This window comes from Heteronotia binoei, chromosome 4 (genome assembly GCF_032191835.1).
Source record: "Heteronotia binoei isolate CCM8104 ecotype False Entrance Well chromosome 4, APGP_CSIRO_Hbin_v1, whole genome shotgun sequence".
Classification (NCBI taxonomy): Eukaryota; Metazoa; Chordata; class Lepidosauria; order Squamata; family Gekkonidae; genus Heteronotia; species Heteronotia binoei.
Genome location: NC_083226.1, coordinates 158,414,923 through 158,536,818, shown reverse-complemented (window position 1 = coordinate 158,536,818; position 121,896 = coordinate 158,414,923). Strand labels below are relative to the sequence as shown.

The 121,896-nt window shown below is 43.1% G+C and overlaps 2 protein-coding genes and 1 non-coding gene across 3 annotated transcripts; 1 reads left to right on the top strand and 2 right to left on the bottom strand.

The window, feature by feature from the left end:
• Nucleotides 1-605: 605 nt before the first annotated feature.
• Nucleotides 606-45,026, bottom strand: ZFR (zinc finger RNA binding protein). The gene is made up of 20 exons (XM_060236098.1): nucleotides 44,883-45,026; nucleotides 44,651-44,735; nucleotides 34,951-35,233; nucleotides 33,594-33,738; nucleotides 32,356-32,574; nucleotides 30,869-31,116; nucleotides 25,951-26,142; nucleotides 24,785-25,070; nucleotides 23,015-23,211; nucleotides 21,482-21,601; nucleotides 20,248-20,393; nucleotides 18,778-18,940; nucleotides 16,372-16,568; nucleotides 14,833-14,983; nucleotides 14,110-14,251; nucleotides 9,274-9,371; nucleotides 8,351-8,446; nucleotides 4,100-4,211; nucleotides 3,416-3,513; nucleotides 606-1,976 (listed from the first exon to the last, which is right to left on the bottom strand). The coding sequence occupies exons 1-20, from the start codon at nucleotides 44,917-44,919 to the stop codon at nucleotides 1,797-1,799; spliced, it is 3,195 nt and encodes a 1,064-aa protein (XP_060092081.1). The 5' UTR covers nucleotides 44,920-45,026; the 3' UTR covers nucleotides 606-1,796.
• LOC132570662 (small nucleolar RNA SNORA66) lies at nucleotides 36,130-36,266 on the bottom strand. The gene has a single exon (XR_009555361.1). It is a non-coding gene; the product is annotated as a small nucleolar RNA SNORA66 (small nucleolar RNA).
• Nucleotides 45,027-53,631: 8,605 nt separating the features above from the next.
• Nucleotides 53,632-73,047, top strand: SUB1 (SUB1 regulator of transcription). The gene is made up of 5 exons (XM_060236110.1): nucleotides 53,632-54,189; nucleotides 62,468-62,540; nucleotides 64,519-64,638; nucleotides 70,309-70,417; nucleotides 72,713-73,047. The coding sequence occupies exons 2-5, from the start codon at nucleotides 62,469-62,471 to the stop codon at nucleotides 72,790-72,792; spliced, it is 381 nt and encodes a 126-aa protein (XP_060092093.1). The 5' UTR covers nucleotides 53,632-54,189; nucleotide 62,468; the 3' UTR covers nucleotides 72,793-73,047.
• Nucleotides 73,048-121,896: the final 48,849 nt, after the last annotated feature.

Sequence of the window (121,896 nt, the reverse complement as noted above, 5' to 3'; positions counted from 1 at the left end):
TTCAAAAGAAATCATTATTTTTTTAGCAAGTGAGAGTGGCAAGAACCTTTTTTGGGGCACCTGTTTTTTGTACAAAATTGTGCCAAGAGTAGCTGAGTCCCACCAATATTCCTCCAAGCTATAGAGCAGCAAGGGTGTAGTTGAATGTTGTCCACTGGGTGTTCTTGCCTTATATCCTGCTGCTTCTCTCAGCATGTATGTGAAGACAAACAGGAGGCATTGTAGTGTTGCTCTCAATGCATGTGTGCTAGTAGGCATTTCCAAAAGCCTGAGGAAAAGGTGGCTCTCTAGAGAGTCTTGCAGCCCCGTCCAGCTGAAATAGTTACCCCTCTTCTGAAAATGTGTGTCCTTAAGTCTTCAGGGCTGTGCAGCTGGATATTTTATTTCCATTATGTGGCCACTGTATGTACCCCCCCCCCCTTTAAGTGCCTATTAATGAAAATTAAAACATGCAAGAATGAATTTAGCCAAAGGACTACCAATAATAAAAAATGTGCAAAGAAATGGAGTCTGGTAAGATTCTGCAAATTTGGCCAGGTAAGCAATAATTTCGTACAGACAGTGAGTGAGATGTATGATCCCATTGTACAATGAATGTGAACCACTTAACAGGTTTTAGTTTTTATTTGTGTATTCCACTGTAGTGCTGTAACAAATCACACCTGTGTACCAGAGCATACATCAACAAACAGATGTAAACCTGAATTACACCACTGCTATAATATTTAGCTGTTTGAAAGAGACATAAGCATACACTATGGCCACAAATAATTTTCTGGGATTTTGTCTGATAGCCTTCAGTTTGCCAGAAATATAGTTATCTCTTTTGTCACTGAACAATTTAGTACAGGAATAGCTAATGCAGTAATCTCACAGGCACTGATATGGCAAACTTTTATTTAATTAAGAGCTAACACTGACAATGCTATGTGAAAATCATTAGCCAACTCTCTTCAAATTGGAAAAATGCCCTAGTAACTTTCATTGTAAGCAAAATTTCAGAAAGTTATTTTTTGGCCTTGCTATGTCGAAGTCGATCATACAAAGACCTAGGCATGAAACTAAAACGATACTTTTTAAAAGCCCTTCTATTAAAAACAAAGTCATGCAATTATGCAGTTGCTAAAATTGCTGCGAGTCCATATTGTATACATTTAGCATTTATACTGCTAAAGCGTAACTAACAACAAACCTGATTAGAGTAACACAAATCTGCTTTAATTACACCATTATATCACTAAAGAGACAAATGCCACGGAATTGGCAGAAACATTGAATTGAGAGCACTTAAATAGCAGAATAAGAGTGTGTTAACGCTTCGTATTTAGAAGAAATAATCCTGCGGCTTCACTTTACAAAAGAAGTGTTCTGCTATAAAATATTAAGCAAAGGGGAAATGTATTTCTACATAGCAACTTACAGCTAGCATCAAAAATAACTGAAAATTCTAAATAAAATAGCAAAATACACAAAGCAACTGAAGCAGAAAATGCTGTATTAAATACAGTCGGGATCTTTAACGTAAAAAACAGAAAATAGGAGTTATTAATATCAGAACTTAAGAAATAAGAGTTAGCCTAATTAAAAATCAGAATAGAGTTTCCATTTGTGATCTCTTTTCATCCATCATCAATCTGCACATCCTTGAAAAACTGTGTGAATGCCACACAAAAGTAATTTTTCTAACTTTTTGGATGCTTTAAAGAGACATTAAGAAAAAAATCTAACAACAAATGGCCTCAGTTACCACTTTTTGCATTAACACTGAATCTGCATTTGGAGAAAAAAAAAACACCCTAAAAGTTATCATAGTCTTTCTTGTCTTTTTTCCCCTCAGCTTCAAATCCATCAACTCCATCACTGTCCCGTCTCCTTTTGCGATTGTTGTGGATATTGAAACGCTGGTTCATCTGAGGCAAAGGATCCATTCCTAGAACTTTGTGTATCTGACGGAATGCAAGGAGTCGTAGTGCAAACTAGGAGCAGGCGGGTGGAGGTGGTGGGGAGACAAGTATTGAAATTAACTTCCACGAATTTTAGTAAAATACTTCAAGAAAATAAGATTATATTTAACAGTATGTAAAACTTTCAAAAAATGTCAGTATGTAACTTTGCCCCATTTTAGTTAAGTGCTACAATAATGTCGTTTGTGAACAGGGATGGGCACAAACTGGGAAAATGTGGTTTAGTTTGATTCATGGCTGAACCACGGAACCAAACCAAGAGGTTTGTTTGTGGTCCGTGGCCCTGCAAAACCCACTGAAATGGAATGTGGTCTCTTTAAACGGGGTTTGTAGAAAGCCCAAAAAACAGTTGTGCAGTGACTGCTAGGCTGTTTCGGGCTGTCTTGAGCAGCCCCTTCAAACTTTAAAGGGACTTCAGAAGACAGCCCGAAAAACTGTGCCTCCCTGCTGCTTTGCTGTTTTGGGGGGAACAGAGCCCCTTTAAACCCCTATCAACTCCATCCACAAACCACTATGACTCACATGACCTGCTCCAAAAATTCATCACAGTGGACCCACTGTGAATTTCTGTTTGTGAATCAAGATGAATTTTGCTTTGTGGTTCAGTTTGTGCCCATCTCAATTTGTGAATGTTCTGTAAATTTAAAATGTCAGTTATGTCATGAATAGGGGCTGCCAGCTGCCTAGGCGAACAGAAGTTTAATGTGTGGAAATAAGCAAAGTTTTCATGACATGGAGGGCAAATTAAGCGTCCATTAAGAGGATAGTATATTTTCCTCAGGGTCAGCTGGAAATCCTAGTAAGGAAGCAAACTGATCTCCTATGGAGAGTTTTGCTGAAAGATGCTCATGCATTTTCCTCTCATTCTCTTCTATCAAAAGGGTGGTGGTGGATGTTGCTGTTTGTTCTTTTTTCAGATTTAAAGTTAGCTGGGACAAAGGGTAGGGGCCCTTTCCATTGTGACACAGCTCCCAGACAAGGGAGACTCACCCAGTCACTTTCAGTGCTGTCTTAAGAACACTTCCTGGCAGTAAACCCCATTTAATAAATTTGAGCAGACCTGCTCAGAATAGCATTCTCTGTTACATCCTGTCAACAATCAGAAGAGTCCTGATAAGCCAAAAGGCTTCCTGGCTTCTAATAGCAATAGCTGCTGCTTTCTGTATTGATTTACTTGGTGTATGCATTGCTTTTCATAATGCATTTAGCATTATTTTCTTAGAAATGGTATTTTATTTTTCAACCTGCTCAGGGCCTTTTTCAGTTGAAAGATAACTGATTAAACATATAACATTTATTTTCCTGTTACTCCAGAAAGAATACCAAAAACTACAGTTTATAGACAATTAATTCATTTGTTAGCTTGGGTTTTATTGCTAACGACTGTATATTTTCACTATTTGCATAGCATTTATCAACTACATTTAGCCTTTTTATTAATTTTAAATTACCTGTGCACTTGAAGTAATATCTTCTCGCTGTTGGTCTGTCATTAAAGCAAGGGTGTCAAAAGGATCTTTTTCGCAGGGGTCCAGAAGACCAGGACCTCCTAAACCAAGAAAAATATCAACTTTAATTTTTATAATGAAGCAGAAGTAACAGATTTTATTTATTTATTTCAATTCAATTTTTAGGCTGCCCTTCCCATAGAACAGGCTCAAGGCGGGTTACATCATAAAAACAATCAATAATTTAAAACCCATTTAAAATATATAAAATCTAAAATTACATAGTAACAGTAGAGACTAAAATGGCAAATTCTGCCTCATAAACATGGCTTATTTGTCCAGGTCCAGCAGGTTCTACAACACTGGGATGGAATGAAGAGATGGAATATTATTTGTTACCTTAGATAATAACAAAAGAATTGTGAAGTACATAAACGTTAAAGTTGAACAGACTACCAGTTGTAGATGTAGTCAAGAAGCACAGCTTTATCTTTAAGGTAGTAGAAGAGAACAAGAGTTCAGTAGCACCTTAAAGATTAACAAAATTTGTGGCAGGGTATGACCCTTTGTGACTGAGTCATAAAAAGCTCATACTTTGCCACAAATGTTATTAGTTTTTAAGGTGCTACTGGAATCTTTCCTCTTTTCTACTACTACAGACAAACACAACTTCCCAACTTGATTTACCTTTAAGGATAATTCCTGAAGATATACATTCAAACACTCTTCTTAGTGCATCCCCGGGGCTCTGTGGTCCAGTCGCACTGCTAATTGCCTTTTCTACTAATAATTCCATTGCCTAAGCAGAATGAAAAGAAATAAAGACACCCTTGTTTGTACATCCAGTTATAAATGAGATACAGGACTTCTCTAAAAAGTTGTATACAGACAAAAGAACTGCATGACAGTTGTCCAATACAGCCATAAAGCAGTGGACTCGAAGTAAAGTTAACAAAACTTGAAACATAAAATAAAATATCAGCATCTGCTGAAAGCCCAATCACATGGTTAAGGTTCATATAACTATAAGTACAAATTAATTTGTTATTTTTATGGAAATTGTTTTCTTTTTGTTATAATCCTGAATGCCTCCTTAAATATGGAGGCCCAGGTCACACAGATAGCCAGGCTAGCATTTTTTCAACTATGTCAACTGGCCCCTTTCCTGTCAACTGGCTCGACAACTGGTCCCTTTTCTGTCGCACCCTGACCTAGTTACAGTAATGCATGGAACGGTCATCTCCAGATAAGACTACTGTAACTAGCACTATGCAGGCCTGCCATTGAGACTGACCTGGAAGCTCCAGCTGGTCCAGAATGTGGCAGCACGAGTCCTGATGGGAATCACAGACCACCTGTGCTGTGCCAGCTGCACTGGCTTCCAATGAAGTACAAAGTCAAGGGTTTGGTATTGACTTTTAAGGCCTTGAATGGTCAGAGATCGACATATCTGTAGTACCATCTTTCCCAGTATATGCCCCAGGAGAGTGTTACGCTCCCTGAATAACAATCTGCTGGTAATCCCTGGCCCTGCATACATCTGGACTGTCCTTGACCAGGGGCAGGGCTTTTTCAGTCCTGCCCCAACCTGGTGGAACTCTCTGCCAAACACAATCAGGGCGCTATGGGATCTTATGCAATTCCATAGGGCCTGTAAGACGGAGATGTTCGGCCAGGCCTTTGGTTGAGGGCAGTGACGGTTTACACTCTGGCTGGGAGTTGGGACCCTCCCTGATTTTCCTTCCCCTCAGATTGTTTTCCCGCCTCCCAACACCCATGAGACGGAACTAGGAGGAACTGAAATTCTTATGTTTGCCACTTGAACTTTTAGATTGCAGTAGTAGCATTATTATGTATTTACTTTAAATTTTTAATGGGTTTTTCATGTTTTATATCACCCAGAGCCCCGCAATAGCAAGGATTGGGCGATTCATAAGCCTAATATAATAATCAATCAATCACTCACTCTGCACTGCGGTACTCCTTGGAATAGAAGGGGAAAATCAGCAAAATAAATGGTGAATACTGCCACTTTTATTTCAATAGAGGCCACATGAAACAGGACACAAATTACAAACTCTAGCATTTCCTTTATCATTGCACAAAACATGTCAACCTGCAAATGAACCAAGTAAATGAATGGAGGTTGGAATCTGAGGTAGTCCTGGCATGAAAATGGGACTTTATTACAAGAAATATTGAAGAACCTCATGCTACAAGAAACTGAAAAGAAACACTGCCATGAAACAGTGAAATTGCTCACAGGTCAGGGGTCCAACAAATGCTGCTAAGATAGCAGCAACCACAAATTTCAATATAAAGAACACTTTCTCCTTAGTTGTCCATCAAATTGGAGATCACAAGCTCCCCTACTGTGCATCACAAAGACCTTGGAGGGGAAATGTCTTTCACTACATGCTGGCTGCAGACACAACTCTGCCTACAAGCCAAATGGCAACCATAAATAATTGCTGGCTCTGAAGGCCAGCCTAAATTAGTGAGCCTTCATCAATAGTTTTAACAGGGTATAATTAGGTTTATCTAATAGCTAACACTCAACATGGCCCCATCTGTGGATACCTGAATCTGATAATAGAGCCATGAACAGGCCAGACAGATCTTTCTGCAAACCTGAGAAAAATCTGAAATCTTAAAGGGGAAGGGTTTAAAACCCCACAAAATAACAGAAGCAGCATCACAGCTTTAAGAAATGAGTGCTCTCTGTGGACATTGCTAGGCAACTACAATATTGTCGACTAGTTCCAGATTTGGTTTCTGCCACTAAAAGGCAGGGGAAGATCTATTCCAGTTTGGAATGCACTGTTATTATTTAGCCTCTGAATATTTTTAAGAAGTGTTGATGGGGTGTATTGTGTTAAGCGCAAAAATCCAAAAGTGTATAGCAATTATCACATGAAAAAATATATAAATATATTATATAAAATATATTTGTGTAGTTAGGTTATTATTTTTGTTTATGCTTTGTCGAGGTCTTAACTGTGGAGTTTCTTTCTTGCTTTTATATTGGGACTTTTCTCCCCTCTTCTGCTTTTGGTTCTGCATTTTCAAGCTTTGGGTTATAACATCAGTTCTATATTGCCTAGAGCAGGGGTCCCCAAACCCTGGGCTGCGGACCAGTAACAGGTCATGGCCTGTTAGCGACCGGGCCACGGAGTGAGGCAGAGACCTTTGCCTACTCCTCATTTAAAGACCCGCATGGGGGGGGCAGGGACAGGGTGTGGGCATAGGGGCAGCAAAAACCCCAGCACCCCCACCAGTCCGTGGAAAAATTGTCTTCCACAAAACGGGTTCCTGGTGCCAAAAAAGTTGGGGGCCACTGGCCTAGAGACATTCTAGAGAAAACATGCTGTAGGAAGGAGCCATGGCTCAGTGGCAAAGCATCTGCTTGGCATATAGATGGTTCAATTCCTAGCATCTCCAGTTAAAAAAGGATCAGGTAGAGTGTGATGTGAAAGACCTCAACCTGAGATCCTGGAGACCCACTGCCAGTCAGAGTAGACAATACTGGCATTGATGGACTTGACAATTCAGTATAAGGCAGCTTCATGTGCTACATACACTGCAGAGCATTACTGAGAGTAACTAAAATTACATAGTTTAAAGGCTCTTTTACAGACCTCGAAGCAAGCAGCCTTTCCTCAACATTCTCCAGTCAGTTCTGAACAGTATAACAGGACCATATATTAATTTTTTATATTTATTTAAATATAAATATTTATTTATTTATTTCCTTCACTGTATATCCCGCCCTCCCCGCAAGTGGGCTCAGGGCAGTCACATGGTCATATTTTACCCAGCTTTTCTCCATACTTGGGGACTTAGACTGTAAAGTCTGAAGTCAAAATTACGGTGAAAATAATGCAGTCAACGAGCCAGCATGGTGTGTAAAGAGCTACAGACAGAATTCTATCTTTGCAAGAAGGCTTTCTGGTAATTTCCTGTCCTGTTGCTGTTTTCACTCCCTGAAAAGCCACACCCACACAATGGTTCTGAATGAAAAATTAGCAGGGGAAACCAGCATGGAGTGCGAGAAGGTAACTGTTGTGGCTTGTGGATCTGCACTGCTGCCATCTGGGTCCTAAAAAGGCTGCAAAGGTGCACAAGCCTCCCTCCACCCATTCCTATCTATGCTAGGCTCTAAGATGGGCTCGGAGCCTGTACTGGTAAGACTTGGGAAGAGCTGTGCATGAGCTACCCACTCCTGCCACGCTCCAAGACTTGGGAGGATAGCAACAAATGTTGAGCTGCCCTGATAAACAATAAACAGGAAAACCAGTGGAAGATGGAGACTTTCTTGTAGGAGTTCATGGGTCTCTCCTTAAATCTAAACTGTCATTAATAACACCCAAGTAGCACTTTAAAAGGCAGGCATGCAGATGCTTAAGTAGGCTGCAAAGTAATTCCAAGACATTTTATGCATAATCCTGAGAAAGAAAAGAAGAAGAAAAAGAAGAGTTGGGTTTTTATACCCCATTTCTCTACTCCAAGGTGTCTCAAAGTGGCTTACAATTTCCTTCCCTTCCTCTCCATAACAGGCACCTTGTGAGGTAGGTGAGGCTGAGAGACTTCTGTAGAGAACTGTGACTGTCCAAAGGTCACCCAGCAAAAAGTGGGGAATCAAACCCAGTTCTCCACATTAGAGTCAGCAGCTCTTACCCAATACACCACACTGGAGAATTAAATAATCTCTGAAGTAATTTGGTAGAAAATCAAACACATGCATACCCATCTACTCACTCCTGTTATTATATCACCGTCCTCCAGAGGAAAACTTCTTAAAATGTTGTGTGTTGTTCAGAAGCAAGCAAATCCAAGACTTAAGAGAAATTAAGCTAAGACATGCTGAACATGGAGAAAAACTCTATCAGAAATGTGACACTTCACTGGAAACACATTTGTGGTTCTAAAATTACTTACCCAGCTTGGAAAGTCAGACCAAGTGGGAACTCGCTGACAGAGGTCACGGAGAATACGTATGATAATGACACACGACTGCAGACCATTAGCTCTAGCCTTGAGAGCAACACAAAATCAAGTCAATTAATCCCAGCATGAATAGAAAAGAGGCCTTGAAGAAAGCTAAAACGCCACTGTTCAATGGAAGCTCAAACACAGAAAAGAAACAAGCCACCTGAATACATTCCAGAGCTGCCATTTACAGAAGCATTTTATGCAAAGGTTAGTTAGTAACTTAACAAGTCAAGGTGCACAGGTTGTAGGAGACTAACATCCCTTGGTTTCCTGCACACTTTGACCTATGGTTCATCTGTAACAGCAAATATGAAATCTTCCTATGATAGAAATACAAAAGTAAAGAGCTAACAAGTATAGAGACTGAAAGGCCATGGGAATCTCTTTGGTTTCTTTGGTGTGCCTTTGCCAGAGCACAAAGTCACTGAACCAAATAGTTTCTCACCTTTCATTCCCTACACTTAATGCATTTATAGAAATAAAGGGAAAAGTCTTAAATCTAACACACAAAGCTTTAAACACATATTCTGTTATTTAAAGCAAAGTTACTCTGCAGCCTTATGGAATATATTACCAATACAAAACAGATGATCCCCCCCCAAATGAGTCAAGCTTTAGTTGCCATCTCAATGGCCAGAAAAACAAAGTTGTCAAATTGGCAAGAGCAGCATAAAGCAGCTCTTCTATACAGATCTTCCAAGATAAATGAGAATTTTTTTCCTGGTCATTTTTATTTTAAATATATTTAAAATTATTTACTAAAATTATTCACTAAAGGCAACCTTGATTTTTTTCCACATAGTTCAACATCCAACTGACCAACTCTCTCTCATAAGGCTACAAGAAGAAAGTAAAATGATGTTCCGAACCTGGAACCACTTAGCGTGGCGTAGAGCAGCCAGAGCGTCAAGGCATTTTTGCCTGTCCAAGACGTCCGGTGGGTCTTTCACCATACCCGAGGTTACATCTAAAATGGATTGAATTCGCAAAATGCAGTGAGGAATGGGTGTTTGACCAGGTGAGCAAGACACTTCCTTAAACTAGCTTCCATGTCACACGCGCCATTTATATCGTAAACCCTGTCTCCAATGTGTTAAGCATTCAGTAGTGCCTCTCCATCCAGACAAGGATGAGCCCGGTACAATGGACAATCAAGAGCATAATAACGATTAGCTCTCAGTCTTATTTTTAAATTGCCCACCAGATTATGCAGTATGGTACTTGTTAAGACAACCTCTGGAAAAAAACGAATTCCCCCTAAAATTAAATGTTGAAGGAAGAATGGTTGGACACAGTGCACCAGCACAGGAAACACAAGACAGAAGGAACACAAAAATCCACTTGAATGAAGCAAAAGTTACAACAAACTGTGAGCAAAATCTGTCATGAAGTTCTCCTGCACAAGCTGCATTGAAATGAACTGTGGTACTTGTATTCAGTATACCATTCATTTTAACAAAACTTGTGCAGAAAAACTTCTGGATGGATTGTGCCCTGTGTTTGTTGGGACAACTTAAAATGGTCACATGCTACCTTAGACTTAGTCCTAGTTAATGGGCCAAAATTCATCCTAGACACTCAAGACCCTGGATACAGTAGGATACCTCACATTAATGCAAGGTAAAATGTATATATTTACAGAAACAATCCAACTTATTTGGTTTTGTAGAATCTGAAGGAATGTGGAACATGGAATAGAGTTCCAAGCCAAGAATATCTCTAATATTTGCTGTATTTCTTGAGCTCTGTGGGTACCTATTGTATCATGCCATGTATATCCATCCCAATTTCATCAACAAAGATATCAAGAGAAAGCTGAAAAGATAGGTCTTGTGAACAAAAGAAACACCTAAACCATGAAGAGTAGAAGCAATTAACAGTGAGGAAGAAAGAAAGAAAAACCTATGCACCACATCTGATAAAGTCATATTTCAACCAAATGGGGGGGAGGGGATTTTTATAAATCACTACTATAGCAATTGTGACTGAATATGCCACATATATAATTTCTATAACTGATTACTTCAACTGGCTCTAATCACCTGCAATATAATTCTAAAATTCTGTCACTGCTAAAGGGTATTTCCAGCTAATTTTTAATCTTCTGCTGAAGTAATACATTTGTTGTTACAATATACAGTTAATGTGCCATGAGGAAAAATGTGAGTTTTATGTGGATTATTCAGCTGAGTTGACAGAACATTTAAATGTAGTCTAATGTAAGCAAACATACCAGTAGACTCATGAAACACACCAACTAGAAGAACACATGCTGAAGAACTTAACCTATTAGGCTTGAAGGTCAACCACCCAAGTATAAAGAAGACAGGACACATCAAGCCTGAACTTCTGTCAATGACACAGTTGGTCTCAGCACAGGATAATCCAATTTAATCCACTTCAATGTTACATCAGATTTCTTAGAGAAATACTTTCCCCCTTCCTTATATGGACATTCTACTAGTGAGATTCATGTAATTTTTCTACAATGTAACTTGTAAAGCCTATACCTACAAAGCAGAGAAGAACGAATCATACCACTGAGAAATTTAAAAGCAAACAAAAAGAGACAGTAGGATCACAAGTATATCTAGTAAAAGGAGAGTGAAGTTTAAGGAAGAGTGGGTCAACTGAGGCCAAAGTAAGCAGTATGATTGGAAAATTAATGAATTTAAAAGGAATTCATAGTAATTAACTGACAGAAGGGAATCTGTCTATTTAACATGTAGGAGCAAGCGCCCCATGTCTAACATCAAGCTATTTCTACTCTTATAAAAACACATATAAATAGATGTAATGACTTCAGTTTATTTTTAATCAATCACTGAAGCATTGAATCGTTTTAAGAATAATGGTACTGAACACTGTATTTGAAAGCACTGCTTGCTGCTGAAAACATGGTCAGGAGTGACCCATATATAATTAATCAAGCAAAACTATGGGTGCAACCCTCTAGAAAACCTTTAGAAAAAATGCAGGTTTTGCCATTGACCTCAGTGGAAGATGGACTGTATGCATTATTTATCAAGCTTGAAGCTATCAGAAGATGCCAAAGCAGCTACAGAAATTGGGAATATATCTGGGCTGGATATCCATTAGAGAAACTCTTCTATATGTGGATTTTTGCATCTTAAGACTCCAAGTGGATTAACCCCTTAAACAATGGTCCTTTAAAAAAAGATGACCAACACCCTATTGACCTCAACCAACCAGTTTACCTTAAAGTGCAGGTTTCATTTTTTTTTACATTCTGTAAATAAGGGGTTAATCTTCAATAAGACATGCTGTGTCCACACTATTTCCTTATTAAAAAGTTAACAGGTATGCCATTCTCTTTCAAAGTGCAGATACTACCCAGTCAACTATTTCAAAGCTAGTGTGAACACTGCTTAATTCTAGAGAGAGAGAGAGACAAAGACAAGAAAAAAAGACAAAACACAAAAAGTAACAGTTAATGCTAGGACTATGCAACCAAACCCCCTCTTTGTTTAAATATGGCACGTGTGACACTGAGCTTTAGAAAAACCTTGGTCAAAAATCCTTCCAATGTCTTGGCAGCCATCCCTGACACGATCAATTGTCTCTGCTAGAAGGCTTTGGACCGGGGCTAATAAGCTATGGATAAAAAAAAATACACACAGATACAATCTGCTGAAGAAAACACATTCCACAGCACAGGTTAGAGCATCTTTACTACTACTGTAACTGGAGTCAGTTCAGCGAGATTTACTGTTAAATGCACAAAACTGGAAAGTAAAATTCCTGCCCAGTTGACAGTTTTGTGTTTACTATTCCCCCCTTCAGTTTGAATTAAGGTTACATATAATTAAGATGTCATTCAACTCTATTGGCAAAGGAAAATACATTTCCTTAAAATTGAGTTCTTCCAGCAAAGCCTTCCTTGCCACCTGAATTCAGCTCCCAGAGCTAGCTAGAGTCCTTCAACCGTGTTAAGACACCGAGCATTCAGAGCTGCAGTAAAGAATATACCACTGGTTCTGCAGCAAATAAAGCAACCATGTTTATAGCCTTATTTACTGGAAATACAGTTAAAATATCGTTACTTAAGCATTTCAGAGGTAAACTTTTTTGCATATTCATTTTAAGCTGCTCAGTGTCTTGAAGAAATTATTCAAAATAAAAAGCTTTGGTTCCCTTAAGGTAATACTTAGCAAGTGAATCAAACTTAGAATGGCAGTGCTAATTCAGGTTTGGGTCAGACAAAAGAACAGAGCTTTGTTTTCTTTAGAAGGCAAAGGACCAATTTTTCTAGAGTTCAAAACACTCCACTGTTGACAACAGTTACTGATTCTTCTTCACTGACAAAATATATTACATATTCAAAATTAAAATTAGACAGAAAATCACAAATTCGAAATGCTTCTTTTTGCACCCAAGTATGTGATTTTTTTTTTTTTGGCGCTCTGTCTCTTGGTAAAGCTGAACAAACAAAAAGAACTAATTGCAATAAACAAAGGCATTTCAGCTACTTCAGGATTTTAAAAGCTGACAGCAATATATACACTCAAAGCGTTCAGTACACACCAAATATTAGATACCAGGGAGAAAAAGCATATGGCTATTAAGCTTCAAGTTCCATTCTCTTCAAGAGGTTTTTTTGTTTCACGCAAAGCTTGTTTCTAGGATAATTATACTTTTAAAGGCAATTTAAGAAATTGCTTAAATACTGAAAGGATAATGCTGAGAATTATTTAGAATTCCATAGCTATACACATGCATAACCCCCACTGACACATACACACACACACTCTCTCCCCAACCTATATTATTAAAAAAATATAGCCTTCAATTCTATGCTTATAGATTCCTGGTCAGCAGTAGCACCATGTCTGCCAAAATATTTTTTTTTGCAAACACAAGAGGAAAGAAAACAAAGTTCATTTTATCTGACCCATAAAACAGAGCCAACATATTGCGGACATTAAAATATCATGCTCGCTGGCTTAAAAACATTTGTAGCTTTCAAAGAGTTACAGAAGAGGCCTTAAAGCAACACTGCTGGCACCAGTAGAATCACACACTGCAGAATTACACACTGGGTTAAAAATCCAACTTCTGCTTTAACGGAATGACTTCAGTATCTCTCCTGACTAAAAACACTGCACACGTCAACTGTTCGGTTATAAACTCCAATCTCAGTTCCAGGAGCTGCACGTGTCATATTCCAAACCAACCAAAAGACAACCTCAAAAAAACTAGAAAAACATATCTTGTTGCAAGCAACGCCAAATCAATTTGAACTTATAAATCAACTGTACAATTATAGATTATGTGGCAGCAAAGCCACACAAGAAATAGCAAAAACAGATCTTATTTCAAAAATATATAATAAGGTTTCCTGATGAAATTTCTCCCATAAGCAGGAAACTTTTCCTGATGATCAACTTGAAAGTACTCGCTATGAAAGATTTCCTTTTCTGAAGAAATGAAGTTCTGTACATTAAGAAAAATTACTACCTTTTCCAGAAATTTGAGGTTGTTGGCTGCAGTGAACAAGTCTAAAATGCATTATGTTAAAAACTAAAGTTTTGGGGAGAAAACACTCTAGCAAGACAGGTTGATAACTAGATTGCCATTAAATGTGTACCACATGCCAGCATGTTGCCTTCCAGGACTTTATGCCATCTAGAACAGAAAACATTCTTAAGGCAATTAAAACCAAGCATCTTCTAGCAATTTCCAACCTCCATCCCTCATGTTTTCTTCCCGGATCACAGGTGATGTCAGCGTGATGGTCACTTGCATTTTCGGTTCCACACATGAATTCAAAATGATTGCTGCTTCTTGTAATGCACATTTTATTTCATATTTCTCAGGGCTTATTACCTAAGTAAAGGAAAAATACAAAGCATCTACACTTTTTCACAGAAAAGGGGAAAGGGGCTAGTCATTAACGCAAATTATAGGGAGTGACATCATACATTATGTCCTCTGGCATAATCACAAGTGGGGCACTTGTACTTCCACTGAACTCTGCATGGATTGAGAAACCTGTTTTCTTGTATTTTGGTCACTTCTTGTACAATAGCTCTTTTGGCCTCTGCATATACACACAGATCTGCCAACTGTCTAGATCACTTCATGCATATGAAGTTTAAGCCACAATAAATTTGTCATTCTTTGTTGTTGTTTTGCTACAAGAGAATACAGTTACTTGTGTTGCATTCCTAATGTATGGATTTCCATCATAATTTCTCTATGCAATTGGTGGATCCGAAATATATAAACATGGCAGAGGGGGTCTAGGAGATAATTTTTTTCATGCAGCACAATATTCATATAAAGTATTTAGAAAGTAGTTTATAATTTGGTTCAAACTTTATAATTTGGTTCAATCAGAAAATTTGACTGGCAGAACCAAATTCTAATTGTTAGGAAAGTACAAACCATTTCAAGCCTATACATACAGCAAGTTGCTTGGGAAGACTTTCGGCAATACTACTCAGCAACGCCTTAGATGGCTTCTCAGCGCACAGCAAGACAAGATTGACATTCCGGTCTCCTCGGAGAAGCAAGCCCTTTGCCAACACTCCCACTCGTAAGACTCCTTTCAAAGCTCTGTGAAAAAAACAAAGCTTTCATTGTAAGTTTTAATATTTTAAATCAGCACTGCTCAAAACTAACTCTGCTTCTCTAAGAAAAAGAGTGCCATGCAGAATTAGGTGTATTACCTTCCTCTGCACATCTGCACCCAGGAAACTAAGACAGAATATAAGGGATTTGGAAAAAAGAGCCAATCATCATATGAATGTATAACTGTGGCTGGTTCAGCAAATGAACATGTGCTTCTGGCATCAGGAGGCCCTCAAAGCCCTACTCCACTGCCAGAAGTGAGTAAGGCCACAAACAAAGGATAAGCTGTTTACAGTCTGTGGGGATCTGCAGCACTCCTGAAAGATCTACTCAGCAATCCAAAAGGGAAGCTGCTAAATGACTCTAGATCATGGTTACTGCTGGGTAATGCTTGTGCATCAAAAAACCTTCTGTTGACAAGCATTAAGGATCCCTTCTGGACTGTTCTCTAAGTGATGCTGCTAAAGAGCAATGTTCCATTTAAGCTGCAGAATCCTGTGAGCAAAAATCCTACTTTGTGAGCTACTGGCATTAAAGTTGTGAGCTACTGCATAAATTATTGTATTCTGGGGCCATTTTTCCTGAGCTAAGACAAAAATATGAGAGCTGAAGGCTAAAAATCTGTGAGCTAACTCACGCAAACTCACCTTGGAGGGAATACTGCTAAAGAGTGCTATCAGTGTGCACAAAATTCTAAGATTTCTGGCTTTCTGGGCACAAAACCTCCAAAGGAAGTTTAGAGTACTAATAAAGGGCTAAAAGTTAAAAACAACAATAGTTACAAACAACAGTACACGTTTCTTACAAAAACATATTAAAATCTTGTAGGAACCAAAATAAAGCCTCATAAAATCATCAAAGTGACAAATGCACAGATTGGAATATTCCATTTTGGGTCCTATATCAAGTGTGTATTGCCTTACACGTTTAATAGGACTTTGTTGTGATTTGTACTATTTGACCTCTGAAGGCCTCTGCAGGTTGAAATGCATCAGGTCATATATAGTTCCTTTCTGTGCATTTGTCATTTTGATGATTTTATGAGGCTTCATTGGGGCCCCTACAAGGTTTTTATATGTTTCTGCAGTAAACACATGTACCTTTTTTTTTAACTATTGCTGTTTTTAATTTTTGGCCCCTTACTAGTACGCTAAACTTCATCTGGAGGTTTTTGCTTGGTTGGATTAGTTTATTTTCACTTCTTTTTCATTTTTTTCTGAGCAAAAAGCCTTAACCAATGTATCAGAAAATTCAACAGAAAGGCAAAATATGGGATAAATCACAATTCCATTTTATCTTTTTCCCTCTCCAAATAAATGCTGGTAACAGATCTCAATGCAAAATAAATAAGATGCAACAGTATAAAAACATGCCTGTCTTTAGTGCCTTCTTTTTTATCATCTCCTTTGGCTTTGTCATTGTCAGTCATACTATCAGACACCAGTTTTAGTGCACGCTCGGTGATAGACACTATTTTTTGAACCGCTTGGAGTTCCTCCTCCGTTGGATAAATAGCTGCATGTTTGGTCATCACATAACGGTCATCTGATGAATCTGGCCGGCGAAGAGGCTAACACAGAGAAAGAGCATTCTCAAATTATGTTCCCTCCCCTGCATCTTGTATTTTAAACATTTACTGTTCCTTGCAACTGTCTGTAAATTTCAACCTCAGCTTTTTCTATAGATACATATTAAGAGTTCTCAAATCATACTCATGAAGGCAAGGACAGGTTAACATATTGTTTGTCTGCAGCATGTCTGTAAATTCTTTAGGAGGTTGGGACAACTTTACTGTCCAACCTAAAGATCAGTCCTAGATCACATGGGAACAAGGACCATTCATAGGGCATCAGGGTTTTTCTGTTCAACAAATCTATTAACTTCCTGCGCACATCTGCTACTTAGATCACATTAGATGAAATAGGATGGAAAATGCATCAGTCCCAGAGAAGAAAGCCTTTCTAGTGCAGTCAATGGAATTTTTCCCCCTTCCTTCATTCGTTAATGTAGCACTTCAGGGCTGTGCTATTAATTACAATTCTCCATAATGGCATACCTCAGCAGAAGTTCAAAGCAAGGCCAAAAGGATGGGCACAGACCAGAAAAGCCCGATTTGATCTGGAGGTTGTAAAGTGGGCAGCCCCAGACCAAACTCTGAACCGAACCCTCAAACAAAAAACCTGAACTGGTTTGGGTGGTATCAGGCCCTGGAAGTGGCATGCCGAACAGCAAGATGAACTTATCAGAAAAGTTCAGTGAGTGTTCGGGGGAAGGCGCCTTCCTCAAACCTTGGCTTGCAAATGCTGAACTGGGCAGTCTAGCCTATACTTTGGCTCAGGTTCAGGTCTGGGCCCCTGTTACAAGCTGAAATGTATGAGCAAGCAGAATTCAGTTGACAGGATTACTTACAATAGCTACTACAGGAGAGAAAAATCTCATCAAGCCCCTAAATTCTGTGGGAACGAGACGTGCTATGACTTATTCATTTATTTAATTCATTTATATCATGGCTTTCTCCCCAATGGACACTCAAAGAGGCTTACATCATCATTCTCCTCTCCTCTATTTTATCCTCACAACAACCTAGTGAGGTGACTGAGACAGTGCAACTGCCCCAAGGTCACCCAGTGAGCTTCCTTGGCACAAATGGGGATTCAGATCTGCATCTCAAGAAAACAAGGACATCATTAGTCTCTGACTAGCGAGAAGCATCCAGTATCCTATTCAAGGGAACATGCTACGAAGTTTCTTCTTTAAATAGACATTCATTACTGACATGCACTTCAGTGCTACAGAGAGGCCAAACAGGCCCCGGCTACCCACCACAATAACTATGTGAAGTGACACAATCATGCTGTGCAAATGGAGACCCTTAATCAGTACTATAGACCACCACAACTAATCAAGAAAGGGCAGGAGCTCCAGCACAGGAAAGTTTAGGATATATGAAAGACTGCAGATATTGCATTAAGCCCAGAATAGGTGACACCATTAAGGAATCATGTATGCATAGCAGAGATGAGGTCAAAGATTATGCAAAGGGCAATGAATCCAGTTTGTCATCAAGATGCCAGGATACAGCTGCTTCCTCTAAAAAACCTTAATACTTTTCTGGCAGAACCTCCAAGTGAATACAGGACAAGCACAACCTTAGAAATTCCCTTGCCATGAAGACATAATTTCAGGCTTCCTGCGTACAAAATCTGCACAACTCTTGCATTTTCAAAACTAAGCTGTATATTTTATACAGCAGCACTTCACACTTAAGGCCAGACTTTCTTAAGTGTAAAGAAAGTCAGTGTCAACTAGACACATCTATGTTATATTTTGTTAAAATTGTTGGGGGGGGGGAACTGTAAAATTAGGTTGAGTAGGGAAAAAAGGGGGACACAGAAAGGACAAAATCCGGGGTGGCCAAACTTGCTTAATGTAAGAGCCATGTAGAATAAATGTCAGATGTTTGAGAGCCACAAGACATGAATGTCAGATGTTTGAGAGCTGAAAGACAAGGAAGGAAGAAAGGAAGGAAGGAGGGAGGGAGGGAAAGGTGGAAAAATATTAAATTTAACTTTAAATGCATTCTCTAAGCCGCTGGCTAGCTTGGCTTGGAGATGTGATTTAAAGAGAAATTCCTTTTCCAAGCCGGCTGATGGGGCACTGGGGGCTTCAAGAGCCACACAACCGCTTGTGTGAAAGAGCTGCATGTGGCTCCTGAGCCACAGTTTGGCCACCCCTGGATTAAATTTAAAAAAATAAAAAATGCATCTCATGTTACTCACTGCTGGTCCCTGGGGCTGTGGTGGCATCCCTGGTCTAACACCAAGTAGCCCAAGGGGGCCTGGGGGGCCATGAGGATACCCCCCATCAGGTATCCTGCGCCGGTCATCCCAGTGATGCTGTTCTTCTTCCATCCTCCTCCAGTACATGTCTTCCTCATAGCGTCTGAAGTACATAAATGAAATCACATTTCAGTTGTTACACTTTCACTTACACTGCATTCAATACTTCAGGTTCTGCCAATGTTAATACAAAGAAACTACAAAATGGTGTTAATCTTCAAAGCCCTTTATGGCCTGGGACCCATGTACCTTTGGGACTGCCTCTCCTGGTATACCCCCAGAACAGCTTTACGCTAAGGTGATAACTTCCTGTTGGTCACTAGTCCGAGAGCTATCTGGCTGTCAGTTAGGGCCAGGGCCTTTTCTGCTCTGGCCCCTACCTGGTGGGACTCTCTGCCAAATAACATCTGTGCCCTGTTGCTGTTTCACAGGGCATGTAAAGCAGAGATGTTCTACCAGGCATTTGGTTGAGGACAGCGACAGTCCTCCATCTAGTCTGGCACTCCTCTTCCTTCCCCCACTCCCTTTCTCTATGAGGCAATGATACTTCTAGGAATCTATTGCCATCAGACCCCAGCTGAGGCTGCGGTAAATTGTATTTTCATGTACTAACTAATTATGGGAATTTTTATTTTCTTGTAGGATTGTAAATTTGCTGCTGTTGCATACCACTCTAAGCCCTGTTTTGGGGAGGAGGGTGGCTTAAAAGTTGAATTTAATAAATAAATAATAAATGGAAACAAAATACTACCACAATTGCAATCCTTCTCTACTGAAACAGATGGAAGTTTTACCACTAAACACTGTAGGAACAGGTCTGCACCCAAAAAACATATTTTGTTGTCTTCAAAGAAGTGAATTGTTTATGTATCTGAAGAGATGTGCATGCACACGAAAGCTTATACCTTCAATAAAATTTTGTTGGGTCTTAAAGGTGCCACTGGACTTGAACTTTGTTGAATAAGAGCTTAGATTTATACCCCACCCTTTACTCGGAGTCTCAGAGCAGCTTACTATTTCCTCTCTCTTCCCCTTCCCACAACAGACACCCTGGTAGGTAGGGCTGGGAGAGCTCTTTCAAGAACAGCTCTGAGAGAACTTGTGACTGACCAGAGGTCACACCAGCAGCTGCACGTGCAGGAGTTCAGAATCAAACCCAGTTCTCCTAGATTAGAGTCCATGCTCCTAACCACTACATCAAATTGGCTCTCAGTTGCTCTGTTCCTGTTGCTTCAGACCAACACAGCTACCCATCTGAATTTATAATTATTATTGTCTGTCATCAACGTGGTAAATCCAAAATTAATTCAAGTACTTCAACGTAAGCCATTACAGAAATCTAATTTCCATGGTATGAATACATATAATATTCCCTACAGCACAACGTATTTGAGCCTTATTATGTATTACCTTATTTCCAGCCTCCATCGCTCCTCTTCTTCACGCCTTCTCCAATATTCTTCTTTTTGCATCTGTTTTCTCATCTTTTCTTCTTGTATCTTCCTTGCCCGGATACTAGGCTTTACTTCTACTTGCAAGTCAGGGTTTACTTTTTTCTGTTTCAAACAAAAGGATTTAACCTTCCCATCAGACTTACTGTCTATACAGAGAGCCAATTTTACATCACCAAGGAAGACACATTAGAACTGACATAATTCTTCATATTAAATTTCACAAAGAGCTACTAATAGAGAAACCAGTGGGAAACAAGGCACTAAGAAACCACTACTGTCTCATGCAGTGCTCTGCACTGCTTTTATAGCTCCACATGCTAATTATAGCTCCACAGCTAGGAGCTGATATTGTAAGATCATCACAGCCTTATTGTTCTTAATAGTTTTATGTTACAATTTTAATGGAAATGCATAAAAACAGAGAGAATATAGACCCTAATCCTTAAATGTAGACTGTACAGTGCATTTATGGAATAAAAATATAACTTAGACATCTACTTAAGAAGCTTTGTGTTTTTAAAGTTTTGAAAATTCACTGAGCAAAAAGAAGAAAAATTGCTTGGAACCGGTTTGGCAAATGAGAGGAGGTCACCTCTTCTCATCCCTGCTATGCAAACCTAACATCAGAAGATAAGAGAGGGCTCCCTCCCACCTTACCTTTCTCTCCACATATCTTCTCTTCCTCAATGGAAAAGAAAAGAGCAGCAGACTTATGGCTGGATGGCCAGAGTGGTAGTGATAACAAAAAAAGGAGGGATCAGGAACAGCAATTATATGCAGGTATCCCATTTTTGAACACCCTATCCAGGTTAGTCATTTTTAAACCAATGTTCTGATCTCTCCTATCTGTGCAATTGTTTCCATAATCACTAGTTACATGAAGGTTAGTAACATGCCTTTAAAAACAGTCAGGTAAGATCTCAATTTTATGCGTGTAAGACATTCAGCCATTCTGTACTTTTGTTATGAATTTGCCTCTCTAATCAATCTGTAGTTATTAATCTGTAAACATTTACAATGTACAACTGTTTTTTTCCGGTTTTTCTTTTTGCAGGGCTTTGTAGAATATACAATACCAATATGGTCAGGGCTCAACATTAAAGCAGACTGAGTATCAGCAAAAGCTCAAGCCAGCCAAGACCAGAAATTACAAGAAGGACCTCGTGGTCCTTTCTTCAATGTTCATTCACCTTATACTGGAGTCTGTGTCGTCTTCCTTTTAAGTGCATCTCCTTGGCATTAGGATCATTAAAGCTGCATTCACAAAGCTTGCAGTGGAAACGAATCACCTTCCCTTCGTCATTCCGCACCTTAGCGATAAACAGAACATAATTTCAGAATACTGAGACAACTTGCTCCTTTATTTGCATAATCATTTAAATTAATTCTTTTTCAAATCCCAAAAAGATTTGAATAATAATACTGGCAACAAAAGAGCTGGATGAACCAGCTACGGTTACTCTCCAGAGGGTTTATAATCATTGGCTTTTGGAAACTAAGGTTGAGGCAGATCTACAACCTCTGCATCAGACCAAGTTACTTTACATGTTTTGATCCTTGCTGACTTGCAGGAAACATTTTATTTAAGGGCTTTTACTTTACTTTTAAAAGGGGGGGGGGAGTTTAACTTCTTGTCTGTTTGTAACATTGTGATCTTTAAAAACGTGATTTAATAAATATTGTTGGTAATTTTTAACTTGGGGACAAAGTATTCTTTGTAAACCATGCAGAACTGTGGTTGAACCACTACTGAACAGTACACAAATCAAAGCCGCCCTGAACCTGCTTAGGCGGGGAGGGCGGGATATAAATGCGAGAAATAAATAAATAGAAATAAAACACTGAAATATTTATAGCTCTCTGACCATCCCTTTTTATTCCCCTATCCTTTATATATCCCCTCTCTCAGACAGTGGAGGCGTAGTAATAGATTAATTCAGAAAGGCAGGAACTCTCCTTGAACAACAGGCTACAAAATGTTCACTTTTCTTATCACTAAATGCCAACCAGCACTCACAGTACAACTCCAGCACATCCATTGGTAACAATTTCAGAAACAGTGTCACAACACTAGATTTGCCCAGAGCTCTACAACTTTCCACTGTTACAGTCTTACTGTATACCCCCACTGTCTGTTACACTGGAGCTGCTGCTCTTGACATAGCTTTGAAAGATCCTTCTATTTTTTTGCTGGGAGAATCACAAGGGCAGAGACACAATGTAAGGCTCAAGAGACAAAGGCATATCAGCAGGACAATGTAACTGGTTCACCATTCCCAGTCTACAAATTCAGATACCACAAATAGTTAACAGAACGTTTTAAGGTACTTTTCTCGTGCACAGGCAGAAAAGGTATAGTGGTTACTAGTATGCTGATTGCCTTGATGTTGTTTTTCCATGCTACAAGAATAAATTTAGCACAGTGTGTGCTGTTTTAATTTAAATTAATTTTTTAATTTATACCCCGCCCTATCTCGCAAGCAGGCTCAAGGCATCTTACAACATTAAAACACTAAAACGAATCACTTCAAAAACATCATAACCACAGATATTTCAATCAGATTCGAGAGCAATAATCAGTACAACAAACCACACAACATCGTGTAGACTGGAAGCTTTCAACACAGCTTGAGTACCTTGACGGTAGGGCGCTGGGGGAGCAATGACTTCATAGACTTATACAACTGGATTTTATAATGTACATGTATATTTCATATTAATACCTCTTCCACATAGTCATGACCCACTGGTTGGACATCACTTTGCAAAGCAGCAAGAGATGTAGGTGTTACAGGTTCAGCAGATGTATCTGGTTTGATTTCTTGTGTCTGCACTGTAGTAACAGAAGGAGCCGTTTTGGCATTTTCCACTACTTTTAATTCATCCACTTTGCTTCCTGTAGTCTGTAGCTTATTGCCACCTAATATAAAACATTCAAAGTGAAATTTAATCTTTATGTACTTTGAGGTTAAACTTGTCATTCACAAATGTTTCTTATCACTGCTACGGGCCTGGATGTTATACAAAAAGGCACTTGGGAACAACACTCTCTAAATCTGAGATTTGAGTCTTTGTTTAAAGACTCAAGCCAGTGTATCCACTTTTGATCCATGAAAGTTTCATGGCTTTGTCTGGTTAACAGGAAACAGCAAAGGAATTGACACCTAGAATCACAGAGTTGGAAGGGACCGCCAGGGTCATCTAGTCCAACCCCTGCACAATTCAGGAAACTCACAAACACCTCCCCCTAAATTCATAGGATCTTCATTGCTGTCAGATGGTCATCTAGCCTGTTTAAAAACCTCCTGAAGAAATACTGTGAATATATTAGCAGCCAAGAGCAGAATGGTTGTATTAAGTTATCATCACTGATGGGTGTGGGCTGAATATATGCAAGCTTTATTGATAGCAAAACTTTATAACTATTATTCGAAGCTGCACTATTCCACTGATTCATACACTATCTGCCTTGCCTGGAACAGATATTGTATACTTTTATTGTGTGTGCAGTTATTATTTAGTTCATTGAAGAAGGCCCTCATGGCCAAAATGCATTTGATCTAGCAGCTACTATATGTGTAACGTATTTGTTGCTGTATGCACTGTCTTAATGGATCTTATGTTACACCCACTATGTCTGTTTTATCTACATTCTATAAATGTTGTTTTAAATGTGTAAATGGATATATATGTTTTAAATTTGTAAATGGATATATTTTGCTCTATGTTTTAGCTGCTCTATCTTCTAGGTTTCTGATTTGTTTGGTTAACATTCCACAGAGCCTGCTTCAACGTCTTCCAAATGTGAATAGCAAGATACAGCACATTACTATTTTTGAGAAATAACACTATGATTATCAGAAATATTTAGCAGCTGAAATAAAATACAGAAGTTCCAAAAACTGGTATGATGCACCAGACAAGTTTATAATCAGGCCTGCAGAACTGAAAACTATATTCATTTCTACAGGGTTTTCTCAACACTTGAGAGACATCAGCTGGACATAGGATTTACACAGAGCTATTTTTGTAGCAGGAGCTCCTTTGCATATTATGCCACACACCCCTGATGAAGCCAATCCTCCAAGAGCTTACAGTAATAACTGCCCTGTAAGCTTTTGGAGGATTAGCTACAATAGGGGTGTGTGGTCTAATATGCAAAGGTGCTCCTCCTACAAAAAAAAGCCCTGGATTTACATAACACATGGTTAAATCACCATATATCTATGATTGCTGAGGGGGGGAATCATTCAAACTACATTTTTGAGTTGCATTACATGGCAACCTTAAGGTCAGCATTAAGATGGCCCAGGATGGAGAAATTTCAATAGGCTTCACTGTAAAACAATAAAGCTAAACATGAAGAGTGACTGGTAGTCAAAATTACAGTAAAGATAGGGAGACACCAGATACTGTATAATTCTAACGATATATAAACTGGCTTAAAGTGTAAATTGTTTGGTGAGGCCTGTAATAATGACTTCTGTACTTGCCAACGAAATTAATCTTGGGTGTCGATATTTTCTTTACAGCAACATTCGCTGGAACTATTGTTGACTTGTTGGATGTCGCATTAAGCAAGACATTGGCAGAGGGAGTGAGAATTTTCACTGCAGAAGATGCAATGGAAGAATTCACAGCACTGCTGCTAGTTACAATATTTGAAGAGGCTGCTGTTGGTTTGGAAGCAGAAGCAGATGTTGAAGATGTCGCCTGGGTAACAACATTTGGTTCAGTTGAAGGAATGGGTTTTCCAAGCTTAGTGTGCAGCTTAACCACCTAGAAGAACCAATATCTATTAGCAAAAATTAGTTATTAATAAAATCTCCACAAAAACTTCAACAACCCAAAATGTGTCAGAATCATGTTGCTTGTAGTTTTAATGGCTTAAGTAGTATTCAAACATCAGTTTACTGAACAAAAAGCTAATGAAACTCTTGCCAGGAGGAAGCGTTTCTCCAAAACGCATGCCTCAAAAGTCTCCTACCACAATTGTTTCTACATATATTCTATACATTATATATATATTCAATACTATATATTCTATACATATATTCTATTCTATATATATATGAGGAAGAATCGCACTGCTACAGCACCAACCCTAAATCAGACTTTTCCCTGCAGCCACTGTGGCCGGACCTGCCTGTCCCACATTGGTCTTGTCAGCCACCAGCGAGCCTGCAGCAGACGTGGACTATTGCACCCTTCTTAAATCTTCGTTCGCGAAGCCAAGCCGAGATATTCTATACAAAATCTTAGAAAAGTTTAGAAGAGGAGAAGCTTGGATCTCGCCCTTCACTACCCAAAGGATCTCACCCTTCACTACCCAAAGGAGTCTCAGAGTGGCTTACAATCTCCTTTTCCTTCCCCTTCCCACAACAGACACCCTATGAAGTAGGTGGGGCTGAGAACTCAGAAAGAAACTGCTCTTGAGAGGAACAACTTCTGACAGAGTTATGACTGACCTGGGGTCACTCCAGCAGTTGCATGTGGAGGAGTGAGGAATCAAGCCCAGTTCTCTCAGATGAGAGTCTATGCACTACACCAAACTGGCTCTCTTATTCTATGCATATTTTATCTGCTGCATTTGTATACCCCCCATATTCTTTGCCAAGAATAATACGGTTTACATAAGGAGAGGGGAGACAAAACCTACTTTCTGATGCTTAGCTCCACGAATATGAGCAGCGTAGGCATCAGCTCCAGTGCAAGACACATCACAAAGTTCACAGCGCAACTGGTTTTGAGTTCCACGAGCAGACGAATTGTTGCTGGTGGTATTCTGTGATGCTTTCAGTGCAGCTTCTTTCTTTTTATGTTTCTGTCCTTCCAGATGTTCCTTGTAAGTCTGTTAAAATGACCACACAAAAAAGTAAAATATACACTTCCATACATGCTGTGTTATTCACTGAACAAGCAAAGACCATAAGGAGCATTTTCAGACCAATATTGGTACAATATTTAATATATCACAGTTTTCTCCTGTAAGAAGTCTGTTGAAATATTCCAGAAAATACAATTCTCCTAAACATCTGCAGAATTTGTCAATGAGTCTGGCATGGCAATTCAGAGAACACAACAGACCATGCAACAGATAAACAGCTAATGTTCAAATGATGTCAACGTGTGGTTAGATATTTTTCAAGTAGAAAAAAAAATTATTTTACAAGAAACTGATTTATTTTTGATATTGAACTAATTTTGTTTGTTCTGCTATATTGACTGAAAGACCTTGTAGTTGTCATTATTAGACCGATCTTGTCTTTGTAAAATGTATGGACATGTCATCGCTGTATTGATAAACATTCAGTAAATTTTGTTTATAAAAAAAAGATATTTTTCAAGTAGAAAAAAGGCTTCAATGTTGTATTTTATTCAACTAAGGGACTGGTATCTACTTCTAAATGAGTATTACATTCAACTATTTCTAACATACTTACCAAACAATACAATCAGAAATCTCAATACCTTCCAGAGATTTCAAACTCTGGTAATCATCATCATAGATAATAATTCCCCTATGGTGAAGCCAAATTCAAGTCTCCCATTGGCAAGGCTGTGCTCCATCAATCTTCGAGCCATCAAACCTTAAATCAAGTGCACTTGCATGCTACTGGCTGACTCTGCTCGCCCCCACCCACTGCCAGACCCAGGACAGACAAGGATTGGGTAGTAGCTAGGCAACCAACAGAAGCTGTTGTTTCCATCAGTAAAACACTAACAAGTTTAGGTCTTGCAGTAAAAGATTGGGGGGAGGCCTTTTCAAGACCTATTTTGGCCTTTGAGCAGAATCTGGGCCCTCTCCTGACTACAGTTGCCAGCTCCAGGTTGGTGGGAAATTTCTGGAGATTTTGTGGAGGAGTTTAAGGAAGCCAGAGTTTGGGGAGGGGAGAGGCCTTGACAATATAATGCCACAGAGTCCACACTCCAAATTAATTATTTTCTCCAGAGGAAGAGAGATCTGTTGTCTGGAGTTCTGTTGTAATCCAAGGAGATCTTCAGCCTCCACCTGGAGGTTTGCTAACCTAGGCCTAGCAGCAGAGTCTAGGTGACTTGATGCCACCTGACTGACATGACTTAACTAGGTCTGGTTACTTACCCCTGTTCAACAGCAGTTCTCCCAAGGCAGCCAGTATGAATTAGCAGTTGCCAACTCCAGGATTGGAAATTTCACCCCCCCCCCCCAATCAGCCATTTCCTTCTGGGAACCACTGCTACCAATCTCCAGGTGAGGACTGGAGATAACTCAGAATTACAACTGCTCTCCATATGGCAAAGATCAGTTCCTCTTGAGGTGGGGGGGGGGAATGCCTTTACTTGGGTGGGTGGGTGGGTGGGTGGAAAGACAGCAAGGGTGGAGAGGCACTCGCCCACAGCCTCTTTCTATTTTTAAAAGTTTTTATTAGTTTTAAGAATTGGGAATAGGGGATAAACACAGGGTAAGAAATAAAGGTTACAAATCAGTCTTAATCTGCATAGAGAGTACTTTAAAAAATACAAGTCTGCATCTGCTATACTTTCTTAAAATACATGGATTGTGACATATTATCTCTTAGCTTTACATCATCAGCGTTTTGATATTTTATATTACAATTCTTCTTGTTAAAACACCTATTGGATTTGACATTTCCAGTAGAAACAATCTTACAATATGGAATACAGGAAAAAGGAGATATCAGTTCACACCAGAGAATCTTAAGAGTCTTGCGTATCTAGCCAGGCATAGAATTTCAACCAATATTTTCTTGCTTCTTCCTTAGATTTCTCAGCCAACAGCTGGAATAAAAAGTCCAACTCTGCTGTTTCCAGAATTTTCCCCACCAAGTCTATTTTCGTGGGAGTTTCCTGAAGTTTCCATCTCTGTGCCAAAAGAATCCTGGCTGCTGTATTGAAATGCGCCAACAAATGTCTCATCTCTTTGGAATAGTCCTTAGGAAATATGTTCAATAAAAATAGTTCTGGTTTGAATTGAATCTGCGTCTTCATAATCTTCTGTAGTAATTCATGAACCATTTTCCAATATTCCTTCACCATCTCACATGACCACCACATATGATAAAAAGAATCCACCTGTTTAGCACATTTCCAACATTTGTTACACATATTAGTATACATCTTACACAACTTCTGTGGAGTCATGTACAATCTATAAAACATCTTATACAAGTTTTCTTTAAAGGTTACTGACCTGGTTAGTTTATTATTGAATTTCCACAACCTTTCCCATTCTTCTAACATAATATTATGACCCAAGTTTTTCGCCCATTGGACCATACAATCTTTTACAACTTCATCTTGCATCTTCATCTGTAGTAGATATGCATATAGTTTGGAGATTAGCTTTTCTTGAGGACCTAGAAAATTTTTATCAAATGCCGATTGTTCTGTGTTAAAGTCTATCGTCTTGTCTTTGACATACCTAGATTCGACTTGCATTCTCAACCACCAATTCATTTTAATGTCCATGCTTTCTAACTCTTCACTGGTTTTCAGTTGATTGTCTTTTCCCAGCAGGTCATATCTATAACTTGGTTAGGTTTTATAAGATTTGGATGAGTGAATGCTTCCACTGGAGATATCCATTTTGGAATTTTCTTATAAATTCTTGTTTTTAACCATGACCATGTGTGATACAAAGATTTCCAGAACCAATGATTCTTAAAATAAGAATGTCCTTAAAGTCTTTGATACCATAGATACACATGCCAGCCCAAATGAAAATCATGTCCCTCTAGCAGCAATTGCCTCTTATCATTCAACAGTATCCAGTCTCTTAACCCACAAGAGCACAGAAGCTTTGTAGCACGATTGCCAATCTGGAAGGCCCATACCTGCTCTCTGTTTAGAATCTTGCAGTATCTTTAGTTTGATTCTTGGTTTTTTGCCTTGCCAAATATATTTAGAAACCATCTTATTCAATTCTTGAAAAAACCCACCAGTTAAGAATACTGGGATAGTTTGAAATAGAAATAATAGTCTTGGGAGGATATTCATCTTTATTGAAGGTATTCTTCCCAATAAGGATAAATTCAAATCATGCCATTTTTCCAAGTCTTTTTTAATTTTTTTGAGTAGTTTATCATAGTTGTCCATTTTTAAACTGCTACAGTTATTTGAAATAAGTACACCTAAATATTTGATTCTTTTCTCATAGAAAAACCCTGATTTTTGTTGAAGAGATTGAATTTGTTTTAGCGTCATATTCTTTGCCAAAATTTTGTTTTGTGGTAGTTGATCTTCAATCCTGCCCAGTGACCAAATTGAGTGATCTTGTTTATAAGACAGTCTATTGAGTCTATCGGTCCCTCTAATATAAAAACTAGGTCATCTGCGAAAGCTCTCAATTTGTATTGTTTGCCTTTTACGACCGCTCCCTTGATACTTGTATCTTCTCTTATCTGATTATTCAATATCTCTTAACATAAAATAAAAAGGAGTGGTGACAGTGGGCAGCCTTGTCTTGTCCCCTTTTGAATATTAATTGCTTCTGTTAGTTCACCATTCACCATCACCCTTGCTCTTTGGGAAGAATATATTGATTCTATTGCTCTCAAGAAATTTTCACCACATTCCATACCTTTCAGTTGTCGTAACATAAATTGCCAACAAACATTATCAAAGACCTTTTCAGCATCCAAACAAATTAGTGCCAGTTGTTTCTCTGGATGAGTCTCATAATATTCCAATATATTACAAACTGTTCTAACATTATCTTTCAAATATCTTCCGGGAAGGAATCCAGCCTGATCTTGATGTATTGTGGACTGTAGAACTTTCCTCAAACGGTATGCCAATATTGCAGCAAAGATTTTTTAGTCCACATTTAAGAGAAATTGGATGATAGTTTTTTATATTTTTCAAATCTGCACCTTCTTTTGGAATTAAGGATATTGTAGCTTCTTGCCATGAAGCTGGTATTTGGCCTTCGTCTTGAATCCTTTCAAGGAGACGTTTGAATAGTAACAGTAAGGGCTCCTCATAAGCTTTGTAGAATTCCACAGGTAGTCCATCTGGACCCGGGGCTTTACCATTCTTTTGAGATGTCATTACGTCTCCAAGTTCCCTTATTGTTATTGGTTCACCACAGCCTCTTTCTAGAGCCCATGCATATTTCTCCACAACAGGCCTTATTCTAAGTTAATACATATTTGGTTTGAAGCAGAAACAAGGAACAGAATACTGTATCTGACATTACATAAAACCGCAGCCAGGATAAAAAAACCTCAGAGAATTCATTCTGTGTGGTGTTTCTTGCAGTGTCCTCCCCTTACAAACATACCACAGCTGGGGGCAATTGCAAAGCCTAAATCCCAAAGGGATCATGCTAGCCTGATGTCGCTCCATAAATATGGGAAGCATCTTGAATATACAATGTGTATATGTTAAATGGCATCATTGCATCTAACTTGCGATGAGTTAATGAATTCATGAGTCCCAAAACATCCTATTGTGTGCCTTTTCAAGTACAGAAACGTTTACTGCAGTACATAGTCTAAGTCTGAAGTCTTCCTGGCTTCGAACATATGAATATTTGCTACACATAAACTGATTCCACAATGAAAAGACAATGGTACCTGTGGTCCAGCACAGCTGATCTTACAAACGTCACAATAATGGATCTGGGGCGGTTTGGGAGGTTGTTTTGGTTTCAACTGTTTGTTTTGGAATGGTGCCTTCTTAGTGAAGGTGGTTCCCGTCCAAGCGGCTGTGGCAGCAGCAGCTGCTGCTGCCGCCGCTGCCTGTTTCTGCTGCTGTTGCTGCTGCTGGTAATAAGATGATGCAGCTGAATAGACTGCAGCCTCATAGCCAGAGTAAGAGGTACCTTTAAAAAAATTACCAAGAAAAAGAGAGTTGTATTTATAAAAATTTGGCAATTATAATTAAACAGAGTTTCTTGGACATATAGCTAGAATTCCTCTTACTAAAGCAGGGTGGATTCTATCCATATCCTACCACTCCACTGAACAAAGTTTATTTATTTATTAAAATATTTAAAGCCAGAAGACTTCTTCCAATCTAAGAAGCCTTCCTCCAAATTAAGTGGCTCTTAAATTGGCTTAGACTGAAAGAAGGCTACTTGGAGGATGGTTTGATCTACCCCATTATTTTCAGCACTAACATAATGTGCAGAGATGAGGTTACTTAAACCAAATCAAAACTAAAGCAACAATATAAACAGTCTGTATGCAAGCAGCACAGATTATTTTGGCATTCATCTAAAATGCTTCTACCGAACATGGTCACACAAATTTTTTTCAATCTGTAACATGTCTGCATGAGGGAAGTCTGAAAAGTCTGGGACTTTCCAGTTTAGAAAAAAGACAACTAAGGAGGGACATGATAGAATGTTTATATAATTATGCATGGCGTGGATAGAGTTGACAAAAAGTCACTTTTCACCCTCTCCCAAGGGCATCCAATGAAGCTGATGGGCAGTGGATTCAGGACAGACCCAAGGAAATTCTTCTTCACACAAAGAGTGATTAAAATGTGAAATTCACTGCCAGAGGATGTAGCGATGGCCACAGGAATAGACAGCTTTAAGACATTAGACAGGTTCATGGAGGACAGGTCTGACATGGTTACTAGCCATGGTGACTGAGAAGAACCTCCACATTCAGAGGCAATAAACCTCTGAATTTCAGAGCCAGGAGGCAACACCAGGGGAAAGTCACGGCCTCTATGCTCTCCAGAGGAACTGGTTGACCACTGCATGAGACAGGATGGATTAGATGGACCACTGGTCTGATCCAGCAGGGCTCTGTAATCAGAACATAGATAACCAGGACATGACTCCTAAACAGCTCTCTGTTATCACACATCCTGCAATAATGGCCTATCATCATTTTCCTTCAATCGTCCTTGTTACAGTTCGATCATACCTTAGATAAAGTTAAAAAATGTACCTGTGTATAATCTATTTTGAACACAGTCTGGCTTTTCTTGTTGAAAAGTCCAGACACATTTGGTGCAGTATCCTTGCCACTCTGATCTTAGCATCTCGAAGACCCCTGAACTGTCATTTCTAGCCTCCACGATCCTTTCTGTAAACACTACTCACCAGAGTAAGTAACTGCAGTTGTACTGTACGTGGCACTCTGGGTATATGAGGGGACAACAGTAGCAGCAGCAGCAACTGGTTGCACAGTGGAAGATACAGGATATATGGAGAAGGTTGTGGTAGCTGGGCTTGGAGTGGCCGGCTTTATGGCAGTCACCTGTCGGGTTTGCTGGGCTTGAGTATACTGAGTTGCTCCTTGACTGTAGCCAGCTTTTGGAGCTGATCAGGAGAGAAGAACAAAGTTATAATCCAAAAAAATTCACAAGGAAACGGTCTTTCAACAATTCAGTAACAGCTACATTTTTATTTTTTTCACCTTGTCAGAGTGAAAGAGAACATGTGGGTTCAAATTCCATCCCAGCTTTTAAATGTTTCAATCCTTGGCACTTATGTAGTATTCAGACATTAGGAGGGTTTTTTTGTTTCCATTCTCTTGCTGTTTTATGCTTCTTAAACCTGCATGTTTATTTACATTCTTCAGCCTTGGACAATGACTTGTTTCCTACCAACCATGTGGAATGTGCTTGTTTTCACCATGTTCTTCTCTATTTCCAGAACAATTATTCCAATAATGCACATATGGATTAACAGCTATGCAGGTAGTGGGACTGCAGTGGGAAGAGGATGAAAGAGATCCTCCTTTCTTTTTAATCAGTGTAATTAACATGGGATCAAGACCAACTCAAGGCTAAAACCATGCACCTTCCATTGGCAGTTGATTGGATACAAGCCAATATGTATCCTGGCTAAAATGAAAGTAACTGATTAAAAAATAAACTTCATTATCTCTCATATTTTCTCACATTCTTGCTCATATTTTATTCAGCCAAACTGAACAGGATACAGGCATAACAACTTCAAGTCATAATTCTGATTACTATGCAAAGTGCATTGTTTGACTGAGAGAGGTGGTGACTAGTTCACAGTTAGGACTGCGTTCCAAACTAATCTATATGTACACCATACAGATCTGTCTCTAAAAATCAACTGACTATTCGGATAATAGTTATTAATAGGCAGAACAAAATTATTCAGAAAACTATTTCTCCAGCTAAACTCAACTTTTAAAAATACAAGTTCTTCTATAATGGAGATGTAAAGCATAGGTGGCCCATCTACATCCTAAATAACCCCAGAAAGGGTGGTGGTGGGGTGGTGTTGTAGGGCATCTGGATAAGACCAAGGCGGCTCTCCAAAATATACATGCATTTTAAAGGATCCCAAGGAATGCAACTCACCTGTCTGGTAGTACGATTCAGCTACAGAAGGTTGTGGCTGGGCAGCAGCTGCCACTGCAGCTGCCGTGGCCGTGGGTTGTTGATAATATTGCTTGCTGTCATAAGCCACAGCTGGAGCAGTGGATCTAACATATGAGTAGGAGTCCTTAAAAATGCACAGGGAAGGAAAAAAGACTTGAGGATCTGAGCTTTTTTCCTGGAACACACGAGATTGGTACTAAATTATTCTAGATGATTCCAAGTTATTTACATTATTCTTTAAAACACAGGTTTAACAGAACCATCTTGTGACTGAAGTATAATTTTTCCTGGCATTAATATTTATTTAGAGTCTGTCTTTCTATTCCACAGAGTCCCATCGGACAACTTCTTAGTTTGTGCCAAGTTAGTTTAGTGCTAAAATGATCAAAGCAACCTTTTATCCTTTAAGTAACTAAGTCATGCTTTAAAGGGAGATATCATTTTCTTAGGTCTGAAGCCACCTCTTGATTTCAGAAAAAAAGATGCTGTACTGCAAAGCATCTATATTAAAATAGGCATGCTTGAAGTCTCGTAGGAAACAGGATTGGGAAGTAAAGTACAACTTTCAGGAAAAAGGAACAAGACAAAATACAAAATGAAACAAACTGAAATAATTTATAAGGACTACAGAGTTCAGCTCTTCTTGGTACAGAATATTTACTTTGTAGCGCAAACATGCACACCAGGAATGGATGTCCTGAGTTCCCTAAGCAGGGCGTAATTTTTTTACTAGCCAATAGTGCTTAACTTGACTAATTATTCCATGATTTAGAAAAAGGTATTTCTCACACACTCAAAATCATTCCAACTTTACATGTTTACACTGGCAAGGCCAAGTTTTTAAATTCAAACTAAGCTTTGAACTGCACAAGTGTCTGGGCCAGACACAGCCCCAAATCAACATGTCCTCCATATCCTGTCAATCCTATTTATGTATTCTATCATTACTTGTAAGGTCTTGGTTCCTTTTAAACATTTATCATCTACATGGTTTCAGAGAAATGCCTGAATATGTGATAAGAATAACCTTATATGGTCATTAGCGCCTGAACAATTTGCACATCCTTCCTCCAGAAGGTAGACATTCTGAGGTACCTGGACCAGATCTGAAGGTAACTTAAGTTTTCTTTTGCTGGTTCTTTAATTGCATTTTGTATTTCTTTTTAGTGGAAGCCACTTCGGGGCATCTTGATGGGGGGCAAAGCGGCCTATACATATTTTAAACACCTCAGAGGATTTATGTATATCCTTTTCCTAAGGCCTTACTTCTTTTCAAAAGAAGATACAAAATTAATCTACTATAGAAGTAACAGTTTTTTCCACTAAGTACACTTACCTGGTAGTTTTGAGTAGTGACTGGAGGTGGCGGTGGGGGAGCTTCTTGTTGCCTCTGTGTATATCCGTAATCTGTTGCCGTATGTGCTGTAGGGTAGCCTCCATAGGCTGCAGCTGTTGCAGCAGCTGCAACAGCCACTGGAGCAGGCCTGGCTACTGCAACTGTTGCGGCTGCTGGGGCATAGGCAGCAGTGACTGTGTGTGCAGCTACTGGCGCCTGATGAACAGTATAGCTGGCAACTGTTGTCGGATGGGAATAGGCTACACCTGAAGCTGGCTGCTGGCTGCATATGGAAGATGACAAGAAGTACTATTATTAATTGCCTGACACACTGTCCCAGGTTCATGTGCACCTGAAAAAATAAATGCTAAAACAAATCTAGAAACAATTTATACTATTTAAAATAAATTCTAGAATTCAAAATTCATTAAAGCTTTTTAATGGGGCTCAGTGGCCTTGAAAAGTTCAGCTGAGCATGCAAGATATTTAGCACACATCTTTGGATGGGGTTCAAAGTTACTTGTCATATTAATTTTACTTTTGTTCAGAATAATTTAACTGATGAATGATTTTAACAAAGTATTTTGAAGGAATGTCTAAGCCTATCAAATTAGTCAGATTTTGTGGCAATCTACGCTTACAAAGAGAAGTATTGTAGTTTGTTGACATCATTCCAATGTATAGCTATTATTATTCTACTGCACAGTAAGTGTGTAAGACTAGAGCCAGAAGCACAAGCCTAGAAAGCTGTTGAAGAGAAAGGTCCACTGAAGAAGCAGCAGCGTTTGTGGCTTTCCAAAACATTTTCTGTGGAAATGTGTTGTTTTATCTGCTCCCTACCCAGAACTTTTAACAGCTTCCAAGATCAGCCTAACAGAAACATGCCAGTTCTTTGAAGCAAATATGCTCTAGAAACAAACAAGAAAATTCAGGAAATGTTAAGAAAAATGGAAGATGAAAAAATTGAAATGGGCGGTATCTACACAGATTCATAGAATTTTTATATCATTCTTAAACAAGCGCTCATAAAATGCTATTGAAAAATACAAAACTAGACAGAGCAGAACTATAGACAATTAACACTAATTAATTTGTAATTTTAAAACAAAATAAAATGTTATGGTACAAAAGAATATCTTTTAAAGAAGCATTTCAAACATTTTATTTGACAAATATATATTTTGTCATGGTACAGAATGAACAGCCTTAGTGTTATTATTTCCAAGGCCAACAAGGTTCTGTTACCACTTTTACTTTAGCAAACCTGTTCCCCTTGCTTCTGCCACAGAATGCAGAGCCAGTGATCGAGTTTGCCAGATTTGGCATACTGCAGGAAATGAACACTTGCTGCAGGGGTTCAAGAAGAAAGCCTCCATATAACTGTCACCTTCAGGAACGCACACAAGCACTGGTGAGGTCTGTTGAGCCTCCAAAGGCACAAGGAAGATACTGAAAGGGAGACTAACTTTCTGAACTAGTGCGCCAAGTGACACAAACTACCACAAGGAACTGTCACCTGCTATTTATTTCTTCACTGCTTTTTAGTCTGAACAATTCATGTCTGAAAAATCCATAGCCCATTCCTACTTGACTCCTCCCACCACAGACACACAACCACAGATTTATTCCTGAATTAGCAGTTTTAAAGGTTCCTTCCTGTACAGTCACTCACTAGGTACCAGCAAGGTTTGTTCCTTCTCTTTAATTTCAACCAAAGATTCACCAACGCATTCTGGACAGAAAGTGTTCATATTAGAAATTACACCCGCACCCACCCCCATACACACACATTGTAACAAAACTTTTGGGCTATTATGCTGTAATAAGAAAATCACTGTAAAAGGAGTTCTACCAGATATTCTCATCTGCTGTTGCATTAGAAAATATGATACTTAGAATGGGGGAAATTTTCTGAGCCTAGGTGGAAGGGAGGATGGGTGGCATAAGCTGATTTTAAATGTTTTTATACATGTTTAATGTTTTATAAAATTAATTTTACATTGTTGTCACCCATACTGAGTCCTGAGATGTTCTGCAGGAAGGTAGGATATAAACAGTTTGAATAAATAAACCAAACTGCTCTGCTCTCTTCAGTATATGAAGTAACTCAATGCTGCACATGTTGCTAAAAACTTGCTGTACCCAAATTTGACAATTCCTGTAGCATCATACTGTTAATTTCAATGTGAAGAATTACTGATGTATGAGGAAAGCAATGAGATTACTCTGATTGTGACTCAGACCAGTAGCACTACTCTAAGAACTGGCTTTTAGTTTTTAAATTTTGTCTCTGTCAAGGGCAGAATAGAAAGTAAATGTATCTGTATTCAGTAGTTACCCATTCTGCTTCTAAGAATACTACTGAGATAAAAGCACTATAAGGTTAAAAGTCAATGTAGAACTTTCCATTCCCCCTTTTAAAAAAAAATCTTCATTTTTCTTTCCTCCCCCCGCCCAACACATTTATCACCCAGACTTTGTCAGTCAGCACTATATATTTAATAACAATTGATAAAGTGCCGTAAGTTATTATCTGGCTGACTTTCATATTAGTCTCAGCGGTATAGGACAAACACAAGGGGTTCGATCCCAAGTCTTCTCTCATCATGCACAGGGCACTTTCACTCACACAAGCTTTCCCCTCCCTTCCCACCGCAGACTCTCACGTTGCACACCACGCTGCTACCAAGGATCCACCAACTTCCAGGTCCTGCATTTTGTAGGGCACAGCAGGCTACAGCAGGAAAGGTGTAGTTAAGTTCTGTGAGCACAGGTCCACAAGGGAGTCTTACGATTCACCAACGCATTCTGGACAGAAAGTGTCCATAGGTGAATGAGACATATTTCTGTGTTTGGTACAGCTTTACAACAGTAAGGGATTAGTCTTATCCATAACATTATTTTTTTCTAATCCAACTAATTTATAAAAAATTATCCTGTGAGACCCCTTTGTTCAAAGACAACATTTCAGGACCAGATAATTGGCAAACATCAATTCTGTAAGAGCAGAGGGACTGCTTCATACACGTGCTTCTCTGGACTCTGGTCTACATTTACTAGAGGAATAAGGTCTTCCCATACAGTATGCAATGAGATGGCATTTTTATCCAGAAACAAAAAAAAATTGCTTCAACTGAATAAAAATACAGTTCTATTGTTAATACCCTACAGATGCAAGAATTCCACTTTCCACATGACCTAACAGCTGTAACTGAGGTAGAAACAATAAAAGCATTGTATTTAAGGAATTCTAAAATCACTAGACTATTTATGTATTTAAAACATTTTATATCAAATCGGAGAGCCAGTTTGGTGTAGTGGTTAAGTGTGCGGACTCTTATCTGGGAGAACCGGGTTTGATTCCCCACTCCTCCACTTGCACCTGCTAGCATGGTCTTGGGTCAGCCATAGCTCTGGCAGAGGTTGTCCTTGAAAGGGCAGCTGCTGTGAGAGCCCTCTCCAGCCCCACTCACCTCACAGGGTGTCTGTTGTGGGGGAGGAAGGGAAAGGAGATTGTGAGCTGCTCTGAGACTCTTTGGAGTGGAGGGCGGGATATAAATCCAATATCTTCATCTTCTTCTTCTTCAGTCTCTAATTTGCCCTTGCTGGGCAAGATAACAGAGCAGTTGCAGAACAACTCCAGGTCTTCCTGGATGATTAATTCAAATAAGATCCCTTTCATTCTGGTTTTAGGCCAGTTTATGGGATGGAAATGGCAGTGGTAGCTGTCACTGGATTTATTAGTAACATTTGACACTATTGAGGTGTCTGGAAGCAGACATAAGAATCAAAGGACATGATTTGGAGTAGTTTAAATTGTTCCTTATGAGTTTGACTTAGAAGGATGCTGTTGCAGTCTCACAGCTGCCCTCAGTGTGAGACGTACTCTGTCAGGTTCCACTAGGCTTGATACTGTTCTATTCCACACCATTCAATCACTATATAAAGCCTTCAGGAGAAATCATTTATGGCTTTGGAATTAGGCGTCATTAATATGCTGACAACACCCAACTCTACCTACCCTGACTCAGTTGATGTTGCCACATGGACCCATGCTATGGTTGCCTTGAGGTCAGACTATTGTAATGACTCTACACGCATTTGCCCTTAAAATCAACTCAGAAACTCCAGCTGGTATAGAACGTTGCAGCTTGGTTACTATTGGAAACTAGGTGGAGAATGAATATTGCATGCATTCTGAAGTCACTCCAAAAAGTTACAAGGTTTAATTCAAGGTGCCAATTATCCTTACAAAATCCTTAATGGCCTTGTTTTATTGTATTATTTATTGGATGTCTTAACCTTCCTGAGGTTTTTTGGAAGGGTTGTAATCTACTTGGAATTTCAGTGAGAAAGGCGGAAGTAAATAAACACTGAAAGCAATGTATGCCATAAGTATATCTTCAAAATCTGCAATGCAATGGAAGGGTTGGAATATGAAGCCAGAGCTTTTGTCATATCTATGGAGGCTGAAATTCTTCCTTCCTGGATGGCTTAAGCATCTCATTCAAGCGTTTCAATTCAAAGCTTCCTATTTTGCAACAACAGGTTTAGATACTTGAGGAATTTGCTGGAATTGAATGAGTAAGGATATCTCTGGTGCTGGCACTATCCCAGTTGCTTTATATCAAGGAAAAGCTGAATGGCTGTCTTGAGTCTGGAGCATTTCCCTAACAATCAAGACATAAGAGAGATGATAAGCTTGTCCTGAGAGTTTTCTCATTTTCAGTAAGTAACTGCAGCCAGTTCAGTCTTTTTAATATCCAACTGCAGTCTCCCTAATTCCATGAGAACAGAAATGGTCTCCCAGTGAGAAATTTCAGGCATCAGGCTGAATGTTATCACCCTTTTCATTTGTTGGCTGATACTCACTCTGATAATAAGCCTGGGGGCTGGTCTTGAAACCCCAATGGCTTCACTAGTAAAGTCTAGATTTTTTGGAGCATCCATCCTTGACAAAGGATCTCCAAGCACAAAGTAGTACTGGGAATTAAAGGACTCAGAATTTGTTTATTATGCAAGTCCATCAGCAAAGTTTGAATTCTTATGCTTGTAATGTTTGAAATTCCTGCACCACAGATTAGAAGAGATAGACAAATCTTTAGATAATTCATCTCCTGCTACCTTTTATTTGTATGTGGGGAAAACACAGAGAGAATCTTGTTTAGGACATGTTAATATTCCTATGGCTTCAGTAAATCACCTAAAAGGTTTCCTTACATAACAGTGAGTTGATGCTATAACGTTCATTGTAGAATGTATATCTGTTTTAGCCAGCTATTGTGGCATGCTGTTATGGTCACTGCCAAAGATAGACTGCATACTGGAAGGCCTCTGCGGAAGAGTGTGCTAGGAATTCTGAAACCCTGAAAAGGTTGAAATGACTTCCTCTTAATTTCTTGCCAACATTCTTTGCCAAACTGTGAGACTTGGGTTTGGATGAGGAAAGGAGATGGTATGATCAAGATTAATGATGTTAAGGAAGCTTCCCTGAGTGCCCTGGGAAAAGATACCCCTTAAATGATCTACCATTGAAGGTTTCATTCTCCAAATACAAGGTGGATACCAGCTTTGAAAAATTCCTTGCTGTTCTTGGAATGAAAAGCATCTCCTTCTGAATTTGGTGAGATGATTCTAGACACTTTTCTTTGTGCTCCTCTTTTATTGCACTAAGGGGATCTATTAATATTGAGATGTTGACTGAGCTATTTGTTATGACAGCCCATCTCTTTGTTGCTCCTATACTTGTGATGTTTCTATCCTGTGCTATGGATTAGAGAAGGAAGATGAACCAGATGGAAGAATACAAAGACACCCACCCTAAGCAAAGAACAGAACTGCCCTGTGAGGAAAAGCTGGTACCATGGGAAGCCTTGTGAGTGAGTGGAGGAACTGTCATGTGGGAGCCTCTGTATCATTATGGGACAACCTCAATTTTTTCTGTTGCCCTTTCAATCATGGAATGGGGTGGGGGTGCAGTGATTTGGAATTGAAAACAGACACTTTGCTCCTTTCTTCACTTTCCTGTTCTGCAGTAACTCTTGGTTGAAGGATACTGTGACACCCTAGTTAACTGCCTCCTCTTGTCAGTAGATAAGAGTCAAGAATGTGGAAGGAATAAAAGATCATTTCACCCTGCATTGTTAGTTTGAAAGGTGATTCATTACAGCAAGAAGCAAGATTTGAAACTGGGGTTGGAAACACAACCAATTCTTTCCATTTACCCTTGACCTTCCAACAAGGTGTCAAAATGCAAAAAACCCCAAAACATATAAACCTCATAGTGGAACTGAAGGATCAGTAAATTAATGAAGTGTCAGACATCTCTCAAATTTGATCCCCGATGATGTAACAGAAAGCTAACATGACTAACAGGGAGAGGGAAGCTGGGAATAACTGCATTTTTAGAACTGAAAAGTCTGTATAAAAATGTATTTAGGGAGTCTTAAGGTATTTCAATTTAAACACAGAGCCACCATTTAAAGCTACAGATCGTTTTAAAATATATACACACACACACACACACACATATATATATAGAACAACTGTCTGCTACATTTAGAGAAATATGGGTGAACACTGCACAGCACACATACATAGAGTTTATTTTCTTATTTAGGTTTTTAAAACCTAATTTTCCTCCCCAATACAGAACACTGCTCCATCTTATTCTCACAACCACGACCCTGTGAGCAATACTCCCTCTAAGCTGTGGAGTCTTGTGAGCAAAAATTCTACTTCATGAGCTACTGACATTAAAGTTATGAGCTACTGCATAGATTAGTTTGCTCTGAGGCCATTTTTCCTGAGTTAAGATAAATTTGTGAGCTGGAGGCTAAAAAACTGTAAGCTAGCTCACACTAACTCAACTTAGAGGGGAAATACTGCCTGATGTAGTTTAGGCTGAGAGAGTGACTGGCCCAGGATCATCCAGCAAACTTCTACAGCAGATCTAGGATTAAACCTGGTGTCCCAGATCCTAGTACACCATGCTGACAACTAGTACACCATGCTGACAACTTTAATTATTTACAGATGCTTAACATGCTTACACCAAGACCACCACAATGCCAGCACCTTCTCTGTTTTATCACAGTATCCTGTCAGAAAGGATAGTACTCAGTTTCAGCAACTGGTAATATGTTGTAGATGCTGCAGTCTGTCCAGAAATCTCAAGCATAAAGTCTTAAAAGCCTGTTTCTAAATAGAAGCTGCTCCTTGCTGGTATGTGATGAAAGATCAAGTGTTTCAGGAAGGCATTTATAAATTTGCAATCCATGTTTCTATTAATCCAACTGCATGCATAATTGTGTAAGCTACAGATGACAACAAAACCACTAAGCCTCATACAAACAATGGAGGGCATTTGACATTTACATGCTAGTTGTCTCTGCTTTCTCAGAGAAAAAAAAAAACCTGAAGAGACAATTGTGCAAGTGTGCACATGCACAGAAGAGGAAGCCCATTACTGAAAGAAATTAACCAGTGACCAGGATGCTTTTCTTTCACCCTCATTAAACACCCTAACTTTTTTAAAAGGGGGAAGGGCGAGTCCCTAACGTATCTAAGCCATATGGAAGATGAAAGTTATATGGGCAAAACAAAGGTGAACATAGCACCTTCCATTTTCATCTAGCTACAAGATGTCATCTAGCTTCAGAACTGGCCTAGGAAACTTTGTGCTACAAAAAATTAATTATTTATGAACAGGACTTGATGCTGTTTTCATTACAAATGATCTCTAAACCTCAGAATTTTTTAAAAATAGTCTCAGAGAATAAACATGGCAATAGCAACTCCATTTCAAACTTTATTAGTAGTAGTAGTAACTTCCTGTAACTTAAAAAAACATACTGCAGATTACCATTATATTGCATTTTTTATCACAGTTGCTTGTAGCTGTGGATCATGTACAATGACAACATAGAGAAGTTAGGAATACTTTAGTTATTATTAATAATTACTATCTGCCTTCAAGCTGCAATTAACTCATGGAGGGCCATGGGATTTTCAAGGCAAGAGATGAGCAGAGGTGGTTTGCCACTGCCAACATCAAGGTAACACACTGTTGCTGAGGAACAGAAGCCAGAAAAAATACTATTTCCACACTTTCTGGTGGAGAATAAAACAGAACTGCTGCTTGCTTACTTGGAACCCAGTAGTACAGTGGGAACAGCAACGAACCAAGTCCTGAGAAAAACCTGGGTTTAAATCACCACTCTCTCATGGAACTCACTAGGTGACCTTGGGGAAGTCACACTCTTTCAGCCTCACCTACCTCACAGGGTTATTGAGAGAACAAGATGGGGAGGGGGAAACCATCCTGAACTCCTTGGAATAATAGTGAGATTTAAAATGCACCAGAATGTCAGGAAAATGTTACTGATACCATGGTCCACCAAAAGACAAGTAAGTGGGTTCTAGATCAAATTAAGCCTGAACTCTCCTTAGAAGCTGAAATGACTGGATTGAGGTTCTTGTATTTTGGTCACATTATAAGAAGACAAGCAATGCTAGGAAAAGTTGAAGGCAGCAGGAAAAAAGGAAGACTCAGACAGTGTTCCCTCTTAGCTGAGTTAGTGTGAGCTAGCTCACAGTTTTTTAGCCTCCGGCTCCTGCATTTTTGTCTTTGGTCAGGAAAAATGGTCCCAGAGCAAACTAATTTATACAGTAGATCACAATTTTAATATGCATGTAGGTCAAGAAGTAGAATTTTTGCTCACAAGACCCCACAGCTTTGAGGGAGTACTGGACCCAACATGAGATAGACTTACAAGGAAGAAGCAAACAGTGAACTCACAAGAGAGCATCTCCTGCCATAAATTTTGTTAAATCTTTCAGGCACTACCCTGCTCTTTTCAATCGCTACTGGCAAACACAGCTACCCATCTTGACCACGGCCCCCAGTTTGCAAGACTGAGAAAGAAATGCCCTCAATTTGGCCCAGGCTTATAACAATAGAGTGATTAACAGACATTCTCACATTTTGACATGTTACTGTTTTATTGGTTTCTCACGCTAATGTTACCCAGATCAAAGGTCTGCTCAGTTTGTTTAATTTTACTATTCTGTCATTGGATCTTAAACTTGTACCATTTTGCATTCTAAACCACCGCCTACTAGCTATATGTAGCTCTGCTCACTGTACCTGATTCCTCGTCTGATGAAGTGTACTTAAAAGCGCACGAAAGCTTACATTCTGAATAAAACTTCGTTGGTCTAAAAGGTGCACTTGACTCCTACTTTGTTCTACTGCTTCATACCAACACGGCTGCCCACTTGGATCTATCTCGTTCGCAAGACTGTGAGAGAATAAGACCGTTTTGGAGGTCATGAATTCCTAGATTCGCCATCCGCATGGAAAGACTTGGAAGGCAATCAACATGCACAGAGATAAATAGGAAGCAAACTCCAGGGCAACCCGCATTAGAGAGACTTCCGAGCAAGAGCCCGGGCTATGAAATTCTCATCAGGGAGCGAAGGAGAGGGCCTGAGGAGGCCTGGCGCCGCTGACTCCACCCCTCCTGACGGTGCTGGGTCGGCGACACAACACACACACACACACGTCCCTAAACATGCCCGCTCGCACACCCCCGCGCACGGCAGAGGGAGCGAGGAGCCACGGCTGCCCTCGCCTACCGCGGACAACCCAGGAGGGAGAAAAAACATTCAGAGCGGAAATTTCCATCCCCTTCCTTACCTATACTGGGCAGCAGCCCCGGTGTGGGTGAATCCGAAGTAGTTGCCGGTGGCCATTTTGGCATCTTCCCCCAGCCGGCTGGGCACTGCGGCGGCGACATGGCGCGAAGGGGAAAGAAATGAGAAGAGGCCCAGTTAGAGCCGCCCCCTGAGGCAACCGGCGCCCCCCCCCCCACTCCATCAGGGGCACTTCTGCCCCCTCCCCCGCTTGCTCGTTAACGGCCGTTACTCACCATAGGTGAAAGAAACTACCGGGCATATGGGAATCATGGGTCCGGGTGGTCACCAATGGTGGCGGTCCAAGCACACTCGTCCTCCTCAGCTACACACACAGGCGCGCGCGCTATCGCGACCCTCCCCTCTTTTTTTTTCCGCTCCTTTTCCACACCACCAACCGACAAGGTTTCAACGGCGGCGGACTGATCAGCCAGGCCTCGCCGTTGCGCACGCGCGAGTGGGTGGTAGGGGTGAAAGGAGGGACGGGAACTGTAGTTTTGTCCTCGGCGCCTCCCTTCTCTTAGGGGCGGCTAAGCGAAGAGAGACGGCGTGCGCACGGGAGCCTCGAAGACGGGCGTGCGCGTGCGCCTCGACGTGCAAAGGCTATAGGGAAGTGTAGTTTTAGGGGGGGGGGTTAAATCGCACAAATCTTGATCGTACGCGCTTTCTGATAGAATAGCCAACTGTGGATTAGGAAATTATTGGAGATTTGTGACTGGAGCCTTGGGAGAGGGGGAGCCCAGCAAGGTTGTAATATCATAGTAAAGCAGCCATTTTGGCCTGGGAAATTGATCTCCGGGAGATCACTTAGAATTGTGGGGTGTTTCCAGGCCTCCCCTGAAGGCTCTGGAATAAGCAAAAAGCTCACAGCCAAAACTACTAAGAAAAATATTTACTATGAGCTGGAAAATAAATTGATGGTGTATCAAACTGGACTGTGTGAAATTATTGGCTCCGTTGTGGTGATTAAGACGTCGCATAAGCATTTGGAATCGAAGCATAGTGCATACCCTAATTTGTGGAGTTTCAATCTTCAAGTCTGTTTGTATGAGAATGTTGAGCTGCATATTGTTAAGCTTTTGTGATTACATGTAGATGCTGAAAACATTTAAGCTGCTAAAAACATTTTCACTATTTTGCATATTAATTCAGTGCCCACTCTCTCTATATGTAGGGATGCTAATTCCATCCGGTACTATTGTCTGATGAAGTCTGCTTTTAGCACATGAAATCTTACATTCTCCATAAAACTTTGTTGGTCTTAAAGGTGCTACTGGACTCCAACTTTGTCCTATTACTTCAGACCAACACAGCTGCCCATCTGGATGTTTCTGGGAGGTTTTCTAAATGGCTGTTAGAAAGCTTACTGGGAACAGTATCCAAATGGCAAACCAAAATGCCTTGGCAGATCATAACGTTTTCCCTTCCAATGTTAATAACAGTTCCAGGGGCCATTAATAATACATACATACAGCAATTAACAAACGCACTGTTGCTAAACTTTAGACCATAGAATGATGTTTCATCCAGCCCCCATTTTTAACGTATTGAACTATTAGTCTTCAAACAAGATTCACATCTTATAAATGCACTGCTTTTGAAAGGTACTGATTTTGCTCATTTTGTAATCTCCAAATTCATTCCTCCTTAGACCATTCTGGGCAGAATTGCCAATTTTCCCCAAATGTAAGTCTTATGGCTATTCACCAGTATAGAACTACCTCATGAAATTCTGGGGAGCTAACATGTTCTTAAGAGCCCTGTGGCGCAGAGTGATAAAGCTGCAGTACTGCAGTTGAAGCTCTCTGCTCACAACCTGAGTTCAATCTTGGCAGAAGCTAGGTTCAGGTAGCCAGCTCAAGGTTGACTCAGCCTTCCATCCTTCTGAGGGCAGTAAAATGAGTATCCAGCTTGCTGGGGGGAAGTGTAAATTACTGGGGAAGGCAATGGCAAACCACCCTGTAAAAAGTCTGCCGTAAAAATGTCATTATGCGACGTCACCCCAGAGTTGGAAACGACTGGTGCTTGCACAGGGGACTACCTTTACCTTTTTAACATGTTCTGCCTGGCATGACGTGAGTCTGCTTTCCCAAAATTACTGAGGGAATGTTCTTGTTAAATTGGCCCATGATGGTGGCCCTAATCACTCATCTTTGTTAGTGATACAGACTTGGATGGGCCTTATATTCAGTATAAGATCACTTCATGTATTCATTCTTCCCCAGTTCTTTAGGGACTATTCATGGCTCAGCAGTAGAGTGTCTACTTTGTATGCAGAAGGTCCCAGGTTCAGTCCCTGGCATCCCCACTTGAAAGGACCAGGCAGCAGGTTATATGAAAGACCTCTGCTTGAGACTCTGAACAGCAGCTGCCAGTCTGAGTAGACAATACTGACTTTGGAGGTCCAAGGGTCTGACTCAGTATAGGGCAGCTTCATGTGTTCATCTGCATTGCATGCAGAAGGTCCAAGGTTCAATTCCCAGCATAAACATCTGCTTGTCAACTGTATAGAATAAATGTCAGATGTTTGAGAGCCACAAGACATGAATGTCAGATGTTTGAGAGCTACAAGACAAGGCAGGCAGGCAAATCGATCAGGGGAAGAAGAGGTGGAAAGAAAGCAACTTTAACTTAAAATACATTCTCCAAGCTGCCAACTTGCTTGGCTTGAAGAAGTTATTTAAAGAGATAAATGTCTTTTCCAAGATGGGTGATGGGAGCTTAAAGAGCCACACAATATGTGTGGAAGAGCCACATGTGGCTCCCAAGCCACAGTTTGGCCACCCCAGGTATAGATAATTTCAGATTGATCTCTCTGATTGATGTTGGCAGGATTCTTGGGGGAAGGCCATCTACACACTAGACCTATGCCTCTCTTGGGTTGTAAAACCAGGCCAGGAAAAGCTATCTGCCCTTGACCCTGCTTCAGCGACCCAACACCTTTTGGTGAAACCTGGACCCAGAGATGTCCGTCTGGCCTCAATGAGGGCAAGGGCCTTTTCAGCCCTGGCCCCTGCCTGGTGGAATGAGCTCCCCCTGGAGATCTGGGTCTTGTGGGATCTACTTCAATTCAGCAGGGCCTGTAAAACAGAGCTCTTTTGCCAGGCTTTCCGCTAATGGACGTCACTTGTTATTGGCCACCCCCCTTTCATTCCATCCCTGCTGGACCTGGACAATAGGCCATGTTTGTGAGGCAGAATTTGCCATTTTAGTCTCTATTCTGTAATTTTAAATAACCTGCCCTGAGCCTGTTCTGTGGGAAGAGGGGGCTAAAAATATAATCAAATAAATAAATAACACCATTAAGTCATTTTTGATGGTTGGGGAGTTTTTTAAAGCTACGGTGAAGACTTTGACAAGAGGAGATTTGGCAAGCATGCCTTTTCCAGGTAAGGTTATTGAACAACTGGTGCCACAGCAACTCTACGGTCACCTGCATAACACATATGCCCTTGACCACTGAGTTAGTATGATCTAGAACAAAATAGGAGTCAATTGCACCTTTAAGACCACCTTTAGTTTTATTCAGAATGTAAGCTTTCGTGTGCATGCACACTTCTTCAGACGAGGAATGAGGTACAGTAAGCAGAACCACATATAGCTGGTGGGGTTTGGAATGCCAAGTGGCATGTAACATAAATATATACATCATTCCAGTTTGCCATTAGGAAAAAAATACTGTACATTAAAATATAGAAGATGAGTTTAATAGATGTAATGAGATAAACAGCCAATATCCCTAGTTTGAGTATGTCAATACAAAAGCATAATTCTGATACACTATCCTAAAAGAGAAATACGTTAGAATACTGTGGATATATCACCTTACTTGGTGAAAATGGGTTTAGCATATGTAATGAGATTAAAATACAAAACAACATCTCTGTTCAGTCGTGGGGAGGTGTTTGTTCCAAGTTTCATAATAGTTTGTAATTCAGCAATTCCCCTCTCCATTCTGTTCTTCAAGTTCTGAGAGTGGGTTTAGCATCTGTAATGAGATAAAAATCCAATATCCCTGTTCAGTCCTGGGGAGGTGTTTGTTCCAAGTTTCATAATAATTTGCAATTCACCAGTTCCTCTCTCCATTCTGTTCTTGAAGTTCCTTTGCAGTAAAACAGCTACTTTGAGGTTACCTACTGAATGCTTTGGAAGGTTAAAGTATTCCCCCACAGGTTTCTCAGTGACAGTTCTCTTTCAAAAGTACTGGGGGGGGACTTTTTCTCGCACACAGACAGCCCCCTAATCTCATACAACTCCTCACCCACAACAATACAACATCTCATCTGAGCAGGGACACTGGTACCAGAGCTTGCAATAAACCCAAGTGCCAATTTTGCTACCCAGACAACACAATCACTGGACCTAACAGCATTAACTACACTGTCTCAGGCTCATTCACTTGGCTCATCTTCCAACATTATATATGCCATTAAAAGTCAACAATTCCTTCAGTTCTCTACATAGGGCAAACAGGACAAACCCTCTGCCAAAGGATAAATGGACACAAAACTGACATCAGGAATTACAGAACTGAAACCCATCTTCTACTATATTTTAATGTATTTTTTCCTAATGGCAAACTAGAACGATGTATATACTTACGTTACATGTTAAAAGGTAAATTAGTTGGACAGGAAAAACTTCTGGGAAAGAAATGCCTTCTTTTTGACCCAGGTTTATTAGCAATGGAATAACAGCCATTCTCACATTCTGACATGTTACTGTTTTATGGTTTCCCATACTAATTCAACCCAGATCAAAGGTTTTCTGAATTTGTTAATTTTACTATTCTGTTATTGGTTTTTAACTTTGTACCACTTGCATTCCAAACCCCACCAGCTATATGTGGCTCTGCCTACTGTACCTCATTCCTTGTCTGAAGAAGCTTGCATGCACACGAAAGCTTACGTTCTGAATAAAACTAAGTTGGTCTTAAAGGTGCAATCGACTCCTATTTTGTTCTACTACTTCAGACCAACATGGCTGTCTATTTGGATCTATCTAGTATCTAGATTACAGTTTTTTAGTCTCTGACTCACACATTTTTGTCTTAGCTCAGGAAAAACGCCCCCAGAGCAATCTAGGGGTATGCAATAGCTCACAACTTTAATGCCAGTACTCAGGCCTTGAATTCAGCAGGAGCTCACAGGAGCACATCTCCTGAACCTTTCTGATGGCCCCTTCTCCCCACCTACCTTGTTCACTGAATAGTAGGTGCAGCTGCATAACAATCCCTGGATTAGGAGAAAGGGCAGCCAGCCACCAGGTGCTTTGCCACACCCCCAGCAGCCCTCATTAACCCCTGGAGAAGCCACCCTTTCTCCACTTCCATGTGATTTTGGGTGGCAGGTGGGGTGGCACCTGGGGCTCTCCTTTCTTGCTTCGGGTTGCTTTTGGCTGGTAGGGGATGGCATATGCTAATGAGTTATGCTAATGAGCTGCACCACTTATTTTTCTACAAAATTATCCCCGCCAGTAGAATTTTTGCTCACCAGAGTCCACTGCTTAGAAGGAGTATTGCCTTTGACCCGTTTCATTTGGGATTCTGAACTAGTTTGGGAAGATAAATGGATCTCTATTTGCCTCATTACTAATCCTTCTCAGTCTGCAGCTTTTGACATTGCAGATCATTCAATTTTGGTGAGACATTGGTAAAGGAAAATACCGGAGACAATTGTTAGTATCACCCAGGGCTTTTTTTTTTTAAAGCAGGAATGCAGTTCCAGCTGGCTTGGTGTCAGGGGGTGCATCCTAATAAGCAAATGAGTTCCTGCTGGGGGTTTTTTCCTACAAAGAAAGCCCTTTACCTTTTTATCGCCCTTCTCCCCAAAGTTTTTGTATTTCATTTGCAATCACTTACCTGTAATTATTCACAGCAAGGGTGTGCATGTGTCAGAAATCCTATTTCAACCACAAAATCTTCCCCTCCCTGCTACATCACCCTTCTGCTTGCAGAGTCTTTTATTTATTATATACCGATTACACTTTTATTGCTTTTCCGTAAAGTGCACACAGTGGTGTATAATGGTTCATCCATCCTCCACCCACTGTGTTATAGCATTTAAGAGAGTTGGACCTGAATCTGGGAGGAAAGGAAAAGTCCCCTGTGCAAGCACCAGTCGTTTCTGACTCTGGGGTGACGTTGCCTTCACAACATTTTCATGGCAGACATTTGATGGGGTGGTTTGCCATTGCCTTCTCCAGTCATCTACACTTTTCCTTCAGCAAGCTGGGTACTCATTTTACCGACCTCGGAAAGATGGAAGACTGAGTCAACCTCGAGCCGGCTACCTGAAAACCCAGCTTCCGCCAGGATCGAACTCAGGTTGTGAGCAGAGCTTAGGACTGCAGTACTGCAGCTTTAACACTCTGCACCACGGGGCTCTTGAATCTGGGAGACCCAGGTTCAAATTCACATTCCATCATGGAAGCTTCTGGGATGCCTTTGGGCCAGTTACTCTTTCTCTCTCAGCCTAACCTACCTCACAGGGTTCTTGTGGGGATAAAATGGAAGAGAATAACATAAGCTGCTTTGTGTCCTAGGGCTGCCAGTCTGTGTTGGAAAATACCTGGAGACTTTGGGGGTGGATCTGAGAGAGGGTGTGGTTAAGGGAGAGGAGGGGCCTCAGCATGGTACAATGCCACAGAGTCCACCATTCAAAGAGGCCATTTTCTCCAGGGAAGCTGATCTTTGCCAGCTGGAGATCAGTGGTAAAAGCAGTAGATCACCAGGCCACATGGAGGCTGACAACCCTATGGCAGGATGTAAATGAAGAAAATAAATAAATGCTTCCTCACTACCATCCTGTGAGGCAATGTACGCTCAAAGATCCTGCAGGGAGTATCAAAGGAAGCGTGGATTTGAAGCTGGGTGTTCCTATGGGTAGTTATGACTACTTTCTTTCTTTTACGAAGACACCATTTTCTCCAGGGGGACTGATCTCTGTAGCCTGGAGATGTGCTATAGAGAATCCCCAGGTCCCAAGTGGAGGCTGGCATGCACAGCACTCAGGTGAGAAGCCTGAAGCACCAAAACGAATTTGAGTCCAGGGGCACCTTTAAGAACAACAAAGTTTTACTCCTGTTGTAAAAAGCAGGCTTCCTCAGTGGTGGACCCTCCTTCTCTGCAGGTTTTTAAGCAAAGTCTAGTTGGCCATCTGACAGCAGTGCTGATCCTGTACAGGGCCCGTGTCAGAGTTCCTAGTGCCCTAGACCCCGCCCCCACCTCAGGCAGACCCAGGAAGGTGAGGGCAGGTTGATGGCCTGTGTGCTCCTCACAGCCCGCCTTTGGTCTGTGCAGACCCAGGAAAGCAAGAGCAGCGGGGCAGTGCATGTTCTCCTTGGGGCCCACCTTCCCTTGCAAGGGAAGGTGGGCTCCAAGGAAAGCATATGCCAATACACCACCCCCACCGCTCTTGCCTTCCCAGGTCTATGAAGTTCTGGGAAAGCAAGAGCAGTGGGACAGGGGCACCTGGCAGCACCCTGTAGGCCAGGAGGTGCCCTAGGCGACTGCCTGCTTGGCCTACTCCTACACGCTGGCCCTACTTGTGAACCTAGGGGGAAATACTTGTGAATGTCCTGCCTTGTGCAAGAGATCAGCCTAGTTGATGAAGATATTGGATTTATATCCTGCCATCCACTCCGAATCTCAGAGTGGTTCACAATCTCCTTTACCTTCCTCTCCCACAACAATCTCCCTGTGAGGTGGGTGAGGCTGAGAGCGCTCTACCAGAAGCTGCCCTTTCAAGGACAGCTCTTGCCAGAGCAATGGTTGACCCAAGGCCATTCCAGCAGCTGCAAGTGGAGGAGTGGGGAATCAAATCCAGTTTTCCCAGATAAGAGTCTGCACACTTAACCACTACACCAAACTGACTCTGGGAGTCCCTTGCAGTTCTGTGATTCTAAGCTTTCTTTTTTTGCTGGCCTTAAAGATGCTGCTGGCCCGGACTCAAACTCTGTGCAGTGATAAGGCAGCACCAAAACAAAGTTAGAGTCCAGTAGCACCTTTATTCAAAGTAGGAGTCAAGTTGCAAGAGCCAGTTCGGTGTAGTGGTTAAGTGTGTGGACTCTTATCTGGGAGAACTGGGTTTGATTCCCCACTCCTCCACTTGCACCTGCTGGCATGGCCTTGGGTCAGCCATAGCTCTGGCAGAGGTTGTCCTTGAAAGGGCAGCTGCTGTGAGAGCCCTCTCAGCCCCACCCACCTCACAGGATGTCTGTTGTGGGGGGAGAAGATATAGGAGATTGTAAGCCGCTCTGAGTCTCTGATTCAGAGAGAAGGGTGGGGTATAAATCTGCAATTCTTCTTCTTCACCTTTAAGTCCAACAAAGTTTTATTCAGAATGGAAGCTTTTGTGTGCTTTAAGCTCACTTCATCACATGAGGAATCAGGTACAGTGAGCAGAGCTACATACAGCTGGCAGGCAGTGGTTTAGAATGCAAAATGGTACAAATTTAAGATCCAATGACAGAGTAATAAAATCAACAAATTGAGCAAACCTTTGATCTGGGTAACATGAGTGTGAGAAACCAATAAAACAGGCACATGTCAAAATGTGAGAATGTCTGTTGATCACTCTGTTGTTATAAGCCTCGGCCAAAATGAGGGCATTTCTATCTCAGAAGTTTTTCCCATCCAACTAATTTACCTTTTAACAGGTAACATACATATAAGCTTGCCATTAGAAGAAAAATACATTAAAATATAGTGGAAGATAGGTTAAGTATATGTAATGAGATAAACAGCCAATATCCCTATTTGAGTATGTCAATACAGATAAACAGGCCTTGAATTCTGCAAGAGCTCAAAGGAGCACAGCTTCTGAACCTTTCTGAGGGTTTTCCTTCTCCTCCCCACCTACCTTGTCCATTAAGTAGTAGGTGCAGCTGCATAACAATCCCTGGATTAGGAGAGCAGCCAGCCAGCCACCAGGAGCTTTGCCACACCCTCGGCAGCCTTCATTAACCTCTGGAGAAGCCCACGCCACCCTTTCTTCACTTCTTATGTAATTTTGGATGGCGGGTGGCTTGCTGGCCTTTTGAAGGTGGTGGGGGGCAGCCAAGGAGAGCCCCAGGGGAGCGAGGCCTACTTGGGCTGGCTGGATCTCTAGCCGGACCAAGCAGGCCTCGCTCGCTCAGGGCTCTCCTTTCTTGCGTTGGGTTGCTGGTGGCGGTGGCATATGCTAATGAGTTATGCTAATGAGCTCCATCACCTATTTTTTTTTTCTACAAAACGACCCCTGCAGCTAAAAGAGAAATACATCGGACAGTTTTATTCAGAAGGTAGCGTGCACATGCGCAGCCGGCAGCCTCCACCAGGCCCGCAAATTGCAGAGGCGGAACACGCGGCTCTGGCTGGAAAGCAGCGCAAGCCCAGCCAGCTGCGGTCCCCGCCTCAACTCACCCCCGGGTGGTGGAAGGGGGGAAGGCTAAGGGATAGGACGTCACTTCCGCCTTTCCAATAGCGTGCGGGAGCGGCAGGGAACGGAGAGGCAGAGAGGGAAGGAGAGAGTGCGAGAGCGCCGCACGCGCGTCCAGTGGAAGGTGAGCGCCAGCCCCTCCCCCCGCTGTCCTCCCAAGGGGGGGCCGCAGAACGTCCCCCTCCCCCCCTCCTCGCCCGCGCGCGGGGCCAGTTGGAGCCGCCATGTTGCGTCCTTCGGGGCCCCGCTGCCTTCCCTCTCTCCCCCGCGGGTAGGGGGAGCCCTTTCTTTCTTCGCTTCTCCCCGTTGGGAGTTGGGGGGGAGGCGGATATGGGCGCCGCCGTGGGAGGGGAGCGGCGGGCGGGGGGCCTCCAGAGGGGTTCCGCAAGGCAGGAAGGCGAGAGGGAGAAAATGGCGGCTGGGAACCGCCTCCCCCTTCTCCCCCGCCTCTTTCCTCAGCCTTCCAGGATATTCCCCCCCACCACCACCCTAGCCGCCCCCAAAGTGCTCCCGCTGAGGCTTTCCCCGTTTGCCTCCAGCCAAGCGCCCCCTCCCCCGCCCAGTGTTCCCTCCACGCTGAGTTAGTGTGAGCCAGCTCACAGTTTTCTACCTTCTGGCTCACACATTTTTGTCGTAGCTCAGGAAAAATGGCCCCAGAGCACACTCCTTTATGCAGGAGCTCGTGGCTTCAATGCTGGTAGCTCACAAAGTAGCATTCTTTGCTCACCAGCAGGGCTTTTTTAAAAATAGAAGTAGCCCAGCAGGAACTCATTTCCATATTAGGCCACACCCTCTGTCGGCACCATTGCTGCACACAGGGCTTTTTTTTTTGTAGAAAAGACCCAGCAGGAATAATTTGCATATTAGGTCGCACCCTCTGGCGCCAAGCCTGCCGGAACTGCGTTCCTGCTCACGAGACTCCGCAACTTAGAGGGAGCGCTGCCCCCAGCCACCTTTCAGGGGGTCCCTTCTTCTCGCCTCCCGGCCACTGGTTCCCATTTATCTATGCCGTGCACGGAGCCTTTTTCTTTGCTTTCCTTTTCCTAATGGAAAGCAGTTTCTCCGAACACCCCGGGGATGAATCGCTTTCCTTTCCACTTTCCCAGTGGTAGCCCTTGCCCTATTCCTTTCCTCAGGTTCTCCTTTCTTCTTGTTTTTGCTCCTCTCTTTCCCCCCACCCCGTCTGTTTTATTTATTGGAAACGTTAATAAGCCTGGTTCTCTCCCCTGAGCCCTGAAGTCTTCTTAAGAATTCCCTGTCTCATTCTCCGCCCCCTCCCCCCCAACCAGCGTTTAGAGTGACCCACCCCATGTTTTATACCTTGCAGCCCCTCATCTTGTTCCAAGCTAGCTTGAGTGTCCCCTGGCCAAAGGTGGGGCCACAGATGTCACAAGCCTCAAGGTCTTTATGGCATGGCTGGGTGATACCAAGATGGCCGGCAAGCCTTGCTGTAGCAAAGTTAGACCTCATGTTTCCTGTCGGTGTCTCCTGCTCTGTGCACGCTGGCTGCTTCTCAGTTCTGTGGGTTACAGGCAAAACCCACAATGAGGCCGTGTGGGGATGGGCTGGTACATATGGGCTATTGTGGACAGTAGAGTAACTTCATGTTAATACTTGGAGCTTGTCATTGTGGCTCATTTGGCAAAAAGATTGCTCTTCCTGGCCTGACCATTCCTCATGCAGCTGGAGATGTGCTTTTGGGGAAGGCTGCATTGGCTTTATATGTTTAACCCAATATATTCTCGGTTGAGGTCCGTTCTTGGCTAAGACCCTTTTTGTTAGACCTCTACAAGATTCTGAATTACTCTGCAACTTACTTTGATTTTTGTTTCAGAGTTGTTTCATTCTCTCAGCAGTTCACACCAGTGAAGGGGTCTTAGATATCTGTGGCCTATGCAGCCTTAACTGCTTGCCTGCCTACTTCAGAGGGGGGGAAATGTGCTGTTGGTACCATGTGCCTCTGAATTAAAGGAACACTGCATGCCCAGTTTTTGTTGGAGGGGCCTTAGATATTCCCAAAGAGAGGAGGTAGAACAATGACAATTTGGAGCTGCCCTGGCTAGACTGCAGATAGCCTTTGACCTGTATGTTTTGCAGGCCTTTGCAGTGTAACAAATGCTATCTGGCATCTCTGTTTCAAAGTATTCTTATCTGTGCATTAATAATCTTGCCACTTGGTGGCCTGCTTTATTGGCATGCTTCTACTGTTAACCGTGCTGTTTCCGAGCATGGGTTTGACTCCTTCAAAATGGCCCTTGGTGATATTCCCACTGTGTTTCTGTATTCCTTTGCTTGCCTTCATCTCCGACTTTCTTCTTTCCATCATTTGATTCTAGTATTTCCAGCCATAAGATCCCACCCATTCATGCCCACAAAGCATCCTTTTCTGTAACCCCATTTCCCGTGCATTTACTCATGTCTTATTCAAGTGTTCTTTATTGTCTTCCTTTCATCACTTCAATAAAGCATCCTGGGGCTGTTTTCTAGTGTTTTGTTAAAACATGCTTATTTGTCCCAGAACTGATGTGGGAATGTCACACCAAGAGAAGAAGGTACTTCTCTATCTGGAGAGACATTTTGTAGACTTGGAGAAATTGCTTCCTCACACTTATCTGGCAGGTGGTCCCCCCCCCCCCCCGCCTTCTGGGGTGGAATTGTCAGAAGATGGAACTGAAAAACGAAAGCAGCTTTACTCTAAAGCAGAAATAGCCAGTTGGAAGCCTGCAGATCTGTTTGTTTCTTTATAACATGGCCACTTGATAAATTACAATTGAGTGTGTAAATTGTTTGCTTGCTTATCTGTTCATGAAGAAAAGAACATTGTTTTCAGAAGTTATGCATTTTGTTTTTTCGGGGGTTGGTCTGAACATCGTGGCTTTGCATGAGTGAATAAACGTGAAACTTCTATGGCTAGATAATTGAAGCTTTGATAAAGAGGATCAGCCAATGCCACGCAGGGCATTTCCTCCCTGTCACCCACTGCCTGGAGACTGGGGCATCCCTTGGGGAAGCAGGGACATGGGACAAGTTTTTCACAGTTCCCCTCAGCTGTGTGGGACTTCTGTTCCAAAGCCCCTGCAGATCACCTAGGCAGTAGGCCCAGCATGGACTGTGGGTGATTGGAGGTTTAGAGCTAAGAACATAAGAACATAAGAGAAGCCATGTTGGATCAGGCCAACGGCCCATCAAGTCCAACACTCTGTGTCACACAGTGGCAAAAAATTTTATATACACACATACACTGTGGCTAATAGCCACTGATGGACCTGTGCTCCATATTTTTATCTAAACCCCTCTTGAAGGTGGCTATACTTGTGGCCGCCACCACCTCCTGTGGCAGTGAATTCCACATGTTAATCACCCTTTGGGTGAAGAAGTACTTCCTTTTATCCGTTTTAACCTTTCTGCTCAGCAATTTCATCGAATGCCCACGAGTTCTTGTATTGTGAGAAAGGGAGAAAAGTACTTCTTTCTCTACTTTCTCCATCCCATGCATTATCTTGTAAACCTCTATCATGTCACCCCGCAGTTGACGTTTCTCCAAGCTAAAGAGTCCCAAGCGTTTCAACCTTTCTTCATAGAAAAGTGCTCCAGCCCTTTAATCATTCTAGTTGCCCTTTTCTGGACTTTCTCCAATGCTATAATATCCTTTTTGAGGTGCGGCGACCAGAACTGCACACAGTACTCCAAATGAGACCGCACCATCGATTTATACAGGGGCATTATGATACTGGCTGATTTGTTTTCAATTCCCTTCCTAATAATTCCCAGCATGGCGTTGGCCTTTTTTATTGCAGACGCACACTGTCTTGACATTTTCAGTGAGTTATCTACCACGACCCCAAGATCTCTCTCTTGGTCAGTCTCTGCCAGTTCACACCCCATCAACTTGTATTTGTAGCTGGGATTCTTGGCCCCAATGTGCATTACTTTGCACTTGGCCACATTGAACTGCATCTGCCACGTTGACGCCCACTCACCCAGCCTCAACAGATCCCTTTGGAGTTCCTCACAATCCTCTCTGGTTCTCACCACCCTGAACAATTTAGTGTCATCCGCAAACTTGGCCACTTCACTGCTCACTCCCAACTCTAAATCATTTATGAACAAGTTAAAGAGCATGGGACCCAGTACCGAGCCCTGCGGCACCCCACTGCTTACCGTCCTCCACTGCGAAGACTGCCCATTTATACTGACTCTCTGCTTCCTATTACTAAGCCAGTTTTTGATCCACAAGAGGACCTGTCCTTTCACTCCATGACTCTCAAGTTTTCTAAGGAGCCTTTGATGAGGAACTTTATCAAAAGCTTTCTGGAAGTCAAGGTAAACAACATCTATCGGGTCGCCTTTGTCCACATGTTTGTTCACCCCCTCAAAGAAATGTAACAGGTTAATGAGGCAAGATCTTCCCTTGCAGAACCCATGCTGAGTCTTCCTCAATGACTCATGTTCATCAATGTGCCTACTCATTCTGTCCTTGATAATGGTTTCTACCAACTTCCCCGGTATTGAAGTCAGACTGACTGGCCTGTAATTTCCCGGATCTCCTCTGGAACCCTTTTTAAAGATGGGGGTGACATTTGCTACCTTCCAGTCCTCAGGAACGGAGGCAGATTTCAATGAAAGATTACAGATTTTTGTTAGAAGATCCACAAGTTCAACTTTGAGTTCTTTCAGAACTCTCGGATGTATGCCATCCGGACCCGGTGACTTATTAGTTTTTAATTTATCTATCAGTTGTAGGACCTCCTCTTTTGTGAAAGTGAAATTTCAGTCCCTGGCTGTTATTGGTTGCCTGGGCAACTGTCTGCACTGACCTCACTGCCCAGGTGATCAGCAGCAGCTTCTGGGAAATGCAAGCCCCAGCAAGGGGGATTGCTTCAGTTTGCACTACCCAAGGGCTGGCTGGCTCTGTCTGAAGAAAAGAGAAGCTCCCTGCTTCAAAGAGCACGCATTTTTACTTGATGCAATAGTTCACTCGTTCCATCAATTCTAAAGATCAAAAGAAACCCGGTTCCTCCAGGTAAAAGCCAAGCAACTTAACTTTATTTGCTTTCAGTTTTTACAAAATCTGAATGCTGAATATCCAGTTAGATCAGCCAGAGATTGTAACAAGCTCTATTATGTTGGCTTTGAAATACCTATGTTGGATAGGGTTTGTACCTTCTTATATGGCTGGTCCAAGCATTCAGGTATTCATGTTTGGCACCCATGATTTCAGTGCTCCACAAAAGTGCTTGGCCGCTTGCCAGTGGTAAGGGTTTTTCTGTCCTGGCAAGTATCTCGTAAAGTTGGCCTCTTAAAGCTTTTCCTGGCACCTCCCCTTGTATATGAGTTTGGTGGGCAGGGCTGTTCCTTGGCAGACTTCTATGGCTAGATAAGGAAGGCTTTTCCTGCTATCTTCTCCCCCCCCCCCCCCAAGAGGATCCGTCTGTGATACACCTTATTGGCGTATGATTTGGAGGCTGTGGGGGGTGCTGGCTATTGGAGTTGGTTCTGCAGAGGAAAGATGCGGCAGCTTTTTTCTTTTTGTTTTAAAGAAGCTTTTTTATTTAAAACCTTTTGTGATGTACTTTTCCCATTTTCAACCACAGTCAGGCTTCAGGTTCTGTCAACTTATTTTCAAGTTAGTTTGTTGCCTTAAGAAGCCCCATTTAATATAGCTTCACTCCTTCCCTCCTAAATGGTAATGTTTTTTAAACGCTGGTCCAGATAATCAAGCTTTCCTTCTGTAGAAAGTCATCTAAGATAAAATGGCTCTCCATTGGACAGCCAGTGGTTTGGATCCCATCCTCAATACCATGCTGCTTCTGCTGCATTCCCCCCTCCACACCACCAACCCCCCCCCTCTTAGGAATGGTTAGTCTAGAGAAAGCACAAGAGGGGAGTTGAAGGACTACTTCAAAAGGGGATGAATTGGCAAGAATTGCTGTTTCTTCCTCACATATGTGGGTCTTTTCCATGGGATCCATACCATTACACTGAAACTATGATACAGTTGTTTGCTCTGCATAACATATATTTCTCCCCAAGATAAGAATACACTGTGTCAAATAACACCTTTTTAAAAATGCTGTGGTAGTGTTTGGTCATATTGGGAGTTCTGTTTAAAACTCTTTTACTGTTAGAGAGCCTTTGTAGAGGCCTCTAATAAGCTCACTGCCTTTAAAAAGTTAGCCACTCTGGGGTCACTTGCCTGTCACAATCTGTCTAGGGATATTTAAAACACTGACTTGATGTCCGTGTGGACTTGTCTTAGGGCTGATAACGTAATCACTTGTTACAAGACACACCGGTTGTTAAGAACACTCTGCAATATAAAAATAAGTGAAATCTCCTCACGTGTTGCTGAAGTATCTCTGGTGATACAGGAATCTTTGGCAGTCCTTTCCCATTATTGTATCTGAAAACTTAATACTAAAAACATACAGTTGTTAGGCGTTCACAAGATAAGCAGGAAATCTTTGCTAAGTAATTAGAAGGATTACCACAGTTATTAATTTAGCGATGATTATCCATAAGTAACAGCTTCTCCTGGTAGCAGCAAGCATAATGGGTTTTTATATACAATTGCAGTAGTCTGTCTGCAAAGATTTATAAGCAGTTTTAGTTTTGGTGGTCTTCCCCAAGTTTTGCAGTAGTAATTGTCAGCAGCTGCTGTTGTCCTTAGATTCAGGTGGGCAGCTGTGTTGGTCTGAAGCAGAAGAACAAAATCTGAGTCCCGTGGCACCTTTAAAGCCAACAAAGTCTTATTCAAAGTATAAGCTTTTGTGTTCAGGCGCATTTCTTCAAATAACAGTGAAATGGAAATTACCAGTCCATACATATAGGTAGGGGTTGAGCAGTAAATTAGCATAATGAAGATGTTTAACAAATTCAAGGATCAAACCAGCTTAGTTTATATGGGTACCAACAGGGCTTTTTTTGTAGCAGGAACTCCTTTGCATATTAAGCCACCCACCCCTGATGTAGCCAATCCTCTAAGAGTTCACAGGGCCTGCTATATTAGGGTGTATGGCCTAATATGCAAAGGAGTTCCTGCTACAAAAAAAAAATCCTGGTTACTAATACCTTTTATTTGTGTTTAATTCTAGGGGGAAACATAGTGAAGGAAATAAATAGGTCAAAATTGGAGAGTGATGTGTAGATGTAGCCTTCTTAATTGTGGGATGGTGAGATTAATTAATTGAGAGACCCTGTGGTTATGCTCCCTCTGCCTCCTCTCAAGCAGGGATGTGACCTTATAGAATCTTCTTTGAAGGGGGGGCAATTGGCTGTGCAGAGTTATATCACTTGTCCCCAGAGCAGAGAAATAAATCCTCTTTATTTATTTTTTTTTGCTTATTTGGAATAATAGATTAGAATAGTAGATTGTAATGTAATTAATAGCAGAATGTAATGCAACTTGGAATGGTAGATTGAAATGCATCTCTCTGGTCTGGGGATGGGAGATAACTGCACAGCCAAGCCCCATAGATTTGACTGTGGATCAGGCTGGACCTTTGAGCTGCAGTGGGATGCTGCAGTGCTGTCCCCATCTCCCACTTTGCTTCTTCCTCCTCCTCTGTGAGTGTTTTGTACCCCTGCCACACCTGGTCCCTTAGTGATGCCCGCACTGTTGGAAGTTCAGATTTTGGCAGGATGATGCGTCACTGGTGCCCCAGCAGGGAAGGGGGAACACATGAAGGAAGGACTACTGCATCCCCAAGAAGTACTTCAGGCCCTGCACTCCCCTCAGGAATAGGCCTCGGCAAAAAGGTTGGCTGTCCTTCGTCTGGCACTTACCACTTCATGTGATTTTGGGGTGGGATTGGATTTATTTATATGAAACATTTTATTAGCCACCTTTCTTCCTGATGGAACTTTGAGGCAGCTTATAAGATAGACTGCTTAAAACTGAATACATAAACCCGAATTAATGAAATACAAAAAACCCCTGAATTTAAAATCACGGTTTAGGATGGTCCTCTCATTGATTGGTTGGGACAATCAACTTGCTAGCAGAAATTAAGAGTGGGCTACCAGGCCTGGGCACAATTTGAGGACCCTGGTTTCATTAAGCAAGGCAATACAAATTATGTGAATCCTGTTTAAGAATAACAAGCCTACCATATTTTCTGACAACCATGCATGTTGGTTTTCACCTTAGTTCTTTATTTACTCTGTACCAGTGTGGTATCTTCTTCCCCCTGTGAGCCTGATGCTGGGGTGGTAAGTCTGACATTGTGATTCTTAAAAACCACTTGGAATTCTCATTGCATTGGTAGACCTTGAGATATTTGTGTTTTTTGAGATAAGAGCTTTAGAAGGGATTAGATGATAGTGAAGTAAAATTATGAGAGCCCCCCTTCTGGGCTGGAGTCCTACTTGCTATTTTTTCACAACTTCTTTTTTTCTTTTAGAATGCCTAAATCAAAAGAACTTGTGTCTTCAAGCTCATCTGCTAGTGATTCAGACAGTGAAGTTGATAAAAAGGTGATTATTTTATTTAAAAATACTTTTATCCCTTTGTTCCATGGTACCTACTGAATGCTCACAGTGTTGTTAAAGCCCAGTCAAAACAACACAGTGGGGGAAATGTGAGTAGTAAAAAGCACCCCGAGACCAATTTAAAATTCTTTCCTTCACCTATCCAAAGGTATTTATGAAACCATACCTAGGTGTCTACAGTGGGGAAGGGAAAGACTGGACATAAATGTACCTTCTGGGGGAATGTTGCATTAAACAAATGGCTTTGTTAATAGAGTGATTAAAATACACTCATGTTACCTAGAAGTCAGGAAAATAAATTCTGACAATGGTGCATTGTGTACTGTTTGTAATGAACGTTCTTAGGAACAGAGTTGATGTGTTGATCAGGCTTGTTCAGTCTGAATTACTACTCAAAATCTGTGGAGTCCCATAGATGATCTGTATATTTTTAAATAATAATAATAAATTTATACCCTGCCCTCCCCGCCTAGGCAGGCTTTAAAAAAAACCTTCACACTGCTATGCATAAACCCAACTGGTCAAATGGATAATTGGTAACAAAATCCATTGTAAGGCACCAACACTGTAAAAAGTTTATAACCCTCATTTCCGGGTGCATCTCTTTACGATGTTTCACTTCTTGCAGTGACACTTAGTAGCATCTCAGCAGGTAGAAGGCTGCAGATCAAGGGCGTTTGAGAATTTGACTTGTCATCATTTTTTTTCATGGTAGAGTTAAAGCAATATGTCTGTTCCCACAGAACACTAGACCAGGGGTGCCGAACTCATTTGTTATGAGGGTTGGATGTGACCTAAATGACCAGGCCATGTGTGTACCTATTTAAGATTAGGTAGCAGAGATATAAACTTTATAAAGGACACAGACAAAGAAAGATTTTTTTAAAAACTTAAAATAAAACATGCTTAAAACATTTAGCACTCATTGATCTTAAAGGTGCTTGCTTTGTATTTCTCCTGTGGGATCCAGGGAACTGGGCAAAGGAAGGTCTGGCTCTTTCCCTCCCTCCCCAGGGGACCAGGAGGGGGAGGAAGAGAGGCTTGCCTCAGTAGCTCCATTGTGTGATTGAGAGAGCCTGGCAAAGCATCCTATGCCTAACCCCCCCTTGGGGAGGAGCCTCAGCCAAAGGAGAAAATAGAGGTTTTGCTCTGTATCTCCTGTGTGATTGAGCAAGTCTGGCAAAGCAAGCTGTTATGCAGAAGGAAGCCAGAGAGAGGAAGAAGGAAGCAGATGACTGCCTGTTGCTCGAGGCCTGATAGGAGTCCTCTGGGGGCCTGATTTGGCCTCTGGGCTGCATTTTTGACACCCCTGCTCTAGACAGTGTTCTGCAGTAACTGCCCAACTCGCGGCAGGGTGGAAGCTCTATTGGCAGGTTGGCAGCGTAAAGCTAGCCATGTTAAATGTGAGGAAATTCAATTAGGTTGCAGATTGGCTCTGCCTGCCCTCTGTAGATGAATGCTGAATTTTATGCCTATAACAGAGGGATGCAATAATGAGAATGTGATAGTGCCTAATGTTAGAAAAAGTACTTTTAAAAAAATGAATAAAAAGATTTTCTCAAGAAGGCAAAAAAATAAAGCAGCTTTATGGGGTATGTTCCTTTCAAATAAATATTGTGCTGTCTCTTCATACATCAAGTTGCCTTTTGTATTCATGGTTTGTTTGAAGTTTCCTTTCACTTTCTAATGTTGGAGAAGAGGAGGGGGTGTCTGGTATAGTTTTCCAAAAAGCCACATTTTCTGCCCTTGTGTATATTTAGGAGATTAAACAGAGTCCTGTGGCTGGGCTATGAAAATGTCCCTTTGCTATTGTGTGACGTTTGCTTTCAGTGGGAGAAAAGCGAGGCTTGGACTGAATGCTCCCACATGGTGAGGAAAAGAGACTAATTGGCTTCAGATTGTTAAGTACTGTTTCTCTTCCCCCACTTCCTCATTCTTTTTTTTTTCCTTTTCAAACATCAAGGCAAAACGGAAAAAACAGGCAGCCCCTGAAAAGCCTGTAAAGAAACAGAAGACCGGTGAAAGCTCCAAAGGTGCAGCTTCCTCCAAACAAAGTAGCAACAGAGATGAGAACATGTTTCAGGTAAAAATGGCCATTGCTTGGGTCTGAGAGCATCTGGTGGGACTGCCAGGCAAAGCACACTGTGGACTTGTACTTGGACTTTGCAAAGGGAAAGGAAGACCAGTTATACTCACTGGAAGAGAAAATTCTGTCTTTTTTGTAGCTTGGAAAAGTTAGATCGCTATTGTATCGAAGGATTCGAGCAGTCAGTTTACAGACATCTAGAACACTGGCATTTGAGCTTGGTTGTAGCACCCTGAAATGCTACTATAATTCTGGAAAGGAAGACGGAAAGGCTAACCTGTATTGGTTCAGAAGCTTAGTTCTTGCAAAAACTGGGCTATTTGCACTGACATTCAGTAATTGTCAATGTGGTGCATGTATATTTCTGATGCAGTATCAGGAAAACCTAAAGCACTACTGTTGTTGCTAAGGCCTTTCCTTTAACAGTCAGCTCCTTTGATCGGAGGTCTTGAGCCATACAATAAAATCACAGCACAAATATCAATAACTATGACAGAACAATGATAAAAGAAAATTATGGCTGCAATAAAATTGGAAAATAGTCACATTAATACTTAGCAGAGAAGTATTTCAAAGATATTATAGTATCTAAAGATAAACCCTATTATCTTCTACAGGGTGACAATAAAGACTAAGGTGGTCACAAAATCTATTGATTTACCACTTCTTCCTTAGAAAGCTGTTAAATACACTGTGTTGCTGATGTGGCTTTGCGCATTGAATTTGGTTAGCCACCACTGGAGGCATGGATACTTTTTCCTCCCTGTTAATGGCTATCTGGTTTTATTGAAGGAGGATTCTTATAAATCATCATGGCTTAGGATCATGAACATGAAATTGTCGGCTGTTGGTTTTACTACAGAATCTATCAAGGAAGTGGGGCTTGCTGAATCAGTAATAACAAAAGGCAAATTAGGCAGATTGATTGTAAGAGTTCTATTCAGTGTGCTCAATGGGTTTGTTCATCGCAGTATTTTGGGATACTTCCCCCAATTCCTTCCTGTGCTTTACTATCTGACCTTCCCTGATCATCTTAGGGCTTTTATTCTTGCTAGAATGAATGCCCATTCAACGGTGGTTATGAAAGGTGGCTTTTTGCATCTTTTCTGCTCTTGACAGAAATTGTCCCCACTCCATTTTTAAAATACATACCATTTCTTATATTTTATTGGAGTGACCTCTACATTATAACTCAACGCACCGTTTTATACTGCTGTGGTTGGTGAATTTCTGTGACCATAATCCAAGCAGGGTGGTCCCCTTCCTACTCTTAAGACCAAAATCCTAATACAACTTGGGATGTTGCAAAATTTTTGACTCCTTTTGTCTTTTGGGAAATACATAAAGAGTATAAATGAAATTTCAGATTGTTACACTGCTCAAGGCACTGACCAAAAAAAGAAGAGAAAGGAAAATACTTCATTTAAAATCACTGGGAAACTAGGCTGGTGGTTCTGTTGTCTGGAGATGTGGTGTCGGTTGTTTTTCTCCCATGGCACAGAACTGGCAGCTTGAGTACAAGAAACAATCAGGAAATCCAGGGTGTAGCAATTAGGGATTCTCTCCTCCCCCACAGTAGAAGTTTGTTCTGTCCATGGGGTAAAATACAGGGGCAGGAAATAGGGGAAGAAGTTGATCACATGAACACAGGAAGCTGCCTTTCACCAAAGCAAATCATAAGTCCATCAAGGTCAGTATTGTCTACTCAGATTGGCAGCTGGTTTCCAGAGTCTCAGGCAGAGTCTTTTTCCATCACCTGCTGCTTGGCCCGTTCAACTGGAGATGCTGGGGATTGAATTTAGGACCTTCTACGCACCAAGCAGGTGCTCTGCCACTGAGCCATGGCTCCTCTGCCGTGGGAGTTAACTGCACCTAGGTGTATATGTGCATGCACACACCCCCCTCTAGATTTGAACGTCAAGGTACTTGAGGAGGCTTGGGGTCCCCAACCCCGGGGCTGTGGACCAGTACCGGTCCGTGGCCTGTTAGTAACTGGGCCATGCGTTGTATATGTATTTCATTATATATCACAATGTAGTAACTATAATAAGAAGACATTGGATTTATATCCCACCCTCCACTCTGAATTTCGGAGTCTCGGAGGGGCTCACAATCTCCTTTACCTTCCTCCCCCACTTCAGACACCCTGTGAGTGAGGTAGGTGGGGCCGAGAGAGCTCTACCAGAACCTGCATTTTCAAGGATAGCTCTGTGAGAGCTATGGCTGACCCAAGGCCATTCTAGAAGCTGCAAGTTGCAGAGTGGGGAATCAAACCCAGTTCTCTCAGATAAGAGTCTGTACACTTAACCACCACACCAAACTAATAGAAATAAAGCGCACAGTTGTATCATTCTGAAACTATCCCCCCCCCCCGGTCCATTGAAAAATTGTCTTCCAGAAAACTGGTCCCTGGTGCCAAAAAGGTTGGGGATCACTGGGCTAGAGGACACTTAGACAGCTCCTAGCCTCACTCCTGGCCACATTCTGTTGTTGCCTGTTTTGGATTCCCAGGAAGAGATTCCCCTCCCCCTTTGAAATGCACACCTCAGGTTGCAACCAAGGTAATTCTAGTTAATTAGTTAAAAGGTAAATCTATCCGGCACCCAGTAGAAGGCAAATGCCTTGTGTTCGTATGGTTTACATACTGATGCCTTGTGGGTTTGGCTTTTACTTTATTTGGTCTCCCTCAAGCCACAAGAATTCCAAGTTGAACCAAAAGTGAGGCAGCGTGCATGACTCTAATCAAGACAGTCCTTCAGGGAGGGTCAAGCAGGCAGCCAAGCGTCCCCTAGCAACAGCGCTTTCCTGCACGTTGGGAGCAGCTAGACTAGAAGATGAGAGTCCTCGGTCTGGATATGTTCTGCACCAGTCAGGCCAAACGTAGTCCCACTTGGCATGTGAAAGACACATGAAGCAACTCTGCTTTCCTGAGGAATTGGGCTCGAGTCACGTGCTGTTCACACCAAGGAGATCTGTACTTGAACTACGTACTGGAAGGCTGGGTTGTGAAATGTGGTGAAGCAGTGAAAAGATTGTACTTGAAAAGAACCTGACGGAGTCAAGTTTACTGGAGTCCTTGTTGCTTCAGGGCTGTATTTGATGACCCGTCTGTTTCCAGTTTGGCCAGATTCTCACTAATCCAGCGTAGGTGAAGCATTGGCGAACGTGCTTAAGCATGTGCGTATGAGAAGGGCTTAAGAGTGCTGAGGACAGGGTTAGAGTTTTTCAAATGTCACCTTTAAAATTAGCAGTGTCATGGTTATGGCTCATGCTAAAACTGCCGAGCTGTTAAGCCGGGAAGCCTCACATGAAGCTGCCTTAATTCTGAATCAGACTTAAGGGCTATCAAGGTCAGTCCTGCCTTCGCAAACTAGCAGCTGCCCTCCAGGGTCTTGGGCAGAGGTCTTTCACATCACCTGGTCCTTTTAACGGGAGACGTCAGAGATTGAACCCGGAGATCTTCTGCATGCAAAGCGAATGCTCTGCTGCCGAGCCACGGTGTTCTCCCCCAACTCTCTCCAGTTATAGGCCAGTTATTGTCAGCTTCCATCCGTAATACGATGATGCTACTGGATTACCTTACATGGCAAGGGTTGCTGAGGCCTCATAAGAAGCGACTTGTGCATTTAGAATGCTGCATGAATGCTGGGTATTTGTGCTGTTACTCAGCCCCTAATCCAAAACGTGTCTTCTGTCAGCATCACAGTTCTGCTTTGTACCATAACTGTATCTTAACATCAGGATTTTAGTGCCTTGGAACACTGCAGGGCCACCCTAAGAGTAGCTGCAGATGCTGTCTATGAAAGAGCAAAGCTTAGAAGCAAAAGGAGTGAGGAGAGAGATGCCAGAAGCTGCTGTTTTTATTACAGACAGGAATGAGGGGTGTTGCTGCAGACAGGAATGGGAATTTTAATGTGGGCTCCATTTGTGCGGCTTTTCATTAGCACAGAGCATGAAATACGTGTAAGAAATCAATATGAAAGAAGCAGCCCAGAAGTTGGAATGGCTTCTGCACACTGTATCAGATCATCTGTTCAAATGACTGTGAGATCTTCACTGGTGCCAGGAATTCCTGAAGTTATATTCCTGAGTACAGAATCCCTTTTAAAGATGTTTTATCCAGCATACAGTGCTGCAGTGGTGCGGAGCAATGCTACCACTAAGCTATGGAGTCTTGTGAGCAAAAATTCTACTTCCTGAGCTAGTGGAATTAAAGTTGTGAGCGAGCGGCTTGGCTGCTGCATAAATTAATTTGTTCTGGGGCCTGAGCTAAGGCAAAAATTGTGAGCTAGCTCACACTAAGTCAGCTTAGAGGGAACCCTGTTGTGGGGGGGGGGGGGTTAACAGATCTTGGAACAAATTTTAAAAAGGTAAAGGTAGTCCCCTGGGTAAGCACCAGTTGTTTCTGACTCTGGGGTGATGTCGCATCACGATGTTTTCACAGCAGACGTTTTACAGGGTGGTTTGCCATGGCCTTCCCCAGTCATCTTCACTTTCCCCCCAGCAAGAAATTAGAACATGCTTAACTTCAAAATGGAAAAGTGCAGGTAACATGTCTAGAGCAATCCTAAAAATACTTTCCTGGGATAAGCCTCATTCAGTAGACTTCAGTAGGATCTTGAGTTGACCTATTTAGGATTGCACTTTTAATCTCGGCCAGATTAAAATGACTCCCCACTAGTCTGTAAGAACTCTTTAACCTAAAGCCGAGTAATTTTGTTAGTGAGTCGGATTCTTATAGTGCTTGTTACAGCAGCTAGCCTAACAAAGAAGTATCGGCTCTTAATGTTTCTAACACCAGCATCCTGTTAACGCCACCATTTCCTACATTGATGGTTACAGGATAGGGGCTTTTTCTCCCAGTGGTGCTTTCTGCATACTGTAATTGCTGAAGTACTCACATTTCTAAACATAGGTTTGAGGACTACCCAAATGACTAAGCTTGGACAATTAGGCAAAACCTAGCCCTCTTATTATTCATGCTAGTTGTCCCTGTTCCTTTATATACAGTATCCCATTTCTAAATAATTGACAGGTCTTCTCAGTTCCTGGCTGCAGGCAAACCATACGCCCCTTTGGTAGAATTTACTTTTGGCAAATGTTGCTTTTTAAGTGGCCATGAACTTGGTATATCACAGTTGTTTGTCAAATTTCTAGACAACTTTTAGTACTCAGGCTAATTTGGGTCTTTATGAACTGAGTCATGGTCCACCACCAGACAAGGTACCAGGTTTTGAAGACCAGCATTTATCAAACTTCTATATTCAGGTGTTAAGCATTCGTATTTCTGAAGGTAGAGATTGGGTGGTCTTTATTCTTTATTGGGCAAGGACTAAAATGGTTGCTCTTATCCCTTTGGGCACTGTCCCCATATCCTTCGACCTTGCCATCACAGAAATGAGAGATCTGTGTTTCTGCAAAGGCAGTAGTTGTTTGGTTTGGGCTTTGGATGAAAGGGCTGAATTTTGAACTCTCCTTCTCGGCTGTCATTTCTTGTTTGCTTGTGAGAGACTCCACTGAGGAGGGAAGCACTTTATCCTATAATCTTGCTCAAAAATAAACTACAGACTAGAATTGCTTTGTCTGTGGGGCCTTAATAGTCCTTGAAATGCGTAGCCATTTGTGTCTTGTCAGACTAATGATTTGAGTTCTCTGATTTATTGACAGATTGGTAAAATGAGATATGTCAGTGTGCGTGATTTTAAAGGCAAAGTCCTAATTGATATTAGAGAATACTGGATGGATCAAGAAGGTGAAATGAAACCCGGCAGAAAAGGTAATTTGGTCGCATAATGATTGTGTGTTCATATAAAGTATTAAACACAATTTTGTTGCACTTTCAGGTACATGTTTCTTGTAACTAAATATAAGGCATTAAAAGGAGGTGACCAGATGTGATAGAACAGAGGTTCCCAAATCCCGGGTCCCAGACCGGGATCGGTCCGCGGCCTGTAAGCAGCCGGGCTCCCACTCCCTGCCCTCCAACACCCCACCTCACTGCCACCACCCCCCTGCCCTTTGGAGCAGTGCCACCGTTCAGTCACCCCCCCCCCACACACAATGAGCCTCGGCTTGCCACCACCTCCAGAGCCCATCCCCTTCGTTCCTTTCACCAGCACCCAAGCCATGCTCCGCCCCCCTCCCCCATCTGCGCGATCAGAGGAAGCTGGGAGGCCCTACCCACTTCAACAGAGACCAGCCTGATTCGATGTTCTCGGAAGAGCAGGCTGGAGGAGGAGGAGTTTTGCCCCTCTCTCCCTTCTGGAAGGGAAGGGAGAGAAGCCTCCTTCAGCATGCTAGAATCAGCCCAGTCCTGCCGAAGCGGCCCTAGCCTGCTCGTGGCTTCCCTCTGATCAGGCACAGGGCGGGGGGCGGGGAGAGAGGATGGCTTTGGGGTGAGGCTCTACCCTCTGCAGCAGCGGCCTCCTCTTGGGATGGGGTTGGTTCCTGCGCTACTTTCCTCTCCAATCAGGTGATTAACTGGGGTGGGGGGAGTTGCCTTTTACACAGCCCAGAGTGGAGCCCTTCCAGACAATAAAATTGACCTGGGGTGGGGAAGGGAGGGAGGAGGAGGGGGGCAAGCTAGGCAGGACACCATGGGTTTCCTCCCAAACACCTAGTTTCCTTTCACTCCTCCTCCCTCCCTTCTCCACCCCAGGTCAATTTCAATGTCCAGAAAGGCGGCGGAAAACAACCCTATTTGCTATATTCCCCCCCCCTTTCTGTCAGGCAGTCTTTTCCTCTGTCTTCCTTCCATCCTTCCTTCTCTCTCTTTCGTCCTCTTTCTCTCTTTCTGTCAGGCAGTCTTTTCCCCGTCTTCCTTCCTTCCTTCCTTCCCTCCCTCTCTCTTTCTCTCTCTGTCGGGCAGTCTTTTTCCTTCCTTCCTTCCTTCCTTCCTTCCTTCCTTCCTTCCTTCCTTCCTTCCTTCCTTCCTTCCTTCCTTCCTTCCTTCCTTCCTTCCTTCCTTCCTTCCTTCCTTCCTCCCTCCCTCCCTCCCTCCCTCCCTCCCTCCCTCCCTCCCTGTCATTCTCCTTCCTTCCTTCCTTCCTTCCTTCCTTCCTTCCTTCCTTCCTTCCTTCCTTCCTTCCTTCCTTCCTTCCTTCCTTCCTTCCTTCCTTCCTTCCTTCCTTCCTTCCTTCCTTCCTCCCTCCCTCCCTCCCTCCCTCCCTCCCTGTCATTTTCCCCCCACCCCGTTCTTCCCCTGTGACCCTTGTGCTTTTTCTTGATTTTTATTTTTAAAATTGCATTTCAAAATCCCCCTATTCTCCTACCTTTCCTAAACAAAATATTGCAAGAGTTTTAAGCATGTTTGTACATCATTTCGTCTCCTGGCTCCACCCGCAAATTTTAGTGGGCCACGAAGGAGAAGTGTCAAAATAACCGGGCCAGGGGCGGGGGATGGGCAGGAGTTTGGGAAACCCTGTGGTAGAGGATTAGGGAATCCTGTGCCTTTGGTGGTTGTATGGGAGGAAGAGTTCTGGCAGGTGTCTTGTCTCACTCTGTCGTAACAAGCAGTAACCTCCTTTCCCGCCTCATGCTTGGTTACTCTTAACTGTGGTTATTGTGCTTCTTTATGCTTAATGTGGGTACTACAAAGACGGAAGTGAGCAGGTTGGATGTAGTCCCTGAGGCTTATTTGCAATTCATGCTTTTCAGGCACTGGTAGTTTTTGATGCCCAGTTCAGACATAGACGTTTGAGCACCCCTGCCTTGGGAGAACAATGGATAAAAAGTAGTAGGTAGATTTCATCAGGAATTACTGAGACATTTTCAAGCTTATCTTTGCTTACTTAAGGACAGGAAACACTGGTATTTTAAAAACGAAGCTGAGGGTTTCAGGCTGCTGAATTCTGTGCCAAATGACAAATGTAGTGATTGAATGTATCTGAAGCTGCTTTATGCTACTGGTCTGCTTCGGTGAGCAGCTTTTCTCAAGGGCTTGAGGAAGAAAAGGGTCTTTCCCAAGATCAGCGACCTAAGAACCTTTTAATTGGGGAGGCGGGGACCCAGCCTGGGGCCTGATGCACGCCAAGCCAGGTGCTCTGTAAATAAGGGTTTGTTTCCATTTCAGGCATTTCCTTAAATCCAGAGCAGTGGAGCCAGTTGAAGGAACAGATTTCGGACATTGATGACGCAGTAAGAAAACTGTAAAAGGCAGAGCCATCCCGGAACTCTCTACAGTTATAGGTTTAAGTAGTCTTTTTACATTGGCATTCATTTTCTAAACTTATTTGTTTTCCAAGCTATTGTATATTTGGATTGCAAAACAATTTGTAAGATGAGCGCTTTTTTAAATGTGCATTAAAAGTGTATTCTGAGTGAAGTTACAAAATGTGTATACTTTTATTAAAACAAGGTGTTACGTTCTCACATCGTGGTGTAAAAATAAAAAACACGTTCAGTTAAGACTCTGAGTGCGACACTGTCATTTTTGGCCTTTTTTGACTGAAAAAAACTGATGGCTTAAGGTCAGTGGCGTCTAATTCAAGAGAGTCTGATCTGATAGATTACTTTCTTTTCTTAAAAGTATTTTTGGACTTGTCTGCTCATGAGGGATGTGGACTGCATGTACACCAAACGTCCTTTTCCTGCTGGTTGTGGAAATACCCTCTGAGTCAGACAGTGAAGGATAAAGGAAATCTTAATTTCTTTACTCTATGCTGTAGTCAAAGTTTCCCTTTTTCAGAACGGGTTTCTTAACTCATGGGTTTTGAGAGCAACAACGTGGTCCTGTCTTAAAGGCTTGCTCTACTGTGGTTATCCCTGTTCTGTTGCTTTGGAGGCCTTATCAGTGGCTGCCTGTCGTAATGGATTCAAAGGAAGAAGAACACCACCTTGACCTATTTCAATGTGTTTGAAGGGCTATTTTAAACATTTATGGAATGCCTCTGCAACGCTGGCTACTCTAGTCATGGCTGTGTGTGCTCTGCACTTTGTCAAAAGCATGTACCAAGAAATGCTAAGTGGTAAGACCTCCATAAATTATCCATGGTAAGCAAATGTGCATATTTTGCAGTCCTTCTTGAAGGGGGGGAGGGCATCAGTTGAGAACATAAGAAGAGCCCTGCTGGATCAGACCAACAGTCTATCTAGTCTAGTATTGGGTCTCACACAGTGACCAACCAGTTCCTCCGGATGGCCAACAACAGGGCATAGAGGCCAAGGCCTTCCCCTGATGTTGCCTCCTGGCTCCGGGATTCAGAGGATTAATGTCTCTGAATGTGGAGGTTTCCCTCAGCCTCCATAGCTAGTCATTGATAGGCTGCGATAGGCTGGTTAATAGACTTTGATAAACCATTGATAGGCTTGTTGCACCAGCCATGGCCCATTCACTTCCACCCTTTGCAGATGTAAAGTTCTGACATTTCATTTCAAAAACACAACCCAGAATTAAGAAACTGAATTCTGCATTTCGGACACCCGTCTATGAAATCACCGAACACACAGCCAAGGAATTCAGTCTTCCTGTGTGCTTAAAGGTAATTAAGGATGCCCTAATCACTTTTTCAATTCATTGTGACTCATTTTTCAAGCAACCTGTGAAGGACTGAGGTCTGATTTCTTTCTTTTTGCGTTCTCAAGACATATGGTATGGAATGAAACCCTGCCAAAGCACATTCCACTAGTTTGTTGCAAATCAATACAGGGCTATTTTAGTAGGATACGGATCGACTCATTGGCACACTAGTCAGTGGACCCATCAAATATTGATTGCGCATTAATTGGCCACCATTGAATATTTGAAGAAATGCCGCTGTGGAGATGGCAGCTTACTCTTTCGTTTTATGAATTGTGTCATCTGTTAGCAAAGCCATGAATGAGGGCTGCCAAATCCCTAGCCGTGTTGCGCTCAGTGAGTGGCCCATCTGTATGTAGTCAATTTGCTGGACTTCTGCTTTAACTGCAGACACACCTGAAGAGCAAGAATTGGCCGGCTGCTTTCCTAGCACAACTTGTTTTTTAAAACTTGTTCTAACAGTTGGCATTACTTATATCTTAAATCCATTTTTGAAAATATTTTGCAGTTGACAGGCTTGACTCCAGAGTAAAATCCAGAAGAAGGTGTCCTATGCTTCATCATACACCTTTGTAGAAATATTAATATGTTATCGTTCAGTATCAATTTTTGAACAACGTCATTCTTTCTCACCAGTTAAGATTCGTTCTTGCTAATGTTAAGTAATTTAAATGGCTTTTTTTGTAGCAGGAACTCCTTTGCATATTAGGCCACATACCCCCTGATCTAGCCAATCCTCCCAAGAGCTTACAGGGCTCTTAGTACAGGGCCTACTGTAAGCTCCAGAAGGACTGGCTACATCAGGGGTGCGTGACCTAATATGCAAAAAAGTTCCTGCTACAAAAAAAGCCCTGAATTTAAATGATCCCCCCCTTATAATTTAAGCGCCAATCAATAATATTTGACCGCCAATCAATAATATTTGACCATCTAGTTGTCAATCTGGCATTGGCCTTTTGACTCGAACAACAGAGAGAGAACAACAGAGAGAGACTAAGCTGCTGAAGACTAATATAGACAAGAGGTTGTTGTACCTACTGAGAACTTCACCAAGACACCTTTGCAAGGATAAGAGTAGGCACATAACAGCTCTCTAACTAAAGAAATCCCCACAGGAAAAGGAGAAAAGCAGGGCTTTACACTATTCAATCTCTACATAAATGACATAATTTCTAAGCTAAGTAGCCCTGATTTTATACCACCTACGTCAGGACAACAAAAAATACCAATACTGCTCTATGCAGACAAAATGGTTTTGTTCTCCCTGAGAATTGGTCTAAAGAGACTTTGAAACAGCCTAGGAGACTTCTGCAAGGAAGGAGATACTATCGTACCAATTATTCCAAAACCAAGGTAGTGGTCTTTCAGAAAAGACCTAAAAAACATGTCTGGAGTATCCAAGGCATCCCAATAGAACAGTGTAAGATATACAAACACATTGGTTTAATATTTAGCAAAACATTGATTGGAACACCCATGTAGCCTCCATCAAATTAACTTCAAATAAGTTATCAGGAGCAATCCTGAGATTCTACCGAACCAAAGGGGGCTTCCTAATAGGTCCAGCTATTAAGCTCTTTATTTCCAAAGTACTTCCTCGTGTACTGTATGGGATAGAACTTTTGGGGTGGAAGGAGCAATTATTGAGCAGTCTGGAGGTACTGAAAAAAATTTTCTGAGGCAGTTACTTGTTTTGCCTAATGGATCACCTGTGGGCTTAATGAGACCAGAATTATCATCACTTAAGGCTTGAGTTTATATAGCGATCTCGAAATCGAAACTGAAATTTCGACAGCTTCCGAAAGAAGCAGCCATTTTGATCTACTAAACAATGACAAAACTCGAGCTGAATTTTATAACATCTCATGATACACTGTGCTCGACGATTTAATTAGTTCGTCCTCTGAACACCCGGGACTTGCGTGAATGGGTGTATAATGAAGACATGGTATTAGACAACATGTTAATAACCAAGTTTAAATTGCACCATGGTATCACAGGATAAAAAAAGGCCACTCAAGAACTTATCAGACATCGCAGTACATAACTTAAGAGCGGCATTCACTGCACTTCGTTTTCAAACTATACCCACTGAACTGCTGTCTGGAAGGCATACTAATAAACCACAGGAACAATGTGTGTGCATATATAGAACTGTAGTGGAAGATCTCTTTCACTGTATAATGGCGTGCCCTTTATATTCAGACCTAAGAAGCAGATTCCTTTCTGGGATTTTAAGCCAAATACACAACTTATCTGACAACGAAAAATTGATTTTTTTTTTACTGTCAGACACGAACCCCTTGGTCTCATGCAAGATAGCACTTTTTGCACTTGCAGCTAGAAAAGTTAGATCCAAGGTGGCTCCTAGTAATGCACCACATTGAGCTCTATAGTCCAGCACAGTTCTTATGATTTTAAACATACCAACAATGTACTTATGAAATTTTAGAAGTAACTTGAAGATCTGCTTTTTAACTATGATTTTTGAATGTAAATTTTATATTGTAATGGCCAATGGCCACATACAATAAAACTATTACCTACCTTAAACTGATTTGCAGAGACAGATCAATTCCCCTGCTGAAAATGGCTGTTTCGGAGGGTGGATTTCAACACATTATATACTATATTGAGGTCTTTCCCTTTTCCAGTTTGGTGTAGTGGTTAAGAACAGTGGACTCTATTCTGAGAGAACTGGGTTTGGTTCCCCAATCCTCCACATGAAGCCAGCTGGGTGAACTTGGGCCAGCCATACTTCCCTCAGAACTCTCAGCCTCACCTACCTCACAGAGTGTCTGGTTGTGGGGAGAGGAAGGAAAGGTGATTGTAAGCCACTCTTGAGTGAAGGGTAGGGTATACATACAATCTCCTCCTCCTCCAACCCTTCCCCACCCCACTCCCAAATATCCAGGACTCTATCCATGTGGAGTTGGCAGCCCTATTTCTCAGTGAGCAAGCACCCGTGGAAAAAATGAAATCCATACTTGGAGACTGTTGGCTTATTTATATATTCTTTAGATTTATATGCTTGAGCAAAACAATGGCTGTTGTACATGAAGAAGTGAGCAGTGACTCGTGAAAGCACCTAAAGGTAAAGGTAGTCCCCTGTGCAAGCACCAGTCGTTTCCGACTCTGGGGTGACGTTGCATCACAACATTTTCCCAGCAGACTTTTTACGGGGTGGTTTGCTATTGCCTTCCCCAGTCATCTACACTTTCCCCCCAGCAAGCTGGGTACTCATTTTACCGACCTCGGAAGGATGGCTGAGTCAACCTGGAGCCGTCTACCTGAACCCAGTTTCTGCTGGGATTGAACTCAGGTTGTGAGCAGAGAGTTTGACTGCAGTACTGCAAGTTTACCAAGCCCCTATGCTGCCACAGATTTTGTTAGTCTTTAAAGATGCTCTTTATCGCAACACACAGACAGCCCTATCATGATCTATCTGCAAACACAAAGAATAGCCACTAGATGGCAAAGTTGTGCTTCACCTTAACTCTAAGCCATTTCAACTCTACCACCGATCTCAGTCTTGACTGGAATTTTGAGCATTGAGTTGTTTTTCTAGGTCCAGGTTCTTAAGCTTCCTGCCTTAATTTTATGGGTCTAGTCCATTTTTTAAAGCAACAACGACGACAGAGGCAAAGTGACTTTTAAAGATGGAAGCACACAGCTTGTGGCCAGGAAGATTATTTCATTTACAGTGTTGGAAATATGAGTTTTGTTTCATTAGAGGCTTCATGAAGCTGGGAGAGGGAAGTGGGGTGCAAGAAAGCATGATGTCTTGGGACTTAGTTTATCTTTGACAGGAGTCTCAGAGTGGCTTACAATCTCCTTCCCCTCCCCACAACAGACACCCTGTGAGAACATAAGAACAAAAGAGAGGCCATGTTGGTCTAGGCCAATGGCCCATCCAGTCCAACACTCTGTGTCACACAGTGGCCCCAAAACCAGGTGCTATCAGGAGGTCGATCAGTGAGGCCAGGACACTCAAAGCCCTCCCACTGTTTCCCCCCCCCTCCCCAGCACCAAGAATACAGAGCATCACTGCCCCAGACAGAGAGTTCCGACAATACACTGTAGCTAATAGCCACTGATGGACCTCTGCTCCATATGTTTATCCAATCCCTCTTGAAGCTGTCTATGCTTGTAGCTGCCACCACTTCCTGTGGCAGTGAATTCCATGTATTAATCACCCTTTGGGTGAAGAAGCACTTCCTTTTATCCGTTCTAACCCGACTGCTCAGCAGTGAGGTAGGTGGGACTGAGAGAGCTCTAACAGAAACTGCTCTTGAGCAGAACAGCTCTGTGAGAACTTGTGGCTGACTCAAGGCCACATCAGCAGGTGCAGGAGGAGGAATAAGGAAACAAACCCAGTTCTCCCAGATAAGAGTCTGTGAACTTAACTACTACACCAAACAGGAATTTGGTAGCCAGGCCTAGACCAGCCTGATCTCATCAGATCTCAGAAGCTGAGCAGGGTCAGTCTTGACTAGTATTTGGATGGGAGAGTCCAGGGTTGTTCTGCAGAGGCAGGCAATGGCAAAGCACCTCTGTTAGTCTCTTGCCTTGAAAACCCTACAGGATTGCCATAAACTGGCTGCAATTTAACAGCACTTGACACACACTCTTCTGAATGTGAAAGAGGCCAGACGGGCCAGTTGAGAAAATGCATCAGTTGTGAGTCTCTTGTGCCCAGTGAGAATGGTGGCCTTGTTAACATATATGACCCCTTTGCCTCTGAATGCCTGACCTCACCACTCTCTGGAGGTGACCTGAGACGACAGATCAAATCTAGCCTTCCTGAGTCCGATACTGAAATTATACTTCAACAAAGGTATGTTGTGACTTCTGGGATCGGAAAATGGTGAGCTGAGCTGCTTTACTTAACGGGGGCAGGCTGGCACTTCTGTTCAGGGTAGTAAAAGGCAAATTAATGCCTACTGCCTACTTTTCTCAGCTAGAGAATTGTCCAAGATATGCACAGATACTTTGAGGAGACTTACCTTGGCTGAAAGGGAGTCCCGGGGGGTGGGGGGAGCTCCTTTGAGACTTTGAGGAATCTCCGGAGAGAAGTTGCATATTCATCATCTGCAGAAGTTTCCAGAGTCATTTATTTGACATAAGCTCGACAGGATCCGAATCTTCTTTTACAACTTTAAACATCTAATTTACAAAAGACTGGTGTTGATCTGGATAAACTACAAAAAAAAGGTACTGATTGCTATCTTTTCACTCCAGGACTAACTAAAGCTAAACAAAACAAAATTAAAAGGTGGAAGTTGGAAATAATGGAAGCCTGAAAGGAGGAGAAGAAAAGGGGCTAAATTTGAACTTTGTAAATTTAAAAGACAGTGCTAAAAGAAGAAAGGAATTTATTGTTTAGTCTTTCTGTGGTTGAGGAGGTAGCCCCATCGTCATAGATCTGCAGCACTCATAGTCAACACAGGAAGTACGTCAGATATCGTGAGATTTCTCTACCAGCGAAACGAGACCTGATGGCAGGAAAAGCAGGAAGTACCAGAGAAAGAAGAAGGAAGTTAGAGAAGTAAACAGCCTACTCTAGGATTATAATATCAGAGAGAAACATCGGTGGCCATTGCTGGGAGGACAAAGTTTTAACAACGATTTTAAAGGGACTGGGTCGATAAAAATTGGTGGAGTCAACTGAGTTGGCAATTATAAAATAAGGACTATTGGATAGTGGTGAAGAAGATTTGAATTGGTTAAAGGGAAAAGAAGAAATTTTTTTTGAAGTGAGGCAAAAGTCGCGAACGCCATTTTGGGAAAAATAAAAACTTTAAACATTAATATCAGAGCCTGGGAGGCTCGGAGGACGGCGAAATTGGGTTCATTGGAAAGGGCAAGCTTCACTCTATTAAACCTGATGGTCCAAAATTAATTTGGTGAGAAAAAAATTTTCGATCTTTTTTACATGTCAGACCCGAAGCAAACTTGTGCTAGGTCTGCTTCAATGGAGAAAATGCAAGCCCAATTAGATGCAATGGAAGCCAGGATAATGAAGGGGGTGAAAGAAATTATAACTGCCTCTAAAAAAGAAATAAGAAAGGATATTGAGGACTCAAAAAAAGAATTAAAAAAAGAAATAGAGAATCTCAGAAATGAGACTGTAGTAATAACAAAAAAGTACAAGAGGTGGAAGAGAGAGTGAAAATACATGATTCCACCTTGTTAAAATTACAAGAAAAGGTGATAATACATGACTGCAAGTTGATGGAGACACAGATTCGTCTGAGAGGTGTACCAGAAGATGAAGAATCTGATCTGAAAGAATACATAATAAAAATAATTGCAGAATTTTTGGAGGAAGATCCTGAAGGGAATAGAAATATGTATGACTATATGTATAGAGTGAATTCACTCTATGGAAAAAAGAACAATCTGCCAAGAGATGTGGTCATAAGATTTATGACAAAAGAAATGGTGGGAAAAATCATAAACAAAAATTTTGAAAAGACATTGACAGTGGGAGGTAGTAGAATAAGAATTATGAAAGAGTTGCCAAGACAAGTGTTAACTGACAGGAATATATATAAAAAACTGACAGAAAAATTACGCGACAATGGAATGAGATACAGATGGATAATACCTGAAAGGTTTGAGCTTTGAACTTCAAGGGCAAAGGATTACCATTACAAACACACAGGAATTGCGTAGATTCTAGGGAGAAAATAAAGAATTTGCACCATGATGGATAACAAATTGATTTCTTGGAATGTAAATAGACTAAACTCATCACAAAAAAAGGGCAACATTTCATTGGATAAAAAAACAAAATTGTAACATAGTTTGTTTACAAGAAGTGCACATTAGACAAAAGGATTATAAATTTTTATGGAATAAGCAATTGGGACTAGAATTTTATACATTGTCTGAACAGAAGAAGAGAGGAGTAATTTTTTATATTAAAAAATAATTAGATCCGAAATTGGTTTTTAAAGACAAAGATGGAAGGTATATAGGAGTGGAAATTACATTGAATGCTAAAAAAAAAACTTTATTTTTGGGACTTTATGCTTCAAATGGTGCAAAGGACATTTTCTTTAAAACTATTACGCAACATCTTGATGAAGTGACCTATGGGCAAATTTTGTTGATGGGGCACTTTAATGGAACAATTCAGAACACAATAGATAGATCTGGGAAGAAAAAAATTGATAAAGAAGGGAGATTGCCAAAGTCTTTTTTTGAGCTGGTTAAACAAGAGAATTTGGAGGATATATAGAGGAAGTTCAATCCTGAAATACGGGACTATACCTTTTTTTTTCAGCCAGACATAATTCTTTTTCTAGAATTGACATGTTGTGGAGTACCAAAGATTTGGGACTTATAACAAAGAAGATAGAGATTTTACCCAAAATAGGAGCTGACCATAACCCAATAACGTAGATTACAAAATTGTCTAAAAAGTTGAGAAGATGGAGATTAAATGAAAATTTACTACAAAATAAAGAAATAGTGACATCTTTAGAAAAGGAAACTAAAGCTTACTTCCAAGCCAATAATAGAGAAGATATAGAATTTCAGATGGTATGGGATGCCTACAAGGAAGTAATGAGAGGAATATTAATAACATTGAATAATAAAGATAAGAGAGCAAAAGATAAACAGATGTTGGACATTCAAAATGAAATTAAGAAAAAAGGTGAATTAAGAAAAAGGCCAGGAAAAAAGAAAATTATAAGGGAGATTACAATATTACAAACACAAATGAGACATTTGTTAAATAAGAAAATGGAATGGAATTTGAAAAATTTGAGGGAGCAAACAAACCTGGAAAGTACTTGGCCTGGCAACTGAAGAAAAAGAGAGAAAGTAAAATTATTAATAAAATTGTGGCTGATGGAAAAGAGATGGTAGATCAAGAAGGAATAAAGAGAGAATTTTTTAAAGTATTATGCTAAATTATTTAAGGGTGTTAAGGTAAAGAAAGAAAGGATCAAAGCGTATTTGCAAAAGATCAAAATAGCACCCTTAACTGAATATATGGAAAAAAATTTTAATGATCCAATTGAAAAAATAGAAATTGAAATAGCGATTAATGTAATGAAAATTGGAAAGGCACCTGGACCAGATGGATATACGGCAATTTTTTTTTAAAAGCTTAAAGAATTAGTACCAAAACTTCAAAAATTGATGAATGTGATAAGATTAAATGGGAAAATACCAAATACATGGAAAGAAGCTGTAATTTCGTTGATTCCAAAGGAAGAAAGAGATGTCACGAATGTAAAGACTTATAGACCAATTTCATTATTAAATAATGATTAGAAGATATACACAAGAATCTTGGCAGAACGGCTTAAACAATATTTAATAAATTTTATAAAGGAAGATCAAGTGGGTTTTCTCCCTAAAAGGCAAATAAGAGACAATATTAGAACTGTTGTAAATATTGTAGAATATTATGAAAGACATCCAGAGAAGGAAGTTGCATTATTTTTTTGCGGATGCAGAGGAAGCTTTTGACAATTTGAACTGGAACTTTATGTTTGCAGTAATGGAAAAAATAAAGTTGGGAGAAAACTTTATAAGAATGATAAAGGCAATATATACTGAACAATGTGCAAGGCTATGTATAAATGCAGATCTTACAGATGAAATTATAATCAGCAAAGGTACAAGACAAGGTTGTCCGCTTTCACCATTGTTGTTTATAATGACTCTTGAAATCTTATTGATGCAAATACAAGACGATGAAGAAATAGAAGGAATGAGAATTAAAGGATTTACCTATAAATATAGAGCATTTGCAGATGATATAATGTTTATAAATGAAAATCCTACACAAGTTACACCTTTGTTGTTAGCTAAAATATAAGATTTTGGAGAATTGGCAGTACTTTATGTTAATAAAGAAAAATCAAAACTTTTATGTAAAAATATGCAAGTAAATAAACAAAAGGAATTGCAGAGGTTAACGGGATGTGAAATTACCTCTAAAGTAAAATATTTAGGTGTGGAAATAACAGTGAAGAACATTGATCTGTTAAAAAATAATTATGAAAAGTTATGGTGTAAAATGGATGAAGATATGATAAAGTGGAACAAGCTTAATTTGTCATTGCTTGGTAGAATAGCTGCAATTAAGATGAACATTTTATCGAGAATAATGTATTTATTCCAAACTGTGAAAGACAGTAAACAATTTAATAAATGGCAAAAAAAGATTTCAGAATTTATATGGGCTGGAAAGCAAGGATTAAAATGAAAGTTTTAATAGATGCTAAAGAAAGAGGATTCCAATTACCAGATTTAAGATTATATCATGAAGCATTTTGTTTAGTGTGGATAAAAGATTGGGTGACGCTACTGAATAAAAAACTTTTAACGTTGGAAGGTCATGGAAATAAATTTGGCTGGCACACTTATATGTACTATGGGAAGAAAAAGATGGATGGTTTTTTCTCTCACCATTACATAAGAAATAATCTGCTAAATATTTGGATGAAGTATAAGAAATATGGTGATGAGAGAAAACCACTATGGATAGTGCCAGCAGAAGTAATAAAAATAACAGCTGAGTCAGGAGAGGCAAAATTGATGTCATACAATCAACTATTAAAAATACAAAGTGGTAAAATAGAGTTGAAAACTGCTGAGGAGCTGAATTATAAATATGATTGGTTTCAAATGCAACAAATAAAGAGTTTGGTGGAAAGTTATTTTAAAACTGAAGGAATAAGACGAGAACAAACAGAAATGGAAAAAGTTCTGCTTGGAGATAATGAAAAATTAATTTTGAAAATCTATAAGTTACTTTTAAAATGGTCTATGGAAGATGAAGTAGTGAAATCTCAAATGATTAAGTGGGCAATTAATGTAAATAAAGAAATACAGATGGACACATGGGAATATTTGTGGAAGAACTCTATGAAAATCTCAACATGTCAGAGTATCAAAGAAAATTGTTTTAAGATGATGTACAGATGGTATATGACTCCTAAAAAGTTGGCAAAGATGAACAATAAGATGCCAGACAGATGTTGGAAATGTAAAAGACATGAAGGTTCTTTCTACCATATGTAGTGGACTTGTGAAAGAGCGAAAAAGTATTGGCAGATGATTCAACAACAGATTTCTAAGATCTTGGGAAATGAATTTAACAAAGTTGCAGAGACTTTTCTGTTGGGATTACAAATGGAAAAATTTCCAAAAGAAGATAGAACTTTAATCTGGTACTTGCTCTCAGCTGCTAGGACATTGTATGCGCAGTTGTGGAAGCAAGAAAAAATACCAAAGAAATGGGCTTGGATTGTAAAAGTTATGACATGGAGTGAAATGGACAAGTTAATAAGAACCTTAAGAGACTATGATTTAGAAGTATTTAAGATGGAGTGGAAAAAGTTCAGAAGATGCGTAGAAAAAGAGTGGAAAATAAAAGGACATTGGACAATTTTTGATAATGACTAAGTACAAGAGGGAGGAGGATATTAATTTTGGTTCTTATTAATTAAGGGTACCTTTAATATTAATATTTTAAGTATATAACACCGGCGGGGGTCAAGTAACAGGGGAGGGGTGGGTAGAAAGTAATATATGGGATAGATAAAAAAGTAGTTATTAATGATGTAAGAAATTGAAATTTATTACCATATGTTACTAATAAAATTGTTTGAATCAGAACAAAGGTATGTTGTAAACAGCCTGGAAGACTGCAAGGATGAGAGCAAAATGGATATCACGAGAGTACTTCCAGATGCTCTTTGGGAACCTGTGAGGCCAGATGTTGGCCTATAAATTGAAATCTGGGGAGAATAAGAAGAACCTAAGGATCCACAGGTGGGCTGCTGTATGTTAAGGCAAACCATAGAATAGTCCTGCAGGGCTTTTTTTGTAGAAAAAGCCCAGCAGGAAATCATTTGCATATTAGGCCACACCCCATGACACCAAGCCAGCCGGAACTGCGTTCCTGCTCAAAAAAGCCCTGGTCCTGCCCATTGATAGTGGCTTTTTGGAAACAGGTATTATGCAATTGTAAAATTATAAAATACTTTGGCCACCAAATGAGAAGGGAGCACTCACTGGAGAAGGCCCTGATGCTGGGAAAGACAAGGTAAAAGAAGAAGAGGACAGCAAAAGATGTGATGGCTGGATAGCATTACTGATGTAACTAACACAAATTTGAGCAGACTTCAGAGAATGGTGGAAGACCGGAGGGCCTGGCATGACTTTGCCCATTGGGTCGTAGAGAGTCGGACTCGACTGTGCGACTGAACAACAAATTAACAAAGTTGACCTTACCATTGGACCCCCAACTACTTTTAAACCTTTGGGAGAAATATAAGATACCTAAACCTAGGCAAGAGTTTATTAGCCACTGATAGACCCTTCTTCCATGAATCTGTCTAATCCTTTTTTACAGCTGTCTGTGCCTGGGTCCACCACTACATCCTCTGGCAGCAAAGCACGCTATTGCCTCTACCTGGAGGTCACAGGAACCCCCTTCCTTAGCCAATAAGCTTTGGGAATATTTCCTCTTAGATAATTTTACTGACATTTGCCAGATCCATTTTAGTTATCAACCTCAATTTCATTGCTCCCTTTTTACAATCAGACCATCATCGGCCTCACTATCTTTCAATGACTATCTTACTCTTTTAGCCTTGCACTAGTTGTTATTTCTCTCATTATTTTAAATGCATACGCTTACACTGTTATGGTCCTGCTTTTGCTTCAACTATTGTATTTGGCTGTAGTTGTATTTGGTTGTTAATGTTTTTTAAAAAAAGGCAAACCATGAAAATCCTAAATACAGGCAGGGGTCCAAGCCTGGATTTTATATGTGTTTTATGCTTTGATCTGAATAGCTCGGGTTATCCTCATCTTGTCGGATCTCAGAAGCTAAGTAGGGTCAGCTCTGGTTAGTATTTGGATGGGAGATCTCCAAGGAAATTCAGGGCTCCTAGACAGAGGCAGGGTATGGCAAACCGCCTCTGAACGTCTCTAGTCTCGAAAACCCCACCAGGGGTCTCTGTAAGTCAGCTGTTACTTGATGGCACTTTCCACCCCCACCATTTTAAGAATGCACCATTTAATTTTTCTCCCTCTCCTGAAATACTAGAACGAAAGGGGATCCAGTGAAACTGATGGACAGTAGCTTCAGCATGCACAAAAGGAAATACTGCTTTACATGAAAGAAGAAGAAGAATTGCAGATTTATACCCCGTCCTTCTCTCTGAATCAGAGACTCAGAGCGGCTTACAATCTCCTTTATCTTCTTCCCCCACAACAGGCACCCTGTGAGGTGGGTGGAGCTGAGAGAGCTCTCACAGAAGCTGCCCGTTCAAGGACAACCTCTGCGAGAGCTATGGCTGACCCAAGGCCATTCCAGCAGCTGCAAGTGGAGGAGTGGGGAATCAAACCCAGTTCTCCCAGATAAAGAGTCCACACACTTAACCACTACACCAAACTGGCTCTGGAGAGTGATTAAAATGTGGGATTCACTGTCAGAGGATGTAGTGATAGCTACAGGAACAAACAATTTTAAAAGGGGATTAGATTGAATGATGGCGAATAAGTTGTCAATGGCTGCCGACCTTGGTGACTGAGGGGAACCTCCATATTCAGAAGCAATCAACCTCTGAATCCCAAAGCCAGGAGGCAACATCAGGGGAAGGCCTCGGCCTCTATGCCCTGCTGTTGGGCAACCAAAGGAACTGGTTGGCCACTGTGTGAGGCAGGAGGCTGGGCTATGGACTATTAGTCTGATCCAGCAGAACTGTTCCTATGTTTCCCTCCCCACCCACTTTTAGGGTGGAAGATGATTTTGATTCCTTGAATGACATTTCTGCAGCACTGTTTTGAAAACAGTCAGGAACATTTTAAAATTACATATAATTATTCAGCTTTCTTAGGGTCGGAAGGTTCAGCATATGGAATGCATTCAGCTGGAAGGAAAGGACACAGCTTGGCTGGAGGGCATAGAGCAAAAACACTGTGCCTGTTAGCCATGAGAAAGCGCAACCGTCTTCTCCAACTTTGATTTGGAGCCAGCTCAACGCCATCAAAGTCGAACCAGCCAGGAACTATCTATTAAACTCCATTAGCTGTTCCTTCTGTTTAAAATCAACACACCAGCCTGTAGACATATGCTTGGGGGCCAGCGAACCGAAGGTGGTCTCACTTCAGTCTCCCATGGTCTGTGTAGCTTTTTGTTTAACAGAATGTTCATAGGTCACCAGTGTGTTTTGAATTTGCAAAGCAAAGCAATGCTGTGACAGTGGAGGAATAACTGATGTGAGCTAGGTGGTTTTGGACATGATTCCTTTCTGAAGAATGTGTCCTGCTGATCAGATGAATTCACCTAGTCCAGTATTCTTGGCAAGGATCCCAGCAACCAACAGGTACCTGGTGGCCAGAAACTCGCCAGTGATTCCATAAGAACATAAGATGAGCCCTGTTAGATCAGACCAGTGGTCCATTTAGTCCAGCATCTTGTCCTACACAGTGGCCATCCAGTTCTTCTGAAGGACCAACAACAGGGCATAGAGGCTGAGGCCTTCGTCCTGGCATTGGGATTCAGAGGTTGACTGCCTATGAACATGGAGGTTCTTTTAGTCAAAATGTCTGGTAGCCACTGATAGACCCTTCTTCCATGAATCTGTCTAATCAGCTGTCTGTGCCTAGGTCCACCAGCTGTTTTACAGCTGTCTGTGCCTGGGTCCACCATTACATCCTCTGGCAGCAAATTCCACATTTTAATCACTTGCTGTGTAAAGAAATATTTCCCACAGCAGACCAGTTTATCTGTTTCTCTTCCTGCAAGCAACAATATAAATAGTTATAATAAAATCCCATTCTAACACTTTCATTCTGTACCAAGGTGGATGAAAGATTATGGATCTTTTCCTGAGAGTGCCCACTTTGTTACCCCATTATAAAGAGAAAATAAATCCCACTCAATTTAGGGTATGTGCTTACTACTGTGTCCATATGTCCCAAATGTCTGAGCATGCTTTTTTCCCATGAATAAAGTTTTAAGAGGGAGATTTCACTTATATTGCTGAAAAGCTGGATAAGAGTTGCCTGCTTTCAGAGGAGTCATGCTCCTTTGTGTTTCTGCATGTGCCACTGTTCTGGGCATGCCTCCTGACTGGAAAGAGATGAACCCAGGGCATTGATTTATGCAGAGATGCGACAGGCACCCTCTTCCAGGGACGCAGCATTTTGTGAAAGCTCTGCATTGGAAGTGATAGAATGATCTGCTCATGTCCAGTAGAGAAAAACATAGGAGTTACCAGGCCTTTTGTTTTTTTAGCAGGAATGCACAAGCATTCAGTTCCAGCTGGCTTGGCATCAGGGGTGTGTGGCTTAATATGCAAATGAGTTCCTGCTGGGCTTTTTCTACAAAAAAGCCCTGTGTGAGACAATGGTGATGCCAGGGTGTGGCCTGGTATGCAAATGAATCCCTTCTGGGTTTTTTCAATTAAAAAAAAAAGCCCTAGCAGTTACCCATCCCTAACAGAGGGTGGTCAGGAGTGCTAAGCAGTGACTCTCGCAGAGACTCACTAGACAACCTCTCCTATGGGTGGATGCATTAGACTCATGCAAGTTTTGAATTAATTCTTTTTCAGCACAAGAGCAGTTTTCTTGTAGTGTGCCCTGGCGCACAGTCGGAGAATTACCATGGTATGGCGTGTGCAAATGCAACTGAATCGGCTCCAGGAATGGCTCGAGGCATCTTACATCCGAAACGTTGAGACATGTTTTCATTGCAAATAGAGGGAAATAATCCCAAGCAGCTGTTTTCCTAGCAAATAGTGCTTATGTCCCTCGGCAAGACCTTACCCCTGCAATAATTGCTCTGCAGAGAAACACAATTATTTTCTTCTATGGTTTCCAGACTGAAAATTGATGGTATCAGAACAGCTTTCTCTATCATTGAGGGGCGAGTCTTCCAAACCCCGACCTCCTGCTGTGGTTAATATGATGAACTCCATGTAAAAACAAAATAATCCATGTTCTCGGCACTCAGGACTATTTTGATGTTTGCAAAACGAAATCCCATTGCTTGGTTCTTTTCCAGCCACATTATTCAAAGGATGACTTTTTGAGACTATCCCTCCAGCGGCCGCAACGGTTTGTTCATCTTCTGGCAGCAGCAGCGGGGTCTGTACCGAATGCCTTGAAAATAGCTGCAATTAACTGGCCAATCCTTTAAACAAGCAAGGCTAACTCCACATTGGGTCCAGAGCACAGAGTGATTTGCCAATTTCCCCCTTAAAAAAAAAAATTCAGGGGTGAGAATCTTGTGGATCTGCATCCTCAATTGCATCAGCGCTTAATTATCTATAATCTTTGCGCAGAATTTCTGAAGGGGTCTTCAGAGGGTTGAGAAAGCATTTGCAAATGGTTTTCAATTTTTAGCCCGAGATGTTTCACTTGGATTGTTTCCGGTCTGGGGTCCAGTAAATCATACACCTTAGGAGCATGAGGGCACGTGGTTGATGTTGTTCATATGGCTTGATTCCTTTGGGAACCCAAGGTCAAAGAGTTTTTAAGTGTGACAAGGGCTAAGCTGACTTTGCTTTTCAAAGAGGTACTTTGGAATTGGTAATCTTCTACCCCAAACTGGATTGTATAGCCAAGACCTGAGACAGCAGATCAAGGAACAAAATACTGGGCTGAGACACAGAAACTTCCACAAACAAATGTCCTGAACTTCCTTGGACACTGCCTCTCCTTCCTGCCATGCTGTTTAGGAATGTGCCAGTTTATCAGAAATGCTCTGTTACTCATCTCTAAACAGGAATCCAATGGATAGTGGATTTTATAACCTTATCAACATTTGAATGTATGGCACATAGATGATAATTGAGCATCAACCAATGTTCCCTCTAAGCTGTGGAGTCTTGTGAGCAAAAATTCTACTTTGTGAGCTACTTGCATTAAAGTCGTGAGCTACTGCATAGATTAGTTTGGTCTGTGGCCTTTTTTCTGAGCTAAGACAAAAACGTGAGCCGCAGTCTAAAAAACTGAGCTAGCTCACACTAACTCAGCTTAGAGGGAACACTGGCATCAACATATTTTTAGACACTTGGAAACCTTTTTTAGAGGCTGATCTGCAGACTGACAAGAAAGTGGATTGGACGAAAGTTAATTCATTTGAAAGGAGAGAATTTTATGGATTTATTGAGGGAGAGTTTTATAGCTACCATGGATAGGGTTGCAAAGTCCAATTCAAGAAATATCTGGGGACTTTGGGGGTCGAGGAAGGAGACTTTGGGGTTGGAGCCATGCAACATTGGGGGCGGAGCCAGGAGCGAGGGTGTGACAAGAATAATTGAACTCCAAGGGAGTTCTGGCCATGACATTTAAAGGGACAGCACACCTTTTTAAATGCCTTCCTTCCATAGGAAATAATGAAGGATAAGGGCACCTTTTGAGGCTCATAGAATTGGACCCCCTGGTCCAATCTAGGGGGGGTATTTTGGGGAGAGGCACTAGATACTATACTGAAAATTTGGTGCCTCTACCTGAAAAAACAGCCCCCCCAGAGCCCTCGATACCTCCAGATCAATTCTCCATTATACCCTATGAGAATCAATCTTCACATAGGGAATAATGAAGCGCTCAGCAGACGTTTCTTCCCCCCCCCCGCCCGCCCTGTTTCTGGCGACTCTGAAGCGAGGGATTGGCCTCTCTACTCACGAGTTGCTGCCAACTTCTTCAAAGTAACACAGACACACCATCCCAAGATGAAGCCTTTCAATCGGAGACTGAAGCCTCCGGAGGTGGAAAGGCACATAGTCCTGTGGGCCAGCTGACTGAGGGCAGGAAGGAGCCAGCTGGCTGAGGGTGGGAAGGAGCCTGGGATAGCCGAAGAATCTCTGCTGGGACCTGGGGATTGGCAAGCCTAACCATGGACCACCCAAAAGATGTATCAGTAAGTTGTAGATCAAATCGAGCCTGAACTCTCCTTTGAATCTAAAATGCTTAAATTGAGGCTATCATACTTCGGCCACATCATGAGAAGACAAGAGTCATTGGAGAAGACAATAATGCTAGTAAAAGCTGAAGGCAGCAGGAAAAGAGGAAGACTCAACATGAGATGGACTGACCCAATCAAGGAAGCCACAACGCTCAGGAGAGGACGTTTTGGAGACAATTCACAGGGCTACCATAAGTCAGAAGCAAGTTGATGACACTTAACACACACACAATAATGTGATTGGAAAATGGACAAATCCCTTTATAAGAAGAAGAAGATATTGGGTTTATACTCCGCCCTCCACTCCGAATCTCAGAGTCTCAGAGAGGCTAACAGACACCCTGTGAGGTGGGTGGGGCTGAGAGAGCTCTTACAGCAGCTTCCCTTTCAAAGACAACCTCTGCCAGAGCTACGGCTGACCCAAGGCCATTTCAGCAGGTGCAAGTGGAGGAGTGGGGAATCAAACCCGGTTCTCCCAGATAAGAGTCCATGCACTTAACCACTACACCAAACTGGCTCATCCTGCCCTTAGGTCTTCTGGAGATGATAGCAACCTTCTTGCCAACAGGGGGGGGGGGGGGAGACAGAGACAGATGGAAGCCCAGCACTGTTGTAATTCTGGTAGGCTGTTTTGAATGTAATTAATTCATGAGTTGCCGTAATCTGGAAGGGTCTTGATGGCACTTAGAATCATGGAGTTGGAAAGGATCTCCAAAGTCATTTGGTCCAACCCCCGGCAGAATGCAGGAACTTCACAAATCCCTCCCCCTCACATACATCCTCAGTGACCCCTGCTCCATACCCAGAAGACGGCAAAAACCTGCAGGATCCCTGGCCAAACTGGCCTGAAGAAAAATTGCTGACTGACCCCAAAGTGTCGAACAGCATTTCCCTGAGAGTGTAAGAAAAGGGCCACGAGAACTGAGCATGGATGCAACCCTTCCTGCCCTCCTTCTCATGAGCTGCCTAAGTTACAGTACCAGCATTGCTGTCAGATGGCCACCTGTAGACGTCTTTCCACAGTTGTTATTTTAAAAAAATATATTTTTTTATTTCTTTCTGTTTGGGGTAAAATAAAATTAAAAAAAACAAACTCCAGAACAACAGATACTCTTGGATTAGATAATAACACTTTAGGGAGAGTTGGAAAATAACATTCCCTTGCTTTTCCAATGGTATCCAGCGGTCTGTTGCTACGGTTCTCATCTACACCTGCATCTTTGACCTTATCTCTGTTGTGACTGTTCCTAAGTGCTCAGTGGTTTCCTACATCCCCAAAAGGGATGCAGGGTTTGGGGAATTCTCCAGGTGCATCTCAAGGCCCTGCACTCATGGGACCCTCTGCCTGTATCCCAGGCCAATGCAGCTCCTGCTGAAAGCAAGGCCTGCCAAAAATCCCATTACTGTGTATTTTTGGAAATGTCTAAAAAAATTTGGTCAGTCCTTAAAAAAGGAAGAAGTGGTCCCTGTCAAAAACAAAGTGACCAGAGAGCAAAGGATATTGTAATGTGTTTATTTCTTCAGCCTTATACAGAAGTCCCCGCCAAACAGATGGAAAGCTGAATTCTGCCTACTGAAGACAATGTGGGTCTGGAAGGGATTGCAGACATAAGAGCTGAAGAAAAGACTGATTGTCATGAACTGTTCTGTCCCGTTAAGCCTTCTGCTGAGCAAAGCTTGTGAAATCTTCGCATTTGGCTTTGAGGGGCTGGGCCTGCACTGCTAAAGCTGCTCAGTGAGGAGGAGAGCTGGTTTTTATGCCCCCTTTTCTCTACCCTGTGGTGCAGAGTGTTAAAACTGCAGTACTGCAGTCCTAAGCTCTGCTCACGACCTGAGTTCAATCCCCGGCGGAAGCTGGGTTTTCAGGTAGCCGGCTCGAGGTTGACTCAACCTTCCATCCTTCTGAGGTCGGAAGTGACTGGTGCTTGCACAGGGGACCTTTCCTTTCCTTTTATACCCCACTCTTTATACCCAGCTTGCTGGTGGTAAAGTGTAAATGACTGGGGAAGGCAATGGCAAACCACCCCGTAAAAAAGTCTGCTGTGAAAACGCTGTGATGCGATTTCACTCCAGAGTCGAAAACAACTGGTGCTTGCACAGGGGACCTTTTCCTTTCCTTTCTCTACCTTAAGTGGCTTACCAAGTGGCTTACAATCACCTTTTGAGAGCCAGTTTGGTGTAGTGGTTAAGTTATCTGGGAGAACTGGGTTTGATTCCCCACTCCTTCACTTGCACCTGCTGGGTCAGCCATAGCTATTGCAGGAGTTGTCCTTGAAAGGACAGCTTCTGGGAGAGCTCTCTCAGCCTCACCCACCTCACAGGGTGTTTGTTGTGTGTGTGTGGAGGAGGTAAAGGAGATTGTGACCTCTCTGAGACTCTGAGATTCAGAGCATAGGGCAGGATATAAATCCAATATCGTCTTCCTTCCCTTCCCCTCCCTGCAACAGGCACTTTATGAGGTAGTTGGAGCTGAGAGAGTTGCACTTTTGCACATACTAAATAATGCAGTTTTAATCCACTTCAGTGACTGTTTGCAAGTGGATTCTGCCATTTCACACAGTAAAGTCCAGTTGCAAAAGTGAACATATGAACATATGAAGCTGCCTTATACTGAATCAGACATTTGGTCCATCAAAGTCAGTATTGTCTTCTCAGACTGGCAGCAGCTCTCCAGGGTCTCAAGCTGAGGTTTTTCACACCTATTTGCCTGGACCCTTTTTTGGAGATGCCGGGGATTGAACCTGGGACCTTCTGCTTCCCAAGCAGATGCTCTACCACTGAGCCACCGTCCCTTGTTTTTAAGTGCATTGAAAGTAGATTGAAAGTGTATTATTTAGTGTGTGTGACTGGCCCAAGTCACCCAGCAGGTTTCATGTGGGTCCAGGGAAAATCAAAGACCCATTAACCGTTAAACACTGATGCACTGTTAGGGGATGGGCTGAGACTTAATCAGAAGTCTGCCACAGAAGGTTGAAGGTTCAATCCCTGACACCTCCAATTAATGGATCAAGTAGTGGGTGATGTGAAAGACCTCAGCCTGAGACTCTGGAGAGCTGCTGCTGGTCAGAGTAGGCTAGGGGTGGGGAACCTCCATCCCGAGGGCCGTATGTGGCCCTCGAGGTCACTTGGTGTGGCCCTCGGGGATTGCTGGGCCGAGCTGAGCCATGTGGCAGCCTCTCTGGGGCCTGGCTGGCCAGCAAGGATTGTGGGGCCCAGCCACGCTGTGCAGCAGCCTCCCCAGGGCCAGGCAGGGATCACAGGGATGTACCGCGTGGCAGCCTTCCTGGGGCCTGGCTGGCCAACCAGAGTTGCTGCAGGGCCTGGAAAAGTTACTGTCACAGTTCAGTTTGCACTTGATTATCTCAGATGGTGTGGCCTGATATGCTAATGAGTGTGTGACCAAATATGCTAATGTTAGGGGATGTGGTCTAATATGCTTCTGAGTTCCTGCTGGGCTTTTTCTACAAAAAAGCCCTGGACCTATGTATTTGCCTAGGGCGGCGGGCCAGGTGTGTGCGCGTGCCAAATTAGGCTCTCCCCACATGACTTCAAATAGCAAAACAATTATTTGCATTAATTTTGCTGGCCTGAATCATTCTCCCTTGGCGGAGCACTGTTTTTTAAGTTGATAATTTTTTATGGCCCGCGAATGATGTTATAAATATCCATATGGCCCTTGGCAGAAAAAAGGTTCCCCACCCCTGGAGTAGGCAATACTGACCTGGATAGACCAATTGGTCCGATTGGTCTAAGGCAGCTTCAGGGGTTCATGTGAATTCAGTGATGTCTTGTAAAAGACAGTTACCCGAATTGAACCCAAAAGGAGGGGCATGGATTAGCTTGTTACAGGGTTTCCAAACAGATAAACAAGGGATCTTTTGTCTATATACATGGAGGCTTTATTACAGAGTAATATTCCGACTCCGAGAAAAGGTAACGAAGATCAACTCATTCAAAAATAAGTGAAGTCTTTATTCACTAGCAATCAATCACACAGACCAAGCCAAAACTACAAACTTCAAAACCACTAATAAATTACAAATGAACCACAATCACAATTCCAGCCAGCAACCATTACTTGCGTCTCCAGTTAATTAATTATATGGTTTCTTTTTCAAAAGGAAAGCTCAGGCAGCAAGCAAAGAAATGCTAAATAAAAATTGATGATGGCAAGCCAACGGAGCTGCTACCAGAGGCTTTTGTTAGACTGCTGCCATGGTTCTAGATGGATTAGTAAGACCCTCCCTGATTGGAAGAGCAGCTTGATATTGTGTCTGCATCCTTGCCTACCATGGAGTGAATCATCCCCACCTTTAGGGGTGCTGTGGGTCCAACCCTAGCTGCCTTAGCAGAAATGAAATTTAGAGCAGCAGCTAGACTTGATGGACTAATTTGGGCAGCACAGGTCTTAAGCAGGGGTGTCAAACATGCATCCTGGGGGGTCAAATCAGGCCCCCAGAGGGCTCCTTATCAGGCCCTCGAGCAACTGACTGTTATCTGCTGCCTTCTCCCTCTCTCTTGCTTTCTTCTACATCATAACTTGCTTTGCCAGGCTTGCTCAATCGCACATGAGCTACAGAGCAAAGCCTCTATTTTCTCCATTGGCTGAGGCTCCTCCCTTGGGGAGGAAGGGGAGAGGAACATATGAAGCTGCCTTATACTGAATCAGACCCTTGGTCCATCAAAGTCAGTATTGTCTACTCAGACTGGCAGTGGCTCTCCAGGGTCTCAAACTGAGATTTTTCACACCAATTTGCCTGGACCCTTTTTTGGTGATTGAACCTGGGACCTTCTGCTTACCAAGCAGATGTTCTACCACTGAGCTACCATCCCTCCCCAACAGCTTGCTTTGCCAGGCTCTCTCAATTGCACAGCAGAGCTACTGAGCCAATCCTCTCTCCTTTCTATTGACTGAGGCTTCTCCCAGCTATTCATGTTTTTGGCGGTCCACAATATCTGTTAAACTGTCCTTCAACGCCACATTTAAAATGAATCAATTTTCTTCTTGTCAGCTTTCATCATTGCCCAACTTTCACATCCATATATAGTAATGGGGAATACCATAGTACGGATTATCTTGATCTTTATCTCTAGCAATCCTTCCTTACACTTAAGGAGCTTGTTTAGTTCCTTCATGTAACTTCACTTCAAAGCCCCACTTGCCTTGGAAACTTGCTTGTTGGGTTTGGGTCGATCACTCTTGTTCGTAGCCTAACATATCTCACAGCAGGGCTTTTTTTGTAGCACGAACCCTTTGCATATTAGGCCACATGCTCCTAATGTAGCCAATCCTCCAAGAGCTTACAGGGCTCTTAGTACAGGGCCTACTGTAAGCTCCGGGTGGACTGGCTACACCAAAGGGGTGTGGCCTAATATGCAGAGGAGTTCCTGCTACAAAAAAAGCCCTGCTCACAGATTATTGTAAGGATAAAATGGTGGACAGGAGAGTGACGCAGGCTGGCCTCCTTGAAGGACAGGATAAAAACAAACTAAATAAGTAAACAAACAATGGAAATGGGCAAAATAAACTTTTGCGCCTTGCGTTCTCTCCAGCAACAACTTTCAAGATTACAGGGTAAGTCTGCTTGCTGTGTAATTTTCTCTTTTATTTAAAATAACCAGCCTAATTAATGTTTGCTTGATACCGTTTGAACATACTGTATGTTTGAGTAAGGAAGTGATGTGAACTTTTTGGGCGCCTCTGTATATTTATGCCTCTGCGGCCCCATGATCTCTGGCCACAGTCAATGAAGACTTAATGTGGTATTTGAAGAATGGATTGAGAGCAGCTGAGTGTTCAAGAACACAGTCGCATACAGGGGGGAAGAACTTACTGGCAATCCCTGGCCCGAAAAGGATCCGGCTGTCCTCAACCAGAGCCAGGGCTTTTTCAGCTGGAGCACTGACCTGGTGGAACTCTTTTTGGTTTGGTGCAGTGGTTAAGTGCACGGAATCTTATCTGGGAGAACCAGGTTTGATTTCCCACTCCTCCACTTGCAGCTGCTGCAATGGCCTCGGGTCAGCTTCTGTGAGAGCTCTCTCAGCCCCACCTATCTCACAGGGTGTCTGTTGCAGAGGGAGGAAGGTAGAGGAGATTGTGAGCCTCTCTGAGACTCTGAGATTCAGAGTGGAGGGCGGGATATAAATCCAATATCTTGTTCTTCTGTGGGATGATATCCATGCTCTGTGGGACTTAATGCAGAACCACAGGGCCCGTAAAGACAGAGATGTTCCACCAGGCCTATGGTTGAGGACAGCAGTGGTTTTCCATCTAGCCTGGTTCCTTCCTTTCTTTTCCTCCCAAGGTGAACCCCCCCCCCCCCCGCTAAGTTGTGTATCTCTTATGTGCCATCTGTAAACTGTTAGTTGAATTATTCCAGTTGTTTAAATTGTTTTTAACTTGATTTGTGAATGTTGTCATTGGAAATGTCGTCCCCCATTCTGAGCCCTGTGGCATAGGGGCAAGTGGGCTATAAATCAAATAAATAACTAATCAGCCTTGTTGAGTCTATATGCGTACATGTCTACCAGGGTAGAACAAGTGGAGTGCTGTCATCAGGTGTGGGTCTTTGGCCAATTGCTTGCTCTATTATTTCCTGGTCATTGGTGGGCGGGGGGGGGGGGGCGGCGGTACAGAGATGGTGAACATCAGAACTTTAAAAGGGGATTAGATAGAGTCCTGGAGGATAAATAGCTACTAGCCATGGTGGCTGAGGGAAACTTCCACATTCAGAGGCACTAAGCCTCTGAATCCCAGAACCAGGAGGCAACATTTTTTGCCACTGTGTGACACAGAGTGTTGGACTTGATGGGCCGTTGGCCTGATCCAACATGGCTTCTCTTATGTTCTTATGTTCTTAACATCAAGGGAAGGCCTCGGCCTCTTTGCCTTGTAGTTGCCTGTCCAAAGGTACTGGTTTGCCACTCTGTGACACACGATGCTGGACTAGATGGACCATTGTTCTGATCCAGCAGTTCTCTTCTTATGTTCTTATCACCTCCTTGACCCACGCAGCTGTTGGCCTGGTTCAAACTGAATTGCCGCAGCATGGCTGACAGGGCGCCTCTTGGAGTCAGCCAGTGTTGATGCAGGGAGAGGCAACGGGTGTTGCTTTTGTGGCATGACAAAATTTCTTGAACCAGCCTTAGCTGTTGGTAGGCTGTCCCTTTGACTGCAAATACTACTGTACTATCTGGTTCTGTTTAAAATCCTTGACATCTGCACTGTTTTAAATGAAGACTGGTTGGTTCTCTCCGGATTGCTCGCTGTGCAACAGAGTGGGCCTTCTCACTTTTGAAGATGTAGGTTGAATAGAAGTAATTAAGCAGCAGCAGCAGCAAATGTGGATGGTTCCTGTTCTTTTAATGTGACACAACAGCCTAGTTCCCCAGGTGAACATCACCTGCTACTTGATTCTTATGACTGGAGATGCCAGGGATTGAACCTGGGATCTTCTGTACTCCAAGCAGATGTTCTTCTCTAAGGCAGTGGTGGCAGCAGGCAGTATTGATCTCTTGCTTTCCTGTTCTCTCTCTTGCAGTGGAAAATCGAGGACAAGAAAGGCAGGTCAGCAAGTGGTAGCAGAGGGCAAATGCTGCTTGCTCTGCAGATGGGAAGTGAGGGCAGTACTATTGCTGCTGAGTCACCCACCAGAAGGCACTGCTCCCTCCACCTTTAGTACCTGCAGCAGATTGTGGTACTTGCAGTACCCTTTCTCTTTCCCGTGGCGCAGAGTGTTAAAGCTGCAGTACTGCAGTCCTAAGCTCTGCTCACAACCTGAGTTCGATCCCTGGTGGAAGCTGGGTTTTCAGGTAGCCGGCCCGAGGTTGACTCAGCCTTGCATCCTCCCAAAGTCGGTAAAATGAGTACCCAGCTTGCTGGGGAGAAAGCGTAGATGACTCATCCTTGCCTCACACCAGAGTAGCCTCCAGATCACAAAAACACATCGTAAGAGAGAAATCCCAAGCAGGTCCATTCAGAATCCTACTGAGGTCTATTTAATGGAGTTTGATGCAAAAGTTTTATGCAAAGGGAAGAAGAAAAAACAATTGTGATTTAGGGGAGCAGATTAAGAAATGTCTAGGGTTGCCTTCCCTGAGGGACAGGGATGCCAGCCTCCAGGTGGTGCCTGGGGATCTCCTGGAATTCCTGCTCATCTCTGGACAACAGAGATCAGTTTCCCTGGAGAAGGTGAATGCTCTGGAGGGTGGCCCCTATGGCATGGTATTTCACTGTGGTCCCTGTCCTCTCCAAGTGCCATCCCCAAATCTCCAGGAGTTTCCTAACCTGGAGTTGGGAACCCCATCCCCTGCTGGTGACCAGGGGATCTGGCAGTCCTATGTGGAGAAAATGTCTTGTGCCTTTAATAGAGGCTTAATCCCCTGTGGTGCAGAGTAATAACGCTGCAGTACTGCGGTCCAAGCTCTCTGCTCACAACCTGAGTTTGATCCCCGGTGGAAGCTGGGTTTTCAGGTAGCTGGCTTGAGGTTAACTCAGCCTTCCATCCTTCTGAGGTCGGTAAAATGAGTACCCAGCTTGCTGGGGGGAAAGTGTAGATGACTGGGGAAGGCAATGGCAAACCACCCCGTAAAAAGTCAGCCTTCCATCCTTCCGAGGTCGGTAAAATGAGTACCCAGCTTGCTGGGGGGAAAGTGTAGATGACTGGGGAAGGCAATGGCAAACCACCCCGTAAAAAGTCAGCCTTCCATCCTTCCGAGGTCGGTAAAATGAGTACCCAGCTTGCTGGGGGGAAAGTGTAGATGACTGGGGAAGGCAATGGCAAACCACCCCGTAAGAAGTCAGCCTTCCATCCTTCTGAGGTCGGTGAAATGAGTACCCAGCTTGCTGGGGGCAAAGTGTAGATGACTGGGGAAGGCAATGGCAAACCACCCCATAAAAAGTCTGCCGTAAAAATGTTGTGAAAGCAACGTCATCCCAGAGTCAGAAACGACTGGTGCTTGCACGGGGAACCTTTCCTTTCCTTTTCCCTTCTTTCACACCAAGGGTCATACAGCTTGAGTGATTTCCACCATCGTCGCCAGGGCAGAAGGTATTATCACCATCTTCAAGTACTTGAAGAGCTGTCATATAGAGGATGGTGCAGAATTGTTTTCTGTGGCCCCAAAAGGTAGGACCAGAACCAACAGGTTAAAATTAGATCAAAAGAGTTTCCGGCTCAACAGTAGGAAGAACTTCCTGACAGAGCAGTTCCTCAGTGGAACAGGCTTCCCTGGGAGGTGGTGGGCTCTCCTTCTTTGGAGGCTTTTAAACAGAGGCTGGATGGCCATCTGACAAAAATGCGGGTCCTGTGAATTTAGCGGGGCAGGGTGGTATTTGTGAATTTCCTGCATTGTGCAGGGGGTTGGACTAGATGACCCTGGAGGTCCCCTCCAATTCTATGATTCTACTGTATGTTGAGTTCAATTTCCTCTGCAATAGCCTTTCCAGCGCTAGTTTCTGAAACAAAGGCCCACTGAGGTTGCTGGAACACAGGTGAGAAGTGTGAAAAGGAGTGATCCAGGTCTGTTCAGAAACCAGTCCCATGTTATTCAGTGGAGCTTCTGCCTAGACAAATGTCATCAGGATGGCAGCCATGATACCTAAAGAACACTGGCTGGGTCATCCCCACAATATACTATCTGCAAATACTAGAAATACATGCTATTCCCTCCCCCCCACCCCGGAAAACAATGGGCCCACACAACGTCTTCACAATGCTGTATTATTTGTAGATGGAGCCACATTCCAGTTCTTGTGGAATGTGACTTGGTGATCACAATACTCTTGCATTGTGGTGGCTGGAAAAACATGGAACTATCAGCACGTGACTCGCTTGGATGAATGTGGGGGGACATATTTCATCTTAAAAGAAAGCACTCATCAAAAAGCCATCCCGTGTGTATGATTTGGCTTTCTGACTCTGTTCATGAATGCTCAGATTCTGATCAAAACTGTTGAGTCTGGAACATGATCATGTTTTGATTTGCAAATTCTCTTGTTTGGACTGGCTTTTTTTTGGTGTGCGTGTGGTTTTGTGGCTTGACGGCATCACCATGATTGTCTCACTGTCCGTGAAGATTTACTACAACAATTCCAGACTTCTAAAAGTGGACTGATTGATCTGTGGCACGACACCTGTAATTTGAGACACGATCAGAAAGTGCCGATTAGCACTCCAACGCGCTTTTGATGGTCTCAGATCTATTGTCCAACTTCCCTGATACAGACTGGGTGAATCCATCTTCCATCTACACTCATTCATATTATTTTTTGTTGACTGTAATCATGCAAGAGAACAATCTGAACTGAAATTAAAGAGGGAGTATGCCACCTCCATCCATTGCCAGGAAGTTGTTTTTGGGTGTTGAAACATTCAAGATGTTTTGGTCTTGGAATGTTCTGTTTCTGAAGAATTGTCCCAAGGAATAAATTCAAGCCTTTGTTTGGTGCCTTTCTGGGTTTGTAGAAAAAATGTTAAAACTTTTTCTGTCTGCCCTCTTCCAGAATCCTTGGTTAGCATCCAATCTTAACAGCAGCCCTGAAGGAATTACAAATTAGGTCATAAACATGTTTTCGGCTGGTGGAATTACTTGGTGTGGTAAGGCTCATCTCTCTTGCCCATTTGATATGCAGAACTAAGTCCTGTTTCCTAGCCTGTGTTGGGAAATACCTCCATAGTTCCTGCATTCTTTCTGCCCCCTCTCATTCCAAATAGCAGGACATATCATCAGAGCCAGCGTGGTGTAGTAGTTACAAGTGCTGGAGTAGGATCTGAGAGATCCAGGTTCAAGAGGTTCCACCTTTGCTCCTTGACTAAGGGCCAAGCTACACAATATGAAATCCACATGTCAGGACATGTAGAGGGGCATAGTTCATCTTAAAGAGATGCAGAACTAAGAGTTCCTGGCCCAACCCAATGGCTATACGTTCAAGCAGAGACTCACCTTTCTGTTTCTCCATTTTGCTACAAACAGGGCATGGGGGCATGGCTCTCCTCCCATGGCATTTTTGCCACTGGAAATGGCACCGGGAGTGGTTTGCCCCTTCCTCTACAGCTCCACTATATGTCAATCCCTGGCCATGTGAGGTCAGAAGAAAGGACGAACAGGGCCTCCCAGGGCAGTTTCTATTGGGTTTACCCAACAGCTCCAAGAACACTCCCCTGGGGCTGTCTCAGGCTGGGCAACAGGCATGGGAGGGAAGGATCTTCACTGTGGTGCTGATCCTAATCAGACACTGCATGAGGAGGAAAGGAGAACCCACAACTTGCATGTGATTATGTTACCGCTGACTCAGACCCAGCCTGGGTACTTTAAAGTATGAAGGCGACAATCCTACGTGCGATTCCTTTGTTCTCAACCTAATCCACTTCACAGGGTTGTTGTGATGCTAACATGGAGGAAGAACAATGGATGTTGCCCTGACTTAATTGGAGGAAAAGTGGGATAAAAATGTCCTAACTAGATAAAGGAATTTATTTCTGTCCAGTCTTCATTCTGGAATGCTGAATAATAAAAGCTAGAGAGTTTGAGTTTGCTAAGGATGAAGGCTACTCCACCTACCGGAACTATTAAAGATGAATTTTGAGCAGGGCTTTTTTTTGTAGCAGGAGCTCCTTTGCATATTAGGCCACACCCCCATGATGTAGCCAATCCTCCAAGAGCTTAGAGGGCTCTTAGTACAGGGCTACTGTAAGGTTCAGGAGGATTGGCTACATTAGGGGGTGTGGCCTAATAGGCAAAGGAGTTCCTTCTAAAAAAAAAAGCCCTGATTTTGAGCATGTCACAGGACTTTTTTTGTAGCAGGAACTTCTTTGCATATTAGGCCACACATCCCTGATGTAGCCAATCCTCCCAGAGCTTACAGTAGGCCCTGTAAGAAGAGCCCTGTAAGCTCTTGGAGGCTTGGCTACATCAGAGGTGATGATATGCAAAGGAGGCCTGATATGCAAAGGAGTTCCTGCTACAAAAAAAAGCCCTAATTAGCAGCAGCATCTAATGCAAAGTGTTGGTCAAAGTACTTGATAATGAATGAGGACAAATATCTGGGAGACATGTTTAACAGCACTCTCCTCTGCGTTACTCATGCTGACCCTGAAATGTCTCCCTGTCTTGTATGTGGACTTTGAATAAAAGTGTTGCTGTGGACATCTGGGTTGCATAGAGTGGATGTGTTTAGTTGGCAAATCTGAGCGATGCCAAAGCACTTTCCCAGGAATGCAAGCACAGTGAGGAGACATCAGAACTATCAGACACATGGGGGACTGGGAGCTTTATAGCAGAACTTGGGACCAGCAGCTCCAGAACCGTGGTCTGTGCACCATCGGAGTGGCTTGCTTGCAGGGAGAATGTCTGATGCAACTTGCTCTGCATCACAGCATCCTGCTCAAGCTGGCCAGCAGGGGAAACAGATCTTTCCTGGAGGAAAGCAGTGAGAGCTGTAGAGAACAGCTGAAAAGACGATATTGACTTTGATGTACCAGTGGCCCAATTCAGTATAAGGCAGCTTCATGTCCATCTGACCTTTATGTGTGTTTCTTTACATCTTGCCTTCTCCTTGAATATCTCCCTTAGTCTCAGCCAGGCCTCATTTGGGGCAGGAGCTCACAAGAGCAAAGCTCCGGAACCTCTCAATTTTATTGTGGTTTCTTTCTTTCTTTCTTTCTTTCTTTCTTTCTTTCTTTCTTTCTTTCTTTCTTTCTTTCTTTCTTTCTTTCTTTCTTTCTTTCTTTCTTTCTTTCTTTCTTTCTTTCTTTCTTTCTTTCTTTCTTTCTTTCTTTCTTTCTTTCCTTCTTTCTTTCTTTCTTTCTTTCTTTCTTTCTTTCTTTCTTTCTTTCTTTCTTTCTTTCTTTCTTTCTTTCTTTCTTTCTTTCCTAACTCCCTCCCCCCCCCAAAAAAATTACTTGCTTCCGGGCTTTATTGTTCAACCCCCCCTGTAAGAATTTTGCTGAGCTCTAAGATTTGACAAAGTTAATGTTTCCCCACAAAAAAAAAGGGAAATAACCAAAACATATAAAGCAGACAGATGGAAATCTTCCTCATGCCACTGTGGCCACAGAGGAGAAAGTATTTGAAAAAGTATGATGGGAGTAAGGTTTTATTATGACGATTATAATTCAAGAAGTATTTTAAGGTAGATGCTAGGCAGATATAATTTAATACACCTTCCAATGATGTCAGGGGTGTGTGACATATGCAAATAGGTTGTGCAAATTAATTGTGCTTATGAGCTCTGGAACCTCTTTTTCTATGAAATGACCCCTGATCTCAGCCCTGTTGTTGCAAAAGCCCTTTGGCCTGACTTGGGCTTTTCAATTCTTTCTGAACAACCTCTCACCTTGATATCAGATGAGAGTTAGCCCAGAGGTGAAAGTACCATTTGTGGCCCATACACCCATATTTAATCACTGCTTTTTAGTACTTCTACAACTTCCCTGTGTACAAATCTATCACATGTCATTTCTCTAAGGAGCTCTAGGCAACCCACGTTGGGTTTCCTGTCTCCATTTTACCCCACAGCCACTCTGTAGGGTAGCTAGTATAAGGCTGGCAACCAGTGGGAGATTCACTGCTGGAGATGTCACTTCTGGCATAACTGGAAATGATGTCCCAGCATGTCACTGGGAACACTCTAGCATATGGCCATAACTCTATGGCTTAACCATAGAATTTGGGCTGAATGCTAGAGCATTACTGGCAACATGCTGATGGGCCTTCTGGTTGTGGCCGAGTGATATTGGCCCATTTATTTATTGTCCAACTTTCACACCTGGATGTTGTAATGGGGAATACTCTGGTGTGAACTATCTTGATCTTGGTCACCAGCAATACTTACTGAATCAGACCATGGGTCCATCAAAGCCCATTGGGATACTGACACCCCCCCCCTTTTTCCTCTCATTTTTTCCTGCTGCCCAGTTGAGCAGGGGGGAAAGTGCCTGATAGGAATGGGAGACTCCCTTGCCCCCCCAGTGGGAGTTTGGCAATCATACCATGCTGTGAGAAAGATAAGACTGAGAGAGAGAGAGAGAGACAGTGTTTAGTCCAAGGTCACCCAATGAACCATCTGGCTGAGCAGGAGTTTGGACGTGGGTTTCCCCAGTCAAAGTCCAGCATTCTGCCTCCTACCCCTTCTGTACTTTTCAGTTGTTTATCAATCTCCAATCCTGACGTTGATTGCCTTTGCTGTTTTTTACACCCAGTCAACCCAAACTGATGATTACCAGACCCCAACTTGTTATTCTTTTAACCTGCTAAAAACATTTTCACCATTTTGCATACTAATTCACTGCCCACTCTCTCTATATGTAGGACTCCTAATTCCCATCTCATATTATTAGCACAGGAAAGCCTGAATAAAACTTGGTTGGTCTTAAAGGTGCCAATGGACTCCAGCTTTGTTCTATTGCTTCGGCTGCTCACTTGAATCTAGGGTGGATTTTGTAAAGGTGCAGTCAATCACCTGTGGATGTGTATGGTTACAAGGGCTTTATGCGTGCTACACAGACAGCCCTCTTGAAGTCACCCAATCTTTTGTAGACTACCACTATCTTCAGAAAGTTAACTGTATGTAGGGTTGCCAAGTCCAATTCAAGAAATATCTGGGGACTTTGGGGGTGGAGTCAGGAGACTTTGGGGGGTGGAGCCAGGAGACTCTAGGGGTGGAGTCAAAATCAAGGCTGCGACGAGCATAATTGAACTCCAAAGGGAGTTCTGGCCATCACATTTAAAGGGATGGCACTCCTTTCCAAAAGAAATAATGAAGGATAGGGGCACCTTCTTTTGGGGCTCATAGAATTGGACCCCCTGGTCCAATCTTTTTGAAACTTGGTGGGTATTTTGGGGAGAGGCACTAGATGCTATACTGAAAATTTGGTGCCTCTACTCAAAAAAGCAGCCCCCACAGAGCCCCAGATACCTGCAGATCAATTCTCCATGATTTTCTATGGGAATAAATCTCCATAGGGAATAACAGAGTTCCAGCAGACATTTCCCTCCCCCCCCCCCGCTTTCTGATGACCCTGAAGCGGGGGGAGGGCCTCCAAACCGGGGGATCCCCTGCCCCCACCTGGGGATTGGCAACCCTAACTGTATGTGACATCGACTGACTCCTCCAGGCCAGTCCTGGATATGTACTGCCCGAATGTGTGTGTGTGTGTGTATCTGACATGAAAACTACCTTCCTTGGACCAGAAGGAAGCTTGACGAGTTCCCTCCCTCCTATTCTCAGTAGGGTGAAGTGAGTAGCAGGCTTATGGTGGGAAGATGAACAGAGAGAGTCTCTCAGAGTTAAGATCCAATTAAAAAAAATGTTTATTCTGAGTACACACAGATTGGCATGAGGGGAATGGAGACACAGGACACAGAAACAAAATTTTAAAAATTGGTTCTAGGAAACTCTGAACTTACAAGGCAATGCTGGTTGTTATGTCTTGCTGGTGAGAGGAGCCGAGCATTCCATAGCTGATAGCAGACATAGCTAAAGGCTCCCTCTCCAGATAGCCTATATTCCAGGAGTTCATCTTTGACCAGTTGGAAAATGGGGAGAGGACTTATATGAATTGTTTCTTCCAAAATTCTTCCTCAGGATCATGTGTGAGGGGCGGGGGATTGGACCCAGGGGTGGAATTCTAGCAGGAGCTCCTTTGCCTATTAGGCCACACACCCCTGATATAGCAAATCCTCTAAGAGCTTAGGATTGGCTACATCAGGGGTGTGTGACCTAATATGCAAAGGAGGTCCTGCAAGAATTCCATCCGTGACTGGACCCATAATTTTTGCAGTTAGTTGCAAAGCTAAGTGTGGGAAGCAGAGAAGTCTGGGTGAGTGCTCCAGAGTTGGCAGATGGGGGGGAGGCGGACTTTCAGTTGTCCCTGGAGTAACAAAGAAGATGTGAAGAAGTTTGGGTTTTTACACTCTGCTTTTCTGTGCCTTAAGGAGTCTCAAAGTAGCTTGCAATCATCTTCCCTTCCCCTCCCTACAACAGGCACCTTGTGAGGTAGGTGGAACTGAGAGAGTTCTGAGAGAATTGTGACTGGCCCAAGGTCATGCAGCAGGCTTTGTGTGGAGGACAAGTGGGGAATCAAACTCAGTTCTCCAGATTAGAGTCCACTGCTCTTAACCACTACATCACACTGGCTCTCAGTGATGCTACAGTTGATCCTTTGACAGCCATCTAGGTGCAAATTTTAGACATGTTTTAGACATTTGCCTGGGTTCTTGAAATGGCATGTTCGTCAGCTAAGCAAAAACAGTGTTTCTTTGCCACAGAATCATGGAAGAAATGTTGCACTAAAGGTAAGTCAACCTGACTGTCCTTGGACAGATGCACAGAATAGACCAAAGTAACCAGATGATCATGGCTGCAAATGCCATATCCAGCGATAGTAGGGTCTGCTCATGAGTAGAAGGAAAGAGCACTTGAGAGGCCATGTTTGTTGCTCACCTGAGCTCCTTAGAAGAATGATGAGATTTTAAAAAGTGAATGTGCTGACAGATTGTGGAAATGCTATTAAGAAAAGCCTCAGAGAATGTCCTACATGCATACACATGCCTTCATTTCCCATTGCTCACAGCCAGGAGTGGAATACTAGCAGGAGCTCCTTTGCATATTAGGCCACACACCCCTGATGTAGCCAATCCTCCAAGAGCTTACAAGGATCTTTTTTGTAAGCACTTGGAGGATTGGCTACATCGGGTGGGTGTGGCCTAATATGCAAATGAGCTCATGCCAGAATTCCACCCCTGCTTACAGCACAACATGACTCCACTGAAAAAATCTTTTTAGGGATAAGACAGGGAAAAGTCTTGATGGCAAATCTCCATGTGGTGCTGCAGTAATCATATGATAACAGGTGATAGCAGGCCTCCTGTGAACCATCCCTGTGAATGTGTGCTAAAATTAGTTAAGAATCTGTGATACTGACAACAGAGATGAGTTCAACTACTCCTAGGGTGCGTCCAGATGGAACATTAACTGTGACTCATCCACGCCCCCCATACGGATTTAAACAGACATCCACATCTGTCAAGCGATGTGGAGGTGTCATCATCACGGCTTGCGCTGCATTTATATCGGGATAATTTGACAGCAGACAAAGTCCGGTCCTTTTTGGAAGAGCTGCTACAAGTTCGGGTTTTCCCAGTGTGGATGTTCGCTGCGGGATATAGGCGCGATGGAACACCACCCTTGCCCCAGTGCTCACGGTCATAATTTGTGTATTCTTCCACTCACCAAACTGAAAGGCATATCCCTCAAATTAATAGAAAATTAAATGCCAAGGCATTAAAAGGGAGGAAATGTAACCTTTTCCCAGATGTAAAGCATATAAAAAACGCATTTATCTTTTTTTACAAATCACCTGCACAACGAAGTAGTCCCCCGCTGAAACTTGATTTGAAATTCACTGGCTGGTTGACGGAACTACTTATTTTCCCACCTGTCGCTCAAAACACTTTTGTCTGCCTTGCAGAAAACGTTCAGAACTCTGTGCAAGACAACATGGCTGGAGTTCGCGACTTATCATGGAGGAGAGAAGAGGTTTTGGACTTGCTTGCACTCTGGGGGGAAAGCAGGGTGCAGAGAGCGCTCAAGCAATCTCACAGAAATATAGATATTTATGAGGAGATTGCAAAGGGGATAACGGTGAGGGGCCATAAGAGGACGGCGTTAGAGTGCCGCACCAAGACCAAGGCGCTTTGTTCTGAGTACCGAAAAGTTATTTCAGCTAACACGAAATCGGGATCCAACAAGAAAAGCTGCCCGTACTTTGAGGAGCTGGACGCCATTCTACATGGAGAGGCAGACATTCGTCCAAACCGCATGACACTGAGCACTAGACACCAGAGCTCTTGCTCCGGGTTGGAGGGGGGGACAAGGCGGTGAGCCTCCAGATTCTCTTCTTCTGTTTTCCCAGGAGGAAAGCGCTACTGGAGAGATGCAGAGCGAGGCTGTAAGAGAAGCCATCATGTCAGGTAACAATTGTGACTGTCCCGTCTACCTCTAAGCGTCTCCATGTTGTTGGGCGAGGGGGGTTGTCAAAACAGGGTTGGTGATGGTGAGATTGGGATGGAAAGCCACACTTTATTTCCCAAGGCTTGGGTGCTGTGGGATATGGGGAATGGGCTTCACATTTACTCGGGGGGGGGTGTGGGTTTCCCATTCAGTGGCGCGACCAATTCTGGTGGTGAAATAGAGCGACTTCCTGTGCCTGCATTGCTGCCGTGTCCCACAGGGTCTGCGGTAGACTGCTTTTGGCAGGAACGCATACTGGCGCCCCCCTCCTTTCTCTGAATGCTCAAAGGTCTACAACAAGGGCTCTGCCACTGGTTGGCATGCATGTCTCGCCATCCCTTACTCTTTGAGCGGTGCAATGACTCGGTTACCTGACTATCAGGAATTTCTTTGGATTTTCCTGCTCACATTTCGTCTTGCTTAACCAGACACTGCCTTTTCCTTACTTGCTTTCTCCCATAGTTCCTCCCATCCTTCCCTTGTTCCTTCTTTCCTTCCTTTTTTCCACTTCTTCCCCCATCAATCTCCCCTTCATGTTCCCCCCCTCCCTCCTCTCTTCCTGTCTCCCTTCTTTCCCCCCTCTCTCCTTCCCTCTAGACCTACTCCCCCCCCCCCGATCATGTTCTAATTTATTTATTTTTCTTCAAGTTCCGGCGGTTCACCAACAATGGATGCTGTGGAGACAGAGATCCTGGATAGTGACGCCATGCAGGTGGACCTCGTGGAGAGTTCAGGTGAGTTTTACCTGGTATGATTACTTCTCAGCCAATCCTTTTCTAGCTGTTGAGCTACATCACGCGCTGTGCTGTAATGTGTGTTTTGACCAGTGGTTGACAATTTGGATTTAGCTTTCCATGCTTCTCATCCAACACACGAGGTGCATGATTAACTCTAAGTTGGAATTGTTTTACATCACTCCTCCAAGACTTGGACTAAGGGAGACATAATTCTCTCTACAGAACACACGATCACACTGGACCTGGTTCAGGTGGATGTCAATGGGAGTGTTGGCACAGCTGAGGGGCATGTTGAAGGTGAGTTAGCAAGGGTCGCCCTTGCTGAATGCTTGGTTAAATGTTTACAGAATTTTGATTGGTCTCTTCCCCTGGGATCCTCGGGCTGCGGGAAGTTGGGTGGGAACATTGTGAAATGGGGAATCATCACTATGCCCTTTGAGAGGTGATGATGTGGCTTGGGACTCACATTTCGAATCAGGGCAGTGAAACATTGCTGACTGCAACCCCGCACCGACTGTCCGGTGTCGCGAAGGATGTTCATTTCCCAAGACAGTCCTCAGAACTCTGTTGCAGCATTTCTAGCTGATGTCTCAATTGCCCGCTTCCCTGGGCCAGACATTTCACCCTTGTTCCCTTGTCTTTCCCCTAGCCACTGCCGTTTCCACCTTGCCACCAACTATGTCCACAAAGGAGAACTCCTCTGTGAGTGAGAGAGACCCTGACAGTAAGTTTGCAAATGGAGTAGGTGACCTGACCTCAATTAAAACGGCTAATCTCGATTAATATGCTGCTTTTAATTCCATGTCAGAGCAATGACGGGCTCAATATCACAGACTAGCAGGAGTGGAAGCAAGTTTCCAGAATACAAAGTCTCAGTTCGGCTCCCCTTCCACTCTGTCCTAGGGGTGGGTTCCTCCCCTGATGGCCTCATGTGATCAGGAATGGCGGACATGCCTTGATCCCGGGTATCTCTGATGAAACAATCCCGGCCCTTGCAGGCGCGCTTTTTAAAGATTTGCCTTAAAAGCTTCCTTCATCCCTGGCCACGTTATAAACTCTCACACTCAACCACCATGCTCCAGTTCTTTCTTCCCTCGAATACCTATAACTGGCTATCGGGTTTGGAATGGAGGGAGTTTTTGGGGATTTTGGTTTCCTGTAAGGTGACCATGGGCCAACCAATGAGAAGTCCAATCTTCATTATGATTTCAGCCTGTGACTCATGGTGCACCGTCATTCCATCAACATTCATTTATGCCTTTCCCCAATAACTTTCTCTTCATCCCCTGCCCAGCCTCAGCCACATTACCCTGAATATGTCCTACAGAAGCACAGGATGAACCCAGTCCCACCATCTCTCAAGCACAAGTTTCAGTAGTTCGCACTATTTCTCAGGGCAATGTCGGAACCCGCTATGTGGAGTTCTATGTTTGCCCGACAGGTTTAACAGGTAACTGTATCATTTGATTCAATTTCAGAGATTCCATCAGGAACACTAATGTCAGAACTGACCCCTAGGTCATGCGAGGCAGTTTTGAAGGATAGGAGGAAGAAGGTTTCGGCGCTTCACAAGGTGGGAGAGCACCTTGCGCAGCAGGCTGCTTGTGACAACAAGTCCATGATCACTTCCTCACGACAAGAGCACCTGGAGGTTCTAGAGGAAATGCGGGCCTCTCGCCAGGAGCAGGGAGCCTCTAGGGAAACCATGGAAGGCTTCATGTAGGCTGCAGCCACCACCCTGGGGGACATCTCGAAAAACTTGCTTCCCTTGGTCCAGTTGATAACAGCACGTCAGCTGGACTTCAATGGGAATGATGCCACCTTAAACAGGGTGGGTGATGGTGGTTTGAGAGGTGCCTCTGCAGGTGATGCTGTCCGAGAGCTGGGGTCCCCTAAAGACTCCAGCATTAATGGCAAGAGTGAACGCTCCAGGTGTGGCCCTAAAAGGAAAACCCCCTACACGCCGCCAAACTGAAATGTCATGATGATGGCACTGTGGAGATTGGCTATCAAAAATCCATTGGCTATAGAGCAATCACGACTCAGTTATTGCCAAAACGATCTTAAGATTCCTCCAATGTCATGCTACGGCAATGTTAACAAGTTGGTGTCATTTCCCCACAGTTCATGCAGGGTTTGGCCTGAGGTGAAATCCGCAATTGTATTGGGTTTTTGAAAATAAAGGTTCCTGAAACTGCCATTTTGTAGTAAGTTTTTATTATAACATAAAAGGTTGTGGTTTTGAGTGGTCATGGCACGGCCCCTCACTAAGTCACAGAGATTCCAAACTCCACCCTTCATGAAACGGGGGGGGGGGGGGGGCGGGGAATTCACATCGAGCTAATGCATGACACAAAACGGTCACAGAACTATAAATCAAAGTCAGGGAGTGCTGCGAAGGCCACCACTGTATGCCTATGTACTCCTCATAGACTGAGGAGCACTCAACCAGATATCGGACTTTCCACACACCCCAAATCAAACATGTTAACCATGGGCGAGGGTGCCTTTGGGCTGACCTGTGAAGATTTTTCCTCCTCCTCCTCCTCCCCCTGCTCCTGCGACCCCTCCTCAATCTCTTCACTTCCATGGTTTCCTTTGGTTGCTTCCTGCAGTTCCCCCATTCTCTCTGGCCTTTTGTGGACGTACCTTTCAAAACCTTTTCAAGGGAGACTTTTTGCGGGGTGGCTTGACATGGCCTTCGGCAGTAATTCACACGCCACCCTCAGCAAGCTGGGGACTCATTTTACCAAGCTAGAAATGAGGGTAGGCTGAGTCACACTGGCGTCAGAGTCAAGATTTCAAGACACACTTGTCAAGAGTGAACCATGGGCGGGACTGGGGGTTGGGAGATGATGATCTGGTCATGATAATGCCCATACATGCACACCTGTGGACATAGAATCATGGCATCATAGAGTTGGGCAGGACCTCCAGGGTCACCTGGTCTAACCCCCTGCACATTGCGGGAAATTAACAAATACCTCCCCGCAAAATTCACAGGATCTTCATTGACCACCTAGCCTCTGCTTGAAAACCTGCAAGGCAGTAGAGTCAAACTACTTCTCGAGGAAGCCTGTTCCACTGAGGAATCGTTCCAATGGTCATGAAGTCCTCCCAATGTTCAGCCGGGAACTCTTTTGCTTTAATCTCAATCCACTGGTTCTAGTACAACTTTCTGGGGCCACAGAACACAGCTCCACACCTTCCTCTAGATGACAGCCCTAGCAGTACTTGCTGATGGTGATCTCTCAACTGCCTCCTCCCCAGGCTAAACATCCCCAGCTCCTTTTAGACCAACCTGCTTTTATTCACAACGTCATCTCTTGTGGGCTCTCTAAGCTGCGTTGTGGATAAAAGTATCATTAAAGAAAAAATTCAAATAACGCTTCAAGCACTTTGCACTGTGATTGGCAGGCAGAGGCTGGCTTGATGCAATCCGGTAGTGCAATGCGAGCGGGCAGGGTGGAGGGGCAGACACGGGAGCCGGCTCACTCCATCGCAAAGTGGATGACCGCCATCTGGGACAGGAAAGCTAGGGAAAGATCTTGTGCACCATTCTCCATGAGTAGAAAGCTAAGCCAAAGGGAATATTAACAGACTCAGGGAATGCATTTTCAGTGGAAAACGGGAGCTCGACGACCACGACGGCCAGGATGACGGTGCAAACGGTGGATTGAGAGCTCCTAGGATTAGATTGGCAGGCAAAGAGGGAATAGACAGCCTATAGGTCCTCATTGACGGGGAAAAGGGAGGTTTGTGGACTCTGGGACAAGATGCATTGGCGATAAAAGAAATTGACAACCTCCAAGGATACACTGAAATGTGGAAAGTGAGATTCACAGCAAGTTTAGTCAAAATATCTATTTATTTTAATAAACACTTGTAAAACCTGGGGATTGAGACAAGTAAGCGTTGGTGTTCCCTTGAAGTGAACCTCACCCAAGGACAAGGAGTGGCATCCTTTTATTAAGATTTGAAAAACAACTTGCCCCGCATTCCTCTCATCATGTTGATTGCGGGGGACACTGCAGCCGAAATGATGCTGAATCACCAGCAACCTATAGGGGAAGTACCTCAACACCAAAGTAAAACTCCAAACTGATACTGGTGACAGGCATGCCTCACGCGCTCGTGGCTCATAGGTTAAAATGATGTTGGGACCCAGGGTGGCATGGCACTTCCGTAGGGGTTCAGTGTCAACTCCATGAAGCCACGATGCATGATGGATTGCGAGGCATGTCAAGCTGCATGCCTACACACGCACGGAAAGTGTGTGGTTAGCGCTGTGCAGACGGCACGACCCATCTCCAGCTGCTGCTCATCCACATGGTCATCCGCTCCCTCTTCGTTATCATCCTAAACTACCACTGGAGGGGTGTCTTCTGGGAGCGTCACGGCCTCATGGCCTCTTGAGTCACAGAGGTTGTGTAAGTTGACGCAGGAGGCCACTATAGCGTTGACATTGCTAATGTCCACAGGGAGCTCTGAGTTCAGGCAACGCCATCGTGCCTTCAGCCTTCCGAAGGCACGTTCCACAACACTTCTACACTTCTTATGCGCTGCATTGTACCTAGCCTACTCTGGTGCCAGGTGCCCAGTGTAAGGCGTCATGAGCCAACCTCTCAGCGGGTAGGCTGCGTCAGCCAGGATCAGAGGAGGAACCTGCACATTCTGGATTGTCACCATGAGATTTCCGGGAACCCAATCCTCGGAATCCATTAGGTCTATCAGGTTGGAGCAGCGTAGAACATAGGCATCATGGCACTGCCCACTGTAACCTATTACCACATCCGTGAAGCGACCAGTGTGGTCCATTGTGCCGTGAAGAAGAATGGAGTAGAAATCCTTCTGACTGATGTAGTAGTCTGCCCAGCCGGGCAGGGTGCAGATTGGTATATGACATCCATCTACAGCTCCAATGCAATGCGGGAAACCCATTCTCGCAAAAGCTTGCATAATCTGTGGACAAAGAAATAGTGAGCCACCAGAGGCCACCCAACACCCAAACCCTTCCCCGTTGTCAAAAAGAAATCCATTTCTCATTGATCAGGAGGCAATGACTCTCCCCCAAGCTCAATGCAAATATAAGGTTTGACGATGACACAAATTGCACATAGCCACGACGATGGGAGTGCTCGAGCACGTGTTTCCGGAAGGTTACTTTGATAGGTGGCCAACCCAAGAGAGACGACCGTGGTCCAATTTTTACAAGAAATGGACCTGCACTCAGCATCACTCCATCAAAACCATGAGGGCTGTGAAACTTGTCCTGTCATGGTTTCAGCATTTCAGCCAACCCTCATTATGAGACTCTGTGTGTTACGTGTAGCACCATCTCCCTAATCACCCTTCCCAACATCTCCCAAACACCACGTCGCACAGCACACCCGATCGTGAGAACCAAGGTAGACTGCACGGTCAAGCAGATCCACCTCCATAGCCTGTGTAACCTCCAGCACTATGCCCGCCACTGTTGAGCGTGCCAGACCAAATTGGTTCCCCACTAGTCTGTAGTTGGTAGTGTTGGCCACCCATCAGATCGCAATCGCGACCCTCTCTTCAACAGGGACTGGATGCCGCATGCACGTCATCTGCTGCTCCAATCTTGGTCTCACACAGCGGACCAGCCATGCAAATGTTCCTCTGCAAACAACACATGACATTTAGTTTCTGCAGGTTCACCAGTGAGCATGTTCGAAGGGGTCTTTGGCCCACTCAAGCATTGTGAAACGCGATCCCTCATGATGGCATCTTGCCACTCTCCTCACCCCAATCATTAAACACATTGTGGTGATCAACCTTCCCCCATACAGGCACAATTCTTTTTCAGAACTTCACCATCATATGTTGCCTCCCAATTAGCTCTGTCATTCCCGAAGTCAGGGCAGGGAATCCCCTAGGCATGAGAGCCCCCTTTTTAGAAAGCGGGTGGGGGGAATGATGGCCAGCACATCATTCCCCTGAAGAAAGACTCCCAGGGTTTACACTGGATAAATTATCCTTGGGAACCTGTGTGGGGAAGAAATTAATTGAGGGCAACCGATCTTTAGCATAGCAGGAATTGACTCCTCTAAGATTATTCACAAAGTTTCAAGGAAATTGGCTTCTGACGTAAATCTGTAGGTTCCCCAAAAGAAAGAACCTCCATCCATCATTATCGCAACTAAAGGGAAGGCTTAAAAAAGGAGTGCGGTGCCTTAAAATGTGATGGCCAGAGGTCCCGTGAAAGATCAATCATACTTGCAATAACCAGCACCCATGCTCCTTCCCTATCTTCTCGCCTTTAGCTTGAAGGACTTTCCAAGTAGCACACGCAATTCTAAGGGTAGACCTGTGTCCCATGACATCAATGGGTCATAGTGGCTCCTCCATAGCCCACCCTTGCACAAAGGCTCTCAAACGCCTTGACGCATCCCAGCATGAATTGCCGTGTTGAGCGCTCCCTGGTTTCTTTGCAGCCGTGCAGCGCTGCGGAGATGTGTCACTTCCATTGGACGTCAGGGCGCAGCTTAGCGTGAGCACTCATGCTTCCACCGGATGGGGTGGGACATTGGGAGGAGAGGCCGACCCTGAGTTGGTGGAGTAATCCTTTAATGCTTGCAGCATCGTGATGCTCCGAGACAGTGGGGACGGGGATCATAACTGTGGGGACCAAAGGGAAGGGTGCTGATAGCAGTGCGTGTCAATCTCGAGTGTTCAGCTGTAAGCACGCACATTTACTTGGACATCCTAAAGTTGAGTATCCACTGTTCATCCTCCCACACATGTGTGGCAAAAACACGCCACCACTCCATGGACCATGGGTAGGACCACCATCTCCAGTGAGATGTCAACGCTGTGAGTCGGCACACATTTAGAATGTTAGCAGTATGACTTTGGGCGAGCTGCCTAAGCCGTCTACACCACCTTCATAGGCAGTCGCAGGCAGTCGATAACCTCCCTCTCCTGGCACTCGCTGGCTCATCCAGATCATTTGGTAGAGCCAGCAGTAGAGTGCATATCACAGACAATGTCTCGGCCAACAGACCGAGCACAGCGGCTAAGAGTTCCAACTCCTTAATCTCTTTCAAATTGAGGCGGGAAGCCTTGATAGCTATGTGGAGCGCAAGGGAGAAAGCACGAACCAGCGAAGTGATTTAGAGAGTTGGAAGACCAACTAATCAAGTAGATGACTCAACTGTGTTGTTACCAGATGTCTTCTTCCGTGGTTAGCGTCGCTATTACTCCCCACCAAAATTCCAAGGTTCGCGCATCCTATCTTGTTAGTCAACCACACTTTTGTTACTTGTCTGATCGCACAGCACCAGGATACTGATCAGTATCCGCTGCTGCGTGATCACCTGAGCGACTGCCGTCATGAATGATCACTCGTTAGCATTGTCCAGGGAAGCCCCAGGGAGGAGTCAAAATTTGGGGCGGGCGGGGCATGTTATTTGATCTGTTGGCTGTGGGGCTACTGAAACATTGCATCGCCAATGTTAGGCTATTCAACATTTCCCGCGCTCTGAGTCCACTATTAATTAGTCACAAGTTTAATAATCAGGGGACGAACTAAAACTCGGAACATTTGCCCATAGACTATATGCACCTGCCCATAGAGAAAGCCCACCTGCCCATGGGAAATAATGGGGACTTCATTTCACCAAAGGGAAACGGGGAAATCAAGCTTCCCCTAAGCACAGCGCCTACCCATACACTATACACATCTACCCATAGGGAATAATGGTGAGGCTTGATCTCCCTTTTTCCCTTTGGTGAAATGTAGTCCCCATTATTCCCTATGGGCAGGTGTGCTTTCTCTATGGGCAGGCAAGTATAGTCTATGGGCAGGCGATGTCCGTAGGTGAAGCATAATTTCCCCGTTTCCCTTTGGAGAAATGTGGTCTCCATTATTCCCTATGGGCAGGTACGCTTCCTATATGGGCAGGCGCTGGTCCGAGTTCTTGATCGGACATTCCCTTCATTTGGCGCACATCGCTGACAAGGTGGGTCAACCCGACATCTGCGACCAATGCATCCTGCATGCACGACAGCATGCGGCCCCCACCCCCCTGCTAACAGTTATTAAAACGCTATCCACACCGGATGCATTCAGAGGTGTTTTGCCATTGCCTGTCAATGAGCGCGGATCCTCCCATAACGGCAACATCTACCTCACTAATCCTAATTGGGATTGAAGCATCGGGTTTCAGGTTTCCTCGAGGTGTGAATTTGTATTCCTGCCATTTTAGACTATATAAGTTAATGTGGCCTTCTGCAATGCTTTTTGGGACACCCCGCCTTCCCACACTTTGAGGATCCAACATGGCACACACAGTGTGATTGGAAATGATGGATAAGTTTCTTCAGTTGCTTGCCCTGACATCCGAACATCTGAGCTTGCGGGACATGAGTTGTTCTCTGCAGCTTTGCACACATGTTCCTTCCGTGTAGGGCTCAACGTGTCTCGTGCACATACAGTTATCATATCCTCTAAAAATATTTTTTAAACTCATTTGAACTTAAATGTTTTTAACTCAGAATTCATGGAGGAGCTTAGGGCTGGCAGGGTGGAGGACTGAACCTCCAAGGAGTCAATGCATGGTTTCATGCAGGCTGCCGTGACAACCCTGGGAGACATCTCTAGGTCCCTGGTCCCTCTAGTGCAGGTTATCACAGCTAGACACCCATATTTCTCGGTGAGCAGCCAGGGACCAGCCCCAACGGCAGATGTAATTGATGCGGGTGACATTTCATCCAATGATATGGGTGGGCCAAAGATTTCACAAGGTGGAGGGAAGGTCTCCCAGTGTTGAAAGCGTGCCCCCATGAAGAATGTGCCTTACTCGCCTCCCCCAAGTGACACTTCTTGGATTTACTTTACACATGAAGGGTGTCTCGACCTTGTTCATGTCCCCTGACCCCCATTTCTCTTGGTCACAGTTGATGTACAAGTTCGTTAAAAAAAAGCATGAGGTTCATGACTGTTACAAAAGTGTGCTTGTTAATGTTTCCCCCACAAGTTATAGGACACAGAAAAAAGTTCTAAATTTCGAAATGTGGCACGATTGTACCATGAATGTTACGAATAAACGACTTTGACACATTCAAAGTTAAGCAACTATTTATTGCAAATACAAATCAACAGTGCTGGGATAGGCACTGGCGCATACATGCCTTTTTAGCATAGTGCAAACAAAAATAAAAACGGTGACAGTCAAGCCTAAGTGCTTGGGGTCTTCAATTTAACATGTGGGAGAGTCCAGGTTCCTAGTGGGTGGTGTGGCCTTCCTCTAAACTCTCCCCATGCCTTCTTCCCCCCCCCCTCCAATGGTGTGCGGCACACTTCACCAGCATCCAAAGCCTTCTCCTCCCTTTCTTCATCCTCCCCCACCTCCTCTCCCTCCTCTTCATCCCCCTCCTCCACCCAATCCTCCTCCTCCTCTCCCTTTGCATCCCCCTCTCCCCGCCTCTTCACAACTCCGCCACACTTTTCCAACTCCCCCCCGGACTCCAGACGCTGTTGACACAGAGACACATTCATTTTTCTTCCTCCTTCTTTCCTTCCTCCTCTCCTTCTTTCCTCCCTCCCTTCCTTATTCTTTTCTTCCTCCCTGTTTCTCCCCCTTTCCTCCCCTCCTCCCCTCCCTCCCTTCCTTCCTTCCTTTCCTCCTTTCATCACTCCTCCCTTCCCTCCTCCATCCTCCCTCCCATATTCTATGTCTTGCTGTCATACTCTCTTGGTGAGCCCACCATGGTGAACTTCATTTTGGGATCATGAGGGGGTATGTGGGTCCCCCTGGAGGAGTGTCAGGAGCTTAACTGGTCTGAGAATAAGGAGAGATAGGTAACTCGTGTTGTGCATGGGGGGGCAGTGGTAGTTTGGAGATCATGATCACCAGACCATATCGATGTGGATAGTGGCAAAGGTGGTGGTTTTTTTGGGGGGTGGGGTGGGACCGAATTACGTGGCTTCCAAGGACATGTGATGCGACTGTCCAAAGATGCCCATGGACCCTTCTTAATTTCCAAAATCTGAAGACACTGACACGATTTAACGGAGTGACATGCAGGGCGCACCAGTCATCCTCACATTTACAGATTGAAGACTCACCATCATCGGAATCCTGGCCCAAGGTGACCACAACTCCACTGCCAGCTCCATCTCTACCTCCACCTCCGCCTCATCACCTATTCAGAAAAGTGTACAGTTGTAATCTCGGGCTGCATTCACAATGTTGCAGTGATGGTAACGTGACATCAGAAACTCAGTAGTAGTGCTGCGCATTTGAGAACATAGTGTGGAAATCAATGTCCACCCTCACCTGCCTCTTCCAGTTGGTCACTCCCCAGCGTCAACTCAGAGCTGCTCACCATGACAACACCTGCAAGTAGACAGAAGGAATAACTCAATTGGACTGGTTCACCCGATGGTCTTTTCAAAGCTAGAAAAACAGTTTTTTGCTCAGCGACCCATTTTTGCCTCTCAACAGCTCTGAGACATCCCAGGTCACGACTCCCCTCTCTGCCATGCGCCTCTGTCATGCCTCAAGGCAGACTTGCAAGCCAGCAACCACAAGGGTCCATCATGAGTAATGCCCACCACATCTCATAATGCAGCCATGCCCCCCAAAAGGGGCATGCTGTCTATAGCCATGCTGTACATTGACTATCCATTTTAATCAAGGGCCAAGTTGCCCTCTTTTCTTAGGAATGATGTCCACATTGGGGTGGAGGCCAGCCCTAATCTTCATGGTGCACCGGGAAATATTAATGCCTTCTTGGAAGGCGTTAAGCTAAGAAGGAAAAGTGGCGCATGTTCAATGTGATCCACAGCACTAGGGTTCAGCAATGCTAGTGTTTAATGTGAAGGGGTCCTCACATGTAGCCTCCTCACCATGACTGCTTGGCCCCTCCTCATGTGATGCCTGTTCTGCCAGGTAGGTGGAGCATTTCTTCACTCTCTTGAATCCTTGGAAAAATATAGAGAGAGGTGGTGAGAGATGGGAGTGGTCGTGGAGTGCTGGCCACGCAGCGTTGTGTTAGTGTGTAACCACACCCACCAAGCATGCAAGCCTTAGGGAACTGAGAGGGTTCTCACAGCAGCAGCAATTTGGAGGATAACCCCTGCCAGGGCCATTCCAGCAGGTGAGAGTGTGGGATTTGGAACTCAAACCTGAGTCACCCCGATAGGAGGTCACATGGTTAACCACTGCATCAATGTGGCTTTCGTAAAGAAAGCGAGCATACGCCAGGGAACTTGAAAAATCGGCGTAAGGTGCTTTTTTGGGGGGGTGAATAAAGGAAGGCAGGAATTAATGCGGGTTGGCTATGGGATGGACGTTTGAGGCTACTTTGGAAGGATTACACAGAAAACCAGTACCTCGGGGGGCCTACTCACTTGGTGGAAATCGCTTGTACCAGCCCGGCTTTCCGCCCTGCTCCCACAGTTTGTGCAGGAGATCGAAGAATGGGGGCCTTCCCTCCATTACAGGGATGCATCCCCAGTCCTCCAACACATCATAAAATGAGGCCTTCAGTCTTTTAAATTTGGCCTTCACTTGGTCGACTGTCCTCCTGTGTCCCTTCTCATTTAAGGTGTCCGCCACCTTTTGAAACACTGAAAGTGACTCCAGATGGGTGGAGGGCATCACTCTCTCCCTTGCATTGAGCCTGTAAAGGGCTCGCAGCATCCTCCGGACCTCCCGCTCCTGCCAATAAAATCCCCTTTTTTTGGTCGCCATTTCTTCCTTGTCGTGCTTCGGTCAATGTGCATGTGCGAGCGACCTCGTGATGATCACTAAAACCAGCATGTTACTAGCTTGCCATCAGAGTTGGGCAATGTGGACCAATTAGAACAACCTCGGTCTGGGGCTTGGGACTTGTGGGCGGAGTGGAAAACTATCCAGTCCATCCTCAACGGGATGTTCGAAAACTCGGATAAGCGCCTGCCCATAGACTATAAATGCCTGTCTCTAGAGAAATATGAACATGCCCATATGGGAAAATGGGGACCACATTTGACCACTGGGGGAAAAGCATATTGAGTTCT

Bases quoted from the DNA above. Each gene is read 5' to 3' on its own strand.
- ZFR (XM_060236098.1), bottom strand. From the start codon at position 44,919: ATGATTCCCATATGCCCGGTAGTTTCTTTCACCTATG. The intron at 14,984-16,371 runs GCATGTTTTTAT...TTTTTTTCACAG, and splicing joins AAAGAAGGCACTAAAGACAG to AGCTTTGAAAGGAGTCTTAC. The intron at 14,252-14,832 runs GTATGTATAGGC...TCCTTTACTTAG, and splicing joins GTCTTCCCAAGCAACTTGCT to GTAATAAGCCCTGAGAAATA.
- SUB1 (XM_060236110.1), top strand. From the start codon at position 62,469: ATGCCTAAATCAAAAGAACTTGTGTCTTCAAGCTCATCTGCTAGTGAT. The intron at 62,541-64,518 runs GTGATTATTTTA...TCAAACATCAAG, and splicing joins ACAGTGAAGTTGATAAAAAG to GCAAAACGGAAAAAACAGGC. The intron at 64,639-70,308 runs GTAAAAATGGCC...ATTTATTGACAG, and splicing joins GAGATGAGAACATGTTTCAG to ATTGGTAAAATGAGATATGT.